The sequence below is a fragment of the Acinonyx jubatus genome, chromosome X (assembly GCF_027475565.1).
Source record: "Acinonyx jubatus isolate Ajub_Pintada_27869175 chromosome X, VMU_Ajub_asm_v1.0, whole genome shotgun sequence".
NCBI classification, from domain to species: domain Eukaryota; kingdom Metazoa; phylum Chordata; class Mammalia; order Carnivora; family Felidae; genus Acinonyx; species Acinonyx jubatus.
The window spans coordinates 11,221,899-11,366,077 of NC_069389.1; the positions used below are offsets into that span (position 1 = coordinate 11,221,899).

The 144,179-nt window shown below is 39.4% G+C and overlaps 3 protein-coding genes across 4 annotated transcripts; 1 reads left to right on the forward strand and 2 right to left on the reverse strand.

The window, feature by feature from the left end:
- Window positions 1-223: 223 nt before the first annotated feature.
- On the reverse strand, window positions 224-50,521 carry FANCB (FA complementation group B). The gene is made up of 10 exons (XM_027054703.2): window positions 50,369-50,521; window positions 41,739-42,749; window positions 39,875-40,027; window positions 38,560-38,649; window positions 33,106-33,234; window positions 29,416-29,582; window positions 28,394-28,854; window positions 28,038-28,275; window positions 27,199-27,520; window positions 224-703 (listed from the first exon to the last, which is right to left on the reverse strand). Exons 2-10 carry the CDS (start codon window positions 42,663-42,665, stop codon window positions 530-532), a joined length of 2,661 nt encoding a protein of 886 aa, XP_026910504.2. The 5' UTR covers window positions 42,666-42,749; window positions 50,369-50,521; the 3' UTR covers window positions 224-529.
- LOC113597710 (uncharacterized) lies at window positions 50,214-50,944 on the reverse strand. The gene is made up of 2 exons (XM_027054527.1): window positions 50,857-50,944; window positions 50,214-50,692 (listed from the first exon to the last, which is right to left on the reverse strand). Exons 1-2 carry the CDS (start codon window positions 50,942-50,944, stop codon window positions 50,214-50,216), a joined length of 567 nt encoding a protein of 188 aa, XP_026910328.1.
- MOSPD2 (motile sperm domain containing 2) lies at window positions 50,792-103,921 on the forward strand. 2 transcript variants are annotated; one of them, XM_015071418.3, is made up of 15 exons: window positions 50,792-50,951; window positions 51,111-51,180; window positions 66,760-66,915; window positions 69,003-69,089; window positions 70,305-70,459; window positions 73,147-73,207; window positions 75,656-75,694; window positions 84,977-85,101; window positions 88,378-88,554; window positions 89,179-89,291; window positions 91,776-91,872; window positions 92,723-92,819; window positions 93,186-93,315; window positions 100,822-100,924; window positions 101,496-103,921. In XM_015071418.3, the coding sequence occupies exons 1-15, from the start codon at window positions 50,943-50,945 to the stop codon at window positions 101,631-101,633; spliced, it is 1,557 nt and encodes a 518-aa protein (XP_014926904.1). In that variant the 5' UTR covers window positions 50,792-50,942; the 3' UTR covers window positions 101,634-103,921. The 2 variants fall into 2 exon arrangements, with proteins under 2 accessions (XP_014926904.1, XP_014926905.1); XM_015071419.3 differs by having other exon boundaries at window positions 103,040-103,921.
- Window positions 103,922-144,179: the final 40,258 nt, after the last annotated feature.

The window sequence follows — 144,179 nt, forward strand, 5'->3', positions numbered from 1 at the left end:
AACAAAGAGGTGACATGATCTGATTTGTGTTTGGAAAGAGTACTCTGGCTACCGTCTGGAGAGTGGACTGGAGTGCAGTAACAAAGGCGGGCGGCGTTAGGAAGCTGCCAGAATAATCCAAGTGAAAGATGTGGCCTGAACAAGGTAGTGGCCAAGAAAATTAACGGAATTGAGAAATACTTTGAAATCAAAATGGCAGAACTTTGTGACTGCTTGTGTAACAGATTGCCTGTTAAGGCAGACATTGAATGGAGTGCCTGTGGTGGGTGGTGACCTTGCAACTGATCTTCATTGTTCTGCAAAATCTACTGAATGCCTTTGTTTGTGTAAATATTAAGAGGAGAAGGCATCCACTGTTCAGTATGGGAAAAGATACTAGATACTGCTTCCCAAGATTCAAAAGCCAGGAGTTAAAGGAAGTCAGAAGAAGTCATTTCTCACCTTGATCGTGAAATGTGGCACTGCTGAGGCCTCCAGAAAGATCTCCAAAAAGCTCATACACACAAGCTGTGAAATAGCGAACCTCCATTTAGGATGTGCTTCTGTGACAGAGGTACCAACAGCTACCAATGCAGAGGGACTGTTCTATCCCGCAAGTCTCCATGTCAGGTGCTGGCCAGGACAGCAGAGCACAGGAAGGTCCAGAATGCAGCCTATTCCTCTTCCTTGCTGTTCCTCTGCAGAAATGGGGGCCAGGCCAGAGCTGGGAAGAGGGGGAAAGTTTTGAATTGAATGAGAGATTAATGTTTTAACAGTTTACATTTTGAAAACATAAATGCATTCATCTTGTAAAAAACAAAACACTATAAAAAGATCACTGATGAAAAATCTGGCTACCACCACTGTGTTTCAATCACCTAATTCTCCAAAGAAGTAATTACTTTTGTTAGTTTCTGAACTACTTTCTTATGGCTACTGCAACACAGTACCACAAACTCAGGATCTTAAAACAACAGAAATTCATTTTCTCAAAGTTCTGGTGGCCAGAAGTCTGAACTCAGTATCACTGAGAGGAAATCAAGATGTCACCTGAGCCACGCTCACTCCAGAGGGCTCTAAAGGAAACTGCTCCTTGCATCTTCTAGCTTCTGGCATCCCTTGACTTGTGGCTGCCTCACTACAATGTCTGCCTCCCTGGCCACAGAGCCTTCTCCTCTTCTGTGTATAATCACTCTCTGCTTCTGTCTTATAAATGTGCTTGTGAGGGCATTTAGAGCCCACCTGCATAATCCAGATGATCTCCTTAACTTAATCACATCTTTTGCCATAGAAATACCATCGTAGATTCCAGATTCCATAGTGGCCATTACTTAGCCTCCCAAAGTTTCCTATGCAGCTGTCTAGATATATGCAAATGTAAGCACACTGGAAAACATACTCACATTTTTTCAGTTTCTACCACAAAAGGTAATTTACCATACATATCTTGTATCTTGCTTTCCTGACTGAACAAAAATGTTGATATCTTTCCATGTCACTGCATAGAGAGCAACCTCCATTTGTACAGGTATGTAGAACACCACTGAATGGAAGCATGCAATTTATTTAACCAATTCCATTCCGTTCTCATTTTTTTGACATTACTAAAATGGCAAAGTAAACAACTGTGTACATGCACACACACATGCATACACATACATACAAGTTTGCAAATATATCTCAGGAATTTTAAAAATTCCTAGTAGAATTTCTTTGTCAAAGGGCATGTGCATTTGGGTTTTTTCTTTTTCAAGTATAATTAACATCCTGTTATATTAGTTTCATGCGTACAATAATTCAACAATTCTATACATTACTCAGTGCTCATTAAAATAAGTTTATTCTTAATCCCCTTCACCTGTTTCATCCATCCCCTCACCCACCTCTCAAGTGGCAACCACCAGTTTGCTCTCTATAGTTAAGAGTCTGATGTTTGGTTTCTTTTATCTTTGTTCATTTTTGCTTTTAAAATTCCACACGAGAGAAATCATATGGTATTTGTCTTTCGCTGACTTATTTCACTTAGCATAGTACCCTCTAGATCCATCCATGTTGTTACAAATGGCAAGATTTCATCCTTTCTTGTGGCCAAGTAATATTCCATTGTATATATGCACCACATCTTCTTTATTCACCTACCAATGGACACTTGGGTTATTTCCATACTTTGGCTATTGTAAATAATGCTGCAATAAACATAAGGATGCACGTATCTTTTTGAAACAGTGTTTCTGTTTTCTTTGGGTAAATACCCAGTAGTGGAATTACTAGACTGTATGGTAATTGTATTTTTAAATTTTTGAGGACCCTCCATACTATTTCCACAGTGGCTGCATCAGCTCGCATTCCCACCAAGAGTGCACAAGGTTTCCTTTTCCTCCATATCCTGGTCAACACTTGTTATTTCTTGTATTTTTGATTTGAGCTATTCTGACAGGTGTGAAGTAATATCTCACTGTTGTTTTGACTTTCATTTTCCTGATGATTAGTGATGTTGAACACCTTTTCATGTGTCTGTTGGCCATCTGTATGTCTTCTTTGGAAAAAATGTCTGTTCATTCCTCTGCCCATATTTAATTGGGTTATTTGTATGTTTTGGTTAAGTTCTTCATATAGTTTGGGTATTAATCCTTTATTGGATATATCATTTGCAAATATCTTCTCCCATTCAGTAGGTCATCTTTTCATTTTTTGATGGTTTCCTTCACTGTACAAAAACTTTTATTTTGGAATAGTCTCAATAGTTTAATTTTTGCTTTTGTTTCCCTTGCCAAAGAAGACATATCTAGAAAAATGTTTCCATGGCTGATGTCAAGAGTCACTGCCAGTGTTTTCTTCTAGAATTTTATGGTTTCAGAGCTCACATTTAAATCTTTAGCCCATTTTGAGTTTATTTTTGTGTATGGTGTAAGAAAATGGTCAAGTATCATTCTTTTGCATGTAGCTGTCCAGTTTTCCCAATACCATTTGAAGAGACTGTTTTTTTTCCCATTGTTTATTTTTGCCTCCTTTGTCATAGATTAGTTGACCATAAAAATGTGGGCTTATTTCTGGACTCTATTCTGTTCCATTCATCTGTGTGTCTCTTTTTGTGTCAGTACCATAGTGTTTTCATTATTATAGCTTTGTAGTATATCTTGAAATCTAGGATTGTGACATCTCCAGTGTTGTTCTTCTTATTCAAGATTGCTTTGGCTATTTAGTGTCTGTGGTTCCATAAAAATGTTAGGACTATTTGTTCTAGTTCTGTGAAAAATGTTGTTGGTATTTTGATAGGAATTGCATTAAATTTGTAGATTGCTTTGGATAGTATGGACCTTTTAACAATATTGGTTCTCCCAATCTGAGCATGGCATGTCTTTCCATTTGTTTGTGTCATCTTTAATTGCTTTCATCGATGTTTTTATAGTTTTTGGCATAACGGTCTTTCAAACTCCTTGGTTAAGATTATTCCTAGGTATTTTATTCTTTCTGGTGCAATTGTAAATCGACTGTTTTCTTAATTTCTCTTCCTGCTACTTCATTATCAATGCATCAATTATCAATGTATCTCAAAATGCAACAGATTTTCTGTATATTGATTTTATATCCTGCAACTTTGCTGAATTCATTTATCAGTTCTATTAGATTTTTGGTGCTCTTTAAGCATTTTCTGTATATAGTGTCATGTCATCTGTAGTGTTGACCATGTCATCTCCACAAATCCCCATGTGTTCAACAACTCCAAAGCTCTCTGAACTCATTCCTTTTGGGTTTTTATGGAGGCTCTGTGACATAGGCATGATTAATTAAAGCACTGGTCCTTGGTTATTGAACAAAATCTACAGCCCATCTCTCCCTCCCTGGAAATCAGTAGGGGGGACTGAAAGTTCCAACCCTCTAATCACCTAGTTGGCTCCACTGACATCCTTAAGTCCAAAAGTCACCTCATTAACACAACAAAAAAACCCTTCATCATTCTCATCACAGGAAATTCCAAGGGTTTGGAATTGGAAGCACAGAAGCTCTGTGCCAGAAATGGGGACAAAGACCAAATATATATATATTTCTTACTACAGAATGCAAGATCACAACAAGGAGTTTTAAGTCAAAGATAATAATAATGGTAACATTAAAATAACAATACCGACACTTATTGAGAGTTTACTACATGTCAGGTGTTTCCGAAACATTTTATATGTATACTGTCATTTATAGTCCCCATGTTACAATGGAAACTAAGGAATCCAACTTGTGGCAAAAAACCTGTGTGATTTTTCAGGCCCAACCAGAGAATTACAAAGGCCTTACCTCGCAGGCCCCAAAGGGAAAAGGAAAGCTATCTTCACACCAGACAGTGCACAACCAATCCACTGCAACTCTCTGAAGGGACTTGCAGCCCAGAACTCACCTACATGGTTTCTGTATCTTGCCTGCTGTGAATAATGATGCAGTGAAAATGGGACTGCAGATGTCTCTTTGAGAGAGTGATTTTATATCATTTGGATATAAATTCCCGGAGGTGGGGATTGCTGGATCATATGATTTTTAAATTTTTAATTAATTTCTGTTTTTAATGTTTTGTTGATCCTCCATACTATCTTCCATAGTGGATGTACCAATTTATGCTCCCACCAACAGTGAACAAGGATTCCCTTTTCTCCACATCCTCACCAATGCTTGTTATCTCTTGTCTTTTTCATAACAGTCATCTTAGCAGGTATGAGATGCTATTTCCTTGTGGTTTTGATTTGAATTTCCCTGATGATTGAAAAAGTTGAACACCTTTTCATGCACCTGTTAGCCATTTGTATGCCTTATTTGGAAAAATGTCCATTCAGATCCTTTGTTTATTTTTAATCAGATTTTTTCCAATTAAGTGGTAGGAGTTCCTTCTAATTTTGGATATTAACACCTTATCAGATCTATGGTTTGCAAATATTTTCTCCCATTCTGTATGTTATCTTTTCATTTTGTTAATGGTTCCTTAGCTTCCCTTTTTAGTTTGATGGAGTCCCACTTGTTTATTTTTGCTTTTGTTGTCTGTGCTTTTGGTATCAATTCCAAAAAATGACTGCTAAGACCAATGTCAAAGAACGTCTTCCCTATGTTTTCTTCTGGGAGATTTACAGTTTCAGGTCTTACATTTAAGTCTTTAACTTTGAGTTGATGTTTGTGTATAGTTCAAAATAAGTGACCAATCTCATTCTCTTGAATGTGGTTATCAAGTTTTCCCAGCACCATTCATTGAAGAAACTATCCTTCCTTTCCCCACTGTGTATTTCTTGGCATCTTTGTTCAAAATGTCTGTTTTTATGCTAGTATCATACAGCTTTGATTGTTATACTTTGTAATATAGTTTGAAGTCAGGAAGGGTGATGCCTCCAGCTTTGTTGCTTCTCAAGATTGTTTTGGCATTTGGGGGTGTTTTGTGGCTCAATACAAATTATAGGAATTTTTTTTCTATTTCTGTGAAAAATGCCATTGGAATTTTCATAGGGATTGCACTGATTCTGTAGATTGCTTTGGGTAGAACAGACATTTTAACATTATTAATTCTTCCAATCCGTAACACAGAATATCTTTCCATTCATGAGTTCTTTCATTTTGTTCATCAATGTTTTACAGTTTTCAGTATATGGATCTTTCACTTCCTTGGTTAAATTCATTCCAAAGTATTTTATTCTTTTTGTTGCTATTAAAAATTGGATTGTTTTCTTAATATCTTTTTTCTGATAGTTCGTAGTTAGTATATAGAAAAGCAACTAATTTTCGTATGTTGATTTTGTATCCTGCAGCTTTACTGCATTCATTTGTTGATTTTAACGTTTTTTTTAAGTAGTGTCTTTTGTATTTTTATATATATAAGATCACGTTACTGCAAACAGAGATACTCTGACTTTTTCCTTTTCAATTTGAATGTTATTTCTTTTTCTTGCCTAATTGCTCTGGCTAGGACTTCCAGTACTACCTTGAATAAGAGTGGTGACAGTAGGAACTCTTGTATTGTTCCAGATCTTAGAGAAAAAGCTTTCAGCCTTTCATTGTTGAGGATGATGTTAGCTGTGGCTTTGTCATATATCACCTTTGTTATGTTGAAGTCATTTATTTCTATTCTTACTTCGGTGAGAGTTTTTATCATGAAATGATGTTGAATTTTGTCAAATCCTTTTTCAGTGTCCACTGAGATGATCGTGTGATACTTATCCATCATTCTGTTAATGAGTATATTATATTAATTGATTTTCAGATGTTGAAACATCCTTGCTTCCCAGGAATAAATCCCATGGTCACGGTGTTTGATCCTTTAATGTGCTGCTGAATTCAGTTTGCTAGTATCTTCTTGAGGGTTTTTTAATTTATATTCATTAGGGACAATGGCCTGTAGTTTTCTTGTGGTGTCTTTGTGTGGCTTTATCAGAATAGTATTGGTTTCATATGAGTTTGGAAGTGTTCCCTTCTCTTCGATATTTTGTTAGAGTTTGAGAAAGTTTGGTGTTAATTCTTCTTTAAATATTTAGTATTTAAGGTACTAAAGGTCATCTGGTGAGGTCATCTGGTCCTGGACTTTTCTTTGTTGGGAGGTTTTTTGATTACTTACTCAATCCTCACCGTGGCTATTGGTCTGTTTGAACTTTCTATTCCTTCATGATTCAGTTTTGTTAGAGTGTAGATTTCTAGGAACTTATTCATTTCTTCTACACTATCCAGTTTGTTGGCATATAATTGTTCAGAGTAGATTCTTATAATCCGTTTTATTTCTGTGGCATCAGTTGTAAGGTCTCCTTTTTCATTTGTCATTTTATTTGAGTCTCCTCTTTTTTATCCTTAGTCTAGCTAAAAGTTTGCCAATTTTATCTTTTCAAAAAACCAACTCTTAGTTTTATTGATCTTTTCTACTGTGTTTCTAGTCTTTATTTCATTTATTTATTCTCTGATCTTTGTTATTTCTTCCTCTCTACTAACTTTGGGCATAGTTGTTCTCATTTTTCTAGTTCCTTGAGGTATAAAGTTGTTTATTTGAGATCCTCATTTTTTCTTAATGTAAGCACTCATTGCTATAAACTTTCTTCTTAGCACTACTTTTCATGCATCCTGCAAGTTTTGGAATCTTATGTTTCCATTTTTGTATGTCTCAAAATATTTTTTAATTTTCCTTTTGATTTCTCCTTTGACCTATTGGTAGTTCAGGAATGTGTTGTTAAATCTCCACTATCTGTGAATTTTCCAGATTTTCTCTTGTTATTTATTTCTAGTCATACCATTGTGGTCAAAAGACACTGATATGATTTCATTCTTCTTAAATTTGTTAAGACTTGTGGCCTAACATATGATCTATCCTAAAGAATGCTCCATGAGCCCTTGAGAAGAATTTTATTCTGTTCCTGTTGCATGGAATTTTCCACATGTTTGTTAGGTCCATTTGGTCTAATGAGTAGTTCAGGCTCAAAGTTTGCTTAATGACTGGATGATATATCCATTGTTGAAAGTGGGGTATGGAAGTCCTCTACTATTAGTGTATTCTCTATTTCTCCCTTTAGATCTGCTAATAATTATATATGTAGTTGCTCTGATGTTGGGTGCATATATATTTACTATTGTTACTTTCTCTTGATGAATTAACCCCTTTATCATTATATAATGACCTTTGACCTATTGGTAGTTCAGGAGTGACCTTCGGAAGAGGTTGTCAGAAGAGACTTTCTTGGTCTCTTACTACATTTTTGACTTAAATTATATTTGGTCTGACATAGTGTGGTTCTCACTATTCCTTTTTGGTTTCCATTTACAGAGTACCTTTCTTCCCATCCCTTTATTTTCAGCCTAAACGTGTCCTTAGTTGAAGTGAGTCTCCTGTAGGCAGCATATAGTCGGGTCTTGTTTTTTATGCATTCAGCCACTCTACACCTTTTGATTTGAGAATTGAGTCCATTTTTGTTTAAAGTAATTATTGATAGGTAAGGACTCAACTATTGTCATTTTGACCACCATTTTCTGGAAGTTTTATAGATCCTTTGTCCCTTCCTCTCTTGCTTTTTCCCTTTGTGATTTGATGATTTTCTATTGTGATAAGCTTTGACTCCCTTCTCTGCATCTTTTTATGTTTCTACTATAAGTTTTTGCTTTTGGGTTTCCATGAGGCTTACATAAAACATTTTATATTTTTAACAGTCTATTCTCAATTTATATTTTTGGTGTCACAATTTGCATCTTTTTATATTTTGTATCCATTAACAAATTATTGTAGCTACAGTTATTTCTAATACTTTTGTCCCTTAACTTTTACACTAAAATTATAAGTGATTCATACACCACTATTACAATAGTAGTGCATTCTGAATTTGACTATACATTTACCTTTACCAGTAAGTTTTATATTTTCATATGACTTCATGTCACTAGTTATCATCTTTTCCTTTCAACTTGAGGTATTCAGTATTTCTTGTAAGGTAGGTCTAGTAGTGGTAAATATCCTTCATTTTTGTCTGTCTAGGAATGTAACAATCTAGCCTTTATTTTTGAAGGAAAACTGCTGGATAAAGTATTTTTGGTTGGCAGTTTTTTCCTTTCAACATTTTGAACATATCATCCCACTCTTTCCTGATCTGCAGAGTTGCTGCTGAGAAATCTGCTGATACCTTATAGGGAGGTTCCCTTGAACCTGGGGGCGGGGTTTGTATGTGACAAGCATCCTTTCTTTTGTCAGCTTCATTATAATGTATCTCAGTGAAGTCTCCATTGGGCTGAAACTGCTTGGGGGACCCTTGAGCTTCATAGAGTTGTATGCCCGTATCTTTCCCCAGATCTGGGAAGTTTTCAGCCATTATTTCTTTAAACAAGCATTCTGCCCCTTTCTTTATTCTTTTTCTAGGATTCCTATAATGTGAATATAGTTTCACTTAATGTTGTTCGATAGTCCCCATAGGCTTTCTTCATTCTTTTTTGTCCTCTGACTGGGTAATTTCAAATGGCCTATCTTCTAATTTGCTGATTTTTTTTTCCTTCTGCTTGACTGAGTATGCTATTGAAGCTCTCTTTTGCATTTTAAAATTTTCATTTTATTCCTCAGCTCCAAAATTTGTTTAGTCTTTTTAATGTTTTCTCTTTGTTGAACTTCTTTTGTTCTTTTGTTTTCCTGATTGTTAGAATTTCTATCTGTGTTCTTTTGTAGTTCTGTGAGCTTCTCTGAGCTTCTTCAGAACAATTACTTTGAATTCTTTGTTAGGAAACTTGTGGATCTCCATTTCTGTGAGGTCAGTTATGGAAAGTTTATTGTGAAGTTTGGTGTTGTCATGTTTCCCTGACTCACAGCAATCCATGTAGCCTTGTGGTATGTGTCTATACGTTTGAAGCAATCACTTCTTCCAGACTTTATGGACTGACTTTAGCTAAGAAAAAACCTTCATCTGTAGGTCAAGACATGCTGGAGCATGCTGTGGCCTTTGGTCTAGTGTGTGGGACTCCAAGCGTGGAGGCATGTGGTACCTCTGGGGCTGGGCAGCGGGGTGGTGTCTCACCAGCTCAGGCAGCTGTTTTCCACATTGACAACTGTATGATCCTTTTCAGTGAGAGGTGCAAGGTGTCTGTGGTGGCTACAATGGGTGTTGAGTTCCTTAGTAGAACCTCCAAGTCCAGAGGCAAGGGAGCGGAACTGGTGGCGTGCACATGATCAGTTGTGGGAACTGACTATAGGTGCCTGTGTGGTGGCAGGGCCCGGGTGCAGGCATACAAGCAGTGGCAAGGGCCAAGGCCAATTTCAGAGGCCAGGACCAACTGTGAACACATAAGTATCTGGAGGGTCCCAGGGTGTTTAGTGTGCCCTTGCAATAACTGCAGAGGCTAGCCAAAGGTACACACATGACGGCAGGGTTCAATGAAAGGAATGAGGGCCATTGGCGTGCAGGTATACATCTGCAGGGGCTAGCCGCAGGCACACGTGTTGATACAGGCCTGTGACAGGGTCAGGGCCGGCTCCTGGTGCCCTAGCAGCTGTGAGGCTTTTGATGTGCACTCTTGCTCCTATAGGGGCTGACAGACAGACAGCAGTGGGGATCAATGATGAGAGTTGAAGCAAGCAGCATATAGGTGCACAGCTGCAGAGGCTCACCACTAGTGCAGGAGACAGTGTAGAACCTATGACAGGGGTCAGGACCATCTCCTGGTACACAGGCAGCTGTCACTGTGCACTCATATGGCTACGGGGGTTAGCTGCAGGCACGTGAACAGTAGTGACAGAAGTCAGGCTGGCAGTGTGCAGGAACAGGGCACCTGTGTTGCTGAGGCTTCTTAAGTGGACTCCTGAGCTCTTCCAGAGCTATTTTCACTTGTGGATAGCTGTCTGGTTATTGTTCTTTGTGGGGGTATGGAGACTTGGGTCTCCTGCCCCACCTTCTTGGTGATGTCACTCCCCTGTTGTCACGCATTTAAGTTGTACAAATGATTTCAACTCAAGACATGACAATTATTGTTTTATACAATATTTATTCATGTAGAATTTACCCATTACGTATCTTTTCATAGGTCCTTCAATTCCCTCTGCATCTTTGTTTCCATACAGTTTCATTTTGGTCCTGCCTGAAGAAATCCTTTTAATATTTCTTTTAGAGTAGGCCTGCTAGCAATAAATTCTGTCTTTATTTTCATTTTTGAAGTACATTTTTGCTACATATAGAATTCTATGCTCATTTTTATAAGCAGTTTAAAAAATGAAATGCCATTGCTTTCTGATTTCAGTCATTTCGGTGGCTGTCAGTTATACTGTTGCTCTTTTCAAGGAAATGTACCTTTCTTCTCTAACTACTTTTAACGTTTTCTAATTGACTTTGTCCTTGTTTATCAGCTGTTTTTCCACATTCGCATGTGGTTTCCTACTTTTTTTTTCCTACTTGGAGTTTTCTGAGTTTCTTGAATCTCTTGGTTGATCTTTCAACAGTTTGAACCAAATTCTCAACTTTTCAAATCATGTTTTTGTCTCAATCTCTTTTCCTCTTGGAATTCAATTATATGAATATTAAACTATTTGAGTATGTCTCATATGTCTGTTATACTCTACTCTTTTTTTCTCTGCTTCAGTCTGAGTTATTTTCCATTGACTCATATCCCAGCTCACTAATTCTACATTCTGCTATGCCCCCTCTGTTGTTAAGCTCATACTTCTTAAAATTTGAGACACTGCATTTCAAAGTCTAAAAACCACTGATTAAAGAATTAAGTACAAGCTTCTCAATGTGACATGTAATATGGAAATCCTCCCCTCTACCACACACACACAAACACACCAAGGTTTGCTCTTTACTTGAATTTCTTAAAACTACATTTCATTCATTCATGTTTTTTTTTTTTTAAAAAAACACACTAATATTAGTTAAGTACCAATTATGTGAAAGTACTATGCTAGATGGGACATCAAGTTGATTGAGACAGAAAATGGACTTTGTCCATGAGGAAGCTAAGAGTACAAGGTTTTATATTTTGGAGTTAACAGTCCTGATTTCAAATTGGAGTTAACCACAGTACCTGCCTATAATTAGTGATTAAATTATAGTCAGTGGAAAGAAGCATAGTGTACTACAAAAGTGTATATACCAGGGGGACTTAACCTGGTCTTGGAGGGTCAGAGGTTTCTATGAGCAAGTAAATTAATCTCAAATGAGATCTGAAGGGTGATTGAGCATGAAATGAGGTGAATGAAAGTAGGACTGGAAAGAGAGCAGCACAGGTAATGGGAACAGCATGTGCAGAGGTTGACATAAAAAGCACAATGCTGTGCCTGAAGAAACGATGGGATGTCAGTGACTACTGTCAACAGGGACAGAAGAGAATCCTAACTAAAGTCATGAGGTAGGCTAGATGACACCAGTGTACCATACATGCCACATATAGATTCTGATCTTTATTCTACAAGTAATGGGAAGCTACTGAATGAACACCAAAAGAATGGAAAGATGATGAGTGGCTTTTGCGATCAGATTTGTGCTTTGACAACTGTGGCTGCTGTCTGGAGAACAGCATTGGAAGGAAGCAAGAGTAAAAACGTGGAGGCAAGTTAGAAAGCTGCTGAAATAAGTCCAGGTGAGAAATAATGGCGGCATGGAATAGGGAGGTAGCAATGAAAATGGAAAAAAAAAAACTTGATAAAATTAAGATATTTAGGACAGAATGTTTAACACTGACAACCATCTGCCTTTAGTCTTTGCAAACATCTTGCTGTTTTTTCATGGCCTTCACAATAGCCTACCTTGCTTCCTCCAAAATACCCTTGATTTTTTTAATGTTCATTTATTTTGAGAGAGAAAGAGAGCAAGCAGGGAAGGAGCAGAGAGAAGGAGAGAGAATCCCAAGCAGGCTCCACACTGTCAGCCCAGAGCCCGACGCAGGGCTTTATCTCACAAACCCTGAGATCATGGCCTGAGCTGAAGCCAAGAGTCAGATGCTTAAGTGACTGAGCCACCCAGGCGCCCCACCCTTGTTTTTTAAAAAAATTTAAAACTAATGTAATAGATAAGTCTTGCATTAGTTTCCTAAGGCTGCCAAAACAAGATGCCACAAACTGAGTGGATTAAAACAACAGAAAAGTATGGTTTCAAAGGTCTGGAGGTCAGAAGTCTGAAATCAAGAAGTAGGTAGGGTCAGGCTCCCTCTGAAATCCGTAGAAGAGTCCTTCCTAGATTCTGGTAGTTTGCTGGCAATCTTCGTCATTCCTTGGCTTGCAACTACGTAACTCCAATCTCTGCCCACATTGTACCACTGAGTTCTTCCTATGTCTTCACATCTTGTAAGCTACAGATGCCAGTCATATTGGATTAGGGGCCTACCCTACTCCAGTATGATCTCATCTCAACCAATCACCTCTACAATGACTCTATTTCCAAACAAAGTCACAATCTGAGGTACCATGGATTAGGACATCAATATATCTTTTGGGCGGCACATGATTCAACCTGTAACAAATGCTTACATAAAACCATTTAAGTAGTAGCAAACAGTGAAAAGTCTCTCTTATAACCCAGGCCAAAGCCAACTCATACAGGGTATTCACATGGCCATCGACCATTTCAGGACTGAATGTGTGACTAAATGTGGGCAGTAAGACATGAGGCAAGATTTTCCTTTGGAAAAGAAGGCTCCTCGCTCTTCTGTAAGCTTTCTCTTTCTGGATGCAGTGATGTACAGATGTGTATTCTGGAAGTGTTGCAGCCTTTCTGTACTGTGTGGGGAGCCGACCTTAGAATGAAGATGAGAACATCCTTGATACCCAGCTGAGCTGCTGAATCAAACAGACTCAAACTTGCACAGCACCACCAGTTATAATAACCAGGACATCTCCTTCACTGATCAATTTGTTTTGAGTTGGGTATTCTTTCAATATAAGTCCTAATGGATGAAGGGTGTCATTAGGCATTGTACAATCATCTTTGCATTGTTTCAGTATTCAGAGTAATTTTTCATCATTAGGAATTAAAGAAAAGATATCCTTTCACAATGATTGTGGAGAGAAAGCATGGAAGATAACCTAAATTAGAAAATGTCAAAGAAGAAAGTAAGAGTCTAAGGTATCCTTTGGTTTTCCTTTCATCACCAAAGATTTTGGAACCGAGATCATACAAGGCAATACTTCTGTGCAGAATTTGTATCAGTGGGAGCACAATGCCAACAGAGATGGATTACTTTGTACTTATCCATTCAAAAAATATATCAGACTGTGAGAATATATGGCATGACAACGAAACTATATTTAAAAACTTCAATATTTCCCAACACAAAAGCCTTGACTTTGACAATACCATAGGGTGGCTTATCACCCTTGAATCTGAATGGAGTCTATGAACCAGGAGCATCAACCTCATCTGTGAGATTATTAGACCTGCAGTCTCGTGCCCCACCCTAGACCTGCTGAATCAGAAAGCAGAGTTGAACAAGATCCCCAGGTGATTTATATGTACATTAAAGCTTGAGAAACAAGGTGATATTACATTGTTAAGAGAAATATTCCAGTGACAAAGAAAAATCTGTGAAACTGTGCCCCCTGAAAGGGTCAAGCTAATTTGCTGCTTCTAGTAAAGTGGTAGCTCTCAACCCTGGATGTATGTCAGAACCACCTGGGGAGCTTTTACACTGATGCCAAGGCCCAAGGCAGGACCTAGAACAACTGGATCAGTATCTTTGGGGTGGGGCTCAGGATCAGCCAATCACTCTAAGAAGTCCTCAGGTGACTCTTATGTACAACCATTGCTGAGAATTATTAAGTGTAGACAAAGGGCTGGGGAGAGGAGGAGCTAGAATTAATGTTTACTGGGTACAGAGTTTCAGTTTTGCAATATTAAAAAGTTCTAGAGATCTGTTTCACAACAATGCGAACATACTAAACCCTACTGAACTATACAATTAAAATGATTAAGATGGTAAATTTAATGTTATGTGTTTGCTGCAATAGGCAAAATAATTCAGATAATCAGTTTAAGGAAATTGCTTTAACATACATAGATGTGTTACTTTAATTTTCACAACAAATTTGTTTTCTTCTTTTTGATTCTAAAAGGCTTTTGAGCAGTGCCTGGGTAGCTCAGTTGGTTGAACCTCTGACTCTTGGTTTCGGTTCAAGTCATGATCTCACCGTTTCCTGAGTTCGAGCCCCGCATCTGGCTCCGCACTGGCAGTGTGGAGCCTGCTTGGGATTCTCTCTCTTCCTTTCTCTCTGCCCCTCCCCCACTCATGCTATCTCTGTCTCTCTCAAAATAAACTTTAAAAAAGGGTTTTGAATATAATTATTTTATGGGTTCACCAATATAATAAAACCAATTTTTCCATCAATAAGGTTTTCAAAATTGCATGATTTAAGTATTTTAGACACCTTTTACTGTACCAAGTGCTCTGGTTTGAACTTCTTCGTGTATAAATTTCTCTGTGCACCTTTCTTTATGGGGCATGAACAGGTCTGGCAGATGATCCCTGAATCAGGCAAAATTCCAATAGCACTGTAATCCACAGCTACCTCCGACATGAATACTCTTCTTAGCTTTTATCAGATTCCCAAAAAGTCTTGTTCCCCCAAATTAAGAACTCTTGCTCCCAGAGGGTGCCCCTAACAAGCACAGTGCCCAGAAGGTTTTGAATTCATCTTTATATCCCCAGCACGTGCTGATACACCTGGGCATGACCTGGTATTCAGTAAAATGTCAATAAACACACGATTGAATGAAAGATCTCCATATCCCCTTCCACTTCATACAGCACTGACATTTTGAAAGAGACGAAATGTTTTCTATTGGCATGTCATTTGGAAGGATTAGAGCATGGAAACAGTTAAAAGAGAAAACAGAATTCTACCCCTTTTCTTCTCAAGTGATGTAGTACTCCTATGGAATAAAACCATGTCTTCTAGGCTAGACAGATCTCAACTTTTTGTGGGATTCCACCCTCTACCACAGTGATTCCCTACCAACAACAAACACTTCAGAGAACCTTAAAACCTCCTAGAGACGGCTCAAAGAGAAGTTACTTAAGGGTCATTTAAGGAACTGACTCATTTAAGAGACTTCCGACTATGTGTGAGCAATGGTAAATGGCAATATGTCTGGAGAGTGATAGTTCTAACAAAGACAGCTGAAAGGAAATAGGGAAGAGAGACTCAGGTATTTAAATATAGTTGGAGGGCAGCAGTCAAAAGATAAAACTCAGGCGGGGCCACCAATCAACTCTAAGAACTTGTCCATTACAGGACTGAGGATAGCATGGACCACATTTCCCCTGATAATTCAATTATATGAACAAATTTATAATTTTATTGAACTGTACATTTCTTGTAATCTTTTTCTAACAATAGGTGCGTCTGGTTAACATAAAACTGTCAGATGACATGGCACTGTGTTATTACAAACCAACTTTAGAAGCCAAATAGTTTATTATTATTGCTCCTACTATTTGTAGTTGCAGGCTAACTCTTTCCTGTTCCAGGCGGCACCAGCTCCAGGAAACACCAGACCAGCCTGCACACCAAACCCCACGTCCCCTTCTTTGGGTCAACACATGTACTACATGTTCATTTTCTCTGAAGATTTTGCAGATGATCAAGAGCACATTTGGTCTTGGCTCCCTTCAGATGCTACTGCTGGCCCCCACTCCCCATGTTTTTACTACACTTACCAGAATCTTTCGAGTGTCACAGCCTATTCGTTTCCTGTTTGGATAACTTATAAGAAGATTATATTATTGAACTTAACATAACTGAATTACTGGATCATTCTAAACCTTAAAACACCTCATCAGGTTTACAAAAACTACACTAAAAATTCCCATCATCTGGTTTTTTAAATGAGGTTAGAATGAAGTTAGAAAGGCTTATATTTTGTTCCCTACTATGTATTAAAAGGCAACTGTTCATGTTCTAGTACCTTTGTTACCTTCGAAAAAGCTACAAGCTCAAAAGTAATAATGGTGTGCATCTCTTCTGACACAGCAGTACTGCTGTATTTCCAAAACAGTCCCAGAATATCCAACCTGTTTTTCCTAGCACAAAGACTCTTAGAAAGTCAGAATTGATCAAGATTTCTCTCCTTCCTACTGGAAAGGATATAGCTGAGGATATAAAAACAACTGCAGAGAATTGCAAGTCTTAATTCTCCTGATACCTAAGAAACATAAGAAATATGCGCTTACATGTATAATTTTACATTCATGGCAACTAAACTTAAAATTTTTTTAACAATTAAAAATAAAAAGCAAAATCTGATTAAAAAATAAGACAGGAAATCTGGAGAAAGAGGTTAAATAATCAGACATATACCTCTAACCCACTGAGGAAAGCCTAATTAAACCAGTGGCCTGGGGTCATGCCAGACAGAAGCTCAGCTAAGGAACAGAGAAAATACAAAGAATTTTTTTTGAAAATTAAAGCAAGTTATCTCAGATATAAACTACTATCAGGTACAAACGAAATTGAGTTTAAACCAAAAAAAAAAAAAAATCAAAACCAAAAACCAGGAAAGAAGGCAGAGGGCCACTGCTCAGAAAGGAAAGGTGTGTGTGGGGCCCCAGTGTTCTTGTAGCAGTTACAAGTGTCCTGCTTCCACGGGAAACTGTTCCTGTCCTGTCCTGGGAGTCTACACGGGCCACAGTGAGTTCTGTCCTCTGGAATTCTTTTTCCCATGTCTAACAGTGAGGAATCTTCGCAGGTGCGATTAATCAAAACCTTGATTTCTGTCAAAAGGAACTTTTTTTTCCCGATTGAGGTCCTGTGCCCACCCCAGAGCGGTAACAGCTGCCAAGCAAACGTCTTACATTAAATGGCTTCCTCTAGTCAGGAGGAACCTCTGGAACTGGGGGTGGGGTCCACCTTTCCAATCACATGAACAGTGGAAAGAAGTTTCTTGAACAAAGTGAGAGTTCTGCTACAAGAAAAGGACGAAATCAATGAGGAAAAGGCCATCAGCAGAGCGCATTACACTTCTCTCCCACCTCTGACTGACTTGGTATCCAGTGCTAAGTGTTTAGCTGATTACTAACGGCATGCTGTACTGGCCCATAACACTGCTTGTACTTCTGGGGCAAGTGACTGCTCCTGAGACGAAATGGATAAAGATAAAGTTTAAGATGCTAAAGAATCTTCCTAGCTGAACTCAGGACCATTATGTCGACTTCAGTCATGGACAGAAGCATTTCTGTCCACTGCAGCTGTTCCCAAGTGTAGCACAGGAAAATGTGAACGGCGAGGGCACAGGTTTCTGACTTTCTGCCCTTACGACCACTCACTATCTGACAGCACCTGCTACCCTACTGAATTAAAAGGCAAGACAAGATTTTTGAAAGAAGATCCCAGAAAGCAGCCAGACCATTAGCACAGGGAAAGATAGTCAACACAGTAGGATTTGATAAGACAGGGCTATTTTGTTGAGGCAGAAAGCAATTCAAGTAACAGATCCAGGAAACTCAAAAAGGGAAAAGAGAACAAAGGATTCAATTAAGTACACAGTTTACGGATCAGCATTCTTTCCATTGCACCAAACGGGCTTTAGCAGGAAACGCCTAACTTTCTCCAGATGGAGTTACCCAAGAAATAGTTGTCACTGTCAAATTCTTAGAATGGAAAGTAATGTTGCCACAACTTTCTGTACAAGGAAGGGAAAGGATATCTCTCAGTATCTGGTATTGTCCAAGTTTTAGGCAAAAAGAGAGAGAGAGGGAGAGAGGAAGAGAGAGAGAGAGCAAGCTTTACATAGGTTTCTAGCCTGGACAGTTGACTTTTTTGCTTTTATTGGGAAGAGCCAGCAAAGAAATAAGTTAATTAGATCTTTCCCTTTCCAAGACTGGGAAGAACTTGAGGAATTAAGATGGTGGAGAAGTAGGGGGACTGGGATTTCCCTCGTCCTTCAAATACAGCTGTATTGAAGTCAAAACACTTGGAACACCAAGGAAATCAAACTTCAGAGTGACAGAAAAATCTCCACAAGTGGAGGGAGATGGCGTGGTGGGACAGAGGTGTGTATGCAAATTGGGGGACATAAAACTGCATGGGCACGGAGGGGAGGGATCCCCTTCTGTGGAATGACAAAAGGGAGAGAAAGAGAAGGTGTGAATTGCAGTGTTGTGCTAGGACAAGAGAAAAACCTCTCCAGACCCTGGACTGGGAAGCAAAAAATACGGAGAGTACCAGACTCAACTTTGCAAACAGCCTTAAGAGCTGAAGATCGGAGTTTTCAAAAGTGTGCCACTTTCTCCAGACCAGAGTCACTCTGAGTGTGTGCCTGCGGGGAGGGGAGCCGGCCCGGGGCACGGTAGTGATCTCAGGGGCGCACTGGGAGAGCACAGTCCCTCCCTTGAGTACTGTGGGAAGAGGGTGTATTGCCCACCCAAGGATAAAAGACCCTGCAGGCACCAGCCATATCGGCAGGGTGGAGGGGCCCTGCCCCAGAACTAGGTCCGCGTGGGGCGGGATCCTTTAAGACATCAGGGTTTGAATCCCAGCTGAGTGTCTAGGGGGCCCAGAAGACTAGAGCAGGACAAGCCAGCCGTCCGTGCTACTTTGTGAGGGCTGCCTGAACAGTGTGGTTTGAGACACCCACTCTGGGGAGGAGAGATTGGTGTGTTACCGTTTTTCTCCCCATCACCAACAACATGGGACTTCAGAGAGCAGGACAGGGCCCCCAGTGGAGGCCGGACCCGTCTACACCAAACTCTGCCCCTCCGAGCCTGGCACCCACTTATTTATCGGAGTGAGATTGACACTGACAGAACCAGATGGGCTCTCCTCCAGTCCAGCACAGCCACAGGTCCCAGGTGCCAACAGACAACTGTCCTGCGGTTTAATATGTCCCCTCCCCTTTTCTTTTTTCCAGGGTTACTTCAACAAACAAATCAAATCATGCCTGGTGGAAGGTCCAAACACTCCACCACTACAAACAAGGAGGAGCTCTGCAGAGGACTGACTAGTGGGGTAGAGCAGCCAAATACACAACAACAGAGTGCACGCAACATACACCAGAAACACTTCCTGGAGTGCCAGGCCCTGGACAGGGTATGACCCCTTTGTAATACAGTAGTTCTTGCAGGTACAGGACACATAACAAGCTATTAAAAGACATAAAAGACAGAAACCTAGGCAAAATGATGAAACGGAAGAATTCTCCTCAAAAGACATTCCAAGAAGAAATAACAGCCAGAGAATTGTTCAAAACAGATATAAACAATATATCTGAACAAGAAGTTATAATCACTGTCATAAGACTAAATAGCCAAAATTGAAAAAAGCATAGAAGACCGCTGAGAATCTATTGCTGCAGAGATGAAAGACCTAAAAAATAGTCCTGATAAATTAAGAAATGCTATAAACTAGATGCAAAATAAACTACATGCAATGACAAGGAGGACAGAAGGAGCAGAGGAGAGAACAGGTGAAACAGAAGAAAAAAATATGGAAAATAATGAAGCTGAAAAAAGCAGGGAAAGGAAATTACCAGAACACCAGAGGAGAATTAGAGAGCTAAGTGATTCCATGAAATGAAACAATATCCGTATCATAGGAGTTCCAGAAGAAGAAGAGAGAGAGAAAGGGACAGAAGGTTTATTTGGACAAATTAGAGCTGAGAACTTCTCTAATCTGGGGAAGGAAACAGGCATCCAAGTCCAAGAGGCACAGAGAATTCCCTTCGAAATCAATAAAACAGGTCAACACCACAACATATCGTAGTGAAACTGGCAAAATACAAAGATAAGAGAATTCTGAAAGCAGCTAGGGACAAACAGGCCTTAACCTACAAGGGTAGACACATAAGGGTAGTAGCAGACCTGTCCACCGAAACTTGGCAGGCCAGAAGTGAGTGGCAGGAAATATTCAACGTGCTGAATAGGAAAAGTATGCGGCCAAGAATCCTTTATCCAGCAAGGCTGTCATTCAGAATGGAAGGAGAGATAAAGGCTTTCCCAGACAAAAACTAAAGGAGTTCATGACCACTAAACCAGCCCTGCAGGAGATCCTAAGGGGGACTCTGTGAGTGGAAAGCAGCAAAGACTACAAAGGACCAGAGACACAACCACAAGCACAAAACCTACAGATAACACAATGACACTAAATCCATATCTTTCAATAATCGCTCTGAAAGTAAATGGACTAAATGCCCAAAAGACACAGGGTATCAGAATGGATAAAAAACCAAGATCCATCTATATGCTGCCTATAAGAGAATCATTTTAGACCTAAGGACACCTGCAGACTGAAAGTGAAGGGATGGAGAACTATCTATCATGCTACTGGAAGTCAAAAGAAAGCTGGAGTAGCCATACTTGTATCAGACAAACTAGATTTTAAAACAAACACTGTAACAAGAGATGAAGGGCATTGTAGCATAATGAAGGGGCTTATCCATCAAGAAGAGCTAACAGTTATAAATGTTTATGCCCCCAATGTAGCAGCACCCAAATATATAAATCAATTAGTCACAAACATAAATGAATGTATAAGATAGTAATACCATGATTGTAGGGGACTTTAATACTCCACTTACAGTAATGGACAGATCATCTAGGCAGAAAATCAATAAGGAAAAAATGGCTCTGAATGACACATTGGACCAGATGGACTTAATGGACATATTCAGAACTTTTCATCCAAAAGCAGAATACACATTCTTCTTGAATGCACATGGAACATTCTCCAAAATAGATCACATACTGGGTCACAAAACAGCCCTCAACAAATATAAAGGGATTGAGATCATACCGTGCGTATTTTCAGATCACAACGCTATGAAACTTGAAATCACGCACAAGAAAAAATTTGGAAAGCCCCCAAATATATGGAGGTTAAAGAACATGCTACTAAAGAATGAATGGGTCAACCAGGAAATTAAAGAAGAAATTAAAAAATATACGGAAGCAAATGAAAATGAAAACATGACAGTCTAAACCGTTTGGGATGCAGCAAAGGCAGTCCTAAGAGGAAACTACATTGCAGTCCAGGTCTATCTCAAGAAGCAAGAAAGGTCCCAAATACAGAACCAAACCTCACACCTAAAGGAACTAGAAAGGCAGCAGCAAAGAAATCCCAAAGCCAGCAGAAGAGAAATAATAAAGATTAAAGCAGTAATAAACAATGTAGAATCCCCCTCCCCAAAAAAACCAGATCAATGAATTTAAGAGCTGTTTATTTGAAAGAATAAACAAAATTGATAACCCCTAGCCAGACTTCCCAAAAAGAAAAGAGAGAGGACCCAAATAGATAAAATCACGAATGAAAGAGGAGAGATCACAACCAACACCATAGAAATACAATTATTAGAGAATACTATGAAAAATTATATGCCAACAAATGGGACAATCGGGAAGAAATGGACAAATTCCTAAACACTCACACATTACCAAAACTCAAATGGGAAGAAATAGAAAATTTCAATGGACCCATTGCCAGTGAAGAAATTGAACTGGTTATCGAAAATCTCCCAACAAATAAGAGTCTTGGGCCAAATGGCTTCCCAAGGGAATTCTACCATTTAAATAAAAGTTAATACCTATTCTTCTCCAGTTGTTCCAAAAATAGAACGGAAGGAAAACTTGCAGACTCATTCTATGAAGCCAGAATTACCTTGATTCCCAAACCAGATAAAGACCCCACTAAAAAGGAGAAGTACAGGCCAATATCCCTGATGAACATGGATGCAAAAATTCTCAACAAGATACTAGCAAATTGAATTCAACAGCATATTAAAAGAATTATTCACCATGATCAAGTGGGATTCATTCCTGGGCTGCAGGACTGGTTCAATATTTGCAAATCAATCAATGTGACACATCACATCAACAGAAGAAAGGATAACCAAATGATCCTGTCAATAGATGCAGAAAAAGCATTTGACAAAATACAGTACCCTTTCTTAATAAAAAACCTCAAGAAACTCGGGACAGAAGGAGCATACCTTAACATCATAAAAGCCATATATGAAAGGCCCACAGCTATCATCCTCAATGGGGATAAAAGCTTTCCCCCTGGGATCAGGAATACAACAGGCATGTCCACTCTCACCACTATTGTTTAACATAGTGTTGGAAGTCCTAGCCTCAGCAATCAGACAACAAAATGAAATAAAAGGTATTCAAATTGGCAAAGAAGTCAAACTTTCACTCTTCACCGATGACATGATACTCTACATGGAAAACCCAAAAGACTCCACCAAAAAACTGCTAGAGCTGATACTTGAATTCAGCAAAGCCGCAGGATATAAAATCAATGTACAGAAACCAATTGCATTTCTATATACTAATAATGAAACAGCAGAAAGAGATATCAAGGAATCAATCCCATTTACAATTGCACGAAGAACCATAAACTACCTAAGAATAAACCTACCCAAAGAGGTAAAAGATTTGTATGCCGATGACCTCAGAAAGCTTATGAAGGAAATTGAGAAAGACACAAAGAAATGGAAAAACATTCCATGCTCATGGATTGAAAGAACAAATATTGTTAAAATGTCAATACTACCCAAAGCAATCTGCACATTCAATGCAATCCTAATCAAAATAGCACCAGCATTCTTCAGAGCTAGAATCAATAATCCTAAAATTTGTAGCGACCCACAAAAGACCCCAAATAGCCAAAGTAACGTTGAAAAAGAAAACCAAAGCTAGAGGCATCACAACTCCTGACTTTAGTCTGTATTACAAAGCTGTAATCATCAAGACAGTATGGTATTGGCATAAAAACAGACACACAGGGGCACCTGGGTGGCTGTCGGTTAAGCATCCAACTTCAGCTCAGGTCATGATCTCGCATTCATGAGTTCAAGCCCCGCGTCAGGCTCTGTGCTGACAGCCCAGAGCCTGGAGCCTGCTTCATATCCTGTGTCTCCCTCTCTCTCTGCCCATTGCCCCCCACTCACGTTCTGTATCTCTCTCTCTCTCTCTCTCTCTCAAAAATATATTTAAAAAATTTTAAAAATTAAAAAAAACCACACAAAGAGAATAGAGAACTCAGAAATAGACCCACAAATATATGATCAACCAATCTTTGACAAAGCAGGAAAGAGTATCCAATGGAAAAAAGACAGTCTCTTTAGCAAACAGTGCTGGGAGAACTGGACAGCAACATGCGCAAGAATGAAACCGGACCACTTTCTTACACCATACATAAAAATAAACTCAAAATGGATGAAAAACCTAAACGTGAGACAGGAAACCATCAAAATCCTAGAGGAGAAAACAGGCAGCAGCCTCTTTGACCTCAGCCTCAGCAACTTATTACTTGACATGTCTCCAAAGGCAAGGGAAATAAAAGCAAAAAGGAATGATTGAGATTTCAGCAAGATAAAAAAACTTCTGCACTGCAAAGGAAACAATCAACAAATATAAAAGTCAACTGATGGAATGAGAGAAGATATTTGCAAATGACATATCAGATAAAGGGTTAGTATCCAAAATCTATAAAGAACTTACCAAACTCAACACCCGAAAAACAAATAATCCAGTGAAGAAATGGATTAATCCAATAAAGACATGAATAGACACTTTTCCAAAGAAGACATCAGAGGCAAACAGACACATGAAAAGATGCTCAACATCACTCATCATCAGGGAAATACAAGTCAAAACCACATTGAGATACCACCTCACACCTGTCAGAGTGGCCTAATTTAACAACTTAGGAAACAACAGATGTTGGCGAGGATGTGGAGAAACGGGAACCTTCTTGCACTGTAGGTGAGAATGCAAACTGGTGCAGCCACTCTGGAAAAGAGGATGGAGGTTCCTCAAAAAATTAAAAATAGTATTACCATACAACCCAGCAATTGCACTGTGAGGAACTTATCCAAAGGATACAGGAGTGCTGATTCGAAGGAGCACATGCACCCCAATGTTTATAGCAGCACTATCAACAATAGCCAAATTATGGAAAGAGCCTAAATGTCCATCAACTGATGAATGGATAAAGATGTGGTATATATACACAATGGAATACTACTCGGCAATGAAAAAGAATGAAACCTTGCCATTTGTAACAGCGTGTATGAAACTGGAGGGTATTATGCTAAGCAAAACAAGTCAGTCAGAGAAAGACAAATATATGATTTCACTCATATGTGGAATCTGAGAAACTTAGATGACCACAGGGGAAGGGAAGGAAAAATAAGATACAAATAGAGAGGGAGGCAAACCATAAGAGAATCTTAAATACAGAGAATAAACTGAGGTTGACAGGGATAAGGGGGGTGGAGAAAAATGGGTGACGGCCATTGAAGAGGGCACTTGTTGGGATGAGCACTGGGTGTTGTATGTAAGTGATGAATCATGGGAATCTACTCCTGAAGCCAAGAGCACACTGTATGTTAGCTAACTTGACAATAAAAAAAAAAGACTGAGAAAAACTGAGTAGTCAATTTTATATGGTATAAAGAGATGTTATCAGAATAATAAAAGATTCATTTATATATTATTAGAATTCTAAAAGGAGCTGCTCATTTTGAAGATATTTGTAACAAGGGTATATAGTATCAAGTTGTTTGCATGCATACCCTTAATTTGGCCTAACATTTTTTTCATACTGGGGACAATTCTAATAGTTATACTTTATGGGTTGCTGTGAAGGATTTAAGCATACATATGTATGGATATGGATATTTGTATGTATGTGTGTTTCTAGGTTACTGTTCGGCATATAGTTGGCAGTTAATTAATGTTACCTTTCTTCCCCCTCCCTCAACCTACTCACCGAACAGAAAAAGGTCCTACATAAGCTGGCTTGCACATGTTCCTTAGGTAAGGGATCAGGAGGACAACAGAAAGTCTGGCGTCTGAAAACTGTGGCATGCTCCATTCTAAAACAAAACTCATTTTCACTTCAGTGTGGATTTGGGAGAAGCGTTTTTGAGGGTACCCTCAGATTCAAGAGGGCAGTGGTCAGAAGAATGTGCTTACAGGTACAAACCCTAGTGACTCATAAGAGAGTGGCAAGGGCATCATTCGCTGCAACTTTGCCTTTTCTTGTATGTAGTGAGTAGAAAAAATATACTGGAGTACAAAACTCACTTGCAAAGAGGTTTTTTGGTGTATATAGAGTAATGCTTTTTGGTTCCTTTTATAGATTAAAAAAAATAAGCAACATGCTTTTCTTCAATTATCCTAACTTTCCTAGCAATAAACTATTATAATTAAATTGTTTACTTTCTGACAACCTCCATTTTACAATTTAGTTCCTATATTTTATACATGGCTGTTCTTTCAGAACATGTCACAGGCAGTTTGAATGTATCTTCTGACACATAATGCTTCCAGACTTCCCATAATTAATCCTGAAAGAGAGCTGAAGGGTTCTATCTCCACTCGTAATGGATTACTAAAACGAGAGGTAGCATGTTATATGGACAATCATAAAAACCAAGATAAGAAAGTTATAACCTATATTTTCTAAACCCATCTGTGTCACCAGATCATGAGGTACAAGCATTTTGAAGGCATGGTGGAAATTAGCACTTCAGAGCTGCAAGCATGAAATGCCACTTTCTATCATCATCTGTTTCTTTCAACTGAGATCAAAACTTCCATCTCACTTAACATTTTAGAGAGAAAAGAATCCAAAACACTCTTTTTGGCCCATGCCCTTTTGTGTGTTCCCCTCTCCCGACATTCTCTCATTACTCCAGAATTCTTATTTTTCCCAAGAAAGAATAGGCTGAATCTTTACCCCTTTGAAATGTCTCACTGGACCTCTTAAAAATCACTTTTTAACTGTTCAGTGAATTTTCACTTATTTTGAAATGTCTCAGTCCCTAAGGGAGCATCATATTCTTTAAGTTACTTTAGTTACAATTCTGTATCTTACCTTGGCCTGGAGTTGGAATTACAAACAGCTTAAAGCCATTTTCAGTTTTTTTAAAGAGTGGTGTATGAAGTATGTTTAGCCTTTTGAAAGAAATATGCTTTTCAGAGAAATGCCCTAAAATTTTCATATTTCTATAGACTTACACAATTTCCAAGGAGCTTTCTAATAAAATTTAAATTAACAAGGGGTTCAAAGATTTTCATTTTAATGGTCTCACCTAGACACTGCCGTTTCAGTTTGCACAGAAACTTGTGAATCCTAACAACCTTGTTTATCTGTTTGAAGCGGATTTTTATACGCTAGGTTCTACTAAACAGGATACAATAAAAGGACCATTTACTTTTTTAAAGGTTTGGACCAAAATACTGTTAGATCACTTCAGTCTTCACTTAAGTGGTAACTTTAAGTAGGATTTGTCATCCTTGGCATTACTGACATTTGGGGCAGCGTCACTGTTTGCCGTGGGAGCTGTCCTGTGCAGAGTAAGGTGTTTAGCGGCACCCCTGGTCTCCACCCACGAGATGCAAATAGCAGCCCTGCCACACCCTCCCCACCTCCAATTACTTCTCACAGCCAAAAAAAAAAAACCAAAAAAAAACCCCCCAAAAAAACACCACGTCTCCAGACACAGCCAAATCCCTAGGTGGGGGATGTGGGTGGAGAGAAGCAAAATGACCCCAGCTGACAATTGCTGTTCTAAGGCGTGCTGTTCTGTGCACCGCCGGTAAAGCCTCGATCTTTATTTTTGCAAAGGAGGCACAGAATGTAAAATTAAAACAAATGTGGAACCAAAACGTCCTGGCAGAGAAACTATATTTCAAAATATAATCAAATTGAGATGGTAATTATAAACCAGCCAGTTTCTGTGCAGCAAGGTCTGATCTCAGCTGAACCTCAGCTAATTTCAAAGTCATTTCTCTATAAAGAGCACCACTCACTTTTAGGTTCGTCCCCAACGTTTGCGTCTTTTCTCTCTGAAATTCTTTTCTGTAGGGATGGATGTTTTCCTTTCTGTCTGATAAAGCAGCCACAACACCACTACTCTTTTCTTTGCTTGCTTCGCAACTCTGCACCAAGTTGTTTTCAACCTCAACTAAGGCAGAAGAAAGAGAACCAAGGATAACCAATTCCTTCTCCAAAGATGATGCCAAATGATCAATTAGGAAATCCTCACTTCCTGATTTTAGTTTTTTCAAGAAACAATTTCTAGGGAGAGCTCCGATGAGATTATGAAGGCACTGGAACAAAACTGTTTGATTCCTGAAATAAAAAAACAAACACAATATTACAAAACTCGGGACAGCACAAAGCAGTCGTGTACAACTTACTGTAGTAATCACTTAATATTCATCTACTGATGAATAGAACCAATACTGCCTGCATGTGATCTTTTGATATAATTCAGATTGTAGCAAGCAAATATACATATCCTATACCAATCCGTTAATGTTAATCAGTTGCTTCCTGATGACATTTTTTTCTCTGAGTAATAACATCAGTATTCTATTTTTAAAATTTCATTGTCGGGGAAAGATAAGTAGAAATCTTAAAATAACTATTAGGTCCTAACCGACTAAAAAAAAAAAAAAAGCCAAAAACAAACATGAAGTTAAAAGCTTCAGTTTCTAAATGAGGCCACCTGTGTCCATTCATGCTATCCCAGGCAATGACGTGAACGTGTCCCACAGTGACACAGATATCTACTCTGGAGATGACTCTTGGACCACACACATATGCACTAACTTCTCTGGACATATTCCAATTTGATGGGCATTACCTGGAATAGACTATCAAAATCCCTTCAAATGGTGTTCTTTGTTTCCAGTTAAAGAGTGTGCCATAGAAACTTCCTGGCCTTTTGCAAAAGCAAATTTCTGGAAATTCTTGGATTACTTCACATTTCATGCGTTCTAGTAGCCACGTCTTCATTGAAGTCAGAGAATAGGTGGGCGATGTGATTTGAAAACAAGTTCTGTTAAATGCTGTGAGAAGTGCAAAGAGATCTTCCACGTGTTCTATGAGAAAAACATGTCACAAGCTCTGTCATTAAACTGTCCATTATCAAATAGAAAGAGTTCTTAAAATTTTCTAATTCAATTAGGTATATGATTAAAAAGTACCAACAAAAATTACCTATAGGTTTCTTCTTTGGAAATGTCAGCAGGTATTTCCTACTTGAAAGATCTTCTAGACTTACGAAAAGTCTGCCACACCAAACATAATGATCTTCAGAAGAGTTACCATTTTCCCTCTCCCTAATTTGTAGCAGCACAATGCAACAGAAATCAGTGAATGCTAAAAGTGGTGAAAAAGGTGTTACAGCAGTAATGACTTGCACACACTCTTTCTCAGATGCTTGTTCTCCAGCAGAGCTTTCCTCATCCTTCTCCTCTTCTTCTTCCTCTTCCTCTTCCTCACTATCAATAGTCAACTTGATCCTTTTTGCCTCTGATCCTATTTCACATGGCACTGAGCGTGATGCTGGGGGAAAATCCCTACTCAACTTGATCGCCCTATTGTGACACTTAATAAGCCGACAGCTGGAGCTATGAGCTTGATCCATTACCAGTGATAAAGTCACATGATTCAGGGACCTGTAAAAAATCCAGAGTTGAGTCCAAAAGCTCATTCTTTAGAATGAAAGAGATGATTAAATGCTACACAAACAATAACAAAACTATATCCTCTCTTTTCCTAGAAAGTATCATTTCAAATTATCAAAAAATTAAGTGCAAAAACCAAACACATTTTTAAAGATCCTGTAATAGCACATTTCTTGAAATAGGAAAGCCAACAACACTGTAAATACGTTGAACTTTAGGAAAATAATTTCCTTAGGAGAAAGGAACAGTAAAATAATGCTGGATTTTATTTTTGAGGTAGCTTCCCCCCCCCCCCCGGTTTAGAGTAAAAATTGTATTCTATACTCCCCTAAATAACCTGAATAAACTCTACTTTTTAATATAGAACATTGTTTACCCCTCAGCAATGATAATGTTTTGGATACAATATTGTGAAAATTAATTTCACCTGTTTCCATTTACATTTTTAACATGGCTGATTAGAACATTTAAAATTCCTTATGTGGCTAACATTATATTTCTGTTGGACACTGCAATTCTAGACCATCAAGATAATGTTATCATGATACTTACAGCTTCAAAGAAGATGTCGTTTTCACTCCAACAACCAAGCTATCATCTATTACACGGTACCATATCTTCTCTATTAGCCGTTCTGAATCTTGAAAATCATCTGGTATCTTTTCCTCAAAGGTGCAGACAGGGCTTTCTTCTTTACCACAAAGAGTAACAAGATGTGTCTTAAAGAAAAACATGTTTAATAACTTACTACCAAAAAAACTACCAATGTGGCAAAACTAAAAAAATAATGTAAATCAGCTTTCAGTCGGGCCTTAAAGCTTACATATTTTAAAATACACTGTCATCTGCACCATACAATTTTATACTATAGGCTATATATAAATCACTAAAACAAAATTTATAGAACCTATATATAATAAACTATCTACTGAGACCAAGAAGCATGGCCTGACTGGAAACAAGATGGGGTATCCAACACAGACGCAGCAAAGATATAAACTTGGAGTCCAAAATAACCTGATAATATATGTCCTGGGTGGGCTGAGAACAATCCAAAGATTATTAAAGTGACTTAGACTAAAATGATAACTGTAAAATTTTGTACAAATAAAACTGATTAAAAATCTTTAGACTGGTGATCAATCATGGCTAAAATTGTACTCTTAAAGTCCAGGCCATATTCACTCACTTCCACACATATATCGATTTATAACAACAATAGAAATGGTGGGAGGAGGAGAAATAATAATCATAATGATTCAGAACACTTACTGAATGCTTACTACGTGTCCAGCACTGTTCTCAGTGTTACTCAGGATTCAATCTGCTTAACCTTCACAAAACCCCCAGTACCTTAGTTAGGTAGTATTATTATGTACGTTTTCCAGGTAAGGAAGATAGGAGGCTAAGGTCACACAGCTAGCAAGTGGCAGAGCTGGGATTTGAACCAAAGTAGACTGGTTCCAGAGCCCATGTCCTATTTTAACCATTACTCTATACTGCTCCTCTATGTGGTAACTACTGAAAAAAACGTATGTAATATGTAATAAGATGCACTTACATTATAGTAGGCTGAACAAGTTTCTAGGAATCTGATACCTTTGCCAGGAGCTGTGAGATTTGAGACAGGCCATTCATCTGAAACCTGGGGTGATTTTTACTGCCTGCCAGAATTGCTTTTAAAATTAATCATGTAAACAGCCCAAAATGGTGCCTTGCACATAATTACTTCAGTGCATTAATTTCGAAACATTTCTTCCCCTTTTCTAATACTAGCAAAATCACTGGTATGAGGTGGGAAAGGGACATGGGGGAGACTTTTAACAATGACTTTCATGAGCTTTCCCAAGAGATTAGAACAGTAATACAGAAAAGCAACATGCTGTGCTTTTGTTATGATTCTTACATTAATGGAATCATATTTTGGACCCAAGTCCTCATGTTGCTAAGACTGAAATACAGACACAAGGCATAGACTGCTGCAAGACTGGTCAATCTAGAAGGAATTCCGAGCTAGGCACTAAGGTGACTTGAGGGAGTAAAATGTAGTATCAAGTTTCTCCATGTCCAGCTTTTCTTAATTTATTTGTAATTTTACTACACTGTCTTTCTCTGTATGGAACTAATGTTCATAAATACTATTTTTTATGAAGTTGAAGGAGTTTTTGGTAACCTTCTACACTACTGTACTGACATAAGTAATTGCAAGAACCTAAAGAGGTTCTTATGCTGGTCAACCATAAAGAAAATGAGAGTAAAATTATAAAAAGCAGATATAAACACTAAAAAAGCACAGCAATTTGGGGGCATTAACTACAAGAATAAATAGCCTTAGAAATGAACACTGCAATAGATGAAAAGAACGATTATTATAATAATGATGAAATTATGTATTCATTAATAAAAGGTTACATAATGCTCAGTATATTCTGTTTAAGAAGTCAGAAAATATATAATTCACTTAGGGGTGTTTTCTATTGAAACTACACAAATAAAAATGTTTAATAGTTAAATCTTTTAAACAAAAGGACTTGTTCCCCAAGGCTCCTGACAACTGGGATTTTAGTATCCTATAGATTAAGAATAATTTGCAAATTGGTAAAATACTGACTCCTTAATCAAATATTTTTAAGTCACAAAAGTCCAGCATTATAATCCCTGCCACTTTGCTTCTTGCCTCCATTGAGTGGAATTTTCCAATATATCCAAATATTCCAATGTAAATAACTCTTCAAGACCCACAACTATATGATCAACTCATCTTTGACAAAGCAGGAAAGAATATTTAATGGAAAAAAGACAGTTTCTCCAACAAATGGTGCTAGGAAAACTGGATGGCAATATGCAGAAGAATGGAACTGCACCACTGTCTTACGCCATACACAAAAATGAATTCAAAATGGATGAAAAACCTAAACGTGAGACAGGAAACCATCAAAATCCCAGAGGATAACACTAAGAGGATAAACAAACCTCTTTGACCTCGGCCAGAACAACTTACTAGACATGGTGCCAGAGACAAGGGAAACAAAAGCAAACATTAACTACTGGGACCTCATCAAGATAAAAAGCTTCTGCACAGAAAAGGAAACAATCAACAAATATAAAAGGCAGCCTACAGAATGGGAGAAGATATTTGCAAACAACATATCTGATAAAGTGTTAGTATCCAAAATCCATAAAGAACTTATCAAACTCAACATCCAAAAAACAAATAATCCAGTGAAGAAACAGGCAGAAGACATGAATAAACACTTTTCCAAAGAAGACATCCAGATGGGTAACAGACACATGAAAAGATGCCCCACATCACTCATAAGGAAAATACAAATCAAAACCATGGTGAGATACCACCTCACATCTGTCAGAATAGCTAACATGAACAACACAAGAAACAACAGGTGTTGGCAAGGATTCAGAGAAAGGGGAACCCTCCTGCACCGTTGGTGGTGCAACTGGTGCAAACTGGTGCAGCTACTCTGGAGAAGAGTATGGAGGTTTGTCTCAAGAAACTAAAAACAGAACTACCCAACACCCCAGCAATTGCACTATTAGGTATTTACCCAAAGGATACAAAAATACAGATTCAAAAGGGGTACACGCACCCCAATGTTTATAGAAGCATTAGCAACAATAGCCAAACTATGGAAAGAGCCCAAATGTCCATCGACTGATGAATGGATAAAGATGTGGTATGTAGGTATGTACGTATATATATACACACATGTACATACATATACATACAATGGAATATTACTCAGCCATCAAAAAGAATGAAATCTTGCCATTTACAATGAAGTAGGTGGAACTAGAATGTATTATGCTAAGCAAAATACGTCAATCAGAGAAAGACAAATACCATATGATTTCACTCCTATGTGGAATTTAAGAACCAAAACAGATAAACATAGGTGAAGCAGGGGAATGAAAGAGAAGAGACTGAAATAAACCACAGAAGACTCTCAATGACAGAGGACAAACTATGGGTTGACAGAGGAAGGTAGGTGGCAGATGGGCTAGATGGGTGATGGGTACTAAGGAGGGCACTTGTAACACTTGGGTGTCATATGTAAGTGATGAATCACCAAATTCCACTACTGAAACTAATATTACATTTTATGTTAACTAAAATTTAAATTTTTTAAAAAAGGAAAAAATTAAAAAGTAAAAAAAAAATGACTTCCAATAGCTTGTAGATTTTCAATTCATAAAATGATACAATGGTCACATGATGAATTTTACCTTCTCTGCAGCTGATGTACTTTCATCTTTCCCTTGAATCAGGTTTATTAGAATTTTCCAATATTTTGAAATAATTTTTTCCTTAAGCAAGAGATGCTGCTTTAATTCCTGAATAGAAGCCAATCCAACCTGTAAGGTAGCAAAAAAAAAAAAAAAATCATTGCCAGAGACATCATTTCAAATGAAGTCTGACAATACCATTAATTCAGAAAGTACTTTCTCCAAATTCGTTTATTAATTCATTTTTCCATAGAAAAGCAGAGAATACTTCTCAGAGCAAAACTATTTTCTTTGTAAATGTTAAGTAATTATAAAGGAAAAAACAGAGCAAGTAACTGCAACAGAGTTTATATATCAAACTGAGAGAATGCCAATGTATTAGCATGCATTTCACCACTGAATTAAGTAATCAATCAATACGAACATGAATGTGTAATCCATAAGAATAAAAATTAAGGCCTACCAACACTCCTATCCCCCACAAGAAAACTATTTTTCTCATTGCTGAAATAATTTCGGCTTCAAAAAGCAAAGACATCATTATGAGTAGAAATGGTCACTTTTAATTTGATACTATTTGAAATCCTGTTTAATATAACATCTATAGCAAATTTATTTATTATTTGAGAGAGAGAGAGAGAGAGAGAGAGAGAGACAGCACAGGCATACAAGCTGGGAAGAGGGGCAGATGGAGAGAGAACCCTAAGCAGGCTCCACGCTCAGCACAGAGCCCAATGCAGGGCTTGATCCCATGACACTGGGATCATGAACTGAGCCAAAATCAAGAATCAGACGCTCAACTGACTGAGCCACTCAGGTGCCCCTATAGCAAATTTTAAAGATAACACATAGCCCCCAAACTGTTACAAGTTTAATTTTGTGCTAATAAACTCAGTGCTGGGGTCAACTCTTAACTACAGAAAACAAAGACTGGGCAAAGAGCAATCCATTCCTTTTTTTATACCAGATAAATAGATTTCACTACTAAAGATGGAACATTCATGAAATATATTTTGCTACTGAAAATTTAAAGTCATGTCTTTGAACTTACAGAAGCTATTTCATTTCAGATGGATACCTGAGACTATTGAAGTATTAATCCAGCTTTTAATGTAACATGTTTTTCTATACTGGAAAACAAAACGCATCCTGTTTTTAAATTCCTTTCTTTCAAATTACAGTGAAAGTCAGGTAAATTCCCTAACTTTTTATTGGTGAACAGAAGTTAGAAAGTAAAGACTGAATTATATCTTACCTCACTGCACAAAGTAGGTAAAGTGTCTAGCTATTATTTAAAAACCATCTGTTGACCTATTTCTGTGGGCTCCACATTATTCACACTGTATCACTCACTCCCTGAGTAATTTGTCACTTACGGAGAGGGAGCTGGACACGTCAGAGGGGGAGAGTCTAACTGGAGAATGCTGGAGGGGTAAGGAGTAGAAGAGAGGAATATGTAGGCAGACTGACAATGAAGGTACCCTCAAAAGTTACCTGTGTTCTCTCTTCCCTACTTTCAATATGCACCGCCCCCAACTCCAGGACTAAATACTGAATCATTAGATTATTCAAATATTCTATGTTGTGAAGTACTATTATAAAACTATAAAAATAACCACATGGTAGCACATTTAAACAGCATAAAAATACATTTCAACTTCCCTTTCTAGACCCTCAATCCCATTTGTACAGCCAACATATTGTTTATCTTTCTAGAACCTTTCCATGCTTATGTTAAGGAATGCTCTTTCTCCTCACTCTAAGGAAGTAAAATCCACCCCAAACCAAATACAGGCACATAGGGCGCTACAAGACACCAGACCTTGCTTTTTTGTTTTTATTGCGATTTCTCTTATACATGGAGAAGAGTGAATACAGAAAACACTTTACAAACTAATCATGAAGTCAACACCCAAATAACCATACGCAGTTGGCTGCCCGTGGACCCTCCCTAGTCACCAACTCCTCTTTTTCCAACGGAGACAACACTACCCTGGCCTCTTAAGGTAACTTCCTTGTTTGTCTATATAATTTTACCATCACCGTAACTCCTAAAGAGTATTTTTAGCTTTTTGTGTGTTTTGCTTTGACACCTTTTATGAACGGAATAATTCTGTATGTACCAGGTTTTAGAGTCATCCCATTTGTCACTAGTAGTTGTAGACTTTCATTGCGCTGCAGTATTGCATCATGTGACCATACCAGCTCACTTCTCCATCCTTCTGCTGATGGACATCTGGATTATATCCAGGCATAGGCTATTACAAACAGTGATGCTGTGAACATTCCTGTACACATGCACAAGTTTCTCCAAGGTCCTGGTCTCCTTGTTTCCCCTCCAACTTGTTTCCTTCCGACCGTTCGGTTGGAAAACTAATTTTATAAGGGAAAGAACGGTGAAACGGACACTGGTTCAAGTTCTGCCTGTCACTTAACCTTTCTGGCTATTTGCTTCCTCATATATAAAATGGGGGAGGGGGAAGGAAGACTTGTTAATCTCTAAAAGGCCTTCCAACACTTGGAAATGTTTTTATCCAAATTGAGAGCTAGTAATAACGTGTGGATACTTGAAATAAAATGGACATGCAACTATGTCTTATTCACTTTCATATGTTCCTGCCTCCCCTGTGTTTTTTTTAATATTTTCCTCCAACGACTCTGTGCTATCTTCTGAATAATTTTTGTAACATAGTTTGGTTTGCTTCTTTGCTCTGTATCTCTTTGAGTCAGCTGTTAAACTCATCTGATGAGACATTTTTATTTCAATGTATTTTTTAGTTCATAGAAATGCTATTTGGTCATTTTCAGTGAACAGTTGCTCATGATGCCTTGTTTATGTGCTTAGTTATTCTGTGGATGGCTCATTTTCTTTGAAAAATTACTTGTGAGATTTATAAGAGGCTGTGGATAAATGTGTGTTTTGAGAGAGGACTTTGTGTTTGTTTCTGCCAGTTGCCTAGGGTACTACCGCTTTAGGTTAAACACAAATGCTCCCAGGGCAAAAGCAGTATCAGTGTTCTCTGGTTTCTCTCTGGGTTCCAGCCTTTAGAGCTTGGCCTGACAATTTATATTTTCACCTCTCTGAAGCTTTTAGGGAGATTTTAAAGACATATTTCAACTATGATTTTAACTTGGTTTTATCAGAAGAGTTGGTCCAAATAAAGTAGGTGACACATTACCAGAGGTGGAATTTCTAAAAGTCATGCTTTCATAAATTAAATTATTTTGGCATCATTTCTAACTCAGTATAAAGATCTACCTTATTCTTCTTGATAGCTTCATGGTATTCCATAGTTCAGGTATATGATAACTGATTTGCCAAACTCCTAATGATGGATATTTAGACTGAATTTTGTTGTCTATAAATACTATATAAACATTCCTATAAAATCATCTTTGTTTACTGTACAAGTATATCCTTAGGACAGATTTCTAGAAGTAAAGTGGCGAGAGTAAGAAGAAAAGTCCTGTCCACATTTTAATAGCTGTAACAACTTTCCTTCTGAGGAGGTTGAGCCACTTTACATTCTCAGCAATACTGTTTCTGAATGCATATTCATATTAAGGAAATTAATCATTTTTTTAAGAGACAGAGAGAGGGAGGGGGAGGGGGCAGAAGGAGAGAGAGAATCTTAAGCAGGCTCCACACTTAGTGCAGAGCCAGACACAGGGCTCGAGCCCATGACCCTAGGATCATGACCTGAGCCAAAATCAAGAGTCAGATGCTCAGGTGACTGAGCCACCCAAACGTCCCAAGGAAATTAATCCTTCATCGCTTGTTACAATAACTATTTACATAATTTGTCTTTTTATATATTTTATTTTGTTCAGAGCACAAAAGGTTTTTTTTTTTAACTTTTTAAATGTTTATTTTTTTGAGAGAGAGAGAAAGACAGACACAGAGCATGAGTGGGGGAGGGGCAGAGAGAGAGGGAGACAGAATCTGAAGTAGGCTCCAGGCTCTGAACTGTCAGCACAGAGCTGGATGTGGGGCCTGAACTCATGAACTGCGAGATTATGACCTGAGAAGTCAGCTGCTTAACCTACTGAGCGACCCAGGCGCCCCCAGGGCACAAAAGGTTTAATGTAATCAATCTTTTCCTTTTTGGTTCCATGTCCACTATGATATTTTATTGTCTACTGCCAACATGCATATCTAATATGTGTTCAATAAGCATTTAGTAAATTCACATTATTAAAATAGTTACAAAAATGTTTTGAAGAGCCTGCAAAGTACAAATATTTACTATATGGCCCTTTACGAAAGAAGTTTGCCAGGGACAGAGAAAAAAGTAAAATGACAACACAAGGAAACAGATAAATCCAAAAAGATGGACAACTGGCCTCGCCTCCTCATTAGTCTCATTGTAAAAAAGCGGGGAGGGGCATTATTCTAGATAAAAAGACAAAGACATATAATAATCAACTGCAAGTGTAAACTTTGACCAGACCCTGAGATAAGCATATATAAAAAACATTTTTGAGGCACTTAGAGACATCTGAATACAGAGAGAATAGTAAATAAGATTAAAAGATTATTACTAATTTTCTAACTGTAACAATAGTATGGTATGGCTACATACAAGTATGTCCTTATTTTTTAGGCAACTCGTGCTAAAATACATAAGAGTGAAGTATTACAATATTTGCAAGCTTTAAATGGTTATGCAAAACTGTAGATACATACGTGCATATGTACACAAAAGCATAGATGAGGCAAACAGAATTGTTTTTAAAGTACCAATAGTTAACATCCACGTGAGGACTAGAGATAACTACAGTACTATTCTTTGAACTTTTCTGAGTATTTAAAAATTTTTATGAATGAAAAAAGGCAGGTTACAAAAGAACATGCATCATATCAAATTTCTATTTAAATTTACAAATATTCACTTAAAAAATCTACAAGAATATACATGGCAAAGTGTTAAAATTGGTTATATCTCAGTAGCCGAATCATAGGTGATTAGTTTCTTTTTAATATTTCTTTGAACGGTCTGAGTATTTTATAAGGAATACGCATTACCTTCATATATTTGGAAAAAAACAAAAACTCCCTTAGAGAGCTTTGTAGGGAAAATTTGAGGGTAAACTGTTCATGTTTGGTACATGTTATGATTCATCATATTTGCTTCTCTTTTAAAAGAGATACTATGGCATACTGATCCTTAAGACCAGAAAGAATGTGTTTTCAAAAGTGAGCTTCGAATGTTTTACAAGTCTTATTAAATTTAGTCTTACTACAAAAAGGTATCATTTTTAGATAATACATTTATAAGTAATGCCATAATAGTTTTTACACAGGTACTAAAAAGGTAAAGATCCTTTGAAATACCATTTTTTGCCAATCACTGAGTTGCTTATACATTGAGATCCTTTCTCTCAATGTTCTTTCCTTCATTTAGAATATCACTAACCCAAAAAAGTAAAAACAAAAAGCAAACAGACACCAACTTTCAATCTTCTTTCCAGAGGTGGAACCATCAAATGATTCCCTTCTTTGTCTTCAAATAAGTCATCTTCATTGCAATCCAATGTTTCACTCTAAGAAACAAAAAAAATACTCTAAAACTGAAATTTTGAAATAAATTGAAAATTCATAGGATTAACAGAACACAAAGTTTATCCAAAGGGCAGTTTTCCATGTTACACACTCTTACATGAGACAAAAAAAATATGTATTTCCCCATCATTTCTTGTAACTAGAAAAAAATGACTATTATTACTACCACCACTGACCTAACACTTGTATACTGCTTCAAAAAGTATCAGCTTACTAGATTTTTTATAAAATCCCACAACTAGAGAAAATAGGAATTGTCCTCATTTTATTAAGAAAAAAAAACAAGACTCGGATTTTTTTTTCCAGATATTTCATATAGGTCTGAAACTTCAGGGGTATTATTTCCCTTTTGCCCAAGATCTTAAGATATTATGAAGTGTTACTTCTTTTAATAGAGCAGTTTCATTTTTATTCCTTAATTAATCCAATGTTATCATGTTTATCAGTATAAAATGTGAATTTTCAGAAGCAACAATAAAGGCAACTTACAGTATTACTATCACGTGAGTGAACACCAGATATATTATATTTCAAATTTATATCAAAAGTATAGTCAATTTGGGGCACCTGAGTGGCTTAGTTGGTTAAGGGTTCAACTGCTTTTTTTTAATGTTTATTTATTTTTGAGAGAGAGAGAGAGAGAGAGAGAGAGAGAGAGAGCAAGAGAGCAAGTGCAGGAGGGGCAGAGAGAGAGGGAGACAGAATCCTAAGCAGGTTCCAGACTCCAAGCTGTCAGCACAGAGCCTGATGTGGGGCTTGAACCCACAAACTGCAAGATCATGACCTGACAGACACTCAACCAACTGAGCCACCCAGGTGACCCAAGGGTCTGACTCTTGATTTTGGCTCAGGTCATGATCTCATGGTTGTGGCATCTAGCCCTGCATCTGGTGCTACCCTGACAGTGTGGAGCCTGCTTGGGATTCTTTCTCTCCCTCTCTCTGCCCCTTCCCCACTTGCTCATGTGCATGCACGCTCTCTCTCACTCTCAAAATAAATAAATATTTTTAAAAAGTATAGTCATTCGTGTAACATTTATTGAAAGGAGATTCAATGTATAATTTTAAAAAGTCAATGTATTTTTAAAGTTCAAAGAGTTTACTGTATGAAATTACAAATATTTAAATGCTAGGTCAAAAGCTTTAAAGTGCTCCAATGTTCAAAAATCGTTCTTAAAGTAATATATAAAAAGTACACATAACTTACTGAATAGTTTATGTTGCCAAGATCTGTTACTGTAAATGAACTCAGGCAATCTGAATTCAAGGAGTCCTGAAAAAGTAACAGTACTTGTTCAGTTCCAGCTCCTATGAAGTCATCTATCAGTACTGAGCTAATTTTTTCCCACTTAGCAGCAACCTGAAAGAGAGTGGAATAGAGAAGGAATAGAGAAAGAAAAAAAATCAGATGTGAAATAAACTAAATCCTTTTGTTGCATGTAGGTGTAATGTGTCATCTTCAATCTTATAAACAAGTAATGAAAATGGTAGTGTCAACACTAAAAACTAAAGATATTGGGGGATCAGAAAACATAGGAAGTTAAACAACAATTTTATAAATACCAAGGTACTTAAATTTAATATTTTATCAATGTTTGTCCAGGGTCTGTCATGTTCCTGATTTCTACATTAAAATTTTATTATAATTTATAAATTTGAACACTTCTCATGACAATTTTGGAAATTGTAACATTTCTCATGAATAACTCTAGTGAAGATTCTTTCTCCAACATGTTCAACGATGACCCTCATTCTCATAAGCCTTAGCAGGTATGTATTTGTGATCTGACCAATTACACAAGGAATTCAATTGCATTAGGTAACTAGAAGGTAGTGGTAAACACTCAAAAGCTCTCAAAGCAGACTAACTTTTAAGAGTCAAGATGAACTTAATACCCTAAACCTTGGTGGAGAACATAGCCGCTATTAGGGACACAAAAGGGGATGGATCCTAATAGTGGGGCACCTAGAACCATCCCAGCCCACTGGAAAGTTGTGATCAGTTTATACCAAATCATGAGACCCAAAGTTTAAAACACAAGACAACTCCATAAAGGTCTCTAAAGCTTAAAGCTTCCAGAGCGGCCCCCCAGAAACTAATAGCATAGGGATCAGATACCCCTTATTCCTCAGGCAGAAAAGCTAAAACTCCCACTCAGAATCCTGGCATCAGTGCAGATACATCATCTAGATGACAGAGGGTGGCATGTATTAGAGTAAGACTATAAGACTTCAATCTATATAACCATGTATCAGTCTGCCCCACATAAGGCTAATTTCCAAAGCTGTGATTTTTCACTTATGTAGGGAGGAAGCTTATTTGTATACCCATATCCTCCCTTCCTCCCACCCTCACCATGAGTATCATGAAGTGCACTTAACTATATGAAGAGAGTAATAAGAATGTGCTCAACATGCAAATACCATAGAGCTATATACTCATGCTTGCACACACACATTTACAACCTACAGCTCTAGAATAGTGCTGCCAAAAGAAATATAGGAGTGGCAATGCAAGGCATATATACACTTTTAAGTTTTCCAGTAGCCGATAAAAGAAAATTCTCTCAGAGCGCCTTGGGTGGCTCAGTCGGCTAAGCATCTGACTCTTGATTTCTGCTCAGGTCATGATCTCATGGTCCGTGAGCTTGAGCCCCACATCAGGCTCTGTGCTGAGAGCATGGGAGCCTGCTTGGGATTCTCTTTCTCTGCCCCTCCCCCACTCACTCTCTCAAATAACTAAACTTAGAAAAATGCCCATCTAATTGTCACATTAATAAAAACTAGAAATAGTTATATTAAAAGACAAATATGCAATAATTGTAGCTATATATCTATATCCTTCCAAACAACTCAAAGGTTCTATGACTCAAAACAGCAAGGCAAAACCTTCATCAAGTAGCATTTGGAAAACTTTAAGAAATAAGAATGATGCACCATACATGATTTTAAGTGCAGTACTAATAATTGATTTGGATAATAAGATTTCAGGATAAGCTCTATGAAACATATAAATACTTAACAGATCCAAGACTACGCCAATTGAACGATTATGAAATTAAGTACTATACCTGAAAGTTCTTTTTCCAAACAGCACAAATGTCATTGGATTTAAAGGATACGATGAAAAGCTCTCCTCCACCTGAGTCCATAAGCTGAACTGCACAAGGATCTCCAAAGGGAAGCTGGCACACGCTTTTTGGCGTCCCATTTTGAAATGAAATCAGCTGATTCTTTCGAGTAAGGGCAATCAGAGACATTCTTAACTGGTTGTTGACATTCTCAGTTGCACAGACATGCACACAAGTTACCACACTGCTATAAGCAGGAGGGATAATGTATGCATCACTTATGACTTCTTCATTTTCAAGGGAGTATACACAAAATGTGGTCTTCCAAATTGCATAATCCGATTTTGAAAGCTTTTGGGTGCATCCTTCCTCAGATAAAAAACATGCCTTTGGTCCTAATAACACCATACCTAGATTTTCAATCTCCCCTGCCCACTGAACAGAGGAAAAATTAACAGACACAGTCATAACTTTGCCATTTAGAGAAGAGATAAGGTAGAATTTTTCTGCACGTTTCCATAAAACTAAAGGGCCATTAAGGACCCTTACACCATCCTTCAACTCATGGCTTAGTCTAAAACTCAAACGTTTTTCAAATTTATTGGTACTGTGAAGAAACAGAAGAACATATCTGAAAGTGTTCTTTTTATTGCACTGTATCATAACATAAGGAAGATTAATTCCAATTCTGAAATCTGACACACAGTTGCAACACACAATTTTTAAATGAGAGTTTTCTTCCTTTAGCATAAAGAATCCAGTGGACTTCTGAATAAAAGCTCTTGCTCCTCTGTCAAATACCATTCTCCTGACTTGTAATATGGGTATTTCTGCAGGCCCTTTACCTGCAACATCTCCTTTAGACAATCGAAAAATAAGGACTTCCCCATTATAACACAAGAGCCTTTCTTGTTCGTTAGATGACATTGTTTTCTAGTCATTCCACAATATCAAGTCTTCGTGTTGGTCCAATTTTCGAATGCAAATTGATTCCAGTTGATGCTTTTAAGCCTAAAAATGTAATGAGGAAAACTACCATCAAGTAGACAGTTGAAAAGAAAACATGTTAGAGAAATATCACATAGATAACTACAAATTTTATGAATATTTTTAAGCTTTTTATGCTATCTTAACAACATTATGCTTATCAAAAAGCCCCATCCCAAATATTATCTCTGTACGTTAAAAAAAACACAGTTTGCAAACGATGCAAATAACCACATCACAAAAGATAACTGAATGTGTTAACAGCATCTATTAGAATCTGTAGGTGGTCTATTGAAAGTGCCTGAAGACATTCTTTCTGGCTCAGGGAATTTCTTAAGGGTTCCACTTTTGTCTCTCTTTCAAACTTACCAACCTAATCTGGTTTCCCCATTTTCTTTTTTCCCCCATTTTCTACCCTGTGGACTCAAACTTGGGTTTTTCCTCTCAGCCTTAGCCTCTCTACAATGACAATTCAATGAGTCAATGATTCAAATTAGACTGGTACCACAGCCCAGGCACTTGGGGTCCTGCTTCCCTGAAACAGGAGCTCATACAGACTCTATAGTAAAAATGAAAAGCCCAGAAAGAAAAAGAGGAGACACCATACCACAGTTTTAAAAAAATTCACCATAAGAGTAATAGAAATAAATTTTAAATCTTACTTTGCAAAAACAGTGCAGCTTTGACCTTAAGGAAGTCACTATTCCTATTCCAAGTAGAAAAAACTAGAGGATTAGTAACATTATAATAAACATAAGAATTAAATAATAGCTATCAGTTATTCAGGTTTATATGCCAGATACAAAACGTAACTTCATTTAATGCCTACAACTATTCTCTTAAAGTATTCTTATCATCACATCTTTCAACTGAGAAACAAAGGTCAGAAAACTTTCCAAGGTTACAAAGTTAATTGGCAATGACACTAGATTCAGAAGAGGGGCTTCTGACTGCTGAGCCTACACTTTTAACTACCACACTGTCCTGGCATGCATCCCCCGTACTCTGAACACTGGTTATAAGTAAGGCAACCTGAGATAATTAGCAAAGTAGATTAAGAACAAAGGAACACACATGGTGTCACAAATGGCAAGATCTCATTCTTTTTTTATGGCTGAGTAATATTCCATTTATAGGTATCTATCTATCTATCTATCTATCTATATATATATATGTTTTATACACACACACACACACATCCCATATCCTCTTTATGCATTCATTTATTGATGGATACCTGGGACCTAGAGGATATTATATGAAGTAGAATAAGTCAGACAGAGAAAGATAAATGTTGTAGGATTCAACTTATACATGGAATCTAAAAAATAAAATGAACAAACAAAAACATGACTCTTTAAATACAGAGAACTGGTGGTTGCCAGAGGGGAGGTCATTGGGAAACGGGCAAAATAAGAGGAAGGGGAATGAGAGGTACTAACTTATAAATAAGTCACGGAAATGAAAAGTACAGTCTAGGGAATATAGTCAATAATACTGAAATAACATTGTATGATGACTACACTTATAATGGTGAGCACTGAATAATGTATAGAATTGTTGAATCAATACTCTGTACACCTAAAACATATAACATGTCAATAATAATAAAATAATAAAAATAAAGTTAGAAAAAGAAAACATGCCAAATCTAACTGCAGAAAAAATTACAACAACAAAGGAACACCCCCTACACAGAACACAACATGTAAGAGAAAGATGTTGATCTTTACTCAGTGGCTACATATGCAGACTCACTTCTTTAACAGCTACCAAATGCTCAGCATATGCTATGAATTGTACATCGCTGCAGAGCCTAGACAACCATGTGAATGGTGGGCCTGGCCAGCCTTTTACTAGATGCATGACTTTGGGCAAGTTACTTAATCCCTTGTGCCTGGTATCCACATATGATAGATAGGGTGTAGTAACAGTACTACCTCACAAGGTATTAAATTAACTAATATAACCCACTTAAAATAGAGCCTGGCACATGGAAAGTGCTCAATAAAGGTTAGCTGCTACCATTATCATTATCATCACTATCATGGCCAGCTCTGGTTTCTATAGTACCTAACCTTGGAAACATCAGAACAGTCGCATACTAACAGTTTTGGAATGCTGAAAGGTCCCTCTCCACTATAAATAACTCTAACTCATACTCTTTCTTTTCTACTTTCAGATCATTTACACCAGGAAATTCAACCATTTCAGATATAAAACTAGGTCATATGCAATTAAGCAATAATGTTCTCCTCTGTTGAATGAGAAACTCCAAAGGCTTAGGTCTTGTTCTTTTATTATAAAAATCTACCAAGAGTTCAAATAGAAAAAAAAGTATCACTGAACCATCTAAAAATTTAACTTAAGGCAGCATTTTATAGAAATAACTTTAATTTAGAGGCAATTCTATTAAAACAGACTAAATTAGTCAGCAACTACTTTCAAATTGGAGATGCCATAGCTTATTGTCGAATTTCCAAATACATCATTGGTTGTAGTTTTAAACAATGTTCATAAATTCTTTGAAATCCCTTCCATTAAGAAGTGGCACTTAATTCTCCTCTCCCTCAGTGAGGGCTGGTCATTATGACTCACTCTTAGCCACGAGAATATGGCAGAAGGGACAATTTGAGACTTCCAAGACTGGGTCAGAGAGCACTGTGGCTTCCTCGTTGACCTGCCCCTTGGATCACCTGCAATGAGGAAAGCCACCCGCCATATTATTAAGACACTCAGGCATCCTCATGGAGAGGTGCATACAGCAAGGGACTATGCTTCCTGCCAACAGTTAGCAAGGCCTCAGCCTTTGGCCAATGGCCATGTGAGTGAGCCTTCTTGGGATCAGATCTTGCAGCTCCTTGAGATGATTCAGACCCTTGGAGAGATTCTGAGCCAGAAGGATCAACCAAGCTATGCTGCTCCCAAATTCTTGATCCTCAGGAACTTTGAGATAATGTTTGCTGTTTTAAGCTAAGTTTGGGAATAATTTGTCATATAGTAACAGATAAATACATAGCTCCGTGGTAATTGTTTAAGTTGATGATACTGTTTTTGAGAATTTCATGAAACCTATTACTTGAAGTAACTGGAGATACTGTATCATAATACAAACTAGCAGAAGTCACTGGCTTACTGGTTTGTTGTTAGGCAACTAACGCAAAGATCTGGGACAGTAATATTACAAAGTAGTTTCAGCTGTCTCAGTAAAGAAGCTAAGTAGGTAAATCAAAGGTGTGGCTTTTACTTATGAAACTATCTTTTAGTTTAAAGAAATATTGTATTACAACAAAATATATGAGTAATAATTGATTTAAAATTTCCCACAGACATGTCAGGTCTCTTAGATTTCTAAAAAAAGTTTCCTTTTTTCAAGCATTAAATGATATATATATATATATTTTAGCATTAATACGACATAATCTGAGATAAAGATCTAAGAACTTGTCTTTTACTACCTACTTACATGAAAGGTTTTTCACTTTTCTTAATCGTACTAAAAATAACCAAAAGTAACTTCTACACAGAAAAGGAATTTGGAAGACATGAGTGAGACCCTTAACACAGAGATAAGTAATAACATAACAGAGAAAAAGGGCTCAATAAAGGAAATTAGAAACACGCTTGATAGAATGAACAGTAGGCTGGAAGAAGCAGAGGAACGAATTAGTAATCTAGAAGGAAGTAATGGGAAGCAATCAAGCTGAACAAAAGAAAGAAAAAAGAATTATGCCAAATGAGAATAGAGACTTCAGGAACTCAGTGACTCCATCAAACGTACTACATTTGTTATTTTAGTATTAAGTATCACAACTAATGTTTAATCAACACAGTGCTCTGGTTCACCAATATCCAAGTGTGACAGAAGGAGAATCTGACTACTAAATAGTCAGCAGACTCTCCCCCTTTCCTAACTTTAGAGTATGTATTGTTGCACCTTAATAAAGTTATGACTTAAGAAAATCAGACCCCTTACATTCTGTTCTTTTAATGTTATCACCAAGTTCCTTAACCTAGAAACCACTATCTTCCAACTCTGTTCCAATTGCCACTATGGTAGTTCAGGCTTTCATCTCTCACTGAGGCTGAGGTAAAATCTTCTTAAATTGGTCTTCCTTACTCTAGTCTCTCTTCCCCTCCAATGTATTAATTTATTTATGCTACTTCAGTTATTGTCCAAAAACACAAACTTGATCTGGTAACTGTCCCCTAACTCAAAAACCTTGCATGTACCTTCTCCCCCTTTCTCAATAGATCTATGATCCTTAAGTTACTACCTAGAAAGATAGAGGCTAAACATTGTGTATTGAACATATGAATGATGTTGAGATAAAGGTTGCAAACCATTGCTATAAAGTTTATCATGGCATTCAAAGCCCAGTTATAATCCTAATCCAACAGGCTTTTAGCATGAGCTCTTGGCAAAAAGAAAACTTATTCTCATGGATTCGGATTCAAATAGATTTAAATGACTGTAACATGAAATGTCTCTATTTTTAAATACTACTGCAAAAGCACGCACACTTTAAATAAGTTATTTAAAATGGATCACCTTAAGAGTTAAAAATTAGAAGTTATTAATATATTTACTTATGAAGATAAATTTTTTTCTCAAACTTTCTATCATCTTCAAGACTTATTGAATTCGCATACCTATGTACATCTATTTTAATTTATACCAATGCAACATCTGTTTAAAAGTTCTTAGCATATGTTCATAAAACAAACCTTTAAGTCTATGGAATAAATGGTAATTTATTTTTTTACAAAGAAATAATCTGGAACCAGGGGCGCCTGGGTGGCTCAGTCGGTTAAGTGTCCAACTTAATCTCGGCTCAGGTCATGATCTCAGTTTGTGAGTTTGAGCCCTGTATCAGGCTCTGTGCTGACAGTGTGGGTCCTGCCTGGGATTCTGTCTCTCCTTCTCTCTGCCCCTACCTGACTTATGTTCTCTCTCTCTCAAAATAAATAAACTTTAAAAAAAATTTTTTAAAGAAATAATCTGGAAACAACTGAAAATAAGATTCAACTTAGAAGTTCTAAAACCAATATGAACAAGCTCTGATTAATCAAACCCTGATTATCAGGGCACCAGGCTTACTATTCCAGTCTCTAGGTCATCTGAATTTTTACTTACTTACCCTTACAATAATGGCTTACACTGTGGTGTCTTACACCCTTACAAGAGAAAAAAAAAACAGGTTAAAACCAGTTAAGTTTTATCTCCCACTGTAGCTAATGGGAGCAGTGGGGGGGCAGATTATTTATAAAATACTACACAATTAATTTGAGCGTTTCCTGTTCTGTATTACCATATATCAAAGTTGACTATGTATATTTTGTACATAAAATGAAAACAGATGAGTATACTAGGGAAATAATACACACTAACAGAAATATAGTAGATTGGCAATAAATTATCGCCCTCATCCACTCTTCCCTCCCAGCCTCCTATCAAATAAACAATGTTATTTTTAAATGCTAATAAATTCTTCTGGGTGTCATAAATTTCAGAACTCTTTAAATAAACTACCTGTCTGGTTGAGGAAGATCCTAAAAGAGCATATTATCTGCAGATAAAATCTAAAAATGTCTCTGAGAAACTGTATCAAGTATGACCAACAGAAAGTATCTTTGAAAAAAAAAAGGTAGAATTAAGACACCCCACTAAAAATTTCACCTAATATTAAACATAATTTTATAAGCATAATACCGATAGATGTACTTTTCCCAACGTATAGAACATTTACCCAAGTAAATCAACTTGGCTACAGAATAGGTCTGCTGTTAGTACGTTTTCCTACCTCTCTAACTAGAAATCATTTGTTGGAGCCTACCCAGAACCAAGCTCCATTTTCCCTTTTCCAAAACACGTTAGTGCATCTGAAATGTAGGTGAAAGTGGGGGAATGGTGATCCACTAAGAGGATTAGGAAAGACTAAGTTAAAGGTTTTCTATGTCATTACTTCTAACTTTCTCTAAGCAATGATAATCCACTCAAAGGTTTCAAAAACAGAAATCACGGAACTACACTTCTGAATTATAAAGATCTTGGTGACAGTGCTGACGATGGTGAAAGGTAAGAATGGAGGCAAAGCCATCAGTTTAGTTAGGAGATAATTATGAGTTCTTAAAGGGAGAGATGACTTTGGAAGGCAATTTGTCAGTCACCTGAAATACATACATCCATCAATTTCATTTGTAGACATGAACCCAGAGAAATAATCCTACATAATAATGCACAAAGACATTGCTCTAGAATGTTCACTGTGCTGTTACTTGTATTAAGAAAAAAAAGTAAAAACTTCCATGACCATCAATAGGGTAATGAATACATACAGATGGAATATCATACTATAGTTAACAGGAATGAATCAGATCTACATATACCGCCCTGGCTAGATTTCAAAAACTAAATGAAAAAAATTAAGCTACAGAAAAATGTATATATACTTGAGTACATTATTTATCTAAATCAAAACACATAAAACATTATTGGGTTTTTTTTTTTTGTTTACTTACAATTGCTACACTCCTGGAGTGCTTCTCTGTGCCAAGTGCTACTCTAAGCAGTTTGGACTTATTCCTCGCTACATCCTTATACTACAGGCAATATAATCCCCTTCTACAGATGGGGAAGCGGAGGCATGGAATTTAAGGACCTTCTCAAAGACCTCCAAATAGGAAGTAACAGAGCCAGGATTCAAACCCAGGCAGCCTGGTCCAAAATGTAAAAAGCAAAGATTCTGTAAAGATTCATGCCAAATTCCAACGACTGTTTATTCTGGAGGAGATAGGTATCAGGGTAGGGGAGTGGAGCCAGAGGGGGGCTGTAGCTAGAGCTGAAATGTTATTTTTAAACAATGTATTCAACTATTTTTTAAACAAGGTGTCCATTTTTCCCCAAACACATTTTTAACACACTAAAAAAAAAAAAAAAAAAAAAAAAAAGGCTGGAGATCGTGGTTGACTATAGATGGTGGAAATATGGGGGCATTTCTTTGTAGTTTTCAGGATCTTTCAGTTTTTTAAAAAAGGCAGCGTTATCGAACACAAAACGATTTCTTTTCCATTTTTTTGGCCGACAACCATAAAATTGTTCCAGGGCCCTATAAACCTAAATCTTTCTCAAGTTTGGCCCTTAAGGTCATTTTGCCCTGGGTAACTGTCGTAAGGGCTGCCCTATGCATTGCAGGCTATTTAGCAATACCCACTAGATGGCCAGTAGCTGGTCCCTGCCCCATTATGACAACCAAAACTGTCTCTAGACACTGCCAAATGTCTCCTAGGAGATAAAACTGCCCCCGGTTGAGAACTAGCTTAATAAACTGTAAGGTGCTTTACATCTTTTAACTGTCTATAACTGCTCTAGTTTAAAGGTTTCAAAAACATAATCCGTGATAAATTTCTCACACTCCAAGTGGGAAAGATGCGGCGGGGTGAAGAAAGTTTCAAGCGAAAAAATCCAATACGGCAAGCACTTAAAATCTAGTCATCATTCCACAGAATGACGGCCATAGGCCCCAGCAAGCTCGTTTCCATCCCCTTATTCCGCAAAGAGGGCACAAGGGGGGGCCAACCCAGCTCTGCCGCCCGGCCCCGCGAAGGCCAGGGGAAGGTGTGGGACGACGCGCCTGCCATACCTGAGCCCGCGCGTCCAGAGTCCGGCAGGCGCCACGTTCCCGACGCCCCAGGCGGGCGCAGCGTCCCTCGGCTCCAAACCTCCCGCCCGCGCGCTGCATCCTGGGAGGTCGGGGCCGGAGGCTGAGTCGAGAGCAGAGGAGGCGGGGCGCGCGGAGCCTGCGGAGCCTGCCCGGAGACGGTTGCCAAGGGAGGCTGAGGGGGCGGGGCCTCCAGGGAAGGTTGTGAAAGAGAGGGGCAGGCGGAGCTTGCTCGGGCGGAGCTCGGCGCTGTAAGCTCCCGTGATCCGGCGGTAGGCGGAGGCGGGTCCGCAGTGCAGGGGCTGTCTGAGGGAGCGGAGCCCGCACCAGAAGCTAATGGAAAGCCAGGCTAAGCGCCTGGTCCCGCCTCCAGACCCAAGCGGCCGCATCAGATTGGGCAGCGCGGCGACGCTTCCGCCCGCCTCCCGGTGTCACGCGACGGTCTCCACCTCCCGCCCTTCCCTCTCTACCTCCCGGCCCTCCCGGCCAGTGATGAGATATTCGGACAGGTGGGGAAGTGGCCACGGCAATCGAAATCACGTCCACGAGCGCGACCATGGCCGAGGTGAGGAGCCGACCGCACTGCTGCCCTCCCCCCCTCCCCTAGATCCGGAAGCTTCCTCTGAAGTCCGGGGGCCGTGCCCCCAAGTGCAGGTGGGCTGGGCTGAAGGGAAGCGGGATGGTGTGCGTGGTGTCTAAGCGTCCCTTCGTGTCTCCCTTTCAGTGTCACACCCAGAATAAAGCCAAGCTCGTCTCTGAGACCCGACGGAGATTCGAAGCTGATTATGTGACAGGTGGGTACCGCGTTCTCGGTGTTGAGGCAGGTAGGCAATGAGCGTCCCCAACTTTCCGAAGGTGTTGCGGGCGTCTCTGTGGGAGGCTTTAGGGACCCTTTCGACCCTCACAGGGATGAGGCCCTGCACGTTTCCAAGGTTTTCTTCTAACATCCCATGCACGGTGGCTCCAATGGGGCAGGTGATACGCCCATTGCTTCCTGAAGGGTTAATGTAAGTTGGAAATTGGTGAGTTTCTAGCATCTCAAGTTTATGGAACTTGGAGGACACTTGCAAGGCCCACGGCACGGGTGACACCGTACAGTGCACAGTTTCTGTGCTGACCTTTCACCAGCAACAATAGAGAAAAAAACGTGGAAACTGCCGTAATTCTATTCACGTGTACTTAATTGGGGATACAAATTCCTTGGATACTTGGCCTAATTCCACTTCATACTACCCAGTATGCTGCCCACGGAGCAGCCCTCCAGTACTGGAACAAGTTCTCTGTCATCCCGCACTGTACCTAGCAAAGTACCTGTGAGTCCAGAATTGATTCATTGGTTGAATACTATGTGTTCATGTGGTTGAACAGATGTCCCAGATACTTGAAACTGATGGCTTAATCCTTGTACAGTCATTTTTAAAAACTTCCAGGATAATGTGTTATAAACGTGGAATAAATATTTGAATCCTGACTCTGCCACTTAATAGCTTAGTTGTCTTTTCTAAGCCCCGGTTTCCATATCTGTGAAACGTGAATAATTACGTTAGGAGGATTAACTGAAAAAGCATATATCAAACTGTCTACCATGAGGTTAACCTATTGCAAGCTCTCAACAACTGTTTTGTCTGCATAATCACTTTGACTGCTGTGGAAGGGGTTAAGCTTCTGCATCTTGAGGGCTCAGCAGAGGTTCTCTGCAACTTTAGACTGCCCTAGATTAAATGTCAGTTGATGACCTAGAATAAATAAGGAAATGTGTTCCAAATAACCTGGTCAGTAAATCTTTTTTCATCCTCCCTGTCAATTTTCTTCACATCCCAAACTTTGCACTAGAGTTGCAAAAGCACTTGATTCACTTTTAGCCCAGAGATCTCATGTCTAATAACATAGCTGGTTCCAGTAAAGAGATAATTCTAAAATTGCTTTCTGTAGAGATGTAATTCTTACAGTCACATGGTTTATAGTATTTTAAGAAGTAATCCAGAACTTGACCTAATGTGCTCGTGGCTCCCCAATAGCCATGTACTCACCCAAAGGAGGAAGCAGGATATGTGTGTGTGTGTGTGTGTGTGTGTGTGTGTGTGTGTGTGTGTGTGTGTGTATGTAGTCAGAAAAATGTAGCAATAGACAAGATCTCAAAAGTCATCTTGGTCCAACCTTCTCATTTTTAAAATGAAGAAAGATCTAGAGGGATTAAGTGATTTGCTCCAAATCCTTGGTGTTAGTGGCTAGGCCTGGGCTTGTGCTCAAGTTTTCTCAATTTCACTACAGTGAAAATCTTTGGCAACACCAGCATGTCAAATTGGATCGTGTCACTCCCCAACTTGAAACCCTTCAGTACCTTCCCACTGTGTCTAGAATAAAAATCTCGGTTCTTTATGGTGGCCTGCACAGCAAGGCCCTGCATGCTGTAGCTGCTGCCCCCCCCCATCCTAATCCGTAACTACTCTCTTCGCTTAGTACAGATTTCACCACTGCCCACAGTCAGAAACATATCACATCTTGCAATCTACTACGCATGAACACATAACCAAAGCAAAAGTTCATTCAAGAATACTTATTCTGAAAACCTACGACTTCCTGGTGCAGTGACCCACAAAATTGACATCACAACCTATGCGACCCACAGTTTGAAAAACACGACCAGCCACACTGCGTCTCTTATGTTCTTCAAACAGACTGAATCTGTGTTTATCTCGGGAGCTCTCCACTTCTCTTTGTTTGGAAGGCTCTTGCCCAGATAGTGTGTATGGCTGGGACCATTTTTTTTTCTTTCCCATCTTGGTTTAAATATCTCTGAGAGACCTTTCCTGATTATTAAATAGCCTCCCTGTCTTGTTTGTCTCCTTCACAGCTCTTACCATAACCTGTAATTATCATGTTCGTTTGTTTACTCGCTTACTGTTCATTTCGTCTGATGGAATGTGTTTGGGTCTAGGGCAACCTGTGGACGTGGAGGGCAGGGTCTGACTCACCTCAGTATACCTAACACAGTTTTCAATATATACTCAATATAGCAATGCTTAAATGTATACATGGGGAGATTAATCCAAGTCTGCATTAGGAGTAGTCCGAACTGGCTCCCCACCCCCGCCAAAATCTGACAAAGAACAGCCCTCACAATACATTTCATAAAGACAAGCATTACTTCAAAGTAAAACACTTTATAGGTAGGGTTTTGTCCTTAAATATACACACTTGGGTATGTGTGAATACACGTGACGTGTGAGTGGGGCATCTTGCACAGCTGTTGTAAATACTAATTCAATTAATTTAAAGACTTGCACGGGAAAGGAAAAATAAAAATCTTTAAAGATTTTCTAAAGTTTGAGTTTCCTGAGATACTGCATCAGGTAAAGGAAAAGTAGGAAAGTGGTAAAAAGGGGTTTTTGATCTGCTTGTGTTTGCCCTTTCAGGTTTACTTTTTAGAAATTAACTCAAGTGCTTAGAGAACAGGCACTTTTCTTCTATCTCTGTCTTTCATTTCACCCTATTATCATTAGCAATGTTTTCAGAAGAGACTTAAGGCTGACTTAAGCAAACAAATGTGATATTTTTCCTAAAGGAAAATATTATCTGCAAATATGTCACTTTAAGCACTGGCTGTACTCCAGAAACTCTTTTGGAGGTAGATTCTTGGGAATTCCAAGCACATTTTTGTTTCCATGGAAATTAAGTTACCAATTATGGATAGATTTGTGGCTGGCAAAAAGAATAAAAGTCCATAATTGTTTCATGCATTACAAATGGTCCTTTTTTCTGTCATTGTTTCTGTGAGAAATTCCACGCAAAGTCTCAAATAAGAAACGTTTCCCATTCTGTCTTCCTCCTTCTTGTGGCCAAGGCAAGAGACTACTCCCTTGTGACAGTAATTTATTTGGTTCCTCAAATACTCATTATGTGCTTATTTCTGGGAAGCAGTGTGTCAATATTAGAAAAAGAACTGAAGACAGAGCCCCTTCCTGAACTTACAATCCAGTAGAGGCGTTAAAACAGGCTAACTATTAGAGTTCAGGTAAATTGTGTCAAGAGGAATAAGGGTGCTAAAATTTCTGTAGAAGTCAAAGACAAGGAAAAGATCACATCTGATCGGGGTGATTGGGTTAGCACAAAGTGAGAAAAAACTTCATAGAAAACGTGGTGTTTCTCATGAACTTTGGAAGATGGTAGAACTTGGCCCGGTGGAGAAAGTGATCCAGATGGATCAAATAGTCTGAGCTGTAGTGAGAAGGCGCAGGGCATGTTGGGGAAGCCATGGGAAGTCCGCTTTGATGAGCTTTAGTCGGGGGGTGGTGAGCACATCCGCTAAAAACAGTGGGAATGTACCATGGAGAGCCTTGAACAAAAGCAAAGTGTGTGTACCCAAGTGAGTTTGGAGAACATTTGAAAGGTTGGTGGGTTTTCTTATTTTAGCTTTGTTTCTTGACTTCCCAAATGTGTGAATTTATTTAAATGAATTTGGATCATACCAAAAAGTCATACCATAAGCTTACCATCCAGAGATGGCTCTGCTAACAGTAGATGCAGTTTTTTTCTGGTCTTTTTTTTTCCATGCATTAAAAAAGTAGTTAAAAGGCTATTGTGTGTGTACTTTTAGGGCTTGCATTGTTTTATTGACACGATCAAATTTATTTCCCCATATAGATGAAGTAAGCATTTAATACTTAGTCCCCTAAGTAAAAGATAATTTTCTTTTATCTTCAATACTCCCTATTTGGATATGTAGATTCTTTCCAGTTGTTAATACAGCTTTTTGTACGGTAGTTCAGGTGGCTTCCTTAAGATTCATGTCTAGAAGTAGAATTATTGGTTTCAAGAGTGTGACTGTTTTTAAGACACTTCATCTGCGTGCTAACTTTTCCTCCCCAGAAGTCACACCAAGATTTATTCCCACCACCATGTGTGAAAGTGTTAGCCTTCCCACAGCCTTCCCCATGTGTAGTGTCATCATTTCTTTACTGATGGTTATTTTAGTTTGCATCTGGTTACTAGTGAGAGTAACCTACTTTTCATATATTTACATCGATTTGTAGTTTCAATTTTTTTTTTCATCACTATGGCTTTTAAAATTGGTTTGGACTTGTTTGTTTCACTTTCACTTTTTTCATTTTTTGAATGTATTCAAAATTATCCATTCCTTTGTGGTTTCTTTCATTGCTGTTAAATAATTTTCTTTCCGATAATTTTCTAGTCCTTTAATTTTTGTTTTGTTTAGCTTATTATTGTTTTAAGTTTATTTTGAGAGACAGAGCGCATGCATGCACACAAGTGGGGGAGAGGTAGAACGAGAGGGAGGGAGGGAGAATCCCAAGCAGGCTCTGCACTGTCAGCCCAGAGTCTGACGCAGGGCTCTAACTCACAAACCATGAGATCATGACTTGAGCCGAAATCCAGAGTTGGATGCTTAGGCAACTGAGACACCCAGGCGCCCCTGTCTTGGCTTATTATTTTTTATAATTTGAAATCTCTTTTAAGTACAGATTGTATAAATCATGAATAGAGTAAACACCTATACACTTACCACTCAGCCAAAGAAACAGAACTTCCTGTGTACCCCCAGCCCTGCCAGTCAGGGGCGGCTGCTTGTCCTGCATTTGCTGTTACTCATTCTCTTGCTTTTCATTAGCTTTACCACCTGTGACGTATTCCACATCAGTCCTTTATTAAGTTTACCTGTTTTTAAACTCTAGAAGATGAATGTATTTCTCCATGACTCGCTTCTCTAACGAGTCATCCGTATTATCAAACGTAAGTGTGCTTGAGTCCTTTTTATACCCGTGTAATAGTGCATGGAATGAAAATACCAGTTGATGGATTTGGGGTTGTGTCTAAGTTTTGCTACTATGTGCAGTGCTGCTCCAAACGTTCTTTTTTTAAAAAAATGTTTTAATGTTTATTTTTGAGAGACACACACACACACACACACACACACACACACACACAGAGTGCAAGCCGGGGAGGGGCAGAGAGAGAGGGAGACACAGAATCCGAAGCAGGCTCCAGGCTCTGAGTTGTCAGCACAGAGCCCGATGCAGGGCTCCAACTCACAAACCTCGAGATCATGGCCTGAAGTCGGATGCTTAACCGACTGAGCCACGCAGGCAGCCCAAAGAGTCTTAAAGATCTCTGATGCCTAGACTTTCTCTAAGGCATCAGTTCTCAGAGTTGGCCCAGGAACTGTAGTTCCTGGAGACCATTTCAAGGAGCTTGAGAATTCAAAACTACTTTTACAATAACACCAAAACATCATTTTCCTTTCTCACTGTCCTTCTCTCACAAGCATACAGTGGCATTGTCCAGAGGTCACATGGCATGTGATGATGTCATTGCTCTGACAGCTGATAGAACATGTGCTTTTGTGTTGTCATGTGTAAAACTTTCAGTTCTAATACTTAATGGAGTAATTACGCGTATGATCCACATAAACTAAAAAGCTCTTTAGAGCCCTCAGTTATTTTCAAGAGTATTAAAGGGGTCCTGAGACCGTGAAGTTTGAGAACTTTCTGCTGTAGGGTTTGTGCCCAACAGCAAAATGTGTGGGTCATAGATGAGGCACCTGTTCAACTTTATTCGGTAATGCTGAACAGTTTCCCAAAGTGATTGCGCCGGTTTTCATTTAAACCAGCAGTTTGTGAATGCCCTTGTTTTTCCCCACTCTAAAATTTGGTGTGTGTTTGTTGTTAATTGCTGCCCATCTGATTAGGGTGTAGGGATAGCTCATTGTGGTTTTAATTGCCTTGCTTTGAGTACCAGTGAGATTGAGCATTTCTTCCTATCTTTATGGGCCATTTGGTTTCTGCTTCTGTGAAAATCACTTCTTCAGGCTCTTCTTGGCCCTTTGTTCCTCCACGTAAATTATAGAATCAGCCTATCATGTTTCTGCAAAAAAACACAAACAAACCCACAACTGACATTGGGATTTTGAATGAAATTGTGTTAAATCAGAAGACCAGTTCTGGGAGACTTGACCTCATCATGATTGGGTCTTCCTATCTAAGAACCTGGTATATCTCTGCTAAACACTTCCTTGTTGAAAGATTTATAATTTTCTCCATAGAAGTTAAGTCACTTTTGTTAAATTTATTCCCAGATACTTTACATGTTATGTATTTGTGGTTGTTTAAATGGTATTTCTTAAGAATTTTCTAAATGATTGTTTCTGGTTAGCAGAAAGTACATTTGACTTTTTTACATGGATATTGAATTCAAAAACCTTACCAGCTCTCACTAATTTCAATAAGTTATCTCTAGATTAGTTTGGAATTTCTTGGGGTGGGCGGGTGAGAAAGAGAGGGAGAGAGAATCTTTGTATCTGCAATACCCCAGCTCCATTTCGAGCTAGCATATGGTGGGAGACCACAGATTAATGTTTGACATTAGTTACTTTATATATATAATTAGTTTTATATATATATATAATATATATATATACTTTATATATATAATATGTATATATAATTAGTTACTTTATATATATATATAATATATATATAATTTACTATATATATAGTAGTAAGGCCATGACTTGCAGAAGATTTTCTTTTCCCATTATACTGCTATATATTCACTGACATAGGACATTCATAGACAGTTTTTAAGTTATTGTACAGGCAATTACTCTATACCCAGATCATTGGAGGAAAAAAAATCAGAACTGTGTAAGAGAAAATAAAAGACATGAGAAACCCCATATACATCCAGAAGGAAAAAGAGACCGTGCTGTTGGAAGGTAAAATAGTTGACAGTTTGCCAGAGTTTAAAAAAGACATTAAATCCTCCGGTGTGGGGGCGCCTGGGTGGCGCAGTCGGTTAAGCGTCCGACTTCAGCCAGGTCACGATCTCGCGGTCCGGGAGTTCGAGCCCCGCGTCAGGCTCTGGGCTGATGGCTCGGAGCCTGGAGCCTGTTTCCGATTCTGTGTCTCCCTCTCTCTCTGCCCCTCCCCCGTTCATGCTCTGTCTCTCTCTGTCCCAAAAATAAATAAAAACGTTGAAAAAAAATTAAAAAAAAAATAAATCCTCCGGTGTGGGGCACCTGGGTGGCTTAGTCGGTTAAGCATCCGACTCTTGATTTCGGCTCAGGTCACGATCTCACGGTTTGTGGGTTCAAGCCCCACACTGTGCTCCACGCTGACCGTGTGGAGCCTGCTTGGGACTCTCTCTTTCTCTCCATCTCTCTCTCTCTCTCTCTCTCTCTCTCTCTCAAAAAACTTAAAACAACAATAAATCCTCAGGTTAAAAAAGCATAATAAGATCTGAGCATCATGAAGGAAAAAGAAATTATTCCCTAGGCATATCATAGTGAAACTGTCAAAACACCACAAAGAAAAAAAATCAGACAATCAGAAAGAAGTGACAGATTGTCTGCAAAGGAACAGAAATCAGACTGCTATTTGATTTCTCCTCAGCAGCAGTTAATGCCAGGTAACAGTGAAATAATTTCCTGAAAATGCTAAGGGAGGTAACTGCCCATTTAGAATATTTAGTCAAAGGTGAGGGTAAATTCTTTTAGGATATGCAAAGAATGACAGTCCATCTCTAATAAAAAATTACTAGACTACTTCATGAATAAGAATATAGAACCTAGAAAGAGGCAGAAAGATCCAGAAACAACGAAAAGCAAAGAAATGGGTAAATAAATCAGTAAAGAAAAAAAAATCTAAATGTTAATAGTAAAAAAATTTTTAACAGTACTAGCAGGTGTAGGGAGGTTGGAAGGACTTGAATTATTTAGAAGGAAGGTAGAGATAATTAACTGTAGATTTTGTCAATAAAATGTGAATATTTCAATTAAGGGTAACCACTGAGCTCCAGAAATAAATATTTAATTTCCAAGCTATGGAGGATGAAAAGGTGAATCTCTCTAGCGGGAAGTGTGAAAGGAGAAAAACAGCATAGGAACTAGAAAAGAGAGTAAGACAGCAAAATAATCCCAACTTTATCACCTTACCATAAATGTAAACCAATTTATACTTATTAACAGAGCAGATTTTTACAATCTTAATTGCATTCTACTTACAAAACACTAAATTTGTTAAATTTATTAAAATTAATGCAGAAAACTTGAAAATAAGGAGATGGAAAAAAGTGTCCAAAACAAATACTAACCAAAAGTGATACTGTGTTGGCTGCACTTTTGTTAGATGAAATATTTAGAATGAAAAACATCAGTACATTTCAAAAGGGATTCTACTGTTGATAAATGGAACCCTGAAAAGGTATTGCATTTAGGAATTAACAACATAAAATAGTGTCTCACCATATAGCCTTCAAATACATAAAGCGAACGCTCCCAGAATTATGAGAGAAATTCAAGAAATCCACAAACATGTTGAATGGTTTTAACAAACCTTTCACAAATACACAGAACAAGCAGGCAAGAGGGCCTTAAGATGTTAGATTTTATGAAAAATGTTTTTTTTTGTTGTGTTAAGCAAACTCTACCCCCAAGGTGGGGCTGAAACTCATGACCCAGAGATCAAGAGTCACATGCTCTACTGACTGAGCCAGCTGGGCTCCCCAAGACTTTAGACTTTCATTTAACACAACGAGCAAAGTTGATCATAGATACATATATGTATATGTGTGTGTATAAATGTATAGTCTCTCCTGCCCAATAGAGAATATATATACTTTAGAAAATATAGGGGCACCTGGGTGGCTCAGTCGGTAAGCACCCAACTTCGGCTCAGGTCATGATCTCGCAATTTGGGGGTTCATGCCCCGCATCGGGCTCTGTGCTGCCAGCTCAGAGTCTAGAGCCTGCTTCAGATTCTGTGTCCCCCTCTCTCTGTCCCTTCCTCCCCTGTGCTCTCTTTCTCAAAAATAAATACATAAACTTAAAAAAAAGAAAATATATTTGTTCTCTTGTAGCTTTTGCAAACATTCACCACATATTAGGTCATAAAGGAAGTCTCAGAAATTCCAAAGCAGCTAGATCACACACACCGTGTTTTTATGCCATTAAGCAACTATGTTAGAAGTCACAAATCCCGGGTTTCAGCCCCAAAAAAAACACAAGAGAAAAAGAAAAAAAGTCAAACAGTTACTCAAAAATCAAATGTTAGGAAACGAAAATAACATACCTTTAAATAACCCACGGGTTAACAACTTCCCAGTAATGTGTGTAATTCTTACCTCTGCTAAATAACCATTGGTTAAAGAAGATATCACAATGGAAATTATTAAATAGTTAAAGCCGAGCAGAATATCTGTGGTCTTACATTCATTCATTAGAAAACAAGGCCCCCTTAAAAATCAGCAATAGATTCAATTCAAGGAGCTACAAAATGAACATGAATAAATTTACAGAGAAAGTAGAAGGAAAGCAATAGGAGCAGATATTCATGGTATAGGAAAGAAGATAGTAGAATAAACTTCAGCTGGGTTTTTTTAATGTCTGTTTATTTTGAGAGAGAGAGGGAGAGAGAGAAAATCCCAAGCAGGCTCCATGCTGACAGTGCAGAGCCCCATGCGTGGCTGAAACCCACGAACCTGGAGATCATGACCTGAGCCAAAACCAAGAGTCAGACCCACTGAGCCACCTAGGTGCCCTAAGCTGTTTTTTTGAAAGGACTGGTGAAACAGACAAACCTAGGATGACTGATTAATAGAAAGGGATGAATGCAAAGACTTACACTGGGAGCAAACAGCAGACAGAATTATAGATGTGGTGGAGAGTTTTTTAAAAATCCTGAGAGAATACAATCACCAGCCTTATCATAGTAAGTTATAAAACTTAGAGTAAGTGCAAAGCTTTCTGGAGAAAAGAAAAATGACCTCAAATTGTCTCAATTAGAAGTAAAAAACATAAATAGATCAGTGAGTATTCAAGAAGTTGAGTTGGGAGCCATAGATTTCTACCACTGTCCCCATCACAGAGATACACACGTACACATGAGGCCCAAGCAGTTTTGCTGGTACCAGGAATGCAAAGATGATTCACGATCAGAAAATGCAGCAGAGGAATGTACCACATTAAAAAAATGCTTTCCAATAAAATTTTTGACTAGGTACAGTTCACCAATAAAAATCACATAAAAAGGTAAACATTGTGGGGCACCTGGGTGGCTCAGTCGGTTAAGCGTCTGAGTCTTGATTTTGGCTCAGGTCATGATCTCAAGTTTTGTGAGTTTGAGCCCTGCTTTGGGCTCCATGCTGACAATGAGGAGCCTGTTTGGGATTCTCTCTCTCTCTCTCTCTCTCTCTCTCTCTCTCTCTCTCTTTCTCTCTCTCTCTCTCTGCCCCTCCCATGTGCTCTCTCTCAAAATAAAAAAAAAGGTAAACATCAGACATCTTTCACCTCATGTGCCTCATCAGTCCCTTCCCTTTTCCCTTGATCTAACTGAATTTGTTTTCTCTTTTTTCCATACTTATTTGAGCAAATACAAATATGTATGCATTAACAAAATGAGGGAAAATGTTTATTTCAATAAAGGTAGAAACCACACTGGCTATAATTCAACTTTATATAAAGCAGGCAAAACTTTTAGCAAAGGAAAACTTTCTGTAAGTGTATCTTCTAAAAACCTATAGCAAATGTTATATCTAATTGTGAAACTTGAAAATACTTCCCATAAAGTCAAGGGCAAGACAGTGATCTTCACTATTATTTCTAAAATTCTAGAGTATATAAAATAACCTAGTTATCAGTATGGCAAGGAAAATAAGAGGTATGAAGTTTGCCTTTCTTGTTATTATTGGCTCAAGATAGCAACACAGAAACCTCTAAATCTAATAGAAGACATTTGCAACATTTTTTCTTTTTTTGAGAAAATTATAAAATATTACTAAACATCAAAGGAAGACCTGAATAAATAAACGAAGGTATATCTCATCTAAGATAGAAAGCTCCTCCCCTCTCTACAACAGACCAAAGTTTTTTCTATAGGCCTCCAGCTGAGGATGGTTTTTGTATTTTTAAAGGGTTGCTGGGGGGGAAAAAAAAGGCAGCAACAGCAGCCATCTGTGGCCTTGAAAGTCTAAGGTATTTGGATATTTACCATCTAGCCCTTTACCAAAAGCTTGCCCGCACCTGTAATAGACTGGTGGTTCTCGAAATGTTGGTCTCTGGACCAGCAGTGTCCGCATCCTGTATGAACTTGGTACAAATATGGAGTCTTGGTTCCCACCCATGAATTAGGCACTCTGGGAGTGGGGTCCAATAATTCCTTTTTAAACAAGCCCCCCTGGTGATCCTGACTGGTGCTGAAGTTTGAGAATTACTGGTGTAGGCCAGTGGCTTAATCCCTTTTTTAAGAGATCACCTGCTTCTCAGTCTCTCACCAGATAGCTTCATAGGAAAGCAGAGATTTAGGGTAGGTTGCGGCCGACTAACAGAGGATGGCCTTAAGGGAATATTTTGTTATTTCAGCTTGATGGCTCCCATTGTTGACATTAACGCAGTCCAGCCAGTAGAAATGGTCCAGCTAATACAGATGCCATTCCAGGGCCCTACCAGGACTTTCAAGTTGGTCAGTGCTCCAAGTCCTGGAGAAATAAGAGGTTCTAAATTACTATAATGTTTCACAGCTATGTATTTGCTGCTTTTGAACATCATTATGCTGTCCAGTTCATCACTGTTCTCTAGTTTTCATTATCAGAATACTTTTGTATTTTTTCCAACCTTTATCTAAACTGCAGGCACATTTATAATCACTACAGTATACTTGTAAGATTTTCTCAACTGACTAATAGATCAGTGAGAATTTAGTCTTCTATTCATGGGTATAATTCTACCTTACATTAATCACAATTCATTTATATATTATTTAAACTTTGGGGGATGTTCTTGATCTTCATAGGACGATGGGTAGACAGACCTCATCTCTATTTCACCGAGAAGAAAATCAGGCCTAGAGCAGCTGGCTCGGTCCCTCTACGTAGTTTTAGTAGCATGGGTCTTCAGACTCCATCACTCCACCCTGTATACTGAATCTGGCGAGACGTTTTTTCATGTTTTTTAACTTTTAAAACACAGTTCTAGAGGTGCCCGGGTGGCTCCGTCAGTTAAGCGCCTGACTCTTTGATTTCGGTTCAGGTCATGATCTCGTGGTTCATGAGATTGAGCCCTTGTGTTGGGCTCTGCCCTGATAGCGCGGCGCCTGCTTGGGATTCTCTCTCTCCCTCTCTCTCTCTGCTTCTCCCTTGCTCGAGTGTGTGTACTTTCTCTCTCTCTCTCTCTCTCTCTCTCTCTCTCTCTCTCTCTCTCTCAAATAAATAAATAAATAGAACCCACCACCCAAGATTAATGTTGGTTTGCAATGAAAGTTTTCAGTGGTTCACAGAAAGATGAAAGGTATTATGGGAATATATATGTATACATACATGTATGTATATAAAACTAATCTCTTCTTCCTCTTTATGCTTTAATTATCAAGAGGTAAAAGTCTCTCAAAACAGTGTCCTGAATAGGTGGGGGGCAGACATATGCGTACACAAATATGTGTTTTGGGAGCTGTAGTTTCCTTTTGAGTGTACATCTTTAGTTTATTCCTGTAACATCTCTTTTTGCCAGAGGACTAGTTTTCTGAAAACTACCTCACACTTGCAGGTTCAGTTGCCCGGGTGCAGTATTTGAAAGCAGCAAATTGTGTTGTCATCAACACACTTATTACACGTGGCCTTGCAGTCCCAGGCCAGGTTTTCCTTCCCTTGAATGCCCAGGTTACTCTCTTTTTCTCTCTCATTCTCTCTCTCCTCCCTTCTTGCCTCAGTCCTCCTCTCTGTCCTCTTCTGGCTGGACTTTTTTTCCACGTCTCTCCCTCCCACCACCACCACGGGACCCCCTCCCCAATCTTTTCCTTCTGCATCTTTTCCTTGCTCTCTCTTTTCTGCGTCTGTCTAGGGGTAAATACTGAACAAGCATTTCACAAGCAAATACATGTTCTGATAATAATAGTCATTTTAACATAGAGATTTCTAACTTCAGAGACCTGCATCCCTAAAAGCTATTCAAAAGCAGTCCGTTTTAAATTTCTTAGTAACAGGCACTGTCTCTTTTATGGTATCCCTAGTGGTAATAGCAACAGTGGTAGTAATAATGATAATAACAATAATGTTTTATACTTCTTATTATGGCTAATATTTTTTTATTTTTTTTAATGTTTTATCTATTTTTGAGAGAGAGACAGAGAGGCAGAGTATGAGCAAGGGAGGGGCAGAGAAAGAGGGAAAGACAGAATCCGAAGCAGGCTCCAGGCTCTGAGCTGTCAGTACACAGTTCGACACGGGGCTCGAACTCGTGAACCGCGAGATCATGACCTGAGCCGAAGTCAGACGCTTAACAGACTGAGCCACACAGGCGCCCCGCGGCTAATATTTATTGAGTTTTTACCACTTGCCACATTGTTCTAGGTAAGTAGTTCTAAGTTTAGTCTTTGGACCCTTGGGGATGCCACGACTCTGCGGGAACCTGTGAGGTCACAACTGTTTTCATAACAATACTGAGAAGCCATGTGTCTTTATCACTGTGTTGACAGTTGAGCTGATTACACAGAAGCAGTGATGGGCAAAAGTGCTGGCTCCTCAGTGCCCATCAAGACGAGGGGTCATTGGAGTCTTCATTGTGGGTGCTCGCAATTTAAAAAAAAAAGCAGAAGCCAATTTTGTTTTAGAAAGTCCCTGATGAAGCGGTCAACTTTATTAAGGCTTGGCCCCTCAGTACATGTCCTTTTCACGTTCTGTGTGACAAAATTGGGCCGCACACACTAACCACTCCTGCGTGTTCGAGTTGCCACCTGAATTAGTCACATTTTTCATGGCAAGTAAACTGTAGTTATTCAGACTTGGGTATTTGGCAGAAATGTTCTTGGAAATGAAGAAGTCAGCCTGTCATTTCAGGGAAAACACTGTATTGGTTGAGTGGAGAAGGCTGTCCAGTGGCCGGACTGGATGGTGCTTCTTCAGGGGGCACCTGCTCGCAGGGGCCTCTTGAGGCTAAACCATGTAAATTCTCATATCCGGCTCATGTTTATAAATCAGAACTAAAGAAAATTTGTACTTTGAATACTGACAAATCTTTGAGTAGCAGAGCTAAAAAGCATTTTCCAAAGTTTACCTACTACAGAACCGGTCATTGTATAGATTAGAAAAATAGAGTCCGGATATTGAAAACCACCTCCAAGGTGACACTGTACAAGTGCATGGCTTATGGTCTAATCTTGCATTTTATAGTGCTTTAAGCTCCCAAGTACTTTCTCGTATACATTTTCATCTGATCTTCACACAACCTTGTGATCGTCTAAAGCAGTTTAAAGATAAGGAAATTGAGACTCAAGGAAGAGTCTTTGAATGCACTTTGTATTTTCCTGCCCTTTCGGCTGTTATCTCTGATGACTTGAAATAAGGCAGAGCAAATAGCGAGGAGAGAGAATCTATAAAACTTAGAGTCTAACCAGATGCAAAAAACAAAAAAAAATGGAGATGAAGGAGCCAGGGAATTTTCTGAAGTTCTCACTTGGGCCCCTGGGAGGGTACCATTAGCTGAGATAATAAAAATAGAGAAGGAACAGATTCGCTCAACAAATGTTTCCTGGAGGCCTTTTCATTGGCACCAGTGTAGTCTGCTTTGGAGGACTCCTAAAATGGATAGATGGTACTGCTACACACAGTCCCTGTGTGGGAAGATACAGCATGTATGCCAGTAACTCTGATCGGAACGAAAACATGCTAAATGCCTTTAAAAAAAAAGCCCAGTTTAAGTCCTGTAGCTATTCCCAGGAGGGAAGGAATTACTTCTGGGCTCAGGGAAATTTTTGTGGAAGAGGAAGCATTTGAAAGAAGTCTTGCAGAATGGCAGGACCTGGATGTGCATAGGTGGTTGTGAGGAGACACGGGTCAGTTACAGACAAATGGACCAAAATGTGGAAGATACCATAGCACATGTGCAGGTGGATGATGGGAAATTATTGGAAACAGTTACTCCAGTCAATTATGGGAAACGTTGACTGCTGCACACGTGGTCGGTTTTCCATTTTGTATTTCATTTTTTCAACAAGCATTGCCAAACAAATGTCTTCTTAAGCACAGTTTTTTTCTTTACATAAAAAACTTCATCTTTTCATTGACTAGGGTAAGGATTTCAAGTTCAGGTAACATAATTAAACAGCAAAATATTTGACTGTGGTCTTATTTTTTAATTCTACTGTGGCACATTTAAAGTAAACTTGCCATCCTTGGATAACTTTATTCTCCTCTCAATTACAAATGCCATCACTCCTTTAAACTGCATTTTCATCTGAACTGCACCCTTCAAGTAGCTATCTTCTGGAGCTTAGCCTTGTCTTGTACATCTTTCTTCTCCTTTGGCATTAGCGTTTGGTATTCCTCAGTGCAGAATTTATCTGACTTGGCCATTTATTATTGTTTTTCCTTAGATAAGTCAGATAAATATGATCCACGTGATGTTGAAAGGCTACAACAAGATGATAACTGGGTTGAAAGTTACTTACTTTGGAGGCATAATAATGTCGATGAAACACTGAAGATGCTTGATGAGAGTTTTCAGTGGAGGAAAGAAATGTCTGTCAACGGTAAGCCGTTCAATTTAACCTCGACAATATACTGTGCCCTGCATAAGTGTTAGTTTTACATTTATCAAATAGTGTATTTGCAGATATTTTTGGCAACCATCAAAAACACCAAAATAGAGTGTTTTATGACAACCCACTGACACTTTGACGGGGAGCATCTTATGAATGTCTTAAAAGCAGTATCATTCATAGGGAAATGAGATCACTGGAGAGCAAAAATTACATTCAGATTCTTTGACCCCGAACAGAGTTAATCTGCGCTTATTTAGTTGGGTACCATTGAACAATAGCAAGACAGCATCTTCACTACTAGGCCTAGAGGTAAGGAGATACTGTTTTCCTAGTTTGGGTTTTTTTGTTTTTTGTTTTTCATTATTGCCTTATTGTCTTTCTCTGTCCCTGAGTTCCTTGTGCTAATAGGTGCTCCCTGTTGCATTACTAAATGATTGGGGGATCCCTAAAACAGGCTTATCCCCAAGGATGCCTATAGCAGCCTTTGCTTAACTTCTTGACTTCAAGACCCAATTCTAGATGGACATTTTCCCCCAAAAAATGGGTTTTAACTCCTGGAAGGGGTTTTTAAATAGTCTTCCAAGTAGATGAAGCAACCTTCACAGGAAAATTACCCATGATGTCTGTCCTAAAAATTTAACACAAAGAATATGGCATAACCACTGCGGTTTTTAAAAAAATTTTTTTAATGTTTATTTTTGAGACAGAGACAGAGCGTGAACGGGGCAGGGTCAGAGAGAGAGGGAGACACAGAATCCGAAGCAGGCTTCAGGCTCTGAGCTGTCAGCACAGAGGCCGGCGCGGGGCTCGAACTCACGGACCGTGAGATCATGACCTGAGCTGAAGTCGGACGCTTAACCGACTGAGCCACCCAGGTGCCCCCATAACTACTGGTTTTGATGAGGTACTGAGAAGGATTTCCTGACCTTGAGAGTAACAAACTCTGGAGTGAGTGAGTCTGGAAAGTTAAGACAAAAAAAGTCAACAAATAAATCCAGAGCAGATACTCTCCCCAGTCTTCATACTTGTAGAAAGAATCCAGGAGGCAGAGGGTGGTATTAAGAGATAGTTTGATTGGAAATGTAAAAACTGTAGGTCATTTCAATGAACAGTGATGCATTTAAAATTCAGGCAAAGAAATAGAAATTATTTAAGTTCAGAATAAACTTTTAAACTCAACATTAGTTTTTTCTTATATAGAACTGCTAGTTTCCAGTGGCAAATAGCAGAGATACGGTAAATGGTACAGAAAAAAGGTAACGAATCTTGGAAAGTTCTCAGGGTGAATGAAACAAAAGCCTTGGCATTTGCTGCCTTGCTGTGTTGGTTCTTACCCTCATTACAGACTGGGCAGACCTTGTTTTGTTTGTCCTGCTAAAGGATCTAGCTTTTTTTTTTTTTGAAGTATTTTCCACTCACCCTAAGATTATAAAATGTGTTAGACTCTACTTGATATCAAACTTTACAGAAAAATAATTTACTAGAGAAGCCATAGTGATTTTTTAAATCAATTCTGAGACTATAATGTGGATATTTACTAGCATGTTATCTTGAAATTGTCCCAATAGTGATAGTATTTGTTGACAGTTATTACATGAAACAACCAAAACATGGAAATGTGTCCATATAATAATGGCTGATGTGTCAAGGGAAATGGATTTTTCCCCATTTCTCTCATCCATGTCTTTAGTTGGTTTGTTTAGTTAGTAAGGAAAAAATTTTTTATTGCCAGAGATTCTTTCCAGATGTCTGAATAAGCTTGTCTTTTTTTTTTTTTGTATCAGACCTACTATATAACATTAACCTTTACATTATAAGTTTTTTTTTAAGTTTATTTATTTTGAGAGAGAATGAGCAGGGGAGGGTCAGAGAGAGAGGGACAGAGGATCTGAAGTGGGCTCTGAGCTGACAGCACAGAGCCCCATGTGGAGCTCCAGCCCACGAACCGTGAGATCATGACCTGAGCTGAAGTCAGACGCTTAACCGACTGAGCCACCCAGGCGCCCCTACATTGTAAGTTTTCTTTTTAAAACGCTCCTAAGTTAAAGTTACTCATCAGGTTTATCCTTTTTTAGACCTCACTGAATCTTCCATTCCCAGATGGTTATTGGAAATAGGTGGTATTTATCTGCACGGTTATGACAAAGAAGGCAACAAGTTGTGTAAGTATATTGAATTGACGTACTGGCTTGTCAAGATTTTGAGATGCATTTATGTCAGCTGAATTAATAACAGGCAGAACCTCCTCCGTATGTACCACACATCAAGTTCCTTACAATTGGGGATCATTAGGGCCGTGTTGACACAGCGTCAGACACTTCATTGGGTGGTCTGTTGGCATTATGATAAAGCGGTAAAGGCAAATTTCAAGTCGCTAAGGGTTGCTGAATGGACTTTTCAAGGCCCCACCCCCACCTTCTCCCCTTAGCTTCTTGTGACATCTGCTATAGCAGGAGGAGCGGTAAGGACTACCCCTGCTGTCCCGGTGACCCCTTTGTTACCCCTCTCCCTCCCCCCCCCGCCCCCACCCCAACCCTAAATCCAGCTTGGTTGGTGCCAAGGCTGGGACTTGGCAAGAACATCAGAGCCGCACCCTGAGCACTTGGCTTGCTTGCCCTCTATGCGGCATGCGGTCTGGTCCAGTTTTAACAGTATTCTAGCATTTCCCTCCTTTGGCTGGCAGTCCTTCCTTCCCTGTCTTCATTCCTCATTCCTGTCATTCTGCTGTCCTTTCCACATGCGTCCCGTACTTCATTCCTTGCTTGGCGTCTTTTACTTTACAGCAATACAGTCCCCTTGGGTGATCTCAAGTACCTTGCCTCTCCACGAGGAGTGGTGACCCCACGCCGTCCCCGGGCCCCAGCTACCTTAGCATTTCGTTGGGAGCCCTTTCAGCCCAGCCCTTGTCTCCTTAGCGCCTCTTCCCAGCACTCGCCACAGCCTGTCCCAGCCACAGTGCTCTGAGTGGTTTGCAGCTCCCAGCCCTGACTGGACTCCGGCCTCTGTCTAAGCTGCTGCTCTGCATGGAAGGTCTTTTCTAGTGCTCCAGAGAACCACTGGCTTGCTTTTTGGTTAAGCAAGGTGAAGAGTACTTTTAGGTTATTACCAAATATTGTTTGTTGTATTTTCTCTTCCCCTTTACTTACTAGGGAAGTTTGTTTATTTCCTACGAGGGAAGAATAGTTTACATCTCTGCTCCTCCCTAAGGTTCCCAAGTGCACGCTATTTCCCGTTGAAAAGAAGGAAGCGATGTTTTTAACGTGAGAAAGAAAATTTATTGTAAATGAAGAAAAATGTCAAGGGATAGGAATGATATATGCATAAAATAATATAATGAGAAATATTTTTCTTATTTTTATCCCGTGTTCTGTTAAAAGTCTGGATCAGGGTGAAGTATCACATAAAAGACCATAAAACCACACTGGACAAAAAGAAGCTTATCGCATTCTGGTTGGAACGTTATGCTAAAAGAGAAAATGGGAAACCTGTAACAGTGATGTTTGACCTGTCAGAAACTGGAATAAATAGCATAGTAAGCATTTCTTTAATTCCAAAGCCTCATTTATCATTATGTTCTCCCTGCCACTCCTCCCAACCAGACATCGCTGCAAGTTTGAGCTAACCAAGTTATGTTTGGGATTTATTTTTTGCCTTCCGTATCGTGAGTGAAGTCAGACATGAAATAGGATTTGTGGAGAAATAAATTTGCTTCAGTGTTTGGCACTGAAACTGTGTACTTCCTAGGAATGCTCCTCGTCTGATACACACAATGTCACGGTAGGACGTCGAGGCTGGCAGGGTCATGAGCAGAAGTGGTAACAGTGAACTCTTCTGTCAGAATTAATATCCTGCGGCACGTAACCCTGTGCCTGGCACAGAGTAATACACTCAAATAGGGAGTGAAGTAAGGTACGCTCTCTTTAATACCATCAGATTCATACGATGCTTGGCAGTTGTGAGGTGCTCACCTGACTTTTGCACATACAGCAATTGGTCACCTCGTTGGGGTTTTTGTTTGATTTGGTTAGCTTTGGGGACCCGTTTTCTTCAGGGGATTTTGCCAAGCTTAAAAAATAAGTAAAACCCACCAGTCTTTAATTGGGGTCCTTGCGTGACCTCAGCGGTAACTACAAACCCTTCAGCAGTGATGGGGCTACCTTGGCACATTTATCATAGCTGTTGTTGTCTCTTACGTTCAAACCTTAGCTCCTTCTGGTAGCGGTGAAGGAGCATCCACACACCTCCCTGGGGCGACATTGAAACCTTTTCGAAAATCCACTTGGCAAAGTATGTTAAGAACCTTAAAGTATACATATTCGTACTCATTGCCTGGTGGTTAACTTCTGGAAATCTATTTTTTTTTTTTCCGAAGTTTATTTTTGAGAGAGAGAGAGAGACAGAGTGTGAGCTGGGGAGGGGCAGAGAGAGAGGGAGACAGAATCCAAAGCAGGCTCCGTGCTGTCAGTGAAGATCCTGATGCAGGGCTTGAACTCATGAACCATGAGATCATGATCTGAGCTGTCAGCACAGAGCCCAACACAGGGCCCAGTCTCACAAATCGTGAGATTATGACCTGAGCTGAAGTCAAGAGACAGACGCTTAACCAACTGAGGTACCCAGGTGTCCCTTAATTTAGATATTTTTATATATGACTTCCTCATGATTCACAAAGGATTTAAGTTGGCTTATAAACATGTATGCAGAATTACAAGGCAAAAAAAGCTAAAAGTTATTTGTTAGAGTTGGGCCACTAATCGGGCTTCAGTCTTTCAGTGGCCTGCCTGAAAGAAATGGAATCATTTAAAATTATTCAGTGGCCACACTTTAAAACCAGTGTCTTAGGAGAAGTGTATTCATTCCTGATACTTGAACTAGAAAGAAAAGTATTTCTTGGATCCCCAAAGGGAGGACATTTTACAAGATAATAAACAGTCCTTGAAGACATCCTCACAGAATGCAGAGCACCAGGTTTCATGGAGCTTTTTAACGTAGCACCCACTAATATACTTCACCAGTGGCATCCCATCGAATCTACTTGAATTAGCAGTAACTTGGGATTTTATACGCAAGGCTATCCATTTAAAAGATGAAAGCAAGGATCTTAGATAAAGACTTTTGGCAGAGTCTCTGGGGGCCACAGATCATATACAGGTAACCAAATTTTTATATAACTCGAGATATTTCTTTGACTCTTAAATACAAATTATTTACCTCAGTGCACAATGGATATAATGACTAGTTATAAAGTTACCATTATATACTAGGGTTTATTCCATAATGAATACTGAAGATAGTTAAAGGTGCTTACTTTTCAGTTTGCTGAAGTTAAAGATACTCTAACTCACATGCTAGGAATGACTTTATAGACTCATCTATGGGACAGCTCACCTTTCAGTAACTGATGGATTTAAATTTGCAGAGTTATCTTTCATTCTACAGCCCTTCTAAGATGGCCAGTCAGGATTAGTAAATCAGCTTGCGGCCAGGGAATGACACGGAATGAAACGATCCATGTGAATAGTAACCCTCATAACCAAATTTCATGTTGGCTGTGTTCGGTGCAGGAGAAGCAACAGACAGTTATGTTCATAAAGTTTTCCAGGGATTGGAGTCCATGAACAACACTCGAATGTAAACTAAAAAATTCTGCCTCTGGGTCTCTAAATAAGAGGAAAGAAGTTAGCAGCGAAGTACATACAGCACACCAGTATGATCAGATTAGCTGTTGTGTAAGAGATTGATAAAACGTATTTTACTAAAGCTATTACAAGGTGTAGAAATTAGGTGTAAAAAGCAAATATACCAGAATCGATAGGTTATATGTATTATCATTGCAAGTAGTAAAGTTGTAAACGGTATGCTTGTTTCAGTAATTCTTTAACTGTTCAACAGATTTTTAGAATTTCTCTGTAGGGATTGTTTTCGATCTGCTTTATAATGCCATGTTACCTTAGCCTGCATATCTCACTAGTTGGAAATAACATGAATGATGTTTAAGTGTCTGAATTCTTTCACTCGATATTAGGACTGATTATTATAAGTAGCTTAATGACTTAAAACCTTAACCTCTGGGAATATATTTATATACGAGCTTATTTTTTACACAATTTAATAATTGTCTCATTTGTATTTAATAGTTTATCACCTTTGGAAGTGTGCAATTTAAAGCTCCCTAGTGTGGATAGTCTTAAAGCTTTAAATGTATAATCTGTGTTTTAGGACATGGACTTTGTGCGCTTTATCATCAACTGCTTTAAGGTTTATTACCCTAAATACCTCTGTAAGTAACTTACTCCTTTATAAAAATATAATGTATAGAAACTATAGACAGTGACTGAGATTGCTTTATGTTACTATAGACTTTAATACCTGAAGTTTTATATTCTGATGAAGAACTTAAATGTGTGCATAGAAGTTTAAGTGCGTATCCTAGTAGATATAAAGGAAATTTTTCATAATCATTGTCCCTTACAGTTTTAAGAATTTAAATTTGAAACTGTATATACAGCATCCTGTAACACACACATACATGGGGACATAAAACATACCTTTATTTCCAAGATTTCCCATTTTTATTCATCTTTCAACGAAAAACTCATTTAAAATGATATTTATTATATGGAACTTCTTACATGCAAGAAACAGATAAACAATACTGAGAAATAAAGTATATGTGTGATAAGCAGTACTCATGCATAAAGTACACTGTATTACTAATTGCTGTTTAAAAACTATCATTAAGAAAACAGTAGACTACATTTTAATTTAGAATTTGTTTTTGTGATTCTTGCATTAATTACCTGAATGAAGAACACGTAAATCTTAGGTACCCATTTTGATTCATTGATTTCTTGGATTTATATGGTGGTTTGCCTCTGGAGAAATGAAGACACTATCCCACATAAATAGTCATATCTATGTATTTTTTAAATGTTTACTTATTTATTTTGAGAGAGAGGGCACGTGTGCGTGTGAGAGTAGGGAAGGGGGAGAGATAGAGAAGGAGAGTGAGAATCCCAAGCAGGCTCCTCGCTGTCAGCACAGAGCCAGACGTAGGGCTCAAACTCACCAACCATGAGGTCATGACCTGAGCCGAAACCAAGAGTCTGATGCTTCTGACTGAGCCACCCAGGCGCCCCAACAGTCATATATTTGAATTCCAGTGGGCTCAAAGTAAAAAACGCAGGAGAGAGACAACAAGGATATCAGAAAATGGAAACTCACAGGTCTGCCTGGGCACACCCCTGGCAGATACCATAATTAGGGCCTTTGGGGACTCATGACTTGGTGATACAAAAGCATAAAACCCCTAAAGCATCTTACTTTGATGTGCTTTCATATTATTAATGTGAAGTAAGGAACAGACAAAAAGCATGATGGAGTTCGAGGATCATTGCCACTCCTACCCCTATGCTCTCATGTCTGCAGAGAGGGTCCTCATGAACCTTTTTAGGTAAAGAGACTATTTGGTCTGGGAAACCTGGAGGATCTGCCATTCCTTCTGAATTCTTCCTGGATCCACCACGTACCCCGATTCATTTTACTGAGCAGTGCCAATCAGTGGTCAATAGGGCGTCACTACCCCATATGATTAGTTTGTTCCTCTTATGTAAAACATGAAAATAAAATATCCATTTGTTTATTGAAATATCTAAGTTTGTGAAGAGCCATTTATCAATAGTATAAATACCATTATTACCTTATAAAACACATCTAAGATTCTTTTGAGAAAACTATTAATGAATTCATGGGCCTATATAAAGATGAATTGAAACACTTCGTTCCAATTAAGTAGAGGTAATGCATGTATTTTACCTACATAATGTAATTTTGCAGACATTAAATTTTATAGAATCTTAAATTGGTTATGCTTCAAAATCTGTCATGAAATATAACCATTATTTCTTAAAATCGTAAGTCCAGATCTTTTTAGGCATATCACAGATGAAGACTGAGGTTATTAAGCTCCAGGGTCCCTTTTTGAAGATACCTTGTTTCTTACATGTACTTTACTTGTCCTACATTAATATAACCATTCTAGGAGCTTCTCTGCTCAGAGAGGAATGAAATTACATTTTGATTCATTTGGAATAGAATGAATTAGGTATCAAGAATTCCCTTTGTGATTTCTGGTTCTTGTAATTGTTAATAGGGCTGTTTAGGTCTTCTAAATATGCAAATAATACTTCTGTATACTTTGGGAATTATTGGCTTCCTGGGGCTCATAATATGAAGAAAAGTATAAGTAATTTGCCTTTCTTAAAACATAATGATGCATTAAAATTGGGGTGAGGGGAAAACGTGTAAGTGGTTTTACAATGTAATCTCTAGAAAATTATCAGAACCAATAAATTACATTGAGGTCATTCCTAAAGTTCACTGTACATTGGCACTAATATGACATACCACATCCAAAGACTCTGCTTACCCACTTATTTATTTTGTACCTTTCTGCAAACAGCAAAAGCCACAAATGAACAAAAGAACAGACTGCCAAAGGACAATGATAGCGCATTGTTGATTTCCCAAAAGCCACCCTGAGCGGGCCCCTCATCAGTGAGAAGTTAATTTGGTTTGAGCACCACTCACACATCACCGAATCAGAACTGAGTCAACCAGCTCAGTGTTTAGTTACATTTAGATCACCAGCTTTTTCTAGGCCAGGTATAAGTGATAATACTATAGTGATACTAAATCACATTCATTGAATTTTTTTTTTGTCTTTAAGCAAAAATGGTGATCTTTGATATGCCTTGGATAATGAATGGTGAGTATATTATTTATACTTCGCTAAAACGAAATGTCTGATTTCCCTTTTCCCAATGTAGCCATATTTCTGTGGTTGTTTAAAAAAAAATTTACATTGTGCTTGTTGTATGCTCTTTAAGAGGCCGGAGCTGGAACATTCAAAGACGATTCCTAAGCAAACTCAGTTAACATTCTAGCCCCAGGCTCTGGGGATACACATTAGTCTTCTCTAAAAACAGCATCAAGATGTTCAACCATTCAGGTGAAACTAGAGCCAGGAGCCTCAGTTTGTCACACACGGATGGGGTGTGTCACAGAACATAGGCCTTCACTAGGTTTTCTCATGGGTTTCGGGCATTGAGGAAGAAGGTGGGATGAATCTGAAATGCACTCCAAATTGCTATAGTCACTTGATAAGACAGTCATGATACATTTTGTGGTGAAAAAAAATTGTTAAAGCATTGAAAAACATTCTTTACCAACTCTAATGTGATTATATAATACTGTTATAAACATCAGGGTGCATATATCCCTTTGAGTTAGCGTTTTTGTATTCTTTGGGTAAATAGTGGTGTGATTTCTGGATCATAGGGTAGTTCCATTTTTTTCTTTTTTTTTCACGTGTATTTATTTTTGAGAGAGAGCAGGAGCAGGGGAGGGGCAGAGAGGGAGGGAGACACAGAATCCGAAGAAAGCTCCAGGCTCTGAGCTGTTAGCACAGAGCCCGTCGCAGGGCTCAAGCCCATGAAACATGAGATCATGACCTGAGCCGAAGTCACACGCTTAACCGACTGAGCCACCAAGGCACCCCGGGGTAGTTCCATTTATAACTTTATGAGGAACCCCCATACTGTTTTTTTACAGTGGCTGCACCAGTTTGCATTCCCACCATCGCATAAGGGTTCCTTTTTCTCCACATCCTCACCAACACTTGCTCTTTCTTGTGTTTTTTATTTTAGCCATTCTGACAGGTATAAGGTGGATCTCATTATCGTTTTGATTTGCATCTCCCTGATGATGAGTGATGTTGAGCATCTTTTCATGTGCCTGTTGGCCATCTGGATGTCTTCCTTGGAGAAATGGCTATTCATGTCTTCTGCCCATTTCTAATTGGATTATTTGTTTTTTGGGTGTTGAGTTTTAGAAGTTCTTTATATATGTTGGATACGAACCCGTTATTAGGTCATTTGCAAATATCTTCTCCCCATTCAGCAGATTATTTGCCTTTCGGTTTTGTTGATTGTTTCCTTTGCTGTACAGAGCTTTTTATTTTGGTGTGGTCCCAATTGTTTAGTTTTGCTTTTATTTCCCTTGCCTTAGGGGACCTGTCTAGAAAAAAGTTGCTACAGCTGATGTCACAGAAGTTACTGCCTGTATTCTATTCTAGGATTTTTATGGTTTCAGGGCCTCACATTTAGGTCTTCAATCCATTTTAAATTTATTTTTGTGTATGGTATAAGAAGGTGGTCCTGTTTCATTCTTCTGCATGTAGCTGTCCAGTTTTCCCAACATTTCTTCAATAAACCATCTTTTTCCCATTGGATATTCTTTCCTGCTTTGTTGAAGATTAATTGACCATATAATTGTGGGTTTGTTTCTGGATTTTGTGTTCTGTTCTATTGATCAATGTGTGTGTGTGTGTATTTGTGCCAGTACCATACTGTTTTGATCACTACATCTTTGTAATATAACTTGAAGTCCACAATTGTGATGCCTCCACCTTTGCTTTTCTTTCTCAAGATTGCTTTGGCTTTTCAGGGTCTTTTGTTGTTCCATACAAATTTAATATTTTTTGTTCTGTGAAAAATGCTGTTGGTACTTTGGTAGGGATTAGGTTAAATGTGTAGATTGCTTTGGGTAGTATAGATATTTTAACAATATTTATTCTTTTAATCCATGAGCATGGAATTTCTTTCCATTTCTTTGTGTCATCTTTCATTTCTTTCATCAGTGTTTTATAGTTTTCAGAATACAGGTCTTTGACCTCTTTGGTTAAGTTTATTCCTAAGTATCTTAATATCTTCGATGCAGTTGTAAGTGGGATTGTTTTCTTAATTTCTCTTTCTGCTGCTTCTTTATTGGTGTATAGAAATGCAACAGAATTCTCTACATTGGTTTTGTATCCTGTGACTTTAATGAATTCGTTTATCAATTCTAGCAGTTTTTTCGTGGAGTCTTTTGGGTTTTCTATATATAGTATCATGTCATCTGCAAATAGTGAGAGTTTTACTTCTCCCTTGCCAGTTTGGATGCCCTTTATTTCTTTTTGTGGTCTGATTGCTGTGGTTAGGACTTCCAGTACTGTGTTGAATAAAAGTGGCTAGAGTGGACATCCTTATCTTACTCCTAACCTTAAGGGAAAGGCTCTGAGTTTTTCACCGTTGAGTATGATGTTAGCTGTGGGTTTTTATATATGGTCTTCGTTATGTTAAGGTATGTTCGTTCCCTCTAAACTAACTTTGTTGAGGATTTTTAGCAATGAATGGATGTTGTACCTTGTCAAATGCTTTTTCTATCCTCTTGAAATGATCATATGGCTCTTTTATTGATATGATGTATCACGTTGATTGATTTGTGAATATAGAGCCATCCTTGCAACCCAGGAATGAATCCCACTTGATCGTGGTGAATGATTTTTTTTAAATGTATTGTTGAATTTGGTTTGCTAGTTTTTTATTGAGGATTTTTGCATCTGTGTTCATCAGTGATATTGGCCTGTAGCTCTTTTTTAGTGGTATCTTTATCTGGTTTTGGTATCAGGGTAATACTGGCCTCATTGGGTTAATTTGGAAATTTTCCTTCTTATGTTTTTTTGGAGTAGTTTAAGAATAATTATTAACTCTTCTTTAAGTGTTTGGTAGAATTCACCAGTGAAGCCATCTGGTCCTGAACTTTTGTTTACTGGGAAGTTTTTGATTACTGATTCAATTTCTTTGGTGATAATCTGTCTATTCAAATTTTCTATTCCTGTTTCAGTTTTGGTAGGTTATATGTTTCTAGGAATGTTCTTCTAGGTCATCCAATTTGCTGGCATATAGTTTTTCATAATGTTCTCTTATAATTGTTTGTATTTTTGTGGTGTTTATTGTTATTTATCCTCTTTTGTTTGTGATTTTTATGTATTTGGATCCTTTCTCTTTTTTTCTTGTTAAGTCTGGCTAGAGGTTTATCAGTTTCACTGGATTCTTCAAAGAACCAGCTTCTGGTTTCATTGATCTGTTATATTATTTTTTGGTTTTGTTTTTTAGGTTCGTTTTCATTTCTATATCATTTGTTTCTGCTCTGATCTTTGTTCTTTCTTTCCTTCTATTGGTTTTAGGTTCTCTTTGTTATTTTTCCAGCTCCTTTAGGTGTAAGGTCAGGTTTTTTATTTGTAAATTTTCTTGCCTTGAGGTAGACTTGTATTGCTATAAACGTCCCTCTTAGAACCATTTTTGCTGTGTCCCAAAGGTTTTGAATCCTTATGTTTTCATTTTCATTTGTTTCCATGTACTTTTGTATTTCTTTGATTTCCTGGTTGACCCATTCATTGTTGAGTAACATGTTATTTAACCTGAATGTATTTGTGGTCTTTCCAAATTTTTTCTTGTGGTTGACTTCTGATTTCATAGCACTGTGGTCAGAAAAGATGCATGATAGGACTTCAATCTTCTTGAATTTGTTGAGTCTTGTTTTCTGGCCTAATATGTGATCTCTTCTGGAGAATTTTACATATGCACTCGAAAAGAATGTGTATTCTGCTGGAATGTTCTGAATATGTCTGTTAAATCCATTTGGTCCAGTGTATTACTCAAAGCCATTGTTTCTGTGTTCATTTTCTGTTTACATGATTTGCCCATTAATATAAGTGGGATGTTAAAATCCTCTACTATTATATTATTATGTTAGTTCCATTATGTTTCTTATTAACTGTTTTATGTACTTGGGAGCTTCATGCTGGGTGCATAAATATTTACAATTGTTATTTCTTCTTCTTGGGTTATCCCCTTTATGATTATATAATGCCCTTCTTCATCTCTTGTTACAGTCTTTGTTTTAAAGTCTAGTTTGTCCAATATAAGTATTGCTACTCCAGATTTCTTTTGACATCCACTTGCATGACAAATGTGTTTCTCCATCCCCTCACTTTGAATCTGCAGGGGTCTTTAGGTCTAAAACGAGTCTCTTGTAGGCAGCATATAGATAGGTCTTGTTTATTCATTGTCACCCTGTGTCTTTTGATTGGAGCATTTAGTCCATTTACATTCAATGAAATTATTCATAGTTATGTATTTATTGCCGTTTTATTACTTGTTTCGTGGTTGTTCTTGCAGATTTTCTCTGATCCTTTCTTGTCTTTCTTTCATGATTTGCTGGTTTTCTTTAGTGGTATATATGGATTTCTTTCTCTTTATTGTTTCCATATTTATTAGTGGTTTTTGATATGTAGTTCCCATTATGTTTATATATGACCTCTTCTGCATATAGCAGCCTTTATTCAGTTGATGGTCATTTAAGTTTGAACCCATTCTTTCCTCCTCTACTCCCCCTCTTTTGGGTATATGTTGCCATATTTTACATCCTTTTATTTTATGAGCTCATTGACTGATTTTCTACAGAAATACTCATTTTTACTGCTTTCGTGTTTCCTACCTTTATACTGTCACTTTCGATCTCTCCTTTCCACTTGGAGTCCCCTTAATATTTCTTGCAGGGCTCGCTCGGTTAGTGGTCATGAACTCCTTTAGTTTTTGTTTGTGTGGGAAACTCTTTATTTCTCCTTCTATTCTGAATGATAACCTTGCTGGATAGATTATTCTTGGCTGCAGGTTTTTCTCATTCAGCACTTTGAATGTATCATATCACCCGTTTCTGGCTTAGAAAGTTTCTGCCGAAAAAGCCACTGATACCTTTATGGGGTTTTCTTTGTATGTAACTATATTCTTTTGTCTTGCTGCTTTTAATATTCTTTCTTTATCAGCATATTTCCCATTTTAATTACAATATGTCTTGGTGTGGGTCTGCTTTTGTTAATTTTTTTTTGGGGGGGTGGTTCTCTGTGCCACCTGGATCTGGATATCTGTTTCCCTCCCCAGATTAGGGAAGTTTTCAGCTATTATTTCTTCACATAAATTCTCTGCCCCCTTTCCTCTTTCTTCTTCCGGGATTCCTATAATATAAGTATTATTATGTTTGATGGAGTCACTGAGTTCCCTAAGTCTGTTCTCATTTTGCGTAGTTTTTTTTTCTCTTTTGTTCATCTTGATTATTTTCCATTACTCCATCTTCTAGGTCACGAATTGGTTCCTCTGCTTCCTCCAGCCTGCTGCTGTTCATTTCCATCAAGTGTGTTTCTCACTTCATTTATTGAGCCCTTTATCTCTGCTTTGTTATTCCTTATCTCTGTGTTAATGGTCTCACTGATGCCTTCCACTCTTTTCTCAAGTCCAGTGAGTATCCTTGCGATCAGTGCTTTAAATTCTCCATCAGGCACGTTACTTATATCTGTTTCACTTAGATCTCTGGCCATAGCCGTGGCCTTGTCCTGTTCTCTGTCTTCTTATTTTGGCCAAGTCTCGGTGCCTGTTTCTGTGTGTTAGGAAAGGCAGCTCCGTCTCCTGTCCTTGAGGGTGATGGCTTTATGAAGAAGAGGCCCCGTGGTGCCCTGCTGTCTAAGTGTCCCGGGCCCGGTGCTCCTGGGACTGTCTCCAGTGTGTGCTCTGTGTGCTCTGCTGTTGTGTCCTGGCTGCTTTATCCTCAGGCCAGTCATTTGCAGAGACTCTCTTTGCCTGCTGTGGGCAGTTTTTGGTATCTGGCCTGAATGTGGCACATTTAAACTAGGTATGTTCTGGTCTGCTTGTGAAATGAGACCTGTTGCTGCCACTAGCAGATCCGAGGCCTCACAAAACTCCTGGGTCAGGAGACACCATGTTGGCAGGGCTTTGGGCCGGTCCTCTAGGGAAAGGGTCCTGCTGACCCAGGACTTAGGCAAGCGTGACTGGGAAGGATGGTTCTTCTAGAGCGCAGCGATGTGGAGGAGGTTGGTGTAAGCAAATTAAGTAGCAAGTGTCAGCACTGCACTGCTTCCTACAGGTGGCCCTGGGCTTCCGCTGCGGCAGGGCAATGAAATGATACTTAGCAGTTTCTTTGTTCCAGAAGGGATCTCTTCATGAATGCTGCCCCTCGGAAACATGCTCCGAGATGAGCGAATAACCTTTGTACTCTGTGCCCCAGGCGCTCTTCAGATCACTTTTTCCTCGCTGTATGTCCATGGCCTGTTTGCCCTGCCTTCTCTCCACGAAGAGCCCCAGTGTCCTCTGAGCTCTCCCAGAGCCAAGCATGCTGACCTTTAAAACTCCAGGCTTTAAGCCCCACTGGTTGTGAGAACTCACAAAATTCAGGCCCTCTCACTTTCCAAGCCAGTTGCTGTACATGTTTGTTTTCCCCATGTGCTCCCCTGTGTGCTGGTCTGTCTGCCTCTCTGTCACGCACACGCACTCTCTCTCTCTAACCTGCCCTTCTCCATGACTGAGGTTCTCTTCCCACTGAAGCAGCCGTGATCCATTTCTTTCCCAAGCCAGGTCTCCTTACATTCTACCTTCTTCGATGTGGCTTCTTCTCTACCTTTAGTTGCAGTTTGTTCTGCCAGTCTTCAGATCGATTGATGGGGCATTTAGGATGATTTGGTAGTTATCTAGTTGTGTCTGTGGGACGAGGCGAGCCTACGGTGCTCCTACTCTGCCACTGTCTCCCAAGATCTCTCTCAAGAAAGAATAGTCTTTGTAATAAATGATACTGGGACAACTGACTATCCACATTCAAAAGAATGAAGTTGGACCTCTACCTCCCTTCACATACAAAAATTAGTTCAAAATGGATGATCACAGACCTAAATATAAGAATTAGAACTGTAAACCTCGGAACCATAGGAATAAATCTTTGTGGCCTTGCATTAGGCAGTGGTTGCTTAGATATGACACCAAAAAAAGCACAAGCAACAAAAGAAAAGAATAGATACATTGGACTTCATTAAAATTTCAAATTTTGTGTTTCAAACGACACCAGCCAGAACGTGAAAAGACAGCTCTCAGAATGGAAGAAAATATTTACAAATCGTGCATCTGATAAGGGACTTATGTCTAGAATATATAAATAGCTTTTACAACACCACAATAAAAAGACAAATGGCCCAATTAAAAAGGGCAAAAGATTTAAATAGACATTTCTCCAAAGATAGGCAAATGGGCAATAAACACATAAAAAGATGCTCAACATCATTAGTCATGAGAGAACTACAAGTCAAAACCAAATGAGATACTAATTCACACCAGCTCGGATGGCTGTGATCGAAAAGACGTGTTGAGGATGTGGAGACATTGGAACCCTCATACATTACTGGTGAGAATGTAAAATGATGGGGCCACTCTGGAAAGCAGTTTGGCGGCTCCTCAAAAAGTTAAACATAGAAGTACCATATAATTCAGTTCCATCCCTAGGTACGTTCCCAAAAGAATTGAAAGCACGTGTCTACACAAAAGCTTGCACACAGATCTTCATAGCACTATTCTTCATGATAGTCAAGTGGAAAGTACTCAAATGTTTATCTGTTGATGAATGGATAAACAAATGTTGTAGATCCATAAAATGGAAAATTATTCGGCCATAAAAAGGAATTACGTACTGATACATGCTACATCACAGAGGAACCTTGAACACATGCTGCGTGAACAAAGCCAGTTAGAAAAACCACGTGTTGTAGGATTCCATTTATGTGCAATATCCACAACAGGCCAATCCAGAAAGTAGATCAGTGGTTGCCCAGGAATGGGAGAGGGAGGGTAAAGAGAGATTGTTTATAGGGTTTCTTTTTGGTGTTACAAACACATTCTAAAATTAGATAGTGGGGGGTGTGTGCCTGGCTGGCTCAGTCGTTTGAGCATCTTACTCTCTTTCGGGTCAGGCCATGATCCCAGGATCATGGGATCCAGCCCCACGGCGGGCTCTGCGCTGAGTGCAGAGCCTGCTTAAGACTCTCTCTCTCTGTCTCCCCCTCTGTTCCTCTCTCCCATTCGTGTGCGTGCGCGCTCTCTCTCTCTCTCTCTCTCTCTCTGTCTAAAATAAATAAAATTAGGTAGTGGGGATGGTTATAAAACTATCTAAATACACCAAAAACCATCGATGTGCATACTTGAAAGGGGTGAATTTTATGGTATGCGAATTATTATCTCAATAAAACTATTATAAAAAAATCAGATTTAGCATTTTAGTTAATTCAAGTAACCTAGCTTCAAACACGTCATCTCACAGACTTTTTAAATCGAAATTAAGGAAAATGTAAATATTACATAAAATTTAAGCATAATTAGCCAAACTAAAAATGCAGTTTCCTGAACCAGGATTTAATTTTTATTATACTGTTTGATTTCTTGATGTTTTTTCATTGATGCTTTTGCAAACTTAATGCAGGATTCCTCTTTTAATTTGTTTAAAATGTGTTTCGAATGTCAGAATGGAAACAAGGTTTAAAAAAACTAAATCTAAATTAGAATGGCATGAAAGAACAAGATTGTAATTACTAAACAGTTGTGTTTGATAACGGTTTATTCTTGCAGATTCCGTGAGTTCCTCACGATTAAATAAGCTGCAGGGCTTGGGAGAAAGGCAGAGATGTTTAGGGGTGGGATGGAAGTCTGAGTGTAGCTCAAACCCATAAATAAGGAGAGCCACTTCTTTCTCTTCTTGACTTCCCATTTGAGGAGGTCTTTCAGGTTGGGCGTTGATCAGAAGTGTAAGGAAAAATGACTCTTTCCATACTCTTGCATAGTTATCCCTCAAATCACAGTACTATTTTTTTTTCAACGTTTATTTATTTTTGGGACAGAGAGAGACAGAGCATGAACGGGGGAGGGGCAGAGAGAGAGGGAGACACAGAATCGGAAACAGGCTCCAGGCTCCGAGCCATCAGCCCAGAGCCTGACGCGGGGCTCGAACTCACGGACCGCGAGATCGTGACCTGGCTGAAGTCGGACGCTTAACCGACTGCGCCACCCAGGTGCCCCTCACAGTACTATTTGATTCCGTGTCTGGGAGTCTTAGCGGTTGGGATCATTGACAGATTTGTAGAGAGGCCAAAACTCTGTTAAGTTTCTTGGTGCACATCAAGGTGATTCAGTCTTCCTGACTCTTCCTGGAACATTTGGAACCCACAAAGATACCTGTTGACAGAGTTTAGCCCAAACTGATATCAGAAGACTTGCATTAGCACATACAGTAAATTAATTGAGAAAGACAATGGATTTAATGAAGTGACTTTTTTCCTCAGCTGCTTTCAAAATTGTGAAATCCTGGCTTGGACCAGAAGCAGTGAGTTTGTTGAAGTTTGCAAGTAAAAATGAAGTCCAAGACTATGTCAGTGTAGAATACCTGCCTCCCCACATGGGTGGAACTGTAAGTATAGTGCTTGAAATATGTTTCTAAACTAAGACTGGATCGGGGCACATGAAGCCGTGTTCTTGCCTTAAGGGACAAGAAGCAGCAGTATCTTAACGTGCAAAGAAAGGTCATAGATACTCCAGAATAGCACCATGATAGACATGTTTATGTAAGTTTTTGAGTTGTTAAATTTTAATTTTGAGTAGGTTATATATTTACATGGTTCTAGACTGAAAAGTATTCAGTATTCAATACGAATATTCAGACACAGGTATTCAGTAAAAAGTCTTTCTACTGCTGTCCCAATCACTCTCTTCTCCCCAGTTCCATCTCTTATATTTATTTCCAGGAACCCGTATTGCCTACATAAGCAATACAGTATATATGTAACACACACAAGCAAATAGAGATGTAATTCTTCCTCCCTCTCATCGCTTTTAAACAAGTAGTGTATTTTTACATCCTTATGCCTCCTACTTTCTTCTTTACAACATGTCTTTGAGATCATTCCACATCAGTATGAAGAGCTGTTTTACTCTTATTTATGGCTACATAGTATTGCTGTGTCTAGAGATGAACCGTGAGTTACTGAATTTTTTTTTTCACGTGTCTCAGTTCGCTTCCAGTTGTTTACTGTTTAAGTCTTTTTAATTTCAAAGATAATATGTATTATCACCTTTCCTTGAAATGGTATTAGTACTTAAAAATAAGAGACCGGGGATAACTAGGTATGTGTTAAATTTTTACCACTACACGATAATGAAACGTACTGTGTATTGTGTACTTATAAACTATGGAACCTATGGATTTGGTATGCTTTGGGTTAACCTGATTTTAAAATTTCATTTGTTTGATTTGTACAATGTACTTCAGATACTGCCTACTTGGCAAAACTGGATTCAACCAGAATCAAGTGACTGGGAAGATGAAAAGTTTTGCTGTGTCCTTTAGATTTCTTTGGTTAGAAAAACTTGAACCAGTATTTTTAATTTGAAATTTGCTGCTTTCCTATTTTGAAGCTTTATATTTTACATTTTAACATAGAAAAACACAGTATGGTTCATTTCACGTACTACCTTTAGTTAAACTAGATATTTGATTTGTTTTTAATAATCTGTCCCTAGAATTGTTATATCTTAAAATTAATAGCATCTAGGGGCGACTGGGTGGCTTAGTCGGTTAGGCGTCTGACTCTTGATTTCGGCTCAGGTCATGATCTCATGGGTTCGTGAGTTCGAGCCCTGCGTCCAGCTCTGGGCTGACAGTGAGGAGCCTGCTTGGGATTCATATTCCCTCCCTCCCTCCCTCCCTCTCTGTCTGTCTGTCTGTCTCTCTCTCTCTCAAAAAAACTTTAAAATTTATAGCCTCTAGTAAAAATTATTTTTTTTTTACATTTATTTATTTTTGGTAGAGACAAAGCACAAGTGAGTGAGGGACAGAGAGAGAGGGAGACACAGAATCCGAAGCAGGCTCCAGGCTCTGAGCTGTCAGCACAGAGCCCGACGCGGGGCTCAAACCCACAAACCGCGAGATCATGACCTGAACCGAAGTCCAACGCTCAACCGACTGAGCCACCCAGGCGCCCCTACTAAAAATTATTTTTACTTTTAGGAGTAGAAAAGGTTATCTCCCTTCTCTGTCGTTAATGGTATATTTTTTTAGGACTGCTCAGAATTATAGTAGGACTAATATTCTTTCACATAATTTTTTCCCCAAAAGTAATACTTATACATGATTTTTTTAAAAGCAAACAATACTGAAGATTGAAAACTACAGCAGTATAGTGCCAAGCATGTGTCCCTCCCCAGGTGACTGCCCACTGCCACTGTCCAGAGGCCACCATTGTGTCCATGTTTTCTCTCCTGGAAATATTCTGTCCATTTTATTTTTTACATAACAGTCACGTACCGTATGTTGTTTCACTGGTTTTCCCACTTCATCTCTTGTTAGTTTATGCCATATTGATTCATAGAGGTCTACCTGATTTTTTCAACCATTGCAGAATATTCCATTGTGTGGATTTAACATAATGTAGTTAATCAGTTCTCTTTGGAAGGACTGTTAGTTGTTTTCTAATCTTGCCATTATTAGGAGTGCTACAGTGAATATCCTTGTAAATATCTTGGTACATGGATTCAACAGTGTAAGTAGAAGGTGAGCTCCAGTTTCCCTCTAAAGAGATTGTGCTCATCTCCCAGTAACATGTGGCAATGCTTGAACCACACCCTTGCCAGTAGCACATACTCTCATTTTTGTAACCTTTGACAATCTCAGGTGAAAAATATTCTAGTGTGGTTTGAATTTGCATTTCTATTATTGTAAGTGATGTCAAGCATTTTTTTATGATTTAAAAGGTAGTCTGTTCTTTACGAATTCTGTGTCATTCCTTTTTTTAAAATTCTGTTATCACTCTTCTTGATTTGTATATATGAACAAAAGCTGTCTTGTTTCTGATACATGTGATACATATTTTTCTAGTTGTGGCTTTAAAAAAAACTTTTTTACGGGTTTTTTTTTCGGGAGGGGGAGTTGATTGTTGGGTTTTGTTTTCTGTCATTCAGAAATGTTTCATGTTAGTGTGCTCATTTTTTATCAGCATTTTTATGCCTGCTGGGTTCTGTGTTTGTGCTATGATTAGAAAGGTCTTCACTACTTAGGTTTTGTGTTTTGTTTCATGTTTTTTTTTTTAATGTATTTGTTTTAAGTAGGCTCCATACCCAATATGGGGCTTGAACTCACAACCCTGAGATCAAGAGTTACAGGCTCTACTGACTGAACGAGCCAGGTGACCCTGTTTATTTTTTTTTTTTAATCCTTCTTTGTGTTTTTCTGGAGCTTATGTTGTTGTTGTTGTTTTAAGCTTACATGGTTTTTTAAAATTACACTTTCAGAGCACCTGGCTGACTCCATTGGAAGAGTAGGTGACTCTTGATCTCAACGTCATGGTTTCGAACCCCATGTTGGGTGTAGAGCTTACTAAAAAAATAATAAACATTAAAAAAATACATACTTTCAAGTTTTTATTCTTCCGAAATTCTTTTTGGCACAAAGAATGAGCTCAAGATCCAACTTGGTTTTTTTACATATGGCTAATCAGTTGCCCACACCACTTGTTGCCCTTTCCCCTTGTGTTTTGAAATGCTTCCTTTTAAAAAAAAAAAATTCACTATCTAATTAAGTCTGTTTTTTTGTGTTGGTTTGCTTGTTGGCCCGGAGAGTGGATTTTTAACTCGAGAGAATTATTTGTCTGCCCACCTCTCAGCAGGCTGTTATACGATTCCTTTCTCTTAGGATCCTTTCAAGTATAGCTACCCACCGCTAGTAGATGATGATTTCCAGACACCATTGTGTGAAAATGGACCTATTGCCAGTGAAGATGAAGCTTCAAGTAAAGAAGATCTAGAGAGTGATGGCAAAGAAACCTTGGAAACAATTTCCAGTGAAGAACAAACAGCTCTTCTAAAAAAGGTAATCTTAACAATAGAATGAATTTGAGTCAAAAGCTGTGGCCTGTCCGCCGTTCTGCAACTAGCTAGCTATGTGATTTTGGGTAATTCATTTAACTTCCTGTCCTTCAACATTTTGTCTGGAAAGAAAGAGGAAGGAGGTCACTGGCTAACCAGAAGTGTCATTATGGTGTATGACAAAGCCGATTTCATGCATTGGTATAAAAATTGGCAAAATGCACTTAGGAATTGTGTTATCAAAACTATTTTTTATCGGATAAAAGTAGTTTAAAGCCTTTTATCTACTTCCTCTATTTCCAGTTTTGGAAGGAGCACTTAGTTATCTTTTTATGAGTCATCAGGGGCTTGATAGAGGGATAAATGTTATAATTTAGAACAGATTTAAAGATCCTAAGGGAAAGCCCATGTTACATTTTCTGTAGTGACTTATCTGTCGTAGGCATCCAAGTATATGTTAATGGTCATGTTAATATATGTCATATACGTAATTTAGGTGTAATAAGCTTATGTTAAAGATTATAATTTGGATTGAATCACTGTGTTTACTTTTTCACCTAATGAACTACCCAGCTGTCAGTATGAAACTAAATTTATCTTTCTTTCTTCATATTTTTTTGGCCTTTAGATTAACGTTACTGAACATACTTCCAAAGCAGAGGAAAATGAAAAGGTTGATTCCAAAATTAAAGCTTTCAAAAAACCATTGAGTGTGTTTAAAGGGCCCTTACTACACATCAGGTAATCATAGTTGAGGATTTTATTAGCTATGCTTTTTTTAATAATCTGTCTTGATCATCTTGAGGGAAAATATATTTCCACATTTTGAAAACCAGTACACAAGTTTTCTAATGAAAGGTTATCCAAAGACTCACCTTGGTTTCCAGACAGAGTAGACATTGTTAGCTACCTTTTTGTTATTCCATTAAGTGTGTTTAAAGGGCCCTCATTTCACATTAGGTAATAAAAGTGAATATTCATATATTAACAGTTAATCTGAATGACATATATTTTTCTCATTTTACTGATAGTGTTTGACTTGGACAACTTTGAGGATGCCAAAGATGACAGTGAACTAAGCACTTATCAGTTTGACCTTCTAAAAGCTAAAGCTGGACTAGAAAAATAGGAGGGGGGGTTGTTTTGTTTTTGTCTTTTACCAAAGCCCGATTTCAGCACATCTCTATTTTTGTTTCTAGGTTACTCAGCCTGAGATTCAGGATTGTTTGTAATTATCATTACATAAAGATCTCTTTCTCATTAATGATGCTTTTAGTTGATAAATTTATATGGCCTTATGTTAATACTGCTATGCCAACTTTGGTGATGACCTGATGTATCATTTTCTGTCCCATAGTTGAAATTTTTCTGTGTAACTGTTTTAGGTATGACTCTTATGACCGGTACAGTCAGACTTTTAAAAAAACTGATACTCTAATTGAGAAGACTGGTTTGTTTATATACATTGGGATTACTATTATATTTGGATTATCTCAACCATCTGTGTATTTCTGGGTGGGGGGTGGGGGGGGGTCCCACATGTATATTCTGCTGGTCATGGGTTTTCTTTGCCATTTCCCCCCTGTGGAGTTTGTCTCTGTTCTTTCCCTATAATGGTTTAGAAGTTTCACACTTTTCACTGGAGGCTTGTGGACACCCTAGATCTTGGCTCATGAATGTCGAGGGTCAGCTTCAAGAGCTGGCCAGGGAGAGGGCCAGGGTAGGGTAGGGCAGGGCAGCTTCCAGGGCTGTGGTCTGGGCTCAGCATCCCCTGCCTCTGCCCCCAGGAAAGTCACAGCACCTCTCTCTCCTCCAGGCACAGGTGCCCCAATAGCGGCTGTCTCCCGTCAGTCTCGTGGTTATTGAGAGTACTTCTGAGATTCATAACCTTCTGGTCTTTTCTGTGTTGTATTTCAGATGGGCTCTAAAAGTAAGCCAGCAGCTGTGCTAATCTGTCTTGTCCAAAGATGAGCAGAGCCCTCCTAGGAGAGCATGTCCTTAAAAATATGTGTTCTCCAAATGAATCTCTGATATGCCAACATTCCTGATATAAAATGAATCTACTTACGTTTATGGTCAAGGACAGTCTGAACAATTCACCTTTTTATCTAAAACAAAAACACTCTTCTACCCAGTGTTTGGAGGCACCTGATACAGTTTGACTCATGTAACTAAACTACACAATTGGAGGGGCTGCTGGGTGGCTCCGTTGGTTGACCGTCTGACTTCGGCTCAGGTCATGATCTCACGGTTTGTGAGTTCGAGCCCTGCATCGGGCTCTGTGCTGAAAGATTGGAGCCTGCTTCAGATTCTGTGACTCCCTCTCTGTCTGCCCCTCCCCCGCTCGCACTCTCTCTCAAAAATAAAACATTAAAAAAAAATTTAACTACACAATGGGGCACCTGGGTGGCTCAGTCGGTTAAGCGTCCGACTTCTCAGGTCAGGATCTCACAGCTTGTGAATTCGAGCCCCACTTGGGGCTCTGTGCTAACAGCTCAGAGCCTGGACCCTGCTTCCAATTCTGTGTCTCCCCCTCTCTCTGCCCCTCCCCCATTCACTCTGTCTCTCTCAAAAATAAACATTAAAAAAATAAAAACTACATAAAACGTTGCTTTAGTCTTTTAGTTCACATGCTCTACAGTGACAGTAGTAAAATTTGTATTTTGAGGCTCACTGCTTTTACTGTTTGACAAATATTTCCCACCCCAAATTTTGTTTTTTGTATTCCATATTACTTAGAAAAAGCCTTTACATAGTAAGACCTTAGTCTGTTACTTCAAGACCTCCCTGATGATCGTTCATTTTACGTTAGACTTTTCTCTGTTGGTGTATAAAATTATGCCCCATTCTATTCTGTTTGTAATTAAAGTTGAAGTGCCAGCTTCTTCTCTGTTTTTATTATGTGTAACCTTCCAAAGAGCTTAAATGCACCTTTAGATGGTGCTGATTATAGGCTAATTCAGAATCATCCTATTCTTTCTTCTTTCCTTTTCTATTTAGCTTTTGATCTTGGGGAAGCCAACCATAGGACTTTTAAGTAGCATGCAATCAATTAGTAAGATGAAAACACAAACTATATTAGGTAACTGTTTTGTAGGGGTTTTTTTTGATGAAATCTCTTTATACAAATGAGCATATAATATTAAATGCTTTTCTTCCAGCTAATGATTAGATTGTCATTTATTCTGAATAACACAAATGCCTTATGTTTTTGTCACCACCTAGCCCAGCAGAAGAACTGTATTTTGGAAGTACAGAATCTGGAGAGAAGAAAACTTTAATAGTGTTGACAAATGTAACTAAAAACATCGTGGCGTTTAAGGTAAGTATCTGAAAGATCTAATAGATTATATGTGGAAATTGGACATGGGAAGTGATTTCAGTCATTTTAATCGAAAGACTGAGGATTTGTAACTTGTGCAGTGTTTTTATTTATGATATTTTTAGGCATGATAAGCTGCCTTCTAGTTTTAACCACATGGCATAGCTTATCTAAAATTTTCCCTGGGATCTGTATCTCAATCTTTAATGAGCCGTAATAGGCTAATGTCCAAATTAATCTCAGGCTTTAATGTTTGTTGTAAATAAAAACTCAAGGAAAATCACTCTTCATCATATAAATAATTCATAATAGCAAAAAAAATAAAACTATAAAATCAAGAGTGCATTTTCCCCCAAGTGTGATATAGTTTGGAATGTAGTTTATGCTGGATACTAACCTAATGACCGAGTCTGCCACTGCCCCATATTGTAGAAATTATTTCCTTAAATCATCTATTTAATTTAGATTGGACCACTAGGATATTTTCTTTGATTTTCTAGTGTTTTTAATTGGACAACGCTATTATAACAAGTCCTAATACGGTTTTTTAGAATTTGTGTTATTAAATTTAGGCAATTGCCAGATAGGATACTGCACAGATTGTTTTGTTGAAAAGGAAGGCTGAGTGACAGGTGGACTTCCAAGATTAGCAGAGATTTTAAAAAATAAAGATACTGTTTTCCTGTTGATGGGGAAAGATACATTCTATGCCTGACCACCGTGGGTGTTTTGTAGACTTTATTATTAACTGCTAGTTTTCTAAAAATCACTTTCAAGCCGTTTACCACCCCCAAGATCAGTTTTATCATTATGCTGTTAGTGATTATGTGATTACTCTATTCATAAATAGGTGAGAACAACTGCTCCAGAAAAATACAGAGTCAAGCCAAGCAACAGCAGTTGTGACCCTGGAGCTTCAGTTGACATAGTTGTGTCTCCCCACGGGGGTGAGTTGTCACGTGATGGCCTCAGAGGGTGTGCTGGGGTACCTGGGGCTGGTTGGTGAGTCCGTAGAGCTGGACTAGAAGCCGGAAATCCGAGTGTCAACACGTCATGTCGCTGCATTCTTAGGCATCCATTTTCTCGTGTGTAAAATGAAATGGGTAAATGGGTCTCACTAGAATGGTTTTTTAATGCATAAAATTGTTTAAACTGACGCCTGTTGAAATTGAATTTTTAGAAAAACGTTTTCCTTTTTAGGGTGGTTCCATATTGTCCTTTTTCCATTGTTTTCTAGAATAATGCCTTAAACCAACATGCCCAACCTTTTGTAAAGGCTTGTTTATATAACAAGTTACTCTTTTGGAATGCAGGTTTAACAGTCTCTGCCCAAGACCGTTTTCTGATAATGGCTGCAGAAATGGAACAGTCATCTGGCACGGGCCCAGCAGAATTGACTCAGTTCTGGAAAGAGGTTCCCAGAAACAAAGTGATGGAACATAGGTATGCTTCTTACAGATTCTCAAATGTGATGGGAAGAATCAGAGAGCTATGCCTGCATGGACTAGGCAGGTGTCTCTTCCTTCTAGCATTTGGCAGACACTTAGGCTTCTAGTGTGGGCCCTGAGCTGTGTGGGACTCTGGGGTGCCCAGGAATGAGATCTGGAGTTTCTCAAGGAGGTTGCAAGCAGGGACTTGCTTACAGGACTGTGCAAGAATCTGGATGTGTCCCAAATTACAAACCTAGATCTCTCTGTCCCGGCCGTTCCCTTTATAGGAGCACTCACTTTGTGTCCTAGAATGTGTGTGTTGCAGCATTATTTGTACTAGGAAAAAATGGGAAAGAACAAACCTAAATGGTTACCAGTGAAGCAACGGTCAGACGCACTTGAACGTATGCAGGAGTACTCTGCAGCTATTCAAAAGAGTGTGGGAAGTCTCTTGTTCTGATACACAAAGGTACCTATGATGTATTAGGGGGAAAACCTGGGACTGCATGGGCATATACAAGTATGTATGTGCATGCAAAGATACACAGAGAAGGAGAAAAGAGAGGAGTGTTGTGGTTTTCTTTTGGAGTGTGCCAGTTCTACCTCCCAGGGACACTCGTCAGTGTCTGGAAACATTGTTCATTGTCACAAGTGGGCATTGGGGTACTGTGGCATCTAGCAGGTAGAGACTAGGGATGCTGCTGTACATCCCACAATGCAAAGGACAGCCCCCCAAAACAAAGACTGGTGGGTAAAGAATGGCCACTCTGATGGCACTTTTGTAGGCCCTGAAGGAAAAGAGTGCGTAAGCCATATATATAGAACTAGAAAAAGTGCTTTCCAGGAAGAGGGAACCACAAGTGAAAAAGGAATGTGCTGGGCCTGTGTAAGGAACAGCGAGGAGGTTAAGGGCAGCTTGGTGGGAGATGAGGTCAAAGAGATAGTAGGAATGCAAATGATTGCCATAGCGAAGACTTCTGATGTTAAGAGGAGAAACTACAGTTGGTGCTCAGCAGATCCAGGAAGTGATCTGGCTTATTTTTTTTTAAAGGATTATTCTGGGGGCTGTGTGGAAAACAGTGTAGACCAGACCCAAGTGAAAGACTGATACTGAGTTAACACTTAAATAAGAGCCCACTGCCAGCCAGTCCTGTTTTAAGTGCTTTACTCTTATTTATTCACTTGGTCATTAAAATGACCCTAGGAGGTAAGTAGTTCTTTATCCCATTTGATAAATGAGAAGCTGGAAAACCTAGTAACGGTCATGGTTGAGTTAACTGTTCAAAAGCAATTGAAAGAACACACATGTGGCTGGACCACGTAGGGAAGAGTGACAGGACTCACGGTGGGAAGAAGGCTGGACAGAGGCAGATAGGAGAGCATCTACCTGACCTGATTTACCTTTGTGAACAAGCCTGCAAAAAGTGATCTTGTCAGAGGGGAGGAGGACAGGAGAGGGCCTAGGAAGACAAGCTTTACGGCAGTGAAGTCATCACTGCCCACCTGGGGGGGGGCAGTTTCAGTTGGCAGGAGCCAGGTGCCAAAGAAATGGAGGTAGTACGACTGTTCTAGAGAGTAGTCTTGCTGGAGGAAGGAATAATGCAGTGTCGATGAAGCAGTTGTCTGGCATGGGTTTTTCAATGAGAGAGGCCACCTGGACAGGGTAAATCACCAGTAGTGAAATTTCTGACAAGGCTGAAGGGACAAGACTTACATCCAAGGTAAAGGTCAGCTTTCTTCGGGAAGGAGGAAGGAACCCAGATACAGGTTAAGGCTCGGGATGGGGTTGACTTGTTTTGGGATGGAGTAAATTCCCAAGTTGTGACACCCTCCACTTTGTGTTTTTAGCCAAGTTTATTTTTGTCAAAGGCATGGCTCTGAAAACAAATGGAAAGGTTATGTAACACTGGTATAAAAGATGGAGATTAATTTGAAGTTCTTTGCAAACAGTCCCTCAAAAGCAGGGTTTTTTCTTTTAATTAAGTGCTCATAGTTTGGTTTTCTGTAAGTCAAGAGAGGATCACTTACCTCCCAGAAAGAGGGAGACTTGGTGGTTTGGTACTGAAGGCCCGAGTAAAGCACTGACTCCCACCTAGAAAGGGTGGTTTCCTTCAAATAGGAAGATCGGGTAGGTTGAACTGATTACCCTATAAAATAAACTTCCCGTAGGTTATTGAGCAGTATCTGTAATTGCTTGTGTTATTACACATGCACTAAGAAGTAGGAAGTGGGGCGCCTGGGTGGCTCTGTTTGTAAAACGCCCAATGCTTGATTTCAACTCCGGTCATGATCTCACCGGGGTTCGAGGGCTCTGCGTGGAACCTGCTGGGGATTCTTACCCCTCCCCCATTTGCTCTCATGCTCTCTCAACATAAACATGGAAAAATAAAGTAGGAAGAGGTAGGGAAGGAAAAATAATTTTCCCTCTCCCCACCTTCAATACCATCTCCAGTGAAAGAAGAAAGATTGGGGGGAGTGAGTGTGGGAGCAGAGGAGCCAGTAATGAGAGGTTATCAGGAAAAGCACAGTAAACAAGGGTAAGGTTATTCAGATTTAGATGAATTCCTCTCTTCTTGAAGCCCCTGAGCCTGCCAAGGTAAGGGACCTTCCTTACCTGGTAAGGCCATCCAGAAGCCTGTAAGCAAGGTTACAGGTCCATTTTTTGCAAGGGGCTTTAATGGGTCCCTAAAGTCAGTCTTAGGCCCTTAAAACTGTCTGTTCATACCTGATTTTTATGCATACCATTTTCAAATAAGACATTCAAGTCAGAGCCTTAGTAATATAACCATGCTTCCAATTGTGTCCTCTTCCAAGGAGAAGAGATTCTTACTGAATTGATGTAAAAAAAAAAAAAAAAAAAACGTATTTCCATGAAAGAATACTTTGAGTTTCTGAATGCTGGAGGGACCACAGAGGGAGAAAACTTGTTTCAATTCTGCTTACAAAGGTATAGTTCTGTCAATCATAGCTTATGAGAAAAGAGTAGAATATTTCCTTAAACCTTGGAAAACAAAACATTAAAGAACCAGCAGTGTTTCAAAAAAGTCCTAAACAGTAGAATTATCAGTTCATTCACTCCCATGTTATTAATTCTTGGTCTGCTTGAAACCAGCTTTTTTATTCTGGAAATTCTTACCAGTTCAGTTTTATGATCTTAAAGTCATCAGAAACCTGTTTTCTGGAGTACCTGTCAGAGTCCTTGCCATGAGAAGCACATTTGCGAAAGGATCCGAGTAAAACAATAGCTTCTATAAATGACAGACTTAAAAATGGCCATGGTTGCAGACCTGATGAGAGTTCATTATAAGGCTTTTGACAAGGAAATTTGGTTATTTCTGTGGCATACAACATTGTAAGATAATAACTAGAATTACAAACAATAACATTATACTAGAACATAGCCGATTTCTAGGAATTTTATACAGTTTCTGGAACACTTATGTTAATAACGTATCCATACAAATACAACCTAAAGAAGGTTTAGGATTACTTATTTGACAGTGCTTCCCATGTAACTTAACATAGTAAATAAGCCTAATTTGTTCTCTCTTATAAAAAGAGCTATAAAACTAATCTTTCCATACATTCCAGAAGCCCTCTGAAAAATTCCAGAGATAGTTCAAGGTCAAAAAGACTTCAGTTAGAATTTGAGTTGGGGTTTGTCAAAAATGTCAGAAGGTTTTAGACACTTGACTGAATAGAATCCTAGATCATCATGAAATAATACTTAATTATCCATTTAACCATAGTAACAATAAAATGTCAAAGGCAAATGCAGAAAGTTACATCGTTGTGAGTAAAACTTAGCTCTTTTGATCTTTAGAAGACTATTTTCCTAAGCAATCAAATACCTGATGATAAAGATAACATGAAGCACAGGAAATTATTTTGATAAAACACACAATTTTTGCTTTCTAGGCACATTACTTAAAAGCTAAAGAAAAACCTTTCACCGTCTCTTATCAGTAGCTGACTGATAGTCCAAGAAAATGTTGTCCTTTTAGCAGATGTTAACTTTTAGTTTTACATGAGTACACTATTGATATGAAAGCTTATTTTTATAACCCTCGTAACAAATTCCATCTTGGCCAGCTTGACTACACAAAGAGAAGTTTTCTTTGCTTTCTTCCCTATTCAGAAATAACCAGCTTTAATTCAGCATAAAATTACTTTTATTCCCCTTAAGAAAAATACGTGTCCATACCTTTCCTCAGCTAAAAAACACATCCTACTTTCCTTGCACGTGGAGTTAGTTGTCTCCATTATTTCTAGTAAATTACATATATGAATCAGAATTCTTAGAAACAATAATTTTTAGTGAAAATTAAGTAGTAAACAATTGTCATTTAACACCAGCATTCTGTAGATTGGCAAATTCAGGGATACATAATTTCTAGAAGCATATGCTCCCTCATGGTACAGTTTTTCAGTGTGGCACGAGATATGTTTACTAACAGACTAAATATTTTTAGTTCGTCTGTAATAACAAGCCAAAAGTAGATAAACCTGTGCTCAGTAATGTTTCAATATTTTATCTTATTTGGAAATAATTTCCTATTTTACTTAGCAAAACTCGTTACCAAACAGAGTTGAAAAGCTGTTTTTAAGTAGACAAATTCACCTAAAAGCTCTTACCCAACTTACCTAAAAACGTGAACCTATTTGAATACTAAACTCAAGTAGAAAAAAGTTGCATATCTGCATTATATCTAATATTGATAACTTTGAAGACGTGCCTATTTTAATTAAACCAACACACTTGACCAGCTTTTATTTTACCTAAGATTACTCTACATCACAGGAACTTGAAAGACACTTGGGTTAGTGTCTATATTTCTAAGAGTTTTAGGAATACTTAATTTGATAAGTGCTTATTTTTCTTTAAGCCAGTCAGAGCTTTTACAAATTAATTTTGGCAATACCGTCCAGAAGTAGAAAAATATTACGCATCCATAACATATATAGACACACGGAAACATATAGACTCAGAGACTTTTGAGGTATCTAGCTCTAAAATTTTAGCCATGAATCAGGTACAATAACACAATACTCACTAGTTTGTAAAAGAACATTTAGGTCCAAATTGCGTTTCTGGCAGTTGGAATAAGTTTACCCTAAAGTTATATTTCGAAGAGCTAGCTATCATGTCCTAGAGGATAGAAAATTTTTACCTGAAAGGCACAAAGTATCAAGGTTTGTTATTTCTTTTTTAAAGCAGTTTTGGGGTACATTTGCCTATTATCAGAGGTCGTCAGTAATTACTGTTTCTATTTTCCTTCTTTGTCTTGAGCCCAGGACATTTCTGTTTCCAATGTCCTGATCTTTCACAATACTGACATGTATTTGCAGATGAGCTGGGGGGCGGGGGGGTTGGGGGAGAAGGTGCGGGCAGGGTAGGTTTTAGGATGGGGAAGCTTAGACACACTTTGAACTGCTTCCAGTGTTGCACTAGTGGTTTTGTAAAGATTTGCAAATCAAAGATGGTTGCTTTTAATTCCTCAAATAATTGTGTTCCAGCCTGAATGGGATCAGGGGACTGACCCACCCATCCAGCTGCATTTTCTTCAGTCTGCTCTATATCAGGAAGATGATTTCCAACTAAGATGGAAAAAAAGTGATTTCTCTGTTCTGGAGCTTTAGGGTTTAATGCGGCATGCCTTTAAAAAGTTTATAGAAAGTATTCAACAAAGGCCTTTGAATGCTGTCCTTTTTCTAAGTGTTTACTTCATCCTTGAAGCAATTTAATTCAGGGGGGAAAAACAACCTGTTCTATTGCTTCTATCAGCCCCCAGACATCAGCCTGCAGCTGATCCATTTCCTGAACGTTTGTGGGAGGGCCTGGGAGAAATTCTGGTCATGTTCTTGGTGAGGAGAGTTTTCCCCAGGAGACCATTTGGCTTATCTGATAACTACAGTATAATCATGGATAAGAAGAACAACCCTTAGCAGCCAGTCACAGTCCCTGTGAATGGGGACTGATCTTTTCACCTCTTCTCTAAATTTGGTAGGTGGTTATCTTCTGAAAGTAGAGATTGAAAACTTCATAATCTCTTCTTTCTAAGGAAGTTCCTCAGGCCAGCTGCCATACTGGGTCATGTTCTCCTTTCAATTTGGTCTTTCCAGAGCTACCAAGACCACCATTGTTTAGGATGAGAGCTCTCTAACAGTGTTTTCAGCATAGAAGCTTTAAAAATGTAAAAGATCCACCATCTGGCATTGACAAGTTGGATCTTATATTAATCTCAATAGCGACTCAAACCAACAGGCCTTTTGATGGCTTAACCATGGACCCAAGAGGCTTCCCAAAAGAGGGTGCCAACACTGAAGCCCTCAGAGAGGGAGCGTAAGAAAGCAAAGGCTTTCTTCGCCACAAGTGGGGAGAACGGTGTCGTGAAAATGGCAGCTCCGGTTCCCCACAACAATGTGCGAGGCCTCCAGTCACAGACCCTGCGCTCTGTGACACCAGGGAAGTGCTCCTGGATTGGACTTTGACAGCACAAAGTCCCCTCACGGACTGGGGACCCAAATGACAACTGCCCTGCGAGCTGGCACGGCCAGACAGAGAGAATGCTGCCTGTCACCTTGTGTGTTGTGCATCCACCAGCCGGCAGAGACCAAAAAGAATATTCTTGCTGGTTACAAACCCAAGCTCTCAATACATAGAATGAGAGGAAAGGAAAACCCCATTTGACCGATTTTTCTTCTGCTAACCTAAATTTGGAAAGGTAGGGACAAGGTGAAATTTTTACCTCTCTCGACCTGGCACTAGTGTGAGATCTAGAAGAGCTAACTTTGGTAGGTAAGAATTTTTACCCTTCACTGGCTTCTGCCAGTTTTCCAGGATCCCATCTGTAGGTGCCTAAGTGAGTACGGTGTCCCAGCAGGGCCCATCGTAGGTTGCCAAAACGTAGGAGAGGAAAAGTAATTTTCCCTCTACCTTGCTAGGTTCTTGGCTGAGACCTCCACCCCCTGGAATAAAAGACAGATTAATAGGAGAAAACAGAAGTTGAATAACACGTATACCTCCTGTATACACGGGACATACCCAGGGAAACAGTAAAACTCCCCCAGATGGCCCAAGACAAGATGTTGGGGCATCAGCGAGTCAGGGAAGACGGTCAGGAAAATCACAGTAAACGAGGGTAAGGTCCTTAAGCAGATTTAGATGGGTCCCTTCTAGAGATTTTGTCACCCCCTCTGGTACACAGAGGAAAACACCCTTACAAATGTAGATTACCTTTATAAATGTCAGTGTCCCTGACAAAAGGTTTTCAAAGCTTTTCTTATGTCTGCTGTTTCTCAAAAAATAGCGAGCCCAAGATAATCCTTCTGCCAGAGAGGTGTATCTGGGGGTGGCAAATTCTGCTCCCCTTCCAAGATGAATACACGCTGTGCTGCTACCTTATGTGTAACTGGGAGAAGAATGAGTGCTTTCATGTCTGTTATGTAGATTTCTGTGTTTAACTCTTTTCATTTTATAGTTTACTTTTACAATCCTGTTTCCTTTGCATTTCCACAGGTTAAGATGCCATATTGTTGAGAGCAGTAAACCAACCACCCTTACATTAAAAGACAATGCTTTTAACATGTCAGATAAAACCAGTGAAGATCTTTATCTACAAGTAAGTGTTCTTTCTCCCTAAAACAAAGTTGTAAATGCTAACCAACGTTAGAAATCCACTTTTTCCCCACTGACGTAGAGAGAACCTTTGGCATAGATGCGACAGAAATGCTCTTTTCTTTGTGAAGGGCAGCCAAATCGAAAATGGTGAGTGGTGAGTTACTTTTGGAGATGTGTTAACTTTTTAAAAGCTCTGGCCATTCTAATTTGGACGAGGTGTGGCGCTTTGGAGAGTATCCAAGAATTTGATCTCATGGAAGAGGTACCATCTAAATTCGAAAAAGATTGGAGGGACTCTCTTTCTGACTCGCTGGCTTTGGTACCTGCAGAAAGTGACTGCATTGCTCCTTTTCAACTGGAAAATTAGATCTTTCCAAAACTAGAGTGAGCAGGCGCACGTCTGTTCACCAAACAGATGTGATCCCTCATTGCATTTCCTGCTCCCAGCTGTTCAGAGTAGACGGACCCCATCCTGTAAATGTTTGGATTTCTAATATTCCTAGTTGTCGTTCACATGGTTAATGTACTGTTTTACTGATATGCATCTTTCATCCTTTTTTTTCCCTCTTTAGCTCAATCGTTTACTAGAAAGCAATAGGAAGCTTGAAGACCAAGTTCAGCGGTGTATCTGGTTCCAGCAGCTGCTGCTTTCCTTAACAATGCTCTTGCTTGCTTTTGTCATGTCTTTCTTCTATTTGTTGTACACTTAAAGAAGTGGAGTTCAGTGAGAAACATGGCTCTTTCGCTCATTAGTTGGAAAAAGACCCAGAACTTCATGTTACTAAAAGTTTTGCACATCTGTGCTTCCTGAAAGGAAACGTGCAACACTTAGAGGGGAACAAATACGTGTCTCGAAAATAAACTCTGTTAGAATGAGGAAACACTGGAGAAATTGAGTATAAGAGATCATAGTTATAGTTAATAAAGTCAAGGCATAGCCATTGTGTAAATTAATACTTTAGATATAATTTATTTTTTCCTTTTGATTTGAATACTTCTAAAGTTTGTTTTATTATATGTATACATTAGCTGGACTGAAAAGTAGAAGTAACAAGCTTTGTCACAGCCAAAAAATGTAATCTTTTTTTTATGACAAAATCATTATAGCTGAGCCAACTTATTAGCTTTTCTATACTATGTATATAGAACATGTATATTGAAAAAAAAAACCCGTACTTAATACAGATTAATTTCTGTGAACACGACTTTGTAATTTTGAGAATTCCTTCCAGATGCTAGTCAATATTCTTTGGGTGTGTGAAACAATTTAATGCCAAACCACCTTTTAGCCTTTGTTTCTTATCTGTCTTCCTTAACAGTCTGCCTTTTATTAATCTCGGACTTTTTTATGAACACTCACATTTAGACAGAATTTGCGAAACTAAGTTTGCTTGGGTTTTCTTGGTCCTCTCTTCCAGTCTTTTTTATGCAGTTTCCCATCGCTCACTGGGGCGGGACACTGACCCCCCCCCCATGCTGCATTTCTTATAAGGGTCTAATCCTCCTTTTTCTAAATGACAGGAGTTAAAATTTCTTTGAAACCTTGGTTTTGAGATGCAGAGCAGAATTCATTGACATTTCAGTTTCGCGTGAACATCGGCCACAGGAAGGAAACTTGACACAACACTGGAGTACCTATAAGCGTGGGGGGAAAAAATCAAAACTCAAGTGTCGGTTCTCCATTTAGGAATGAAAACTAGAATTCCTAGACCAGGGCTGTTGCACTTGCTGGGTACTCTGCCTTCGTCACAGTAATCCTGAGGGTGGTCCCTAAATTCCTAAAATGATACAACTTGCAGGGGCAGAGGCGGATGAAATCAGTTTGTTTTCTCACTCATACAGCCATTTTCAGTTCTCGTCGGTTCACATGTAACTATCTGAAAGAAAACATAGTCTGCCTGTTAAATAAATGTTGAGTTTTGATTGAGCCACGTTTGGAGAACTTTTTATTCTGAAGTGTAGGGTTGGCGGCTTTCATCTTGAGAAGCTGAGGATTCCAAAGTCGAGTTGTAGAGAGTGGTGATTTCAGAGAGTCCCTTCAAAATTGGCCTAGCAATAAAACCTTAAAAGGACACTGGTCTGATACTTGGTCTTAATCTGGGTTTTTCTGTTGCAGTTTGCCAACTCCAGCCGTGAAAGTGACTTCAGTACACCCTAAGTACTCCCCGTAGTATCTCCCTGTGTGTGTGCACAGCGGTTCCCTTTCCATGTTAGATCCCCGGCTGTATATAACCTAATCTCAAAGCATTTGTGTATGTTCTTTGTTCCTCAGCAAATGAATGGGGAAATCATTGGTCAGAATTGGAAGTGTATTGTCCCAACAGTGTCCCTTTAATGTTTCCTACGAAAATGACGTGGACTCACTACAATGTTCTTCCCTGATGTCTGGCCAGTTGAATTTAATAGCGTATCTTGTTAACGTTTGTGTGTCTACTAAATGTGACTATGCAAGAGTACTGAAAATTATAAGATCAAAGGCATCTAAACTTCTGTTCTTGTCTTAACTAATCACTTATTTACATCAGATTTTATTCTGTCTTCATTTGATCTTATCACATTTTGTGTGACTATTACTTTGAGTACTCTGATAATAATTTTATTTTTTATCTTGTCATTACCTATTCATGACCAAATTACCAAGGATCAACATTAAGATCGAGATTTTCGCTTGAGAATGGAAATCAATAGATTTTCCATGAACACATTAATAAAATATTATTAGCTTGGTCTCAAAGTAGCCTAAAAATGCAACTGCGGTTAAACCTAGCCTCAAATTTCATAATACCATAACTGTTTTTATATCTTTCCACTAATTTTGACTGGATTTAATAGCACTTTATTGTACAATTGCAAAAAAAAATATATTCCTAGAATTGTTGCCAGTGTAATTTCTCTAATATTCTGGTGCTTTTCATATATTTTCAGTATTTTTATTACTATATTGGTATTTTCTTTGTATAATTGATCAAAAGAACATGTTTTCTATTTTAATATGTTTTAGAAAAATAATTACATTTATGAAATAAATATCATCAGGAAAAACCTCTGGTCTCTAATTGATAAAGCATCTTAAAATCAATGTTCAGGCTTGCTCTGACCTTTTAAAGATGACATTAATTTCTTTTGTACCTGCTTTGCATTTTTATAAGGACAGTGCTGTAAGCTTCCAAAGATACAATTGTGTTATCGGGTAAACCTGTCCTTCGTATGTCCTGTTTCTCCTCAACCCGGGCCAGAGCCTGGCTACTCTTCAGTGCAGCTCTCCATTTCCCCCAGACTCAACACTGGACTCATTGACATGACTTGGGGCTCCATCATAGAGCCTTCACTAGAGCTGCCCCACGTGAGTCAGAATTGCCCTACATCCCCTCAATCCTAGTACACCTTTCTGCCCGACAGGAACCAGCAGGAAGCAGGCAGTAGAGAGACCATCCTACCTGGCTCATTCGTATATGGAAGGCAGTCCCTGTGACGAGGCACCCACGGGGTGAGGGTGTGCTGGGGGAGGGGCCCTGGGATTGTTGGTGTGGTCCCCTCACCACTGGATGATAACTTCCAAATGGCAGCTCCCATGCCATGAGGATGGAATGAATAGGACAGATCCATCTTCTAGATTGAAAAAGAAGTGGAAACGCAAAACGCTAAGGAGAAATTAAGAATAGAACTACAAAAACAAAATGGTGACCTACCAAGAAGCACCACATCTCCCGAGGACTGTGAGGCCATGCCCTCCTTACCTAAAAGATAGAATTCTCTAGGAGACAAGAGCTCCTGTGGGGAAAGTTCCAGCTAGGAAAAGACTGGTTACTTTACACCCATCTTCAGCCTCCTCCCCTAAGTTTTCACCAACCACTCAAGGTTTCCTAACGTCAGAACAACATCAGCCCCCAGAAGCATAGGGCTCCCCTTCTCCCCCTGCCCCAGGGAGACCATGCACATTGTCTCATTTATTCCATTTAAGGCAAAGGTGGTTAGGAGTGAGGGCTCTGTAGTAAGACTGTCTGGGTTCAGTTTCTCTCTCTGCCACGTGAGGCTGTTACTCGGGGATGTTACTTGACCTCTTTCAGCCTGCTTTCCTGATCTCTGAGTCTGATCATCCAGGTACTCTGCCACGGGATGAGTATGAGTGGGAGGAAATAATATGGGTACAGCAGCCCTGGAGAGTCAGGCCTTGGCTTTGCTGATGTTGCCCCCACCACCTTCCATCCCAGCTTCCTAGAACTTTCCACATTTGGGACCATCTTACTGAATATCCCACCTCATTCGAAGCCAATCATCAGTTCCCTGAACTTTCCCCTGCTTTGAATTCCCACCCTTGCCTCCTTGGTACCCTACTCTTAATTCTAGTGCCCAGGTCAAGGGATAGACTTTAGAAGGCCAGTGATGTTTGGCTGTCTTGAATCCTATGGAGGAATATCCCTTCCAGTCTGATGAAGACTTGGTCAGATGCTTCTTTCCACCATTGTTTCCACACCCCTTCAAAGCACCACACACACATGCACACAAAGAATTGATCTTGCAGTATTACACCCATAAGTTTCCCTTAAATGTGTAATAATTCAACAAAAATACCACATAGGATCTTTCACATATTTATAATTTTGTCATTAATTACAACTGCAAAATCCCTTCTGCTGTATAAACTAACCTAATTTATGCGAGTGCTATCCCATCTTATTCACTAGCTCTGGCCCCCTCTTGAGAGGGTTACACAGGATGTGTTTGGTAGAATCTGCAAGCTCATCCAATCTGGTACCCCCATTTTGCAGATCAGAAGACAGGGTCAGGAAGCTAAACCAACCTTACCCAGTCTAATTGACTGGTTTGAATTCACAGATGTCCCACATGTGAAAGAAAATAGGTGACAAACACAATGACAATTGTGTTAGGCTCCGAATGGCAGGCATTGGGACAGTATGTCTCTATCCCAGTTGGCTTTCTTTTTCAGTGCACATGTGTATTCAAACGCTTGTAAACCAACTTAAGGGAAAGTATGTAACCAGTATCTTCAACATTTGTTCAACCAGAAACACTCAAGATATATTCTTATGACACATTAATGCACAAGGGCAATGGTCCAGTAATTGTGTACTTTTGGAAACAAAGCTGTAGTGAAAAACAATTCACTTTTTAAACTCTCTTTTCTTTCAGAATAATCCATTCATTTCAGTTAAATTAAATAAGCTTCCTTGGACATAAATATACTCTCTCAAGGTAGCTACATCGAAAAGGTTAAAACTGTAAGAAAGGGGGAAAATCCTTTTCTTACAGAAACTTACATCACAATTCCCAGCATTTGTATTGTCCAATTTGCTTTGGATCAAACTCCAGTACATTGAATTCTATCATTCCAGAAAGTCCTCTGCACATTTTCAGGTCATTCTACAGTGTGTGTGTGTGTGTAGAAAAATCTAATTTTTGGAAGTCATCTAAAACTGTCTTGCACAGACTTGCTATTGACTCAGAAATTCAGACTTGAGTTCACTCTATGTATGTCTTCTTTGCAAGAAACCTCCAAAGTCCTAATAGCATACCTGTCCCCTTTTGCTGGATCTGGGACAATCAAAGAAGTGAATCATTTATTGTTTCCACTCTAATACATCCTCTATCTTTTCTATACCATGCCCTCACTCTAATACTAGCCTACAGATTCATTCAGTACAATTACTATTTGCCATTAAATTTGCCCAGAATTGCCTACTAATAAGGCAAATGTGCTTGAGCAACTTTGAGCCAAACACCAAATCACTGTTCTCTGTCGTAAACTAAATGTCAAAAATGTGTTTTGGGTACTTTGCCAATATCCTAACTCTATGACTCAAGCTATTTCCTTCTAAGGGACTGGAGAGGGATGCGGTTATTATTAGGAGCAATAACAATAGTATTAAAAATAGTCTAACAAAATTTAACTGTTTTTTAATGTGGCTGAAGTAAAAGTTGCTAAAAGGGAAGGTAAAAGGAAACTGATATAAAAAGCAAAACTTCCTTTCAAATTCAGTATTCACTACTCTGGGATACTTGAACCCCTTAAGATCTTTGTCATTAAAGGTGGAGGTTTGGGGCGCCTGGGTGGCTCAGTTGGTTAAGCGTCCGACTTCAGCTCGGGTCACGATCTCGCAATTTGTGAGTTCGAGCCCTGCGTCGGGCTCTGTGCTGACAGCTCAGAGCCTGGAGCCTGTTTCAGATTCTGTGTCTCCCTCTCTCTTTGCCCCTCCCCTGCTCATACTCTCTCTCTCTCTGTCTCAAAAATAAATAAAAACATTACAAAAAATATTTAAAGGTGGAGGTTCATCTTATAGAGGAGTTCTATCCAAAGTCAGTGCTTAGAGTAAAATTGACTATACTCAGAATTTCCCCTGAAAATTGATTAGAAAGTTGCCACGATAGAGATGGACATAGTAACTCCTACCTTGGTGAGTCCAGACCTTCATTTTAATACCAGATAATGTATTTAGGACAGTAAATATATGTATCGTGTCTTCAAAACTAGAATCACCATCAACAAGATTCTCTTAAGAGGCACAAGAGAAATGAGAAAAAATGAGAAAAAAAAGCATTCTCATCTCCCATTCTACATACATTAAGTCAAATAGACCCTCTCAATTCTAAAACTTGACGCAATATACATGAGGTGGTTCACATAGTTGAGGCCAAAATCCAAACTCAAATCTGTTCAGGAAGGCTCCTCACCACATCTCCGCTTCCATCTTGTTCCTGTTATCTCACTCCATTTTAATGTCTATTTCCATCACTCCAGAAAAACAGTACTTGGCTCAAACTCCAACGATGACCTCCTGTCTCTTCATCCAATGGACCTGCTTCAGTTTGACTCTGAAGTGAATTCTTACAGCAGCATTTGGCTACACCAACTGTCAGGTTTTTCTTCTCCCACTGGCACTCTTTAATGTCCTTTACTGACTTACCTTCCTCCACAAAGTCTATAAGATGTTAATATTAGAACAGGGCTCCCTTGGGGCACCTGGGTGACTCAGTCGGTTAAGCCTCTGACTCTTGCTTTTGGCTCAGGTCATGAGCTCATGGTTTGTGAGTTCGAGCCCCACACTGGGCTTTACACTGACAGTGCAGAGCCTGCTTGGAATTCTCTCTCTCTCCCTCTCCCTCTGCCCCTCCCCTGCTTGATCTCTCTCTCTCTCTCTCTCTCTCTCTCTCTCTATCTCTCAATAAAAAAAAATTTTTTTAAATAAAGAACTGGGCTCCCTTTTCTTTCTCCCCATAAGTGGTCTCCTCAATACCCAGAGCTGTAATTAGTATTGGTAAGCCGTTAACCCTTGGACATTCTAGCTAGGCCTCCTGTTCGAAGTCTAGAACAGGATATGTATCTACCATTAACTTGGCAGTTCCAAATGTCCATCACAAAATGTCAAAAACAACTCATGATCTTTCCCCAAGACCTGCTCCTCAGTCTGGATCTCAATGAATGGCACTACCCTCCATTCAGTTATACCAGCTAAAAACCTGACCTTCACCCTTGAACCCACAGGGGCCATCCACTCTCCACTTCTCTCCCTCTCCACTGCAACATCCATCCTATCATACAACTCCCCAGATGAAAATCCTTAAGTGGTTTCTATGGCTCTTAGCCCATAATTACATTTCCTAACTTGGCTTACCAAATCCTGGAAGATCTGGCTCTTGGCCTGCCTTCTCAGCCTCACTTTCCCCACTCTTTTTCCCTCTTTATGGTCTGATCCTGTATGAACCAGACTAATGCCATTTTGGACAAATCCACCATGACGACCACCCTGACCTGAAGCCTTCTAGAGCACAACCCCATTTCCACATTCTTTCCTTTACTTAACCACATCCTTAAGTACACCCTCGGGATAATGTCCTCGCTCTGTCTTAGAGCTATGACTCTGACACATACATATTCTCAAACATTCTCCTGTGTGGTCTCCTAGCACCTACTTCCCAGACTCTAGGGCTACAAAAGGAGGTCTTATGGGAGGTGATGTTATGGGATCTACTAGTCTTGCTGCCACCCAAGACATGCTTCTATCTGTAAATCCTCTTAGTAAACCATTTCTGTCAAGCTGGACTTATCAGCCTTTTTCTTCAGTGTTATGGCTTTTTCAGCCTTTGGAGGTGTTTGGTATATACCTCCCTTTCGTGGAATGGGTCCCATCTCTGCCTGGAATTCTCTATCCCAACCTCCCCCTCCTTCCCCTGCTTACCTCCTCACTGTGACTCTCACTCAGTTCATCGTTTGCTGAGAAAAAGTATCTCTTTGCCCAGTCTTGTTACTTTTATTCAATATAGCATTGGAAGTCCTAGCCAGAAAAAGAAAGAAATAAAAGCAAAAAAAAAAAAAAAAAAAAAAAAAAAAAAGAAAAGAAAAAAGAAAAAAAAAAGTAAAAGGTATCCAAATTGGAAACGAAGAAGTACAACCGTTGCTATTTGTAGACATGACATTATGTCTATATATATGACATGATATTATATATAGAAAACCCGAGAGACTTCACCAAAAAACTGTTAGAACTAATCAACAAATTCAGTAAAGTTGCAGGATGCAAAATCAACATACAAAATCTGTTGCATTTTTATACACTAATAGTGAACTATCAGAAAGAGAAATGAGAACAATTACAAGTGCATCAAAAAAATACCTAGGAATAAACATAACCAAGGAAGAGAAAAACCTGCACACTGATAAGACATTAATGAAAAAAATTGAAGACACAAATAAGTGGAAAGTATGCTGTGCTCATCATTTGGAAGAATTAATTTTGCTGAGATGCTGCTACTACTCAAAGCAATCTACAGAATCAGTGCAATCCCTATCAAAATTCCAATGGAATTTTTCATAGAATAAACAATCCTAAAATTTATATGGAACAACAAAACAACCCTACTAGCCAAACCAGTCTTGAGAAAGAAGAACAGAGATGGAGGCACCATGCTTCCTGATTTCAAACTATATTAACAAAGCTAATCAAGTCAGTATGGTATTGGTATAAAAACAGACACATAGATCAATTAAACGGAACAGATAGCCCAGAAATAAATACACACATATATCAATTAATTTACAACAAAACAGCCAAGATTTAAAAAATGGGAAAGAACAGTCTCTTTAATTAATGGTGCTGGGAATGCTAGACAGCCACATGCAGAAGAACGAAACTAAATAACTCTCTTAGGCCATATACACAAATTAACTAAAAATGGATTAATGACTTGATTATAAGACTTGAAACCATAAAACTCCTACAAGAAAACATAGGCAGTAAGCTCTTTGACATTGGTCTTGGCAATGATTTTTCTTTCGGATTTGACACCAAAGGTAAAAATAAACACATGGGACTACCTCGAACTAAAAAGCTTCTGCACAGCAAAGGAGCCCATCAACAAAAGAAAAGGCAACCTACAGAAAGGAAGAAACATTTGCAAATCACTTCTCTGATAAGGGGCTAGTATCTGAAATATGTGAAGAACTCATACAACTCAAGAGCAAAGAAAAAAACCCATGAGATTAAAAAATGTACAGAAGATCTGCATAGACATTTTTTCAAAGAAGATATACAGATATCCAACAGGTACGTAAAAAGAAGTTCAACAGCACTGATCATCAGGTAAATGCAAATCAAAACCACAAGGAGATATCACCTCACACCTGTCAGAATGGCGATTATCAAGAAGACAAGAAGACATAAGAAGTGTTGGTGAGGATGTGGAAATAAGGCAACCCTTGTCCACTGCTGGTAGAAATGTAAATTAGTGCAGTCACTATGGAAGACAGTATGGAGGCTCCTCAAAAAAATTAAAAATAGAATTACCATATGGTCCAGCAATTCCACCTCTGTGTATTTATCTGAAGAAAACAAAAACACTAATTTGGGAAGATACACGCACCCCTTTGTTCACTGCAGCATTATTTGCAATAGGCAAGACATGGAAACAACCTAAATGTTCATCAACAGATGAATGGATCAAGAAGATATGGTGTGTATAGAATGGAGTATTATTCAGCTGTAACAAAAAGAAAGAAATCTTGCCATTTATGACAACATGGAGGGACCTTAAGACCATTACGCTAAACAAAATAAATCAGACAGAGAAAGACAAATACCGTATGATCTCACTTATGTGTGGAATCTAAAAACAGAAGAATCAAAAACAACAAAAGAAAAAGTGATCTCATAGATACAGAGCACAAATTGGTGGTTGCCAGGGTTGGAGGGTAAGGGGGTAGGCAGAATGAATAAAGGGGTTTAGAAGGTACAAATTTCCAGTTATAAAATAAATGTCATGAGGAAATAATATACAGCATAGCGACTACAGTTAATAACACTGTACTGCATATTGGAAAGTTGCTAAGAGAGGAAATTTAAAAGTTCTTATCATAAGAAAAAATCATAACTGTGTGATAATAAACATTTACTAGACTTACTGTAGTGATCGTTTTGCCATATACACAAATATCAAATCACTATGTTGTACACCTAAAACTTACATAACGTTTTATGTCAGTTGCACCTCCATAAAAAGGAAAAGGGATCTCTCATTCCAAGGATGTGATCAGGTTCCATTAGAAATTCCCAGGACACCACCACATTTCTTCATGGCACATATTACAGCTTATATTTAGATACTCGTGTGATGCTTATTAATCCATTTCTCCCCATTACACTATAAACTTCACAAGGGAAGCTATGGTAGTCACCAATGATTCTCCAGCACGTAACTGCCACATGCGTGCAGCCTACCAGGTGAAGGAATGAATTACTTCCTGGGATTTAAAAAATAGACTATTCTGAAGTTCTAGGGTAGCCTTTCCCTCCCTTGTTTCTAGATACCCCCCCACCGGCCCCCCGCCATGTACATCAACGAATTAACACTGACCAAACACAGCTTTAGGGTAAAGCATATAACCCGATACTATAGGGAAAATGTGAAGTAAAATAGACAGTGACCGTTTTCAAAGAACCTAGAATAGCTGGTCTACAGCTCTGGTGGAAATTCTAAGTCAGTAGGCCATTTTCTCTTCAAGCCTCACAAAGACATTCCTTCTGTCATCAGTCATGGACAGAAGAGCCGGATAGTGTTTGGGCTCACCCAAATGTTGAATAAGCACGGAGCTTGCCTCAGCTTTTCTTACCCTATTCACATCACAGCTCCATCAATACTGCGCCACAACAGTTCTAAAGTACTGTCTCCTATGTCTGCAAGCCTGCATTTCCCCAAGGAGATACCCTAGAACACTAATTCCATCATTTACTCTGGGCCAAACGGTTTCCATTGTCATATAATTTTGAGAAACACAGTGTTAAGCAAAATTAAAGTGTTCCCCCATAGAATCTCTCAGAACCATTAGTGTACTAATGCGCATGACCAATCTCTGAGAATATTATGTTTTTCCCAAATGTTTAAAACCATGGAATCCTCTTTTCAAGCGATATAATTTGGGACTAAGTGTCCTGAAAACACACTTGGAAACCCGGTGTTGAGAGTTTGAACATACACTGAAGGGATCCTGTATGCCTGTAAGCCCAGCCTGCAGTAGAAATTTAAGCTGAAACCAAAGGTGAGGTTTCAAAGTTAAAATGTCAGGGCACCTGGGGAGCTCAGTCAGTTAAGCGTCTGACTCTTGATTTCAGCCCAGGTCATGATCTCACAGTTCATGAGATTGAGCCTTGTGGCGGGCTCCATCTCAAGGGTCATGATCCAGCCCACTTGGGTTTCTCTCTCTCCCTTTCTCTCTGCCCCTCCCCTGCACATGCACACACACACACACACACACACACACACACACACACACTCTCTCTCTCTCTCTCTCTCTCTCAAAATAATTTTTAAAAAGTTAAAAAGCCATGACACTTGCAAATAAAGGAGGGGATATGTACTGATTCAGCTCAGTATAGCTCTTTATACCCTCACTTTCTAACTTCCATTTGTAAAATTAATTTAATTCAATATGGCAGAGTGTATAAGTAAAAGCTACCTTCAATCTCAGAGACCTTTCTTTGGGGTTGCATTTCCACACTCTTTTTTAGTTCTTTCAGCTAAGTTTTTATTTTACTCATGGCCAGATTGCATAGGTCAGACTCTCCCTTCCCTCTTATCCCTGTCTGGACCAATATTTGTCTGTTATCTTTCTGTAGACCAGTTACATATGTGAAACGTGTTTGCAACTCAGAGGGCAGCTCATGAGAGCCTGCCAACTCTCTGTTCAGCTGGATTTTAGCCAACCCACACACAGCTTTGGGCCTAGCTCATGACCCATAGGCAGTCATCACCTCCAGGAAACACATCGGCCTTTGTGGGCTTTCCTTCACTAAGAGTAAATCCAAGAAGATCTCAAGGGCATTAGGAGAATCCTAATTTAGGGGGCTCCATTATAGACATTGCATGTAAGTATGTTTAAAATTAATGGCATTTTCTAAGTCTTGGCAGACTTGGACATAACTGCATATAATCCTTTTCGTCTCTGCCTGCTTCTCTCTCTGTGTTAATGGCATTGCCTTTTTGAGTGTTCTTTTCCATCTTAATGTTTCTTGGAAGACAGAAATTCCGCTGAGGATCTCACTTCGTGCCAGTAGTATTTTCTTCTTCACTTACATCTTTGAATTTCAATGGTGCTGGTAATGGTCTTTGGCTACTTGTACCTATTAACCCTTCCATTTCATGGCTTAAAATCAATATATATTTTTGTTAAAGATTCCCAAGGGAGAGAGAGCGAAAGGTGACTCTGTGAGCTACCTCCATATAAATGCATTTTGTTTACCCCCAGCACATCTTGCTATACCTACTGAATCTAATATTTGGACTCGATTATAGGTGAAATTTCCACATTCCTGTTCTTGCCCACAGGCTTCATTATTCAGCAGTGTGTTTTCCTGCCCTCCAGTAAACAGCATGCATCATAGTATTAGACTATTTACTAGGCAGTCTCTAAACAAACATGGCTTGAATCAAATGTACTGAAAGCTCAAAGTTTTATGGTTTCAGAAAGGTACGAGGGACAGAAATCTGCTTTGTTGCCCCATAGCACTAAGCTTAGAAAAGCCAAATGATTATGATGGAGATACAGAGGCGCCAAAAAAAAAAAAAAAAAAAAATCACCTCTGAAGTAGAGCCTGGTAACCTTAGAGATAAATCAATAAGGAGTCCTTGGACCTGTTCAAAGAGTATGTTCAAAGGAATCAGGAATCTGATGAAAAAGGAGCCAAAATCTGGTTAGGAAAGGCTGGAGCAGGGCCAAAGATTCTGCATTTCAAACAACCTAGGCCATGCTGCTGCTGCAATGCCCAGACCACACTTTGGCCAACCAGGCTTTCTAGAAGTGTTAGAAAAGACCATCTCAAGTCCCACCCCAGATCTGCCTCATCAGAAGTTGCATGTGGACAAGATCCCAGGTCTCCAGGTGGTTCACATGCACATTCAAGTTTGAAAAGCACTCCTATCTTTTATTCCAAAGTCCTTTTTCCTAAGGGCCCTCCTATTTTGTTTGACTACTCATCAACCCCTTGGCTCCAACAGTTGTGACCAGAAGCTATATGCTCTGTTTATTTTGTTAGCTAAATATTTTGTGGGCATTTATGTTATGTATGGATATCCTTTAAAGTGAATTAAACATTTATTGAGTGTTCTCTAGATGCTCAGGGAATCACAGCTTTGAGGTGGGGTAGCCCCGGCCCAGATTCAACATATGAGGCATCACTTACAGAAATGGAGATATTTTTGTCATGAAACTTCATTTTCTACTTTGATAACTTAAAAGATGACATGGGGGTGCCTGGGTGGCTCAGTCGGTTGAGCGTCCGACTTCGGCTCAGGTCATCATCTCACGATTCGTGAGTTCGAGCCCCATGTCAGGCTCTGTGCTGACAGCTCAGAGCCTGGAGCCTGCTTTGGATTCTGTGTCTCCCTCTCTCTCAAAAATAAATAAAACATAAAAAAAATTTTTTTAAAAAGATAACACGGACATTTCCCAGCTGGTCATGTGCCGGAAATCCATAAACTCCAGGTGCATTTACCATGAGTAATCCTACATGAAACTGGTATATCCTGACAAAAACATTCCACAGGTAAGGACTCCCCATTAGCAAGTACCATCAAGGATTCCAACTAGCCAATCTCTAAGATTTGCTCAGGTCATTTCTCCTTCATGTGTCCCCAGGGTGGGCAAAGCTGGATTGCAGATCAGCTGCTGAGTCTTTTCTTCCCACTTGCATAGACGTGTCATGCTGGGAGCTGGCTGATGAAGTGTTCTATTAGCATGTGGGCTTCTCAGAGTTGAAATGACAGAGGAGACAAATTTCTAAATGGCCTATGTGGAAAATAACTGACCCTATTCTAACAAAACTCATCCTGGAAATGTGGCATCTGAAGCAGGGGAGGCACTCAATAAATATTTGTTACATAAATGAAAAAGCAAATATGCCTCAGGGCAAACAGCTTCAAGCACTAACCATAATACATCCCTGCATGGGGCTTGAGGACAGTAGTGGTTAACCCATTTCCATACTGGCATCTTGCACAGTCAAAAATGCAGGGTGTGCCCTAACCTGTATTTGGCAGAGTTCAGTTGTTAGAACTGCTGGTGTGATCGCTAGTAATAAATGGCTCTATGTTTATTCTCATTTCAAAAATCACTTTGATATTTAGGTTTGCAAAACTAATTCAGATGTTTAATGCTCCACTGAGAATTAATGGATTCACTTAATGTTCAAAACCCATTAGCACAAGAGAGCTTATTCTGGGGACCAATTATTCAACATCCTGAGGCTCTCCAGAGCACATATAAAAGACACTTCAACAGGTGCTGTTTGCAACTTTCTATCACAGTAGGATGGTCCTTGGAAGCAGAAACTACTACCCAGACTCTCTCCTGGTAATCATTCCTATTAAGTGAGTATGTTTCATTTAGGTGGTAAGTAAATGGATTTTGCTTTGCTGGATCTGTGACATCACTCTGTTTCTTGTTTATCTCCTTTAAATAAACCATAACTCTAATAACTGGTTTTCTTCTATTTTCTTTTTTTTATGTTTATTTTTGAGAGAGAGAGAGACAGAGACAGAGCGTGAGTGAGGGAGGGGCAGAGAGAGAGAGAGAGAGAGAGAGAGGGAGACACAGAATCTGAAGCAGGCTCCAGGCTCTGAGCTGTCAGCACAGAGCCTGACGTGGGGCTCGAACTCACGAATTGCAAGATCATGACCTGAGTTGAAGTCGGATGCTTAACCGACTGAGCCACCCAGGCGCCCCTGTTTTCTTCTATTTTCTAATAAAAAAAGGATTCCTGAAACTAGGGCTAACTACCAAGTATTCCCAGCATGGGTAAAAAGGGCAGGGCTTATAGATTATGATAGGCCCAAAGAAATGTCATCAGAAAGCAGATGGGAAAGTAGAGTTGTTGTGTGTAGTGTAACAACTTTGCCTGCCACTCATGAAGTGAGAATAGAAGGGCAAGTTTACATCTACAAACAGGCTCTACAAATAGCCACTGGACAAAAGCAGCAACTCTCAGTCTTTGCTGCCAACACAAAGATTAGATTTCCTCTTCTCAAATGACAAAAGTGCTGGGTTGGACGGGAAAGGGCTTTTGGCTCAAAAAGCCCTTTGAGTAGACAGTGGGATGTGGAGAATATTATGTCAGAGATTCAGCTCTTCAGCTTAGGAAATATGGGACCTGTGAAATTCACACTTGGCTGCAAATCCAGGCACCTCTCACAAATACTCAGAATGGTTTTCAACTGTTAAAAAGAAGACAACAGAACCAAAATGGAGTTGCTTATGCTAAGTCCCACATCACCAAACTAAGACTGAATTACAATTCTGGCTCTTGCAGAAATGGAATCTTAAACCAGGCATTCAGGAATCACCTGATCAGCACTAGTTAGGTAATCTTCCTGATAGACACCTCTGTCATCCCCCATCCCCTGAAGGAAAGTAAACTTGCAAGAACCAACTCACTTTTTTGTCTAGTCTAAACTTTCTCGTTCCTACTCCTGTCACCTGACCTTTACTGCCCACCTGCTTATACTCACTGATCTTTGTCCTACATTTTTCCTTAAACTTCTCTTTATAGGTTATCTCTTAACTCAGGCAAATGGAAATCAAAACCACCCATCAAACCAATAGTGACTGCCCTGACAAGATCTCCAGCCGGCCCAGACAACCCAGACCAGTTTGAGCATGACCCCCAACTCGTAACCACACAGATGGACCATGGAGCGACCTCTAGAGTAACTGACAATTACCTCTACCCCATTATAATATTAAAATCTCCATCCAAGGAGGAGTACAATCCTCATTTACATAACAGCCTCATGCCCCCCTCTACATCTGATGAAAAGAATCTTCTGTTTAAATATTCATCCTAACCCTAAATAAAAGGAACCCAGCCGTCATTGCTCAAGTAGTTACGGCTTTGGAAGTTATCCCCCACGATCTCCTTATTTGTTACAAATAAAGCTAGCTTTTTGCCACAAGTCTACCTGGTCCATCTGTGACTCACCAAGGAGCCTGCTCACATTGGTCTGGTTAGAAATTTGGCGACCCAGATAGGACTACTGTCCTTCTGAAGTTTTGCTCCCTGGTTCCCTGGTTTTCAGAGGATAGAGCAGTGGGCAGCAACAACTCACCTAGGCTAACCTGTTCAAGCTACTGGGGGCAGGGGCAGATTCCTTGTAGGGACTCTCCCTTCTTGATGCTTGTGACTGCCAGCCTGGTGTTCTGTCCTCACCTGAAATCCAGTGGCCACTCTGATTCCTTTCATTAAGAAGGATTTCTGTTGGGATAAGTCATGCCAGGTCTGTGACATGGCTTTTAGAAATAAAACTACGGTGGTCTCATAAAGTCTAGGCAAGCCAGAATAACAGTCAGAATACTCTGGGGGATTGAACAATTGATTAGAGACAAAGCAGTCATCCCCAGGTGACAGAAGATCATAGAATCCAGCTCTTCAGAGGCTTGGATGCTCCAACCTAGCGAAATGGGAGTGGTCTAACAGAGATTAGTCTAGGGTCTGGGTGATTGAAGGAAATCTCAGTCCCACCTTGTTGTTTGGTCTGTTTATTGTTGTTCCCTGTTTAAATCTCCACCCTGGCTGCTTGGCCCTTATGTACCTCCTCCTTCCCTCACAACCCTGGACAATGGACGCAGCAGCAATTTGGGTCACTGGAAGCATGCAGTGGGAACGGGCAAGAGTTCTATGTAATTGGTTAAAAGACAAGTGGTTGTAAAAAATTGGGTATTCTAAAACTGAGAAAGATAAAAACTAACCCAAATGTTTTTCAAGTTCACAGGATCTGGGATAATCTTTGGTAAATTAAAACAGACATGTCTTTGGAAGTCATCAACATCAAATGTAATAGTAAACTTTCATTCTACCTCAATTTATTAGTTACATTCACAGTGTATCTACTGCAATTTGCCAGCAAGAATGACTAATAAAGATGGTTGATTTTGTCTGATGAAGTTTTCATGGATAATTGTTAAGACCAAGGAGGCCAAATAGGTAAAAACATTTATAGGTTAAACTTTTAAATAGCTTTCAGAATCTTTGGTAATCTAAAACATTGAAGGTTTGCTAAGTTAAATGACAAATTGGGTTGAATTCATTGGATATTTAAATCTTTTCCAAATAAGATTACTGAATGTAGGTTTGTCTGCTTTTGGCTTCTTATTACAGAGAAACTGAGGATACTTGGGTCTGTTAGTGAACATATTTTATGCTTTATTGCAAGTTGTACCATGAAAAAAGCATGTTTCTAGAAATTGTGAAATATATTCATAATTTTGGCAATCTAAAGAATTCTGGTGCAATAGGCATTTCACAACTGGTTACTACTTAGTTTTCACTGTAATTGAGACTGCTAGAAATAAGGGAAGTGACTCTGTATGTGAACAAAGATATAAGGATATAAGGAATGGGAATACTGTTTTGTTGGGAAAAAAGAAAGTAACTTTGTCCTAAAATGAAACTGATTACTTAGAGGATGCTTAGGACAAAATCTAAATGTAAAAAAGTTGTAGAAGGTTTGTGAATGAAAGGCTTTAGAAAAGAATTTTATGTGTAGTCATGACTAAGATTGAAATGAATGGATTTTAAAAGTACACTGGTGTAAGATTGAAATTCTTTTTTTCTATTAAAAAGACAAAGTTTTCTTGGATTATTAGTCTGCTCTTGATAAGAAATTGTAAAGAAAGGTTTCCCCCTCCCCCTATTCTTTATCTGCCCAGAAAGTCTAAGTTTCTGTTTTGTCTTTAACAGGTCTTTGATTACTTAAGAGCACTGAAACTTCTTAATATTAAAGCAGTTAAGCTTTGCTAACTATATTACCTTCTGTAATATCTCTTATTGTCATCTTGGGTAAATACAAGTTTATAATAATCTGTAATCCTATTTAGGCATGCACTGTAAAACCTTCTGAGGTTTTTAACAAACTTTTCAAGATTTGAACCCCAAATGAAGTCTTTTGACAGTTCTAAGAGGGAAGTTTATAGCAATACAGGTCTACCTCAAAAAGCAAGAAAAATCTCAAATCAACAACCTAACCTTACACCTAAAAGAGCTAGAAAAAGAACAACAAACAAAACCCCCAAAGAGCAGAAGGAAGAAAATAATAAAGATTAGAGCAGAAATAAATGATATAGAAACTAAAAACAAAAACAAAAACAAACAAAAAAACAACAGAACATATCAATGAAGCCAGGAGCTGATTCTTTGAAAAGATCAATAAAATTGATAAATCTCTAGCCAGACTTATCAAGAGAGAGGGGGGAGAGAGAGAGAGAGAGAGGGAGAGAGAGAGAAAAAAAACCCACATAAATAAAACCACAAATAAAAGAGGAAAAATACCAACATCACAAAAATACAAACAATTGTAAGAGACTATTATGAAAAATTATATGCCAACAAATTGGACAACCTAGAAGAAATGGACAAATTCCTAGAAACATATTACCTACCAAAACTGAAAACAGGAATAAATAGAAAATTTGAACAGACCAATTACCAACAAGGACATTGCTGGTACAGGAAATCAAAAAAACTTCCAACCAACAAACAAAACTCCAGGACCAGATGGCTTCACAGGTGAATTCTACCAAACATTTAAAGGGTTAATACCTATTCTTTTCAAACTTTTCCAAAAAATAGAAAAAGAAGGAAAAGTTCCAAATTCATTCTGACAGTTACCCTGATACCAAAACAGATGTAATAAAACACCACAAAAAAAGAGAGAGAACTAAAGGCCATCTCTGATGAACACAGATGCAAAAGTCCTCAACAAAATACTAGCAAACCAAATCATCAATACATTAAGTAAATCATTCACCACAATCAAGTGGGATTTATTCCTAGGATGCAAGGGTAGTTCAATATCTGCAAATCAATCAACATGACACATCACATCAATAAAAGAAAGGGTAAAAAACCATAGGATCATGAGAATAGGTGCAGAAAAAGCATTTGACAAAGTACAAAATTCATTCATGATTAAAAAAAAAAACCCTCAACAAAGTAGGTCTAGGGGGAACATACCTCAACAGAATAAAGGCCTTGTATGAAAAACCGACAGAAAACATCATACCCAATGGGGAAAAACCGAGAGCTCTTCCCCTAAGGGCAGGAACAAGACAAGGATGTCCACTGTCACCACTTCTATTCAACATAGTACTTGAAGTCCTAGCCACAGCAATCAAACAACAAAAGGAAATAAAAGGGATCCAAACTGGTAAGGAAGAAATAAAGCTTTCACTATTTGCAGATGACATGATACTATATATAGAAATCCCTAGAGACTCCACCAAAAAAGTAGAACTGATAAATTAACTAAGTCAAGTTGCAGGATACCAAACCAATGTACACAAATCTGTGGCATTCTACACACGGATAATGAGGCAGCACAAAGGGAAATTAAGAAAACAATCCCATTTACAATTGCACCCAAAATAGTAAACTATCTAGGTATAAACTTAACCAAAGAGGTGAAATACCTGTACTCTGACAACTATAAAACATTGATGAAACAAATTCAAGACAACACAAAGAAATGGAAAGACATCCCATGCTTATGGATTGGAAGAACAAATATTGTTAAAATGTCTACACTACCCAAAGCAATGCACAGATTTAATGCAATCCCTATCAAAATACCAACAACATTTTTTTTATACAACTAGAACTAGAAAAAGAAATACAAAATTGGAGGTAGCACAATTCCAGACTTCAAATTTTATTACAAAGCTGTATCAATCAAAACAGTATGGTACTGGCATAAAAATAGACACATACAATAGAGCATGTGACTCTTGATTTGGGGGTCATGAGTTTGAGCCCCACGTTGGGTGTAGAGATTACTTTAGAAAAAATTAATTTAAAAATAGACACATATCAATGGAACAGAAAGGAAAACCCAGAAATAAAGCAACAATTATATGGTCAATTAATTTCCAACAAAGAGGAAAGAATATAGAATATACAATGGGAAAAAGTCTCCTCAACAAATGGTGCCGGGAAAACTGGACAACTGCATGCAAAAGTATGAAGCTGGACCACTTTCTTACACCATACACAAAAATAAACTCAAAATGAATCAAAGACCTAAATATGAGACCAGAAACCATAAAAATCCTGGAAGAGAGCACAGGCAGTGATTTTTTTGACATCAGCTGTAGCAACATTTTTCTAGATAGGTCTCCTGAAGCAAGGGAAATAGAAGCAAGATAAACTATTGGGACTACACCAAAACAAAAAGTTTCTATGCAGCAAAGGAAACAATCAACAAAACTAAAAGGCAAGCAATCTACCGAATGGGAGAAGATGTCTGCAAATGACATACCTGATAAAGGGTTAGTGTACAAAATATATAAAAAACTGATACAGCTCAACACCCCAAAAACAAATAATCCAATTAAAAAATGGGCAGAAGAAATGAATAGCCATTTCTCCAAAGAGACATCCAGATGGCCAACAGACACATGAAAAGATGCTCAACATCACTCATCACCAGGGAGATGCAAATAAAAACTACAACGAGATGTCATCTCACACCTGTTAGAATGGCTAAAATAAAAAACACAAGAAAGAGCAAGTATTGATGGCAATGTGGAGAAAAAGGAAACCTTGTGCACTGTTGGTAGGAATGCAAACTGGTGCAGCCACGGTGGAAAATGGTATGGAGTTTCCTCGAAAGGTTAAAAATAGAACTACTCTACAATCCAATAATCGCACTAATGGGTATTTGCCAAAAAATACAAAAACACTCATTCAAAGGGATACATATACCTCTATGTTTATAGCAGCATTATTTACAATAGCCAAACCTTGGAAGCAGCCCAAGTGTCCATCAATAAATGAATGAATAAAGAAGATGTGGTATATATACAAAATGGAATATTATTCAACCAATAGAATGAAATCTTGCCCTTTGCAACAATATGGATGGAGCTAGAGGATATAATGGTAAGTGAAATAAGTCAGAGAAAGACAAATACTGTACGATTTCACTCCTATGTGGAATTTAAGAAACAAAACAAACAAGCAAAGTAAAAAAGAAAAGAGAGAGAGAGAAACCAAGAAATAAACTCTTAACTACAGAGAACTGATGGTTACCAGAGGGGAGATGGGGGTGGGGGATGGGTGAACAGGTGATGGGGATTAAGGAGTGAGCTTGTCATGATGAGCAAAGGTTGATATATGGAATTGTTGAATCACTATATTGTATACCTGAAACTAATATAACACTGTATGTTAACTAAATTGGAATTAAAAATTTAAAGTTAATTAGGGGTGCCTGGGTGCTTTGTGGGTTGAGTGTCCAACGTCAGCTCAGGTCATGATCTTACAGCTCATGAGTTCAAGCTCCACATCAGACTCTTTAATGACAGCTCAGAGCCTGGAGCCTGCTTCAGATTCTGTGTCTCCCTCTCTGCCCCTCCCCTGCGCATGCTCTGTTTCTCTCTCTCAAAAATAATAAACATTAAAAAAATTTTAAGTTAATTAAAAATGGAAAAAAATAAATGAAGTCCTTTAACCAATTAGGCTTGTTTATTTGGTATGTTATGTTACATGGGAAACATGGTCAAACAAATGATGATACACCTTAGGTTCTATTACATGGGTAAATGCTATAACTGTTCTAGAAATTATATGAAAGCCTTAAAGTTTTAGTATGTTCTTATATAAAGTCATCACTTGAAATTCTAATTAATGAAGTATTGTGTGTCACAGAAATAACTAGATTTCCTTGTCAATTGCATTATAACAAACTCTTCAGATTTTTAACCATGCCCATTTTTGAGTCTTTCTTTGTCATTTATAATTATTGTTCTGATGCTTTTGCCAAATGTATCTTGTCTTCCAGGAGATTCATGAAAAGAACTCTGTGACAAACACATGTTTTTGATACCTTTTTAGATCATAAAACCGAGTAAGAATTTCCAGAACTAATGGAAAAGCTGCATTCAAATAGAACAAGAATTAGCAACATGGGACTGCATGAATTGAGGAGGATGATTATAGTTTTGATGACTCTTGTTTGAAACATTGCTGGTTCTCTAATGATTGCTCATCCAGATTTAAGGAAGCTTTTTCTTAAGATATCTATGATTTATAGAAATATGATACAATATTCCTTTGTGAACAAATGGCAACATTTAACTTTTCTCCCTACATGAACCCTCCAGAATTCTGAAACTCTCAATGACTATTCTTTCTTTGATAGCTTAAGTTCAATGAAAATCTGGCTCTCCTTGTAACAGGACACCATTGGAAATATTGATTGTATTACCAAGGCTTTGAATGGACTATCATATTTGAGAGAGACATGGAAATACTCAGATATGACCAGACAGCTTTAAGGAACTAAGACTGACTTTATGGAGCTGATAAAGCCCCTTGGAAATGTTGGCCTGATACCTTGCTTACAGAGTTCCCAACAGCCTTACTGGGTGAGTAAAGAATAGCACTTCGTGGCAAGTGCAGGAACCTCATGATATTTTGGGGACCCCGAGAAGAGGAATTCACCCAAATCTAGAGGTATTGTAGACAAACCTGATGGCGAGTATTTGGTTTGGCTTCTGGCCTTGAGACTATTAAAGATTCAATTCGAAATTCCTTATAAAAGTTCTAGCAAAGCAGGTGCGGAAAACTTACATGATCAGTCGCTATTCTTGCTGAATGCAAATAATTAGGCCAAGTTTGCTAAAACCGGAATTGTTTTACAAACCGATTAGTCTCGATCTGGCTGTCTTTGATGGAAATGAAAGTGATTTTAGAGAAAAATTATGTTTCAATAACACGTCTTTGTGGATACTGGATTCTAGTTCTTATGGTCTTTAGTGTTTGTTGTTTGCCTATATAACTGGGCTAGATCCCAAATTAGGCTTGGACATGGTGGCCAGGTGTTGGCTCCCTTATCTAAGAGCTGTAGCAATCATGTGCCTCTGGACAAAAACTATGTGTCAACCTATGATTGTTTGGACCCCACACCAGGTTTCTAGTTTTCTGGAAACCTAGGCACATCTGTGGCTGTCCCAAAAGAAAATGTTACAACATCAGGCCATGCTGATAGATACCTCCCAGATATAGCTGCCACCCTACTCCGCAATCATGAAGTACTTGATCAGATTTACTCTTGCTCCAAAGATCTCCGGAGTGAACCTCTGTCCATTGCAGAAGATACCCGGTTTACAGATGGCAGCAGTTTTATGGAAAATGGACTAAAAATGGGGGCACCTTGGTGTTCAATCAGCTGGACATCCAACTTTGTCTCAAGTCATGATCTCACAGTTCATGGGTTCGAGCCCCATGTCAGGCTCTGTGCTGACAGCTCAGAACCTGGAGCCTGCTTTGGATTCTGTGTCTCCCTCTCTCTACCCCTCCCCTGCTCATTCTCTCTCTCTCTCTCTCTCTCTCTCTCTCTCTCTCTCTCTCTCTCAAAAATAAACAAAAGAAGAAAATGGACTAAAAAGGGCAAGATATGCAGTAGTGTCCCTAAATGCTCTGTAAGGCTAAAAGACTGGCCCCAGGCAGCCCAGCCAAAAAGGCAGAAATAACCACACTAACAAGAGCATTAGAATTGGGTAAAGACAAGGTGGTAACCATTTACATGGATTCTAAATATGCCTTCTCTGTAATTCATGCCATGGAGCCACATGGAGGGAAAGAGGACTACAGCAAGAATAGAGAAATTCAATATGGCAAGAAGAGAGAAATTCAATATGCTAGAAGCTATACAGAAGCCTAAAGAAATGCCAGTGGTTCACTGTAGAGGCCATTAAAAAAGCAAATTCAGAAGTAACAAAGGGAAATAATCTGGCTGATGCAGCCACAAAAAAGGGCTGTCAACTCTAAGGAGATTTTGCAATTGCCACTAACTCCCTCTCTACCACTACAGAAGTTTACTCCATCCTGCTCCCAGGAGGAGACAGAAGAGGTTGTAAAATTGGGCTATCGGTGGGCTCTGCTAATCAGAGAAAGGATGATAAACAACAATGGGAGAATCTGGGTACCTAAGCAGAATGTTGGGGGTCTCCCTAAGAGTGCACATGACTCAACCCATTGTAGCAAAGAAGCTTTATACCTACGGTTAATAATGATCATGAGCACCCCAGGGATAAAACAAACTATTGAGAAAATAACAAACCAATGTGCCTATTGCCAGACAAATGTTGTACAAACCAGACCTCCATTACCCCCTCTAGTTAGAGGAGCTCAAATCCAGGGGACAATGCCAGGGAAAGATTGGAAAACAGCACTTACTATAATGCCAGTGGTCCCTGGAGGGTTTCGATACTTTTTAGTGTTTGTAGGTAGATTTACTGGATGGGTTGAGGCCTTACCTGTAGGACGGAAAGAGCTAATAATGTAACAAAGACCTTCAAAAAGGATGGAGCTCCTCAAATTGGATTGCCAAGATCAATCCAAAATGATAATGAGCCAACCTTCATATCAAAAATTATTTCTGAGGTGGCCAAGGCCTTAAATATCAAGGTGAGATTTTACCCTGTCTGGAAGCCTCAGTATTCTGGGAAAGCAAAATGCGCTAACATAACCCTGAAAAAAGCCCCCGGCAAAGTTGTGCCAGGAAACACAGGAAAATTGGTTCAAGTTACTACCAACAGCTCTCACTAGAATGAGAGCTACCCAGAAGGGAAAAACCTAAAAGCTCAGCCCATTTGAAATGACTTATGTGAGGCCCTTTCCAAAAATCTCTGATTCCTCACCTCCAGAGATCTGTCAAGCATATCATTAATTTCCAATAGGTTGTGGAAACACTCAACAAATATAAAAGTTTTCACCTCCTGAAATTAAGCTTCACCCATATGGATGTGGGGACTGGGTGTACATAAAAGCATAGGAACATGGGTCACCCCAGGATCAACTATACCCTATCTGGACAGGGCCCTGCCTAGTACTAGGAACCACACACTCTTCCTTAAAAATTAGAGAGTCATACCTTGGATCCACCAGAGGAGAGTAAAAAGGCATCTGCACTAGAGGTCCAAGAAGAAATTCTAAACAGTAGCAGATGACAACAGATACTCCTGTGAGCCACTCACTGACCTGAAACTCCTGTTCCAGAGACACTTACAAGGTAAGGAGAGCCTCATTCAGTAAGGGCTCTCAAATTCCAACTATAGTAATCTCCATCTGTATAATACTAGTTCCACTGTTCTGGTTTCTTCGGCCTTATTGTTTGCTACCAGGCCCATCGAATAGATTAAATCATTCTCTCTGTGACTGGTTGGTGATAAATGCCACAGCTTATTGTTAGTACATGGCAAAATAGATTATGTTCTAATCTCCTCTACCTTGGTCTGATTTTGAAATGAACACCGTCCTGGGGCACCTGGGTGGCTCTGTCGGTTAAGTGTCTGACTTCAGCTCAGGTCGTGATCTCGCAGTTCACGAGTTCGAGCCCCGCATCGGGCTCGGTGCTGACAGCTCAGAGCCTGGACCCTGCTTCAGATTCTGTGTCTCCCTCTCCCTCTTCCCCTCCTCGGCTCGCACTCTGCGTCTCACTCTCTCTCAAAAATAAACAAACATTAAAAAAATAATAAAAATAAAATGAACGCATTCATGTTAGTCCCAGTTGCTATTATCATAGCGATACGAGGAGCTATAAACACACTAAAGCACCCCTGGGAGCTAACTCCCTCATAGATGTCAGAAGGATCACAGCCAAGAGAAACGAACTGAGTAACTGTTGGATACGTCACCAGCACCCACAAATCAGAACTGGATGGCCTGTATTCTATCTGATGCAAAATGACCATAACATTAACTTCATCATGAGCTCCCCTAAGTCCGTTGAAAGCTCCCCTTCCATAACTATACAACTAAGCCATTCCCACAGAGAAATGCGTCCATCTTACTCTAGTTATTAATGATACAGAGAAGGAAAGAACAGGATACGGAAAGCGCACCTCAACGCAAAAGCTGTGCTATCCGTGCACTCCTATAGTTCCTCTTACTTTTAATGTTAATGACAATTGCTCTCCAAATGCAACTCATCGGTATCCAGAAAAGAAATAGCACAGTACTTCCGGACAGTGGATAAAATCAGTGCGGAGCGTGAACAAGCCTGATCAAAAACCCAGGGGTTACTGGGGAGCTGCTTTACTTACCACTCAAGGCATTTAGAATGATGGCCTAGGATAAAGTAAATTGTGCAGTCACATCGATTGGACCCTTGTCTCCTGCATGCAAAGGCTCTCCAAGCTGGGGTCCTACACTGTTTCACTAGTTTAACTCAAAAGAGGCCCTCGTCACCTGTGCATCTACAGGGTGTGTCTATTCGTGGATCACCCCATCATAAACCCCAAGGGGCGCCTCCCCAGCTAAAACTTTTATTTTCCCACTCCTTGCTGTAGCTCACGTATTCCTTGATAACGTCCAGTTTGTTGGACGGTGAACGTTGGGTCTAATTAGCCCCAGAGGAATTACCATCCGTAATCATACTCAGTCGTCCCATTGGGGAACAAGAGCACTAGGACTGATTCTGGCTGGTGTTGGATTGGCTGTTGGACTAGCTGCCCCTTGGGGAGGTTTTACCTATCATGAAGTAACTCTAAGGAACTTAACTGATGCCATCGAAGCTCCAGCTAAAAATACAGGAAATGCGCTCAAACACTTAGCACTTTCCCTAAACTCTAGCCAATGTAGCGCTCGACAACCGATTAGCTCTCGACGCCTTATTAGCAGAAGAAGGAGGGGTATGTGCAGTAATGAATACCCCATGCTGTACCTGGATTAACACTTGAAGTGAAGTGGAAATAGCTATTAAAAAAATCTTCCATCAGGGGCGCCTGGGGGACTCAGTCGGTTAAGCGTCTGACTTTGGCTCAGGTCATGATCTCACGGTTCGTAAGTTTGAGCCCTGCATTGGGCGCAGAGCCCACTTCAGATCCTCTGTCTCCCTCTCTCTCTCTCTCTGCCCCTCCCTCATTTGTGCTCTCTCTCTCAAAAATAAAATCGACATTTAAAAAGAAAAATATCTGATCAGACAGCCTGGCTACATACTTTCAACCAAAAAGGAGGATCCCCTGATGAGGTCGGCAGTCTATTAAAACAGCCTTACCCAGAATTGTATGATTTCTCCCCTTCCTGGGGCCACGAATAATCCTACTGCTCTTACTGCTGTTTGGACCTTGCATATTTCACTGTCTGGTCTGATTTGTATGTATCATGTATCCAAATGCAGGGAGGCTATCAAACTACAGATGGCAGTAACACAAGGATATGAGAAGCTTGGGGTTAAGGCTGGCGAGCCACAGACATACCTAAAACTAGCTGAGGAAAAACTCTGCACCTCCATCAATTCCTTTGACCATGCCCACGTCCAGTACAAAGTAGCTGCAGAATGTAGACCTTCACCCCGTGCCCCTGAAGAATGAGCACAATAAAACTAGAGGGACGGATTTGTCACCAGCTAGACCCCAAGACCTGACCTTTACTGCCCACCTGTTTATACTCAGCAACCTTTGTCCCGCATTTGTCCTTAAGTTCCTCTTTACAGCTTATCCCTTAACTCGGGCAAATGAAAATCAAAACCACCCATCAAGCCACAGTGACGGCCCTGACAAGACCTCCAATGGGCCCAGACCACCCAGACCAGTTTGAGCGTAACCCCTGACAGCGAACCAAAGAGATGGACCATGGACTGACCTCTAGAATGATTGACAATTACCTCTACCCTGTTATAATATTAAAATCTCCACCCAAGGAGGAGCACAAGCCTCATTTACATAACATACGGAGTGTGTATGGGCATGTTTCCTTAAGGTTTGCGTTCAGTCTTATGCCTGCCTCTGGATTTGATGACATGGCTTCCCTATCTAAATATTCATCCTTGGGGCGTCTGACTTCAGTCTAGGTCATGATCTTGCGATTCATGAGTTCGAGACCTGCGTTGGGCTCGGTGTTGACAGCTCGGAGCCCGGAGCCTGCTTTGGATTCTGTGTCTCCCTCTCTCTCTGCCCCTCCGCCAGCTCATGCTCTGTCTCTGTCTCTCAAAAATAAATAAATGTTAAAAAAAATTTAAAGATTCATCCTAACCCTAAATAAAAGGAACCCATCCACTCTTGTTCAGTGAGTCATGGCTTTGGAAGTTATTCCCCATGATCACCCCACCACACACACACTTTTTTTTTTTTTTTAAGAGAGAGAGCACAAGCAGGGGAGAAAGGCAGAGGGAGAGAGAGAGAACCTTAAGCAGGCTCCGCTCTCACTGCAGAGCCCGATGTGGGCCTCAATCTCACGATCCTGGGATCATAACCTAAGCTGAAATCAAGAGTCAGATGCTCAACTGAGTCACCCAGGTGCCCCTCCCCATGATCCTTTTACTTGCTACAGATAACGTTTACTTTGAGCCACAGCTCCACTTGGCGTTATCAGTGACTCCCTGAGGAGTGAACTCACACTGGCTCAGTTATACTCCCTCCTACTGGTCAAAGTCCTTCTTTTTGTACAGATCTTCAGAGTTTCTTTCTATCTGCTAGACTGGATGCTGCCATTCATGAATCACTGAAAACAGCCAGTAAGATCTTCAAAATGTAGTCAGTTGAATTTTTTTTTTAACAAACCCAAAATGATACAAAGCAGATAATGACAAAAAAATTGTGATATGAGTGAAAAAGCAGTATATGTAACTGTATGAAAAACACAATTTAAAAGTTAATATTTAATCTTTTGGAGGAAAGGAGGAGGATAAAAAGAGAAGACACTGAATTAACAGCAATTGTATCTAATGGTAAAGTATGGCTTTTTTTCCATTGTTTTCTCTTTTCCAATTTTTATTTTTTTATTTTTATTATTTTCTTAACTTTTATTTTCTTTTGAGAGAGAGTGTGAAAGCAGGGGAGGGGCAGAGGGAAAGGGAGACAGAGAATCTGAACAAGCTCCACGCTGTCAGCGCAAAGCCTGACGTGGGGCTGGAACCCATGAACTGTGAGATCATGACCTGAGCCGAAGTTGGACACTCGACTGAGTAAGCCACCCTCTTTTCCAACTTTTAAAAACGAGTTTATGACATTACTAAATTTTTTTAATTACAAACTTTAATACAGATACAAAACAAGAACAAACCATAGCTTACATTATATAATTTATTTGATACCTAAAAAATGTGTTTAACCATCAAACGTCAAAAACCAAAATTAAAAAGAATTGTCACTGGCTATTAACAAGTAGCATAAATACACTTCTAGCACCATGTCTGACATGTTGCAGATACTCCACATCTCCATGTTCATTCTCTTCCCTTTTCAAATGGACACTAGTCCCCTTCCACTTTATTCATCAAAGCCAAGAGCTCAAAACCTAAATTAGTCTTTCTGGTTCTTTAGTTCATGGACTATACATAATGATAAACCATAAGTCTCACAAGAACCTTCCCATATAAACTTGCATTTACTAAAAGTAAACAGTTGGGACTACATCAAACTAAAAATCTTGTGCATAGTGAAGAAAACCATCCATCAACAAAACAAAAAAGCAGCCTACTGAATGGGAGAAGATATCTGCTAAGGATAAGGGGTTAATATCCAAAATATGTAAAGAACTCATATAACTCAACACCAAAAAAATATGAATCCCATTAAAAAATGGACAGAAGATCTAAATACACATTTTTCCAAAGAAGACATATGGATGGCCAATAGACACATAAAAAGATACTAAACAACATTGATCACCAAATGCAAATCAAAACCAGAAGGAGGTATCACCTCACACTTGTCAGAATGGCTAATATCAAAAAGACAAGACATAACAAGTGTTGGTGAGGACGTGGGAACAAGGGAACCATTGTGCACTACTTGTGCTAATGTCAACCAGGGCAGCCACTATGGAAAACAGGAAGTTCCTCAAAAAATTAAAAATACAACTACTATGTGATACAGCAATTTTTTTAAGTTCATTGGTTCACCTTGAGAGCAGAGACAACACGAATGGAGAGGGGCAGAGAGAGAATCCCAAGCAGGCTCGAAGCTGCCAGCACAGAGCCCGACACGGGGCTCAAACCCACAAAGCCGTGAGATGGTGACCTGAGCAGAAACCAAGAGCTGGACGCTCAACTGACTGAGCCACCAAGGCGCCCCATGATCCAGCAATTCTATCTCTAGGTATTTATCTGAAGAAAACAAAAATACCAATTCAAAAAGATACGTGTATTCCTATGTTCATTGTAGCATTATTTACAATAGTCAAGACATGGAAGAAGCTAAATGTCCACTGATAGATGAATGGATAAAGACGACATAGTATACGTACACAATGGAATGTCATTCAGCCATGAAAAGTGAAATCTTGCCATTTACAACAACATGAATGGACCCTGAGAGCATTATGCTAAGTGAATTTATTCAAAGACAAATACCATATGACTCACATGGAATCCAAAAAAAAAAAAAAAAACCCACATAAATAAACCAAACAGAAGACAGACTCACAAATACAGAGATAGTCACAGAGAAGTCAGCATAGGGAATATAGTCAATAATAGTGTAATAATGTCGTATGGTGACAGATGGTAACTACACTTACTGTGGTGTCTATACATGTTGACTCACTATGTTGTACGACTGAAACTGATAGGATTTTGTACGTTCAACTGTACTTCGGTGAAAATAAATGTGTATCTGCGAGGCAGTGATCTGGGCCTAGTTTAGGATTTCAAGACTTTTTGCCTACTCAAGACAGAGTTCTACTCTGCCTCCAGTCCCCTACACTGAACAATCACCTGCCCTTTCTACCTTCTTGATATCTTCTGGAAGTGTTCATTTTCTCCATCCCTAACTGTTGCTCCTCTAGAGCAGAAGCCTGCATGTTTTTGCTGTCGAGGCCCAGAAAGTAAATACTTGGGAGTTTGTAAGTCCCAGACGGTCTCTGTCAAAACTGCTCAACTCTGCTGTCATAGAATGCAGCTGAAGGAGAGCAGAATTTGTCACCCCCAAACGTGCCTCTTTGGTGGAAGGATTATTTTGAGCTGATTATTTTTGAGCAAGAGTAGACACAGGAGAATCTCTGGAAATACAGAAGTTAAACTTTTTCTAAAGGACATTCACACTTATAAAGGAAATTGCCATTGGTAAGGTCTCCCTCTCTGTACTAGGAAAAGATGAGGAACTCTAAATCTCTAGAAACTCTTTTATAAATGGAGAAGGCACCAATTTAAGTCTGCCTAACCAATCTAACTGTTGTTTACTGTGCTTTTCCTGGTAATCTCCCATAACTGGCTTCTTCCCAAACTCTAACATCATTCTTTCATCTTTAGCTGAAGATGGTATTTAAAGTAGTGACTTGGGCCATTTCAAGGAGTTTTACTCAGTTTTCCTGGGTCTCTCCCATTATACAGAAAGTATACATGTTATCGAACTTCTGTTTGTTTTCTCCTGTTGATCTGTACTTGATTATAGGTTTTGTAGCCAAGAACTCAGAAGGGTAGAGAGAAGGGGATTTTCTTCCTCTACACAGACATAAATAATATCTAAGTTTATGGCCTTCCTATGTTGTCATATAACTTCAATTACAAAAATAATCAGTGGGCCAGAATTGGCCAGCTTACGGTCTGTAGTTTGTTACCTCTAGAGTATTCTACTGCCTCATCAGTGACCTACCTCCAGTCTTCGTTCCCTACAACCTGTTCTCCACACTACTATCAGAATGACCTTCCTGAAACGCAAACTTGCTTGTGGTAGAATCTTCCAGATATATATGGGCACCTGGGTGGCTCAGTCGGTTAAGCAACTGAGTTCAGCTCAGGTCATGATCTCACGGTTCATGGGTTCGAGCCCCGTGTCGGGCTCTGTGCTGACGGCTCAGAGCCTGGAGCCTGCTTCGGATTCTGTGTCTCCCTCTCTGTTTCTCCCCTGCTCGCTCTCTGTCTCTCAAAAATAAATAAATGTAAAAAATATTTTTTAAAAAAAGAATCTTCAAGAAATATGTGGATATCAAGCATCTATTCTCTCCCACTTACTTTGTCATAGAGTTCTGGTTTTTAGTTTAGTACTGGTAAACCAGAAAACAACAGTACAGCCTCCTTTGCAGCAATGTGCAAATATGCAACAAGTCCTGGCCAATGCGGCATGTTGAAGTGTGGTGTGGGACTTCAAGGAAGGCTTCTTACCAATGAGGAAGTGGCCTATTGACCTGGAGGGCAGATGTGCTGAGTGGAATTTCACAACTATCATGAGGATGGAAGTCCCACAGTAAGAAACGCAGACTGCAAACAGAGTTCCTGGTGTTTTGTGATAAGTGCCATTGTCGCCTAGGTTGTGGATCGCTGGGTTTTTCTGTAGGGGAGAAGGCAGCAAATATAGCTCTTGTGTAAGCAAATATTGTTTTCAATTTTGTATATGTACTAACAGAATACTAATGTATATGTTAATGATTTGTCATTCTGGGCTAGTCACCGGATTGCTTTTGGTTGCAAGTAACAAAAAACCCAACAGATAGTTTCTGGAGGAACTATCTCCTGGCTTAGGTTCTGCTGTCCGACAAGTCAGGGCTAGCACTAGCCTTTCTCCTATGATCAAGAAGGCTGGGGGCACCCGGGTGGCTCTGTCAGGTGAGCGTCTGACTTCTGCTCAGGTCATGATCTCGCCTTTCGTGAGTTGGAGCCCCACGTTGGGCTCACTGCTGTCGGCACAGAGCTGGCTTCAGAACCTCTGTTCCCCTCTCTGTCTGCCTCTCCCCCATGCATGCTCATTCTCAAAAATAAATAAAACATTAAAAAAATAAACAGAAGTCTGCCACAGCTCAAGGAACCACATCCCCATTAAAGGCAGAAAGAAATGGCAAAAGGGTCTGCTGGACATACCCATTATTTTAATCAGGAAAGCATTAGCTTTCTCATAAATCACCCTAGTAGATTGCCAGCAAGCTGCTCTGCCCTTTCTCCAGCTGCAAGGGAGTCTAGAAAAGACTACATTGAGCTACATGCTCATCTGCCTGTTACCTATAGCAAAGGCAGGCAAGAATGCCAGGGGATATTGGTTTAGCCAACACTCAGTGCCCAAAAACCTTAGACTAGTTAGCCATATCTTTCAGGATAAAGGTGCCAGTAAAATAAATTAGCCTGCATATATCTCAAAGCAGTGCTTCTCAGGCTCTACTGAGCTTAAGGATGTCCTGGGGCTCTTGTGAAAATGCAGATTCTGATTCGGCAGATCTGGGGTAGGGCCCAGGAGTCTGCATTTCCGAAAACTCGAAGGTGATGCTATCGTTACCGGTCCTCAGTACCATGCCTGGCCTAGCAGGAGTGGACGGGGCTTCACGATTTGACCCCTGTGTTGTTTTTACAACACCACCTTGGCCTCTTTCTCTCCACTCAGCTCCAGCCAGATTTTACTTTCAGTTCCCTGGAAGGGTCATGACTAACTGCTGGCTGTCCCCCACAAACTACCCTCTGCTCAGCCTCCCCTGCTTCACGCCGGGGATGGTTATTCATGCAGTCATGCCTTGGGTCCCACTGGGTATCACTTCCTCCAGGAAGATTTTCTGGGAGCCACTACCTTCCCTCCTCGGTGGAATCTCTTGCTTGCTCCTCTTTGGATCCTCAGGACCCAGTCCAACGCCTGGTACGCTGTGGTTTGTTGAACAAATACGTGTTAAATCAATCAACGAAGGAATCCAAGAAATGATGTGCTATTTACAAGCCAAATGCTGCACCTTTGCTGGAGTCTTCAAGCCAGCTTTTCCATGGATAACAGCTATGAACTATCATGCTTTTCAAAAGGCACTGACTCCTTTTAAAAATTAAACAGAAGTCTCCAAATTATAGCATTGAAAGCTAACATAAATCTAACCTAAATCATATAATTTAGAGCTAACAAGAGTTGAACATAAGAAGTATAAAGACCAAAGGGCTAGTTCTTACTCTGCTGCAAGGATTACTTGATTTAATGCATTTTCTCTTTCTCTGGTCTAATGTCCTCCAAATCAATGTTACTGAGGACTGGGCCCATCTACTGCTCTTTACTGGTCCGCATGAGGGAAGTCCAGAAATGGGAGTAAGCATTTGGAGACTTTTTTCTAACTTTCATGAATAATTTTATTTCATTTGATTCTACCCATAAAAATGGTGGCATTTTTTAAAAAATATTTATTTTTGAGAGAGAAACAGAACACGAGCCGGGGAGGAGCAGAGAGAGAGGGAGACACAGAATCCGAAGCAGGCTCCAGGTTCTGAGCTGTTAGCACGGAGCCCGACACGGGGCTCGAACTCATGAACCGAGAGATCATGACCTGAGCCAAATTCAGTTGCCCAACGGACTGAGCCACCCAGGCGCCCCTGGTTGTTTGTATTTTATGCCCTTTTATTAATTTACTTTTTAAAAATTTATCGTTAGGGTGCCTGGGTGGCTCAGTCGGTTAAGCGTCAGACTTCTGCTCAGGTCATGATCTCATTGTTCGCGAGTTCTAGCCCGGTGCTGGGCTCCGAGCTGCCAGCACGGAGCCCGGGGCCTGCTTCGGGTTCTGTGTCTCCCTCTCTCTCTGCCCCTGCCCCACTCGTGCTCTGTCTCTCTCAAAAAATAAACATTAAAAAATAAAAATAAAAATAAAAAGAATTCATTGTTATTGTGCTTTAAAATGTATTGATTGACAACAGATTAGAAATTCTTTCAAAACTGTTTTGTCCTACAGATAATTTGAGAAGCACTGGTCTATATCTTTTGACCTGGGTCAGACCATCTAAAGCAGTGGTTCTCAACTGGGAGGGATTTTGCCTCCCAGGGGACATTTGTCAACGTCTGAGACAGTTTCGATCCTCACAACTGCAGAGAGTTGGGGCAGGTGCTACTGACATTCAGCGGGTCAAGACTAGAGACGCTACTTAACATCCCACGATGCAGAGGACAGCCCCCACGACACAGAATGATCTGGCCCCAAATGGCAATAGTGCCGAGGTTGAGAAATGCTGATCTCAAGATCTAAACTCAGCATCTCAAGCCAGTTTATGGCCAAAGACCTTTTTCTTTTGCCTCTTTTCAGCTGTTGAGTTACTGCTTCTCATCAGAACCACAAACAGAAAAGTCACATGCTCACATGCTTACTTAGTTAGATTTGATAAGAACCTTCACTCTTCTTGGGGTCAAAGATTCTTCCCTCTTCCTCCTGACACCCTTGATCCCTTAATGTCAGGACAAAAGAAGAAGCACAGTATGATTATTCTGCCCCAAGAGGATCTCAGGCCTCTTTTCCCCTATCATCAGTTTTTTCTGAAAGCTCTTTGGTGTCTCAATCACGCATTCAGAATGTGTGTTAGTACTAATTTGAAAGCAGTGCTGAGATGTTCACATGACAAAAAACTCCCCTACTGACCCTTCTGGCCACCATCTCTAATAGAATTAAAGTAAAACTCTTCTTCTTGGAGTTGAAGTTGCTGTTCAAGCTTCTTGGAAAATAACTTTTCCAACAGGCTCTCACAAGTTTTGCAGAAGAAATATATGAAGTGATGCATGCAATGTTTTTTATGCTTATTTGCTTTGCTACTAGGAATCATTTAATTTCAGTCTTCGTTCAATGACTTGATCTGTTTTCTTCACTTTGGCAAGGTCAACTGGCTATTTATAGATAAATATGGTCACTGGCAACCAGGCTCCTATCTGTATGTGAACAATTAACTTGACCCCAACATACTTCCTGAAGTTCTTTTATGTAAAGGAGGTCTTTGTAATCTTTACTGAAGCCATTCTTAAAAATAGTCTTTCTTCTCCTGCTGCTGCCTGGCATTATCTTTTTTATAAAGACGATGACCATTTTTATTTTGGTGGCTGACTAAAATGGTTATAAAGCTTATATTCCACAATAAAAGTTCTAATTGGTATGATCTAACAGACCTAATACTTCGAGTTCTTTCTATGTGCCAGCTACTGTTCCAAGCACTTTGACTATATTAGTAATATAAGAATGATACATTAATAAACCACCTAATCATGGTAACAAACCTACACAATAGGCATTGTCATTGTTGCTTCTTTACACGTGAGGAAACGGAGGCACATAGAGGTGACAGAACGTGGTCAAGGTTACAAAAGCAGTGAGCAGCAGAGCGAAGATTGAAACCCAAGCACACTGGATCCAGAAGCTGTGATCCCACCCATCCTTCCTCTCTTGCAAATTAAAAGTCATGTACATGAGAAACTCAAGCAGAGTAGGAAATCAAAAGCTATCATATGTGGCCTCTCAGGGTTCTCATGAGAAGCACCACGGGGAAACTAAGGCCATGAAGCTCCAGATATTCAGGAACCTCAGCTTCCCTATCCTTGGTTCTCCCAAAGAGCCTCTCGCAGTGTGAGTGGTCAGCTGGTATTTGTAGATTTGCCCTACTGCGGAAGCGGATCACCCACATATTTGTTCTTTTCCACTCACCCCATATTCACCCCTTTGTGATTTCCAAGTTTGGTCTGAAACCAGTAACTGCAAATCCATGCATTCTTTCCCTGGGAAGCCCTTGAGGACCTCCCATGAGTCAGTCACACACCTGTGCTGTGGCCTCTCTCATTATTGCTAGTTGTCTGTTTGTCCTTAGTGGGGAGAACGACTACTGAAGTTCAAGGTAGACTTCAAGATAAAATCTGGAGCAGCTTAGCTGTTCAGCCCTGGATGGGAAGTCTTAGGCTCCCCCATCCCCCTTCCCTCTGCTTCCTCCTCCTTCCCTCCCTCCTCTCCCTTTCCTCCCCCTCCTCCACCCCCTCTTCCTCCTCCCCCTCCCCTTCTCCCCTTCCTCCTCCTTCCCCCCCCTTCTTCTTTCTCCTCCTCTTTCTCTTCTTTTTGCTCCTCCTCATTAGTGTCTGAAACTCTTAAGTGCCTTAAAATCGGGGAACCAGTGAATTGAATATTTCTTCTTAAAGGTACATTGAATTTGTCTTTGGTACTTAGGCAAAATTTGGCTTGTTTAGGATCTTGTTCTTTATCACAGGTAGAAGTGAATTGATATATGGTTCTTCCAAAGACTCCAATTCAGCCAAGCAGACCCACTTGGAGAATTTAGACCTCTCCCCAATGTGCAGTGCGGTAAAGTAAAACTGTCAAATTTCCATCTAGTAACAGTAGTGTCATGTTTTGTGTAAATGAATAGTTCAGCATCAATACAGTAACTTTTTATTCACAGATCTTTGACTCCAAACGACACTCACCATGAACGTCAATTCATACATCTTGTAAGTCACCGATCACATGAGTTTACAACATTGAGTCCAGTTTACTTAAGGGTACGTATGAGCTGCACTGATGACCATGTTTCGTAACTACTTTGGTCTTTGGAGTTCCCTTTACGAGGTCATTAAGCCTCTTTATTAATCTTTAAAGATTTTTTTGTAGAGCTTCTTGACAATGTTCCAAGCATGCATCCACTCACTTCTTTTGGTCTGTCCACGTCTGTGCGTACATGAAACATGCTTCTTGGGTTAATCAGGCTTGCCTCTGTCTCAACTCGCAGCTTCTACCTGCAATGTCGCCTGCCTGCAACCATTCTTTTTTTTCCCACTCACTATGCAGGGATGACTGTAATCCTGAATAGATGCCTTTAGCAGAACTTTGCCAGAAAGCAAGAAGACTGATAAAGGTGTCATTTTTCTGCCTTGGGACATTAGTGAAGAGAACACATTTTGCCACCCCAAAATAGGTTTCTTTGGCATAAAGATTGTTTGGAGCTAAAGGCAATCAAAACCCAAGAGATTCAGGAAGAGCTCTTTGCACCTCCCTTTCAACTGCTTCAATTTGTATCAGGAAGGGAGCTATTCTAAGAGACCGCCTTTTACCTAAGAAACACATCTGCATAACAGGGCAGGCTTACTTTCCAAACATCACCCCTCTACTCCTGTGAATGGCCCTTCTTCCTCTTTTCATCCCCAGTCCCCTACCCCTTTCTTTAGCTCAGGAGGTTACAGAAGCTTCAATTACCCAACTGCCTTCGGGGCTCTAATTTTTAATGGGGCTCTCCTACACATAAAGTTTGTTTCTCCCCTGTTAATCTGCCTTGGGTCAATTGTTAGATCAGCCCAAGAACCTAAAAGGGAAAAAACAAATTTTTTCCTCCCCTACATTAGCGAAGTCTTGACAAATGAGGAGGCAATTGATCTGGCCTCACAGGTTGAATAGGAATTCATCAAGCAGAAAATAGAAGTCTACTTCGATGATAAATCTACTATCAAAGATTAGATGAGAATCCGTCCCATTTCCGTGTCTCAAGGAGTCCATGGTACCATGGCCTGAAATTAAGAGTGCCATTTTCTCGATGATTAGAGATGTCCTGTCCCTACTGACACATGCACTTTCAGAAACATACTTTCCCCCTCAAAGAGGAAAACACATTGGAATAGACTATCTCATACTATTCAAGTATTAAAAAAACAGGACAATGAGCCCAAATGGAGTCACTTACGGTAAGCCCTACATCACCAAACAGAGATTTAATTACAGTTTTGGCTCTCCCAGAAACACAATCTTCAAATCTGTCAGTAAGCCCTCTTGCTCAACTATAGAACCCAACAATTAAAACCAGAAAAAGACCACTTAACTCATTCTGTACCTAAACCACTTGTTCTTATCTGTCATTGCACTTTCTTGAGGCATTGACAAAGATGTTTTACGATGACCGGAACATTCCCAATGCTAGGCCAGAAAAGCCCTACTAGCAACAGAAAGCCCAGAAGACCACATTCCGTCCCCTTCCCTGCCTGAGATCACATGCTGAGCACGCACAGACCCCCACCTGTGATCACATGCTCCCTGCCTGCTCTCTTGCCTGTGCCCCCCTGAACCTCCTTCTAGAAAACTCTACGTGCCCACCTTGCCAACAGAGAGGTCAGTTGTTAAGGCTTGAGCCTGCCATCTCCCCTGGCTGCCGGCACCTGAAATAAAACTCTCCCTTTCTCTTTTCCAAACCCTGTCTCTTGAGTTACGAGCTTCTCTAATGGCAAATTCACCTCAGAATTACCCGGGACAGAGCAGTTGGCCGAGGCAGGGCCAGGGCTCACCCCTTTGTTTCCTGAGCTAACAGCTATGATAGATGATTCTGTAACAAATCAGTCGGGAATCATCTGGTCAGCACGTTAGGTAATATGCCCGACTGCCCCCTGCCATCCCCTAAGGGAAAGTAACCTTGCAGTAACTAACCTGCTTTTTGGCCAGTGTAATTTTCTTGTTCCCGCTCCTTTCTGCTGCTAAAAGTCTTTCTTTTGTACAGCTCCTAGGAGCTCCTTTCTAACTGCCAAATTGTATACTGCCTGGTTCAAAGTGATTTTTGCTCAAATAAACTCTTAACATTTTTAATATGCCTCAGTTTCTCTTTTAACCCCTTGAATGCGGTTAGTCATACAAAACTTCAAATTAGGTCAAAGATAAACAAACAAACAAACAAGCCAATAGATGAATTAGAAATGTCTTTCATTCTGACACAGTAATTCAACCGGGAATGATTTTTACCCCTAGGGGTCATTTGGGTTTGTCGCACCTGTGGAATATGTGGCTCCTGGAGACCAGAGAGGACACCAAACATCTTACAGTGTGCAGGACTGCGCTCCACAATAAAATCCAATCCAAAATGTCAACAGTGCTGAGGATGAGAACTTCCGTTCCAGTCTATGCCATATGGCTAAGGGCACACAAATTGAAACTGGGCTGCTTCCATTTGTGGAATGGAAATCAGTCCTGCTCAGCTCTTTGTTCCTTAGACACTTGAAATGAGAACATGTAAAACTGACCTTGTCCAACCCTCACTGCTGCAGGGCTCCATCCAGAAACAAAACCTCATGAATTTAGAACACCCTCCAAACTCCTGCGAATTTAATAACTTTAGTTGTGGGAAAATAAGATTAAGAGTCAAAGTACAGCAGGACATCATGGCTCCAAGGCTCTGAGCCCATCTATGTCAGTCCAATGTAAATATTTATGACAGCACATTCCACTATGCGTGAATCTGTCTAGAAGAGACTGGTTTCATCCCTCCAGAAGCAGAAGCAAAGTTCTCTCAATCAGCCTGTGTTGTTTGAAATGAGCAGTCCTACATTTGTGCCAGGTAGAAATTGTACGGGAACATTCAGTCAGCACCATGGAAAGAACAGGGGTGGGGAAAAAGACTGTTTTTGTGTAAAACTGTATTTTTTAAAACATCTTTTAAGTTTATTTATTTATTTTGAGAGAGAGAGAGAGAGAGAGAGAGAGATAATGAGCAGGGGAGGGGCAGAGAGAGAGGGGAGGGAGAGAGGGAGAGAGAGGGAGAGAGAGGGAGAGAGAGGGAGAGAGAGGGAGAGAGAGGGGGGGAGAGAGAGAGAGAGAGAGAGAGAGAAAGAGAGAGAATCCCAAGCAGGCTCAGCACAGTCAGTGCAGAGCCCAATACGGGGGCTGAGCTCATGAACCATGAGATCATGACCTGAGCCAAAACCAAGAGTCAGACACTTAATCAACTGAGCCACACAGGGGCCCCTAAAACTGTATTTTTGAATTGGGTAGCCATTTCTCACATGTGGCTCTTGAGTACCTGAAATGCGGGGAATCCGACTGAGATGTGCTATAAATGTAAAGTACACAAAAGATTTCAAGGATGTATTCCAGAAAAGAAGCAAAATGTCTCATTATTTGTTTACAAGAATAATTTGTTTTGATTTACACGTTGAGATGACTGTTTTTGCCTATATTGGGTTAAATATATTCTTAAAGCTAAAAATAGGTGAAATGAATGTGGCTATGAAAGAATTTAAACATGATATACTATGTTCTAAAAGCACGCACTTCTGTCATTCTTTTTTAATCTTACTGTGACGCTCAACACCTTAGAGTTCAGATTTCTAACACATTGAGATCATCTTGGAGTGCTGCTAAAAACCACTGATGCTTGGGGCACCTGGGTGGCTCAGTCGGTTGTGCGTCCAACTTCAACTCAGGTCATGATCTCGAGGTTCATGAGTTCAAGGCCAGCATTGGGTTCACTGCTGTCAGTATGGACCTCACTTTGGATCCTCTGTCCTCTCTCTCTGCCCCTCCCCTTCTCACGCTCGCTCTCTCTCAAAAATAAACATTAAAAAATACTGATATTTGGACATCCGTAGGCCAAAACAAAACAAACAAACCAAAACACAACAGGAACCTAGATCTACATCCCACATATTACATGCAAATTAACTAAGCATGGAGTGTAGATTTGTTGAAATAAATTTCTAGGCTCAAGATGGAGTTGCTCCTGCCCGGGGTTGCCACATCGGCAAGCAGAAACTTAGAGAACTTTCAGGTCCTTGTAAATACTCCACTTCACTAGAAATGCGATATATCCAGTCAGCCAATCCCCAAGTGCCAAGCCAACTCTGGGCCTTCTCACCCCAAACAACACCGACCATGTGGCCCCAGCCAAACATAATTTGTTTTTCCCTTGTTATTTATCCTAGAAAAGCTTTCTGCCTTTTGCCGTTCTCCAAAACTCTGTTCCGACATAATGAGGCAACCCGCTTTATGAAATATTAAAGTTTGGATCAGCTAAGTTATTTTCTTTAGTTATGTTTTAACACATTTAAACGTAAAACTGTAAGACTTCTGGAAGAAGATATAAGGCAAGGTCTTCACGGTCTAGAGCTCAACAGCACATTTTTAGACTTTATCCTGAAAATACAACCCATGAAAGCAAAACCTGATAGATCGGACTTCCTCGAAATTATAAGCTTTTGCTCTGTGGCTGCTCCTGTGAAGACGGCCAGATAAACTACGGTGGAGAAAATACTGGCAAATGCCTTAACTAATGAAGTATCTAGACAACCCGAGGATGCTAAAACTCAAAAGCAAAAATACAAACCATCTAGTCAGGGTATGGGTAAAAACATGAACAGATAATTTCACCAAGAAGGGTATATAAATGGCAAATTAGCACATACAAAGATATTCAGGATCATTAGCCATCAGGGAAACGTAAGTTAAAACCGCAATTTAACAAAGTATTAACACCGTCTCCTCCCATTCCCACACTCCTCTAGTCTGGAGTGTGGCCTGGGCATTCAGAATTTAGAATCTCTCCTCTTCCCTCCCCACCATGGTTTTAATGCGTGGCCAAGGTTAAGAACAATTCTTTCAGGACAAAGGATATAGCTTAATGGGAATTTATAAAATAGAGCCTGAAGGCAGGTGAGGGAAGGTGCTGACTTTGGGCTGATGGAGGGTTATCGTCACACTCAATCCCCAACTAACAGAATGCAGCTTGTTCTCAGGATGTTTTATATTCCGGCATAATGTCTAGCCAGAGATTCAGCTATTTCTACTCACGGGAAACAACAGGATTTGAGCAAATTGAGCAGGTAGATGAAATTGCGAGGCCTTCATATATCCTCCCTCCTTCCCCCATTAAGCTCCTTTTCAATCTTCTAGGAGGTGTTGAAAGGAAAACCACAGGTCTAAAATGGCCTCACTTAGGCCAAGTCCCTAACCCAGGGCTTAATACCTAATTTAAACGTGGCTCCAACCTCCCCCAGAAATTCAGTCTTAACTGGGGAGTGAGGAATTTTATTATCAGTACCAATGAACCTGCCACCGGGGCCCTCTCCACACCCGAAAGGAAGATGAGGTTATCTACATGGTAAGATCCCCCGTGTTTCCCCCTAAGGGAAAGTGACCTTGCCTGAAACAAGCTTTTTCTTGTATTAATAAAACTTTCTTTTCCCACCATCCTTCCTATAAAAACCTTCCATTTTGGGGGCGCCTGGGTGGCTCGGTCAGTTCAGCATCTGACTCTTGATTTCAGCCCAGGTCATGATCTCACGGTTTATGGGTTCAAACCCTGTGTCGGGCTGTGCGCTG

Bases quoted from the DNA above. Each gene is read 5' to 3' on its own strand.
- FANCB (XM_027054703.2), bottom strand. From the start codon at position 42,665: ATGTCATCTAACGAACAAGAAAGGCTCTTGTGTTATAATGGGGAAGTC. The intron at 38,650-39,874 runs GTAAGTTATGTG...TTTGTTTCTTAG, and splicing joins TTGGCAACATAAACTATTCA to AGTGAAACATTGGATTGCAA. The intron at 704-27,198 runs GTGAGTGGTGCT...CCCTCTTCCCAG, and splicing joins CGTTGGGGACGAACCTAAAA to CTCTGGCCTGGCCCCCATTT.
- MOSPD2 (XM_015071418.3), top strand. The intron at 70,460-73,146 runs GTAAGCATTTCT...TCTGTGTTTTAG, and splicing joins AAACTGGAATAAATAGCATA to GACATGGACTTTGTGCGCTT. The intron at 88,555-89,178 runs GTAATCTTAACA...TTTGGCCTTTAG, and splicing joins AAACAGCTCTTCTAAAAAAG to ATTAACGTTACTGAACATAC.
- LOC113597710 (XM_027054527.1), bottom strand. From the start codon at position 50,944: ATGGTCGCGCTCGTGGACGTGATTTCGATTGCCGTGGCCACTTCCCCA. The intron at 50,693-50,856 runs GTAGAGAGGGAA...CCGCTCCCTCAG, and splicing joins CTGGCCGGGAGGGCCGGGAG to ACAGCCCCTGCACTGCGGAC.